This window comes from Juglans regia, chromosome 6 (genome assembly GCF_001411555.2).
Source record: "Juglans regia cultivar Chandler chromosome 6, Walnut 2.0, whole genome shotgun sequence".
In the NCBI taxonomy this organism is placed as follows: domain Eukaryota; kingdom Viridiplantae; phylum Streptophyta; class Magnoliopsida; order Fagales; family Juglandaceae; genus Juglans; species Juglans regia.
The window spans coordinates 35,427,059-35,561,735 of NC_049906.1; the positions used below are offsets into that span (position 1 = coordinate 35,427,059).

A 134,677-nucleotide genomic window follows, 5' to 3' on the forward strand; every position below is an offset into this window, starting at 1 on the left:
AATTATATTTTAAAATAATATTAATACAAATCTTAAAAAGGTAAAGCACATGTTTATAAAATTCAATAATACTTCTAAGTTCTCAATCCAATTATTAAAAAAAATAATCACTCATCTTCATCACGAAAATGGTTGCAGGGATTTGATTTTCAATTCTCGAAAAAAAGGGGATTAAAAAAAATTAAAAAAATAATCTTCAGATGTGAGAATTTGAATGATAATTATGAAAATATACTAAAAATACAAAAATTTAAATTTTGGCCGATACACATAAATGATCGGTATTTGATCCAGTATGAAACATTTATCTCTCTTGTACCAATTACTATTCTGGTACCGATCATACCGACCGATACGGCATGATATTCAAAACCTTGGATACGAGTGCATGTTGTAATATTGTCATGCCACACCAAGTAATTCAGATATAATATATATATATATATATATATATATTATCATATATATATATATATATATATATATTGCCTTCTTTATGATGCATTTGGTTAAGGTCAAACTTATATAGCCCAGTACTATAAGAAAATTATTTATTTACAGTTATTTATTTTTGATCAAAATGATTATTTCTTACTAAATGAATCTATTATCGTCGTTGTATATAGTCATTTTCGTCGTTAATAACTCGTCATAAATGCTTATTAGTTTGTATAAGACCAGAAGTTGAGCTCTCTGTATATATATGGAGTGTTTGTACAAATGAAGTAATCAATTTGAATAAAGTTCTTGAATTAATAAATCCCAGGTTCCGTATGGACAAATTTGTGCTTTTAGGTGTTTTTCAAGTCTAATTTAGGGGTTGGAGTTTGTAATTTAGGCTGGATTAGATTTTAGGGTTTTGATTTATTTTAAAGTCTTTGATTGTAAGCCTATATAAGGGCAATGATCTACGATCTATGGTTATGTTTTGAGAGAGTACTCAGATTATAATATAAGACAAATGCTGTGTGAGAGTTTTTAATTTTTATCCCTCATTATATATCATGGAGGAGCTTTTTTTTTTTTTTTTATATATGTGAACTCTACAGACCAATCTTGTCTATGAAACAGTCTGCTTCTCAAGTCATCAAAAATCTAATTTATGATTTCAGAAGAGTTATTTATATAGCCTTAGTAAGACAATTATATTCTAAGATATTGATATGAAAAATTGATCTACTTATCATTCTCTGCACCACACACTAATATGTCATTTATCATTTTTGCCCTTCTATTTAAACACACACTTATTAATATGTAAATATGTGTGTTTAAATAGAAGAATAAAATTGACAAATCTAATATTGGTGTGTGATGTGAAGATGATAAACTAAGTAGCATTTATATCCTTGCTATATTGGGTATCCCAAGGATTTGAGGGCAACTTCTTTCTAATCAGGAAGAATGATACAAGCCAAATTTGTATAAGAACTTGAGTTTTGTATGGTATGGAGTCTTTGTACAAGTAAAGACATTGAAAGTCCACTTTAATTAGTGAAAGGTTGATAAATGCGGGTCTTACAATATTTATAAACGCTTTATCATGTATATGATTTTCAAATAATGTCCACATGAGTATTTCATGTTGTGTATAGCTTTATGTATTAGACCATCAAATTTAAGCTGTGTTTGGATAACGAGGCGATCTCAAATATTTTATGAATAATAGTGAAAAATGAATGAAAAAGTAATGATAGAATATTAAATAGTAGTGATTTAAGTTGCGTTTGGATAACGAGGCGATCTCAGATATTCTATGAATAGTAGTGAAAAATGAATGAAAAAGTAATAATAGAATATTGAATAGTAGTGAAAAGTGGATGAAAAATAATAATAAAAGAATGAATAATAATGGAGTATTCTCCTACTACCCAAACTAACCTAGGAGTTGGAGAGAATCGCAATGGAAAATAATTTATGTAGTCTTAGAGTGTACAAGCCTCACACATTCCTTTTGAAAAAAATAAGTCTAGGATCCACATGAAAAGATTCACTTTTTAATAGTGGGTTCTACTTTTTTTAAAAATGAGTACACAAGAATTTTAAATCCCATAACTGTATTTAATATTACTCAATTGCAACTATTGAATAAGTTCAATTTTATTTTTTTGGATGGGGGGATTATTTAAGGTCAGGGCCATCTAAATGTCATCAATAAATGAGGCCTAGCTAAATCTGGACCAATTATGTATTTGTGAAAATCTGTGACTGTGAGAGCAAACTCCTTGGGTTCGCTTAAGGTACTATTGCTGCTTGAGGCAAAGAGATCATAGGAATTAGGAACATAACACTTTATCAAAGCCCAAGTTACTCTTTTCTGGTTCAGGTTCTTCACTAAAAAATAAATAAATAAATTTACGGGTAGTGAGGTGATTATTTCGTAAATGATTTTTTCTTTATAAAATAAGTTTTTTCTGATCATAAATAGTCATTTTTATTACAAATAACTCATTATAAATGATCATTTTTAGTGAGCTTCCTCAAGAAAATTCAACTTCCTAGAAATGAATTAAGTGTTGTAGGAGTGGTAAAAGGATATGGATAATGATAGACTTACTGCTCTTTTATTATCCTTTTATTACTCTATAGTGTATTTGAAATTTTATTTTTTTATTATTTTCTTTTAAGTATTTTTTTAACATCCTTAATCATTACGAAAAAATAACAAAAGTGAGTAATATTATACGCCACACTCTCATTCTATTTTGATCATACTAAGTGGTATGTGGCACATTCATCACCATTAGATGATAAAGAAGTATGCAATAAATGATCATTTAATAGTGATAAATATGACACATTATAATTAGTGAGATGAAAGTAGGATGATAATATAGTGTATAGAATTTTCCTAAAAAAATATACAACTTTATTAATAGTCACTTCTTTAACCATTAAGTAAAAAAAATTAAAAAATAAATAAATAAAGAAAATAGTAAATAAATAGTAGAAAATAGTACGCCTATCATTATCCAAAGGATATTTGTGCCTATAAGGTTCATAGACTCCTCTTTCAACTTATTATTGCCCTGTCTTTATCATTTTTGTATATTAATTAGTCGTGTCTTTATCATTTTTGTTCTGAAAATATTCATGCTTCGGAGTTTGCACAAACAGAGTAGTGCAACAATGGAAAATTAAGCTGATACATACCATATTTTCGGATGGTAAATTAATGGTAATCACTTAAAATGCGTCGATACAGGCATCATTATCGTTGTCGTTGTCATGTATTTCTACAAGAAAAGCTAGCCTTGCAACATGCAGAATGCATTGCCTCGAGAAGATCAACCAAAACTGCTCAACCACTCCCACACCATGATATATATAATCTTGGAATCGTATGCATGGGTACTACTGCAAGCGGACGTTAATGCCCATATTTCTTGCCCACTTTTGTGCATTCATGCAGTGAGTATTCAATTAATTACCAGCTGCATGCATGCCTCAACCGTGTCATGAAGTAGTACTTCAATGCAACTAACATGACCAATTAAACCTTGAGTGCACATCATCATCATCATCATGTATTAATCTATCCTTTTAATTAGGTGAACCCTCTTAACAAGATTTTGTTGACTTATGAGGCAATACCAACAATTCCAACATTAATATATATATCCTACTACAAGAAATCAAGTATTTTCCAACAATTTTTAGATTGTCGCAAAAAATAAAAAAATTCACTACAAGTAAAGACTATTTGCGGTGATTTTTAATTCGCCTACATAAGATCAGCTGTAATCCATCTAAAATTTGGATTCTTTGAATTTTTTAATCCAAATCTAACGGTTCAGGGTGAGAGATAAAAACATAAAATAGATTTCACAACATTTAAAATTACATGATATTATCAGAGAATCTGAATCCATCAATGAAATGAGAACTCTTTTTAAACTTAATAATAACCTCACTTATTTATCCAACTTTATTGAATACAATTTTATAGGCTAGACGGAGAAATTTACTTATTTATTCAACTTTTCGTTTAAACTAATGTGTGAATTAAGACTCTACAAAAGGGCATTATCATCATTATCAACCTATATATATATATATATATATATATATATTAAACCACTTTTCGGTGCCACCAATATTTATATATAATTTATGCTCAAGTCTTATTTTCTTAGAAATGGACCCAGAATTGTGAGGAAGTCGTTGATCAATCGAGTCAAGGGGTTTTTTGTAGTTTGCTAATTATTATGGCCAAATAAGCATTGAAATTCCAGTCTAATTAAGATTGAGCATATTAATAATTAGGTTGGGTCGATTCAAACTTCAAATTTCAAACCCGTATATATTTTCATATTAATTAATAAGCATGCATGGCCCAGCTATATATGCTTTTTTATTAGTGGGTTTTGTTGTCATTATCTACACTTAATTGGTGGCATGAACCTTTTTATATATAATTTATATAATGATGAAGACTTACTTTGAAATCACATGGAGACCAAGGCAAAAGGATTGATTTTTTTAAAATTAATTTTATATATTAATTCACTGCAATAAAAGTGTTTATCTGTGGCTAATTATAGGTTACGAAAATGATTATTTTTTATTAAAATGAGTTAATTCTCGTCGCAAAAAGTTATTCAAATAACTCTCTATAAATACTTGTTTTTCCTATAGTATTTTACACAACTGATCTACGGTTGAACCATCCTTGATCATAATTAAAAGATAATTAAGGTTTTTCTTGAGGTTATTATGCATTAATATTAAGTAGAAATAGGTTACTTACAAAGCAATTTGGTCCTTATTAGATTACAAGATCACTACGCTTATGCTCTCTTTACACGCGTATAAAATTAGCAGTGTTATTCTATATTTTAAATCTTGTTAACTCTAGTCACACTTATTAATGTGATGCAAAACAAGCGAATTGAAGGTCATCTTTGTGATATGATATTGATCTTTGCGTTACTTTTGCGCAAACTTTTCTTACTTGTACGAGGTGTGTTGAGAGTAGCGAAAGACTAAGGTGTCGTTTTGATAGTGAATTGAGATGAGATGAATTAAGATAAAAATTAAAAAGTAAATAAAATATTGTTAAAATATTATTTTTTTAATATTATTATTATTTTAAAATTTGAAAAGATTGAATTGTTTATTATATTTTGTGTAAAAATTTATAAAAGTTATAATGATGAGATGAATTTAGATTGCTTCTCAATTCAAACGGGCCTAAGAATTTTTTTTTTTTTTATTAAGGATGACAAAATATAATATAAAAAGTGAAAAACCATTTCTCCTCTTCTCCTCCCAAATACACACACACAAGGTAATGTTATTATTATTATTTTAATGCTTGCGATCTCTTACTTCATTTTGTTATTTGATTTTCCTTATTTCACTTTGAGTACAAGCGCATTTAAAAAAATTAATTAATAAAAACAAAAACTAGCTCTAGGGATGTGAGCAAACCAATCAAGGGAGAGAAGTCGTAAACAAAACAAATTAAAATAGCTTTGTTAGGAATAATATCTTTTTGTTATCTTCTTTTCATTTTAGTAGGGGTGTAATCAGTCCGGTTCGGTTTGGATTTGGACAAAATTTAGGATCGAACCGGTATGTACCGGTTTTGCATTTTTTAAAACCAATTACGTCCTGATTACCCTCCTAAACCAGTACCTCCGGTTTTACTGATTTTCGGTCCAGTTTTTTAATTTTTTTTAAATGTAAAAAATATATAATAAAATGTTACTTCTTATGATAAAATGTTATTAATAATTTAATATATATTATGTTTAAAGGATATGATCAATTAAATTTTCATCTTTAAGATTAAACTTTTATTTTATAAATTATAACAACATTATCTTATATATAATTATATTAATAACATATGATCAAACAAATTACAAATGTTCATATTTAAGATTAACATTTTATGTTATAATTTATAAATTATAATATGAAATTATTTCATATATGATATATAATTATATATAAAAATTTAATATATAAAATTAATTTTTATATAATTTTTTTCCAACCGGTCCGACTCGGTCCGGTTTGGTCCCGGAAACTACGAAACTAAAACCGGACTGAATCCGGCCAGTTTTCATAAAATAGGAATCGGTTCCGGACCAGACCAATTCAAAACCGGACCAACCGGTTTGGTTTGGTCTAGTCCGGATCGATTTTCCTATTTAAATTTACACTCCTACATTTTAGAAAGAAAATAAAGAATTTTTTAAGAAAGTAAATAATATGTTGTTAGTAAATATTTAAAAACTTATATATTTACATGGCTTTTTTTGCATCAGTTCCTCTTTGGAACGATTTGGCTGTTATTGGTCATTTGATAGCCTCTAATAAAAACAAGCCACGTATGAAATTTTAATACTAAATGTAATAAAGCTGGTCCCATCTCATAAAACCATCTGATAAAACCAACCCTTTACTAGAGCGAGGACGACGAGAATGTGAAGCAGCTCAATGTTACAAAAATTCAAATATTTCAACGAGAGAGGGAGATGGAGAGGATAGGGGGCTTCGAGAGAGGAAGGGGAAGGGTGGTGTAGAGAAGGAGGGCTCAAGGGAAATTTTATTATTTTCAGCGTGTTTATCAACTGTTATGTAGGCATATGTGTTGAGAAGCGGAAGCCCTATGTGGCAAGAGCATTGCTATTCATAAGTTCATACACTACACACCAAGTTTTTTTTTTGTTTTATTATTCTTAAAATAATTGAATTATTCAACTCATAATTCATATACCACACATTTGGTAAGGGAATAAAATTAAAAAAAATCATAAAAATGATGGTGTGTGGTGTATAAGGCTTAAGAATAGAATTTTTCATATGATAAATATTTATTAGAGGGCTGTTATTTGATAGAGATTAGACCGATCGATGGGAATATTTTCTCTTTTTACATGTATATCATTTTTATTTTAAAAAATAAAATATTAAAAAGTTACATGGATATGTAAGTTTTTTATATATATTTTTTACAAGTACAATTAGCATTTCTCAACAAAAGAAAAAGATAAAAAAAATTGCATTCCAATAAATAAGCATCATCATTATTGAAGAAGGAAATTTAATTATTCGGATTATGTGATTAGTTACAAATTAAACTCCTCATTAGTCAATTTAGATCAATCTACTTTGAGCCGAATTCTATTATATTTCAAAATTTTTTATTGAGAATTTTTGCACCCTTAAAATTAAGAGAATTGATATATGCAATTATAGAATCTACAAATATCGTATATTATTTTTTATAAAATTAATAAATATTATATTTAAATTTTTAATAATAAACCCAACTCTTTTATAAAATGATTGCATTATGCCATTATCAACTATATGCTCTAAAATTAATCAACTTTATTCTCGAACTAATGATTGAAAATTGACCGGAGAAATTCCTCAGTAGCTTCCAAGTTTCCAACACCTCCTAATTTACATTTCTCACCTTCCGCCAAGTTTGAATATTTTCAACGATCAAATATTTAAGTTATGTTTGAATGTTAAATTAAACTTAATTGAGTTGAATTATTTATAAATAGTAATAAGTTGAATAATAAAAAGAATTATGTAAAGTTTATTTAAAATGAGTTTAGTATATTTAAATGTTAAAATAAATTTAATACTAGAACTTTTTATAAAAAATTTAAAAAATTTATAAATCTCACGAATAAATATAGTTTAAATTATAAAAAATTATAAATTTTACGTATAAAAAATTTTTGAATTGAAATGAATTTAATAATTTAAATATTATGTATTGAAATATTAGATTTAGTTAAAATTTAGACCGAAGTCAAATAAGCTCAGCGTTATTTATTTCAGAAAATCTTTACGCGTTACTGGACCACGATAAGAAATTCCATCCTAAATCCAATGAATAAATGACACGTGTCTGAGCTCTCCGGGAGTTAAACGTCGTCGTTGTTTCCTTTTAGCAATTCTTTTCTGGTTCACAGGCCCTCGCCGTGTATAAATAGAAACATCTGTGAAAATTCCTCGAGGTGATCGATCAAGGAGATCGCCGGCGAACCTAGTCACGAGAAAATTTCCGGCGAGGATTTTTTAACTAGACCACAGGCGAAGATGAGTAGCCATCGGCGAAGAGGCGCCAAGAGCCACGAACGAGTCACCAACGACGAGAAGGAGATCAAGACGAGGACGACGTCGCAGAGATTTGAGAGGCGATTGGTGAAGTACCAGGAGTTGCCGGAGTATATGAAGGACAACGAGTATATTTTGGACTATTACCGGTGCGAGTGGCCGCTGAAGCACGCGCTGCTCAGCCTCTTCGCTTGGCACAATGAAACTCTGAACATCTGGACGTGAGCTAGCTAGATTCCGGTTCTCATACATATATATGTCTATACATACATGTGTATACATTTATGGACGTGTGTGTTTAATACTGTTGTGCAGGCATTTGGGGGGGTTTATGATATTTGCGGGATTGATGGTGATGAGTGTGATGGAGAAGGCGGAGATTGGAGGCCTGCTTGGGAGTTGGTCCAGGTGAGGCACAGAGAGAGAGATGCAATTGTCTTTCCGAAATTTGTTTTGGTTCATTTTGGTATTTCGATGACTATGAGCTTCTTGTTGATCACACTATGCATGTGTGTGTGAGACCAGGGTTCCCGTACCTAGAACGTTGACGAACATCTCCGACGGAATTTTTCCTGTGAGTAATGAGTTCTCAGTTTAATTTTTTCTTATTTTGCTTGTTACAATTTTTATTATTGATCTCTTGTAACGTAACCGTTAGATATTTACCTTCGGTGCTTTGCACTTCCCAAACCGTTGAAACTTGCAATATCGAAAATTTTATATGTCATACCATCGTCTTACTTTTATTCCATTAAATATGATGTGATATATTTATCATAATTAAATAATTATTTATTATATATTTTTTTATTATTTAATGATAATAAATATGCCACATACTATCTAATATGATCAAGATCAGATTGAATTTATTCTATTTTTTATAAGGAATAGGATGGAGCGCCGCTTGTCGCTTGATAGATAGGTGCTTGGCTATTTTTGGTCATCATTGATTCCAATTCTCTTATGGATTTGAGGGTTTAAGTAAAAAAATAAATACATAGAATAAATTTAATAATATTTATTGTTAATTAATATTATTTAAAGAAAAAATATAGTAGAATCTTATAAAACATTTTATAAGTCATTCTCTCTCGGCCCTCTAGTTTGGTTTATTAGATATTTGTACATTCTTTTATTTGTAAAATAAATATTTTTTAAAACGTGAGCTTTTATTACTATTTAATCACATCTTGCATTTTTGTTTATAAAATTTTATTATCAAATCGGTATGTAGAGCGCATCATTCACATTACTTAAATAATAAAATTTAATTTATAAAATTTTAAAAATTTAAAATTATCTTTTAATTTAAATTATGTCACCTAATTAACTAGATATACCCTACTTTTCTTTTCCATATGCCTCTATCTTCTTTTTCTTATTATATCTAAATGTTTTCAATTAATAAAGCAAGTAGACCACATTTAGATTACTTCACTATCAACGTCAAATTGTGCGACTGCACAACTACTCTAGTTATCCAAAAGTCTCAAAACGCAATAATTAAATACTGTATAATCCATAAAATGTTTCCATCTCTTTTTGAATGGAATCTAATATCAATATGGACAAGAAATTATAAAACAAGGTCTGTTGATATACCTGGAAAATGATTCTTTTATAATTCTCCTAGATTTATTTTACAACTCTACGTGAAATTTAGGATAGTTTTATAAATTTTTTTTTTTTTTTTAATAAAGTGGCATGATTGTATTAGTTGATTACAAAATAAGTTGTAATGTTGTTATAAAAAAATTGTCGGGTGCATTATTACTCTTGATATTTGTCATATTTAGTACATTGAATTTACAAAATATTAAAATATTCTCGTAACAAATCTATATTATTCGTTCAAATTTTAAAAATTACTTAGTTAGTGATTTTTGTTTAAAAAAAAAATATGTAATTATAAATTTTTTATGATCAAATTAAAACAAAATTACAAATATATAAAAATTTATAGAAAGATTTAGAACTCGTTTGGATTTAGAGAGGATTTCATCTTATCTCATTATTATAATTTTATTAAATTTGTACATAAAATATAATAAATAATTTAATTATTTCAAATCTCAATTTAATTTTTTTAAATTTTAAAAATATAATAATATTAAAAAATAATATTTTAATAATATTTAAATTTTAATAATCCAAACTAGCCTTTAAGGGCTCGTTTGTTTTTGGAGATAAGATGAGATGAGATGAGATTAAAGTTAAAAAGTTGAATAAAATATTGTTAGAGTATATTTTTTAATATTATTTTTATTTTGAGATTTGAAAAAGTTGAATTGTTTATTTTATTTTGTATTGAAAGTTAGAAAAATTATAATAATTAGATGAGATAAAATAAAATGAGATGAGATATTTTTTCAAAACAAACTAGGCTTAAATTTGACTTCACTCGTACAAGAGGTTTCTAGTTGGAGGTTGTTATAAATATAATATAAAAAATGTTTTGGATTAATAAGGCGGGATTTGACAAGTGGCCCGCCGAGTAGGTCACACTAGATAGCAGGTTGGTAGTGGGGTTCTCGGGACTGGAAATAAGAGGGGCCACCCACATGTGGTGTAGATTAGGTTCTTTTGAATTAGAACGGTCATGATTAAAAGAATGAAATGAGAGGCTTTCTGAAGCCGACAGCCGTATGATGTGGCTCTAACTTTTTTGTGTTTCAGAGTTTTGTCCCTCACATGACCTGTTTGTTTGTGAATATATAGAGACACGTACGTACACATGTAGTTGTAAATTACTTTTTAAAAAGGTTAATCTTTTATATATTTTAGTTGATGCGTAGATTTTCATATCTTCATATCAACAGTTGTTAGTTGTATCAAGTGGATAACAAAAAAAAAAAAAAAAAAACCTCGAAGATTCATTGCATTACAACCTTAAAGAAAAAAAGCAATTATACCAACCGAAAGAGGTCTACACTTTATTTTTTTCGCTTGTTCACATCGAGAATGGTCTCATGTCTGAACAGACTTGGTAAAAGATTCTTTGTTCTTTCTATTACATTTTCTTTCCTTACATTATAAGATCGAACCTATTCGATTTTTAGAAAGATTCCCTAACTTTACGGGAATTGTGAATGGCCTGTGGTTGTTAGCTTCCCATTCCCTTTTTTTGTTTCCTTTTGTCTTTGTAATTCTATTCATCATTTTTGTACATCACATACTATATTTTTTTTATATTTTTATTTTTCTCTTATCAAATATGTGATATCATGGGTAGAAGAATTTAATAAATTTAAAAAGAATAAAATTAAAATTTTTTAAAAAAAATAAAAAAATATAGTGTATGATATGTGAAGATGATGAGTATTAAAGCTCGAAAAAAAAAAAAAAACTCACCCCAATTTGTGACAAGGCACGGTTGCTTGTTGTAACGTATGATCAATTTTGTAATTCAAGACAACATTTTCTCCCCATTAAGGAGATTGGGAGCATAAGAATATATCGGGTTTCAAGGTGTCCGTATTTGTCAATTAAAAAGGCAATTCTTTTATATATATTGGAATGGTTTGGGGTTGCAGTTTGAACTTTGAACCAATTCTAATTTAATAAAAACTTGGTAGAATTGTACATTACCAGTTGAGAATGTTATGCCTGATTTGGATTGGATTGCCATATATAAACACAACCTACATTGGTGCTTGTTTGCAGGACTCACATTTGAGACACATTTCAGGCTCATCAGTTCTGCATGCACACAAAGAAGACAGTTCTGAGACTCCTATTATTCCTAGATGGCCTTGGTTTGTTTTCCTAGCCGGAGCTATGGGCTGCTTGGTTTGCAGCTCTTTGTCCCACCTCCTTGCTTGCCACTCAAAACGCTTTAACTTTGTCTTCTGGCGTCTAGACTACGCTGGTATTTCCCTTATGATAGTCTGTTCCTTCTTTGCTCCCATCTACTACGCCTTTTTGTGCAACCCCTACTCACGTTTCTTCTATCTTTCATCCATATCCGTGTTGGGTATCCTTGTCATCATCACCCTTCTCGCGCCTGCTCTCTCCACTTCTCGTTTCCGTTCCTTCAGGACCTCCCTGTTCCTCGGCATGGGCTTCTCGGGCGTAATCCCGGCAGCTCATTCCGTTGCTCTCAACTGGGGCCATCCACATATATTTGTTGCCTTAGGATATGAGCTTGTTATGGCAGTTTTGTATGCTGCAGGAGCTGGATTCTATGTTAGCAGGATACCAGAACGATGGAAGCCTGGTGCATTTGATATTGCAGGGCACAGCCACCAGATCTTCCACGTGTTTGTTGTTCTAGGGGCCGTTGCACACACCGCCGCCACTCTGGTTGTTTTCGATTTTCGCCGGGCATCGCCAACCTGCTAGTAGCCAGACATTTTGACACTGGAAAAGAGTACTATTTGCTTGGCACCAGGTTCTGCTGTTGAGTTCAGTTTGTTGTGATTGTGTTATCTTAGAATTGTATCCTAAAACTAATTAATTAGAATCCATGCACTATAATGTACGATGAAAAAAGTGCAAGTGCATGTCGGAGGATTGCCAGTTTCCTTTCCTCATCATGAATCACAGAGATGTCACGTTAATTTCATTGAAATAATTTACATATGCATATATTTTCAGCTGCGTATAATATCTCATTCTAATAAATAATAAGGGTAGGTAGTTTATAAGATCTCCACATTATTTAAAAATGAGAAGTTATTGCTCTTTATAATATTCCAATGATCAGCTCTAATTATATCATTGAGCCTTCCATTGAAGCGTTATATATAAATGGTATAGAGTCTACCTCAACTAGAAATGTGAAATTTGAATCGTGTCACCTACGACAGACTAGTCCAAAGAATGTGGGATCCTATATACAACCTACTCTTATTACTTATCAGAACGGGATATTCCGTATCACATCAAATAATAATAAAATTCATAAATTGTGATTGATAAAGGTGGATTTGTACCCATTTCATACACAAGAGCTCGTCACTTGGACTCCTCATTTGCTCCTGAGCCTGTTATTCAATGGATGGCTACCTTGCGAAATCAAATCTCAGAAAATGTAAATTAACAACATAAAAACTATGACACAGGTAAGAAAATTGAATTTATTTTGCAGATTTTCTGGAAATCATAATCGGTCCATCTGTTTCTATTATAACGCGAAGAACAAGATTACAGCACGACAAAAACAGGTTCAAAAAAAAAATATATATATATATAGATTATTAAGGAGATCGACTTAAGTCACCGAAGAACTACTCAAAAGATCCTTTGACTATCATTATTTGTTTCCTTTGCATGCCTGCAGCCTATTTAACTCAGTGAAAAAAATTAGTTCCTCCCCCCGCCCTCGCCTCGAGACCGCAGATCCAAACTGTATCGAGTGTATTCACAATGCATGGGCTTGCAGTCATTATGCTGCAGACTTAAAAAAAGCTTCATCCCTTCATGACTTGACCATCCATAAATACTCACTGTTATTTTATCACTTTCTGTTATCTCACAGCAATTCAACCATATGCTGTGAACTGATAAGAGCCGCATCTTAAAAATAAAAATTCATGTTCTTTCAAGTTGTAACCTCAACAATCTCGGACTCACTGTCACTGTAATCTGCCCAACATTTAGTTGGTTTTTCCTCAACCACTGCAATATTGCATGTTTCTGTTGCCACAACAATCTCACCAGCTATTGAGTCTATTTCTGTAGTCTTTTCATCATTTTCGGGATGGTTGTTCTCATTGTCGACTGCTTGATCTTCTTGAAGTGTCTGCTCAATTGGTGGATTTTCAGGTTCAATTTCTGTAGAGGACTTCTCACTACTCACTTCTGCTGCAGCTTCAATTTTGGTTACAACACTGATGTCATCATTGACAACAGTTGGTGAGTCTACTGAACTGACCGGAGATACTGGAAATCCATTTTGTGTCACTGGAATACCATTCAATGATGCTGGATAACCATTTGGTGACACCGGAACACCACCATTTGGGGACATAGGAAAGCCATTTGGAGAAGTCATATAACCATTTGGAGATATTGGATAGCCATTGGTAAGCCAAGGTTGTCCAGGTACAAACTCAGCAGCATGTGGGTTCATTATTCTAGGAGGGCTGAAGTGATTCCCATCTCCAGTGTGTTCAGCACTGTGGAAGCCAGCTTTGTTACGTGGAACCCGATTTCCTGATCTGTTATAGCCACCAGATAGCCGTGGACCATATGGAACCCTCGCTGTTGCTGAATGATGAGTTGATCTACGCACTGGATTGATTGAAAGCATGGGAGGAATATTAACTGGTGGGGGCAGAATTCCTCCATGATCTTTGAATCCTGGGACTGGAACTGAGCCAAATACTGGAATTGTCGATGGATTAAATGGAGGTGCAGCAGCAGAGAGTTTCTTGGTTGTCTCCTTTCCAGGTTCTCCTTCATCTTGCTTTTCCCCTTCATTTGGCTTTGGCTCAACACCTAACTCAACATTGGGCATATCATGTTGATTCTCATCTCCCTCTGCCACATTTTCTTCAGAAATGGAGGCACCTTTATCAGGCAAAAGAGTTGTGTTTTCAACTGAAGCAGACCCTGAATCAGGGGAAGTAGTGGGACAACCATCTAGCACCCCTATTCCCAACACTTCACTTTTCAAAGCACTCGTGCTTGAATCCTTGTAGATCTCAGGATTCTTATTCTCGTGAGCTGCAACACTTCCGGCTTTTGCTTTGGGGTCTTTAACAGTATCGCTATTTAATTCAGCCTTTTCAGTCACCAGTACAATATCTTGAGCAGCACTCTTTACAACCTCGAGTGGTTTTGTTGCCAGAGAGTTCTCAACTTTTGTTTCTTCTTCTTCTTCATCTTCATTGATGCTGCCTTTTGTCCCCTTCTTAGAAACCTGTTGTTGTTTCTCACCTTTGGGGTTGCCAACTTTTTCTTCCTCCACATCCTTGACACTTGCCACAGCTGCCTCCTGGCTAATCTGAGGATTTTGTTCCTTCAGAATATTCCTTTTTGGCAACTGTTCTGCCACTGCCTTCACTATCGTTCCAGGTGGAGCCAAAGCAACTTCTTTGTAGGAGAAAAGTTTTCCGGCTGCCTGAACGCTAATTGAACTTGCCACAGGAGTAGACTTAGCAACTTGATCAGTGGAAGCGGGGCTAGCAGGTGCTGACTTTTGGTTAGCTAACTTCTCTGCCCCACCCACTGATGTGCTAGAGGTATTCATCTTAGGACTGAAGCTTGCACTCTTAACAAATTTCTTTGTAGTAGGAGGAGCAGGTCCTGTAGAAGCAACAGGCTCATTTTGGATTGCTTTTGGGGATGTGAAATTAGTGGACTTTCCACGGTATCTTGATGACTGGGTTGCATTCATAAAGTTAGTATTTAGTTTTGCTAGGCTTGGCCTCCTTGAACTAGAAGACTTGCGAGCTGTAGGTGACCGGCCTTTAGGAACAGCTTCTTGCCATCCTTCATCAGAGATTTCATCTTGTATCGTGTCATCATTATTCAGCATCAGTTGATCAGAAAGAAGTGAATCGGGTTTTTCCTCTGCAGGTTGTGCAAACTGAGCTTCAGATTTATTTTCTTTATCACTTGAATTTTCTGCACTGGGGTAACTTGGTGACAGAATTTCATCCTTCTGATATTCGTCTGAGACTGTTTCCCCAGGTTTGCCTTTTACCTGTATGATAAAGGAAATTCAGATTACTTTGGGAATGAGAAAAATGGTAAGTTGTGAAGACATGAGAAAAATAAGCTACACATGGAGCTTTTTGACCTTGGCACGAGCTTTCTTTTGAGCATCTCTCGCTTTCATATCTGCATCTGGCGTTATATAATCCAAAAGGTCCGATACACTAATCCAAGAAGGGAAGATATTGAACATAGTTGTTAAGATCACATACAATTAAAAAATGAAGAAAATATTCTCACAACTCAGTTTCCAGATCTAATTTGATTAATTTTAAAAAAGTTTATGTAGGAGTAACTCCGAGCCAACATTTTGATGCGTATATAAAAATCTATCATAGGTTTCTAAGTAGATCGACAATGATACATCCGCAAGCAGCAGAAATAAAATAGTATGGCAAAAAGCATATGTTAACAAGCTGCTGGAAGCCTGTCAGACACAATTCAGTACGACTTATAATACGATTCAGCTGCAAGTAGACGTAGGGCATAGCATGGCAGAGCTTTCGTTTTAAAGATCCTTTATACCTATATGTATTTTATCAAAAACCATTGATTTTGATCCTATTGGTTAAACCCAAAGTTATCACTGAACTAAATAATGTGATCCCTCCATCGCCCCCACCCCAAAAAAAAAAAAAGAAGAAATTTCAGGCTCTGCCTCCAAGTCTCACTAGTGAATTAGCAAGCACTAATGCTAGAGATCTCTGTTGACTTATCAGTTAACTAATGGATGCCATCTACAGAAAAGAAAAATCTTGTCACGTATAATAAGCATGTAGAATGCATATTAATTACCAATTATAATCCTTTGGGATTTTCACCAATAGTCATAGACAATAATTTGAACAATATGGGACTGAGAAACATGAACAGTTATTTTTATTGTAACTATCACCTCAAATGGCCTTTGCTGGAGATTGAAGCATCTGGTTTTGGGGTACCATGACGTGCAGCTTCTTGCTGCTCTAGAGCCTTGGACTCAAAGTACTCGAGCCATGCAGCCGCATCCTATAGAAGTCCATTGCACAAGCTTGAGGAATAATGATAACTACAAAAATTGAGATTTAAAAACAAATGCCAAATCTAATACTACCTGTGTTCGTAGATCCTCGGACCCAAGTTTGGCCTGCAGTATCTGTAAGGTAGTTTGTTCATGCTGAACACTTAAGGAGTATGCCTCCATCAAGGAGAGAGCAATTGCTATTGCATGATAACTGGCAGCAGTCTGCACAAGTGAGACTTATTGTTAAAAATGCAAGAAAAGTCAGCAAAGACTGTTACAACAAAATTATGCCCTTGAGGATTAATTTTCTTTGATTTGGCTATTGAAAGCCTCAGAAGAGAATTTTGAATAAGTGAAAGTTAGTTAGGTCAGTAATAAGTTACATAATATCGATTATTTTCAATATAGTGAGCCTTGACGTTTACATTTCAATTGCTTAGTGCTTCAACGACAGTCTATTAATCAGTGAAGAAGACAAGCATTAGATATGTCATGGTTACACTGGTAGCTATAAAAACTATTTCTTGTCATACTCAACATGATATGAGGAAGTAACCAATGACTTTAATCATGAGTTGACATGGCACACCAATGTTTTAATAAACTGCCTGACTCCAATACCTGTATATGATCAGCTCCAAGTAGTCTTTGGTTACATTTCAATGCCTCGTGGAGATACCTAAGAGCAACATGGACGTTCCCCAAACCTTCTTCCATCATGGCTACATTAATATAAGTGGCGGCAGTATTTGGATGAGAAGGCCCACATGTTAAGTGCAGGAGATACAGAGCACGATTGACGTACCTAGAATTAGGAATAGGAAGAATAAGCTATCATTTGGATGCAGCTAAAAAGTTAAATAAAATTTAAAGGTAATTCTATTAATAAAAACATTTTATTCTATACTTTTATATCCATGGGCTGGTGCTCCTTGGTTTCATTGTATACCCCTCTAATTTTGAATTTTCTTGCTCAATTGCATGTTTCACTTGACAAAAGGATATAGCACATCACCCATTTAATTTTATGCCATGTATTTCTCTTCATTCTTCTGCTGATAGACTCCTAGGGACATGAGTATTATCATTTAAAATTCTTATCTTTCCTCATGCATGAATTTCTTTTAAATACATCAAGTAAATATTTACCCATTCCCTAGACACATTTCAGTGACCTCAAACAATAAGGTTCACCTTCTGTAAGCCTCCAATTATATGATCGAGAGCTCTTGACAAAAGCCTTAATGGGTTTTCTTAAGGCTATCGTTCAGTGAACTGAAAGTCTGAAACAGATAAGACCCGTTTGTAACTCTTTATGGTTTTATTAAATGTTATTATACCCTTTATAAATCTTGTACAACTTCCTTGCAGATGATAAGATACTGAAACTCTAGGAACTGAGAAAACGATCCATATTTTAAATGCATATCATCACATGGTAAACCCACTGAACAATTATGAAGTGATTCAGTTGCTTCAACAGACCACTGCCCTTATGAGCTTCTTAGTTAAACAGGTGTGATAACACATCACACAATAATTTCTGAATAATTAGCATGGCAGCTCCCAATTTTAATGGCCCGCATGCATCACCCATATAGTCAAATTCCATTGTGTAAATATGTTCCCGATACTAGAAAGCAATGAAAAAACAATTAGGATAGCCACCATAATCATAAATTCATCTGGGCAAAACTTCTTTGATTAATAATTATGGAAGCATACTTCAAGGCCAACTCTGTATGCTGAAGTCGATAGTAAAAAACAGCTAGATCTCCATAACTTTTCATTGTATCAGGGTGATCAAGTCCAAGCTCTCTCTCATTAATATCCAATGCTTTTTGCTGATATATGGTTGCCTAAACAAGGAATAAGGTCAGTATACCAAATAAGTCCTATGCTAACATTACATTGTTGAACAGGAATCATTTGGTATCCATCAAAGATGTTCAAATCTTGAAGGTTACACTAAACAAACTACTTAGAATAAAGTGTTCGGTGCAGTTCACTCCTTTTTTTTTTTTTTTGTCTTTCATGAACCTAACATCACAATTTCTAAAGAATGCGCAAGCATGTAAAGCTCATGCTTTAGAGTCCAAAAGTAGTTGAAAATGCTTATTTTTCTTTGGGCAAGTTGGTCAACAGTATGCAAGGTTGTGGATATATAGTTTATCATGCACCCAAAAAAAAACCACATTTTACAAACAAATGCTTAAAAAGCTCCATATTTTCCAGCAAACCTTGGCAAAATTTCGGAAAGCACATGGGAAAACTGGCTAATTTGTTTATTAGAATGAGCTTCTGATCCGCAAACTGATAAGCTATATATGAAGCTGAGGGTTTTCCAACTTCCTATCAATGTCAACAAAGGGGAAATCCCTGGCATTATTATAATCTGACTGAAAACAAGTTCAGAAAATTTAGGATTCAAGAACCAGATTAAACTTAGTGTTTATTTCTCTCTTCAAAACTTGAGCATTTGTGTGCATGTTTAATATATAGTAAACCAATGGGTCTAATATCTAAGACTATATTTGTATTGCAAAGGTTGTGGTATCAAGTAAATGGCAAGACCCATGCTTGCATATTTTCCACATGTTTTTTATGCTATTTGGACTGCCAGCATGATTCTTAATGTATCAAGGAGTTTGAGCTAGATATGAATCAATGTTATTAACATTTTAATTCATATACTAACAGAAAAGCAAAACAAAACCAAATTATAGGCAGGTTACTGACTCTGTAGAAATCTGTTAAACATTCCACATGAACATACTTGTTAATTGAACTTTCATGCTACATAGACCCAGATAATATCGAATGCATTAAAAACAAAATGCAAAGTGTTTCAGTGATCCAGATAAGACATAGCATATGCCGGCATAGATCACTAGTCATGCAATCCATGCACAGAAGTATGCATATACTTTTAAGCATATACCTGATTGAAGTCCCCCGTATGATAGAGCACTACAGCCAGAAGACTATATGCTCCAGCTGTCATTCGATGATAAGGACCACAGACAGACACAAGTTTTGAGAGTGCCTTCAAAATTCCACACGAAATAATACTTCAATTAATTGAAAATCTTTCGGAGGAAAAGAATATAAAAATGAAAGACCAATAGGACAAAAAATAGAAGTTTTTACCATACCTTAGTGCCATAATTAACAGCATCCTCCAATTTACCCTTATCCAGGGAAGTCTTGGAAGATTCCAACAGTGTACGTCCATCAGCAGATGAACATGCAACATGCTGTGTGAAATGGTCAACATTGTCACAGGACTGGGAAAAATCCTAAAGAGAATTACACTTCCTAGTTTTAAAGTGAACTGTTAATATATGTTACCTTATAGACGGGGACCATGCTAATGACATCTGACTTCCTAAAAGGTAGTGCACCGTCCATATCATAGTCCCTAGGAACAAGCTCAAGTCCAACCTGAGAAAATGTGACTCCATTAAAATCTGGAGACAAACTTTATTCATTTTGAGGTAAGACAGATAATAACAAGAAAATCTAATTCAAACCTTGTGGCACATTCCACGAAGAATGGCAAACTTTCTCAGCTCCTCTGAGCTTTCATATTTCCAATGCCAACCGAATCTCTTCGAAAGGAATGTTTCCACCCACTTCCATTTTAGCTTGTCATCATTAATAATTTCAGCATCAGGATTTTCAAGTGATGGTGTTCCTAATAGTAAATTTAAACATGATGCTATTGCCGCAGCCAAGTCAGCAACATTATCAACTGCAGCTACAACAGCTTGCAAGATGTGCTTGTAGGCTCGAACAATCATCTCATGTATACAGAGTGATTGAACATGAGGAAGCTTGTCTGCAAGTTCAACCTACAATGACATGGAAAATTTGCTTTCAAAATTGTCGGTCCTGCTAGATATATAATTCTTCAGAACTGTAGAACACGAGTAAGCAGAACTACTCGCATCATTGACAAAGGCGACAAGGTTCAGCAGAATTCCTACCGTGCCACATGAGTAAATATAGGATGGTAAGAAGAAATTATCTAAATGAAATATATTTAAAATGTCACGGAAGAAAGAGATCATAGTTATTGATAACTCCAGACTTCAAACATGTCCTATACAAAGTGATATCATGGGTAAACAACCTAGTATGGCCTTTTCTGACCTCTACTTTGCTTTTTTTGGTTAGATCCAATGCCAGTCGTTGGTTTGCGAATATATTTGGTGGCATACGGGAGTACCGTGTAAAAAAAAAGAATCCCATCAATCCAATCATCATGAAATGGTCAAAATAGAAGTAAAAGAACTTAAACAAAACTACTAGAGTAAAGTAATTACCACGCGCCCTAAGGAACACATTTGCAAACCCCTGGTATGCATAAAATCTGTCAATGTCCTTCCATCAACGGGTGAAAGTTCAAGTGACCCAAAATCTGCCACCTAAAAATTTAAAGTCACACCCATCAAACATATTGAAGTCAAAGACCTCAGGGGTGGATCATTTTAATAATTCGGGAACTAACCAGCTTCGGAAGTGCAGTATCAGCATAGTAATTATGAGCCATTTCAATCAACTCCTCGGGTGCCTGAAAATATGAAGGAACAAGACCACGTGTTAGAAAGCCTACATGAGTTTGAAGCAATTAAACAAACTGTTTCAGAAGCATATATAGATACTAATGCATAATTACCAATCAGCTTTTGAGGAAATGAGGTTCAAGAACTATATATATCAAATTGGGTTTACTTATACCCGGGCAAACACGGCTTACAAACCTTATGGTGAAGGCCAGTCTCTGATTCTTTAAGGCGCAAATATGCTGACTCAGGAAGCAGCCTTTTCCACATGATTTCCTTCTCCTTATCTTGTTTCTCCAATTCCTTCTGACTAAGGTTATCTGATTTCTTGTTTACGTCAGGGTTGTTACTCATAGAAACTTCCTTCCCTGCCTCAGTTTTTCCGCTTCTAACATCCGTTTTCTTCTTTATCTCCTTTAGCAGTCCACCTTGCTTCCCAAGGCCTTTTACAGCAGGCTCAGGCTTGGCTTCTTCAGCTTTCTTAGACTCAGTTTTCCCTGAAGCCTGGTTTTGCAAATGTTGCACCCAACATGCTCCAAGCTCCCATCTAATAGACCTAGTCTGCTTAGTGGGTTCTTCCTGCAACTTCAGCAAACTTTGTTCCACCACTTTCCTAACCAAAGACCTAGCAGCACGTAAATTTTCCATATCTGTGCTCTGCAGGCGTTGGCCTATGCTAGATGATTGAGGTGTGGGAGGCTTGTGTAATAGCATCCTCAAGCTACTCATAAAACAATATATCAATTAGTCATAATACCATCATGAAGGCAATGCACTTTATTCCTACAAGGCTGCAAAGTTCTTTATAGTGAGTACAGAATACACGTTTTAATAGTGAATAAAGTAATAATTTCCAAAAAATAAGAGCACATGATTCATACCGCACTTTAGTTCCAAATTTACAAGAATGGATATGGGCCCAAGATAGATTGACTGACCTGTTGACATTCAAGGCGTTAGCACCTCCTTCAGGCTGATCCTCAATGTCAATGTCCTGTGGAATAGGATTTCCCTCCCAATTCACCTCAACTGGAACTTTCACAACAGCCATGTAGCCACAATGTCTAACTATCACAACACTTAAAGTAGAAGTATCCTACAAGACCAGAAGATAAAGTCAGCAACTAATATAACAATTTTGGACAACTTAATTTATTTACTCACATGGACAGTAGCACTCTCATCAGCAGTTATGCCTTTTAGTAAATTTCTCCGAGCAAGCTCCTCTTGGGACATTCCAAGGACCTGAGTCCCATCATTTTTGCAATCCAACTTCGTACTCGCATCAGATACATCCTTAGTCACCTTAATAATTAAATCTCCAAATCTCTCCTCGTGCAAGATTGAAACAGTGGGATATTTCAAAGAGCATTCATTACTATCAATGAGACTCTTGATTGCGGCAACAGCTTTAAAAACTGACACGTCGACGAATAAACTATGAAGAAGAAAGGCTTTCCTGTCTCGAATTTGCCTCTGTTCTGACGTTTCACAAGGCATTGCTGCCAGAATGGCAAATTCCTTTGCCCACTGCCTGTGATCATGTTTTCCATCTCTTCCTTGCCCACCCCCATTTCCTCCCCAGTTTTCGTCTTCCATGGGAAGTGGTGGGAAAACAGATGGATTGTCGGCAACAACTGGAGGGACAACCCATGTGTTTGCACGAAAACCATATGGAAGATTTCCAAACTGAAATAAAATGTGTAAATGTGAAACTATTTTCTCTGATTATTATCATGTGCAAAATTATATTGCAAGATCTACGTACTTTATTGTGCTCTGTGAAAGCTTTCATAAGGCCTCTGTATGCCTGCAAGCAAAAGAATAGTATGACAGCATGCAGAGAAGGATTAAACAAACCTGACACATGAATAATACTCAACTACATACAGAGAAGGATTAAGGGGAAAAGACAAAAAAAAAAAAAAAAAACGAAAGCAAGCATTAGTAGAGAAATAGATCCAATAGAAAAAGAAAGCAAGCATTACTAGATAAATAGATCCAATAGACAAAACAACTGACAGAAGAGAGGGGGGAGCATTATAAACTTACAGCATCAAAAGCCCTGCTTATCTGCTGAAGTAGCCCCACCAAAGAGTGACTAAGAAGAAGGCGTTTCCCAGTGGGATAGAACCCTTTTCTGGATGCAACAATTGTTGTTGGCTTCCCACTGCAAACTCGAACCTTCAAAAAATTGAAGTTGCACATCCATATCAAACAAGTCCGTGCATTAGTTAAGTATAGCCAATGAGTTCAATGGATCAAAAGTATAACGGCCCCATTCCAATAAAATTAAACAATGAAATGGGATAGAGAGGCTTACATCAATCTGAAAGAAATCATCTTCCGTTTTATCTTCGAGGAAGGGACGTGTAGATCTTCGAATGTCTGCAAAGAGAACCCAAAACACAGTCAACAAACGAGCCTCATGTTTTTAGCTCTGCAAAAAACAACTGTGCTTAGCACATTGGTCATTAAATTCAACCACAAAGTCTCCATCCATATTTTCAAGTGAAGAAAGAAATCAACCGGGAAAAATCCATCTTCCGTGAATTTGGCGTGGGGAGAGACCATTTGACACTACCAGTCTAGCACGTATAGCTATGTAAACTTGCAACAAGCACGACCTATAGGATATAGATTTCTCCCAGACATGCACGAAGCTTAGGAATATATTAATTGGTCGTTAGGACTTGGGCACATCCCACATATGCATTCAAAAAGCAAAAACAATACCAAATACGATTTGAACAAACTCACGCACGGACCACGAGTGATTTCCACAAACAGTTAGTTTGTACAAAAGTCAGTGAGAGAACAAACTCACAGTGAACTGGCGGCGTGAGATCCGAGAACGAGAAGAAGTCGTAGAACTGCCCGAGCCTCGGCGGCGGGTACATCGACACGGCCGCGACGTCAGATTTATCGGTCCCCTCAGGGATGCACTTACTAGGCACCTGACTGCCAACTTGCGGGGCCGGACCAGATTTCTTCTCCGTCGGCTTCGGAATCGGAACATCGCCCACATTATCCGGACTCTGGCTCTGAGAAGGTTCTGACTCGGCCGTTCCGGGCTCTTTCGACTGGGCTCTGACCGGAGGCTTCGGCGAAGAGGACGGGGACCCGAAGGCGGTGGTGCAGGCCACAATGTCGAGGAGTCTCCGGACGTGCGCGATCGCGAGGTCCTCTGTGTAATCCTCTGCGAAATTCAAGCCAAATGTTTATTTATTTTAAAAAATAAAAAAGAAGTGGTGGCAGTGATCCGGTGCGGTGGGCGAAAGTTAATGTAATCAATGTCAAATATAGGCCGTTGGATTAGAGGAAAAAGAAGCGGTACCTTCGACGATGGAGAGGTGGCACGGTTTAAGTGAGACGATGTCCACCGAATCTTTAAGCCGCGATCCTTTCACCTGAAACCGTTTTGGTCGTTATTTCCGGTATTAGTTCCTACGTGGATCACCCAGCTCAGCATGGAGTCCACGTTGGGGGCCCAAGCTATTATGCCTTTTAAAAAAAAAAAAATGCATGGGGATCGAGTATGGTGTCCGATAAATATTGATGTTTTATTTAATAATTAAAAAATTAATTTTTAATAAATTCATGAATTTTTTTAGATATTCAAAAATTTTTAAAAAATAAAAAAAATAAAAATACATTTTTTATGAGCAACATTATCACTTACTTGAACTCAATTTATATAAAGTTTTATTTAAATTCCTCATATTTAATGAAATGGGTATAAAAATTAAGGGTCTCTTGGCTTTAAGCTATTTTGTGCCTTTTGATTTATGATAATCTAACATTTTTAAAATTAGAAAAATTATTTACCATGAATATATTAAATATGATGTAAAAATTATCACATCAATAACATACAAACTATTTATATTTATTTTTTTATGTTTATATGAAATCTCAAAATTTAAAAAAAAAAAAAAAAAAGGAGTTTTGATGTGTATAGAGAAATTCAGATTAGAAAAGGGAATGCTTCTTTTAATTTTTTTTATTCATGTTAAATTAATTGAATTTATTTATTTATTATCCTTAAACTATATATTTAATAAAAAATGAAATAAAAATAAGTACGTATTACATGCATAATTATTATTAGAAAGTAGAAACAAAACAAGAGTACAAACGCGGACAAAAGTGAAAGGACGAAAGTGGGCCCAACTCGAGCGTGTTAGCAACGGGAGGAAGTACAGCACATTTAAGTGCTGAGAAGTGGAAAGAAGAGAGAGTACTACCTCGTGCGATAGGGAGAAGTTGGTCAAATGACATGTCTCAACGTGGACTGATAACAGCTTTCTCAAGTCTAGCATCTTGTCCGTAGATATACCCTGCAATTAAACAAAATAATGTTAATGATTCTTCATTTTATCTATATTTAATTTTTTTTAATAGTTAAAAAAGTGATTAATAGCCTATTGATATTTTTTTATTTTTAAAAATATTTTTTAAAAAAAAGTATAATTTGCTCTAGGCGGCAGCATACATAGTAGATATATGGAAGCGACAGAGTAGCACCACTCATTAAATAAACCAATTCATAACCAACAAAACCTAAAGAGTAAGAAAAGGTTTGGATTCAAAACTCACCTCAATTCATTTCAACTCATCTCATCTCATCATTATAACTTTCTCAAATTCTCACATAAAATATAATAAACAATTCAACTTTTTCAAATCTCAAAATAATTTTTTCAAATTCTCATACCAAATATAATAAATAATTCAATTTTTATTCTACTATTCACAAATCATCTCAATCCATCTCAACTCATCTTTGAATCCAAACTTTTCCTAAAACTACATCCACTAAGGGTGTAGCACGAGACGGTCGGATAAGGTCAATTTTTGTTTTCTTTTTATTTTTTTTTTAATTTTTTTTATATCTTTAAACATTTAAAAAAAATCATAACATCGTTAAAAAAAACATTTTCTCAATCAGTAAAAAAAAAATTGTCGATACCCAATCGGGATCCAATTGTCGGCGAGAATTAATAACATTTTTCAAACCTAAAATCTAGCTAAACAGACAGGTCCCAAAACCCACAACCAGCTTATCTTGCAAAACACAAAACATGGTGTTCACGACAATGGTGTGGATGTTTTAGGGAGGCAAAGAAAGAACACGTGAAAAGATATAAATGGTATACAAACCTTGAGGGTTACTTGTGCATCGTCTGGTGTTTCAATGGTAATCTCTATTACACTGGGCAAAACTGCATGTACAAAGGATATAACAAGTAGTAGTATTAGTAACAATGAAGCTCATGAAGAACAACCATTTTGAAGGAAGACAACAAGTACATGGTTTTGCTCCGAAACATAGATAGAATAATAGCCGGTTTGGATTGAGAACTCAACTCACTATTATTCACAAATTTTAATTTATAAATTTCACTATTATTCACAAACTATCTCAACTCATCTCATCTTGAATCACACGGGAAAAGTATGTTTTTGTCTGTTCTTTTCCTCAATTTATTAGCATCCAATTAGGAAAAAGTAAGTAATAATCCAAAAGAAGAATAAACAAGTTGTTGTAAAGACAAGAAAAATGAAGAAAGATATTGGACCTTTCTCTTCCTTTTTCTTCTTATCTCCCCTTGCTTTATGTGGTTTCGCCTTGCCTGTTTTTGGAGCCATTTCACATCCAAACTTCTGGGTTTAGTTTTAAAACTTTTTTTGCTTGCTTCAGTTCTTGCTTGGAAGGAAATGCCAAACTACTAACTTTAGGCCTGAATAGAATAAAGAACATAAGAACTATCTCAGCAAAAGTCAGAAAGTATCTGAGAGAACGAAACTCAATCTCAGCAAACACTCGACTAGAACCAAAACACTCATATACCCAGAAATTATAGGAAAAAAGGGTAGTTGGGTACCTAAGAATTTAAGAGGTTTTGTAAATGGTGTTGTTGAGCATAATAAAGAGGAGCTAAGAAAAGTGGGAAGAAGATTTGCTGGGGACAGAAAGTGAGGGCATGCAAGAGTGTGAGAAGAGGATATGAGAGAGAGAGAGAGAGAGAGAGAGAGAGAGCAAGAGATGGATAGGATAGATAAGGTGAGAGAGCCAAGCAGCTTGGCTCCTTGAGCAGAAGCACAGCTGAGACAGTGTTAAGGCTAAAGCTATTTCGGACCTCTCATTTTTGTTCTGCTTTCTCACCTTAACACCTCATCATCATCTCTCTCTCTCTCTATATATCTCTCTCTCAATCTTTCTATTAGATTTGTTGTTTTATCATTGGAAACTAGGAGAAGTCGATAGAGGGTTATCCAATCTCCCGTGTTAGACTGGTTTTGATAAATAGGGAGGCCTATAGCTGCCTGCCACGTGTATCAAAATTTAACTCCTTTGAAAGAGCACGCCACTGCAGTACTAGCTGTTCGGCCACCCAAGCCATTCATCCCTAATTGATAGGCTAATTCCAAAAACATTTGGTGCAAGATTTGCATTTCATAGACTTTGGGGTTGGTTGAAATTCCAAGACGAAGAAGGTAAGGAATTTAATACTCCATTTGGATGGTTGAGCATTCAGGTCATATGTAAGTAGTGGTAAAATACTTTAAAAATAATAATAAACTGTTTGTGAATAGGTAAAGTGGTATAAGAATAATAATATAGTGAAGTTGCTCAGTTGTAACAGTCTAAATTCCTTCATTTAAGGCCCTATTTGAAATTTGGACTGAATTGAGATCAATTTAATTTAGTCTAATTTTAAATTGAGTATAACATTCAAATACATAACTTTTAAATCACTAAATTCATTTAAACTCAAAACCACTTTATACGTGTGACTCACAATATTTTTTAATTCAATACGTCTTTACACACAGGACCCATAACTTTTTTCAACTTTTCATAAATACATCTAAATTCATCTTAATATCCAAATATATCTAAACTCATCTTAAGTGGATCCTACAAAACTCACTCAACTATCTCAACTCAACTCAACATCCAAACAGAGTCTAAAGGCTTTTACCTAGTTGTTATCATCACATTACTTTCCTTTTTTTTTTTTACGCTGCCGATCCGAATAAGAATTTTCTAACGACTAATTAATAAACAAAAACTATGAATTGAGATTGAGAGATAGATCCCCTACATCACTTTTTGTATAATTATACCATGAAAAATTATTAAGGAAAATGGAGAGTTTTAAGAAGTGGAGAAAATTATTTGTTTGGATGTTAATGATGTCAAGTAAGGCTGATAATTAAGGTAAGGGGAAAAAACATTGTTCACACTTAAAAACAAATTGCATCCTTGGACTATTAAAAGGTTGTAATATTATCCATAGCCGGTCGAGATCCGACTCACAAGATCATGTTTTACCACTTATTTGTACTTATTTTTCATCCATCTTAACAAAATTAGAGAGTTAAAATTAAATGAAGATACTATTTTCCGATTTTTTGTATTTATTAGTTTGGAGTGCAAAATAAGAGAATGAAAAAATTTGATCCACTTGAACAGTCTTACGTGTTAATTAGATGGTGGAAAGTCTTAAATTCGTTCCTTATGGAATGCCAACCTCCCAACAAGCTGGTTTGGAATTCAAAACCATGTCCTTTGGAATTTACACAAGTTGCTTAGGAAAGAAGTGACTATGGTTGTGTTTGGATGTTGAAGTGAGTTGAGTTGAGTTGAGTTGAGATGATAAAATATTATTAGAATATTATTATTTAATAATATTATTATTTTAGGATTTAAAAAAATTAAATTATTTATTATATTTTGTATTGAAATTTAAAAAAATTATAATGATGAATTGAGATAAATTAAGAGGAATTTAATAATCAAACGAAGCCTATAACTAAAAATTAGTCTGCATACAGCCCATGTAGACTAACTCTAACAAGGAAGGGTCAAAAAATGAATTTTCATCCACATGTGATGGCTACAGCTTTGGACTTTAATCCATTTGTGATGTCTTTTGCCAAATTTAACAGGCTCTCTGCGTACAAACCTTACCAAGATCAGGATCATGTGGCTGAAATTTCTCATAGAAAATACTCTAATTACAAAAAAAAAATTATATAAAAAAAAATTATAAATTAATGTAATTTATCAAATTATAAAATTATTTTTATTTTAAAATAAATAATTCCTTTTATGTAAAACCCAAAATGAATCAGAGTTCTCTCTTTTCTCCCAAAATGAATGACATGGTTGTTCCAATTCAAGGCTGCAAAACCCAAAATCATAAATGTGATTACCCAATAACAGCCATCCTTCATTGAAGTTTCTGCATGAAAAAGCAGATAGAACAGCATCATCTTGCATTTCACCTTCAAAATTTATACAAAATCTAAGAAAATTTTGCAAAAGAATAGAATCAAGGCTCTGGTTCCTTGGAGAAAGAAAATATGAGAAAGATACACAAAGGAACAACAACAAAAGCAGCAAGCTTTAGCAAATCCTCAGTCTCCTTTGATATCACTCCAATCCTTGACCAATCTCCACTGTACCTGAAAGTTGAAGATTTGTGTCTACATGAAAACAAAAAGCAGAAAGAACAAGTTTCAGATCAAAGAAATTTCAAAAGACTACAAAAGAAAGTATACCCAGCATCGATGAATCCCAAACCCAGCACTGCCACAACAGAGCGAGCAAGAACTGGGTTTGACACTCTCAATGGGAAAATGTTTTCTTGCTGAGTCGTTGTTGAATTTTCAGGCAAATCTCTCTTGCTAGCCAATTTGATTCCAAATTCTCTGCCATTTGTCTTCAGAAATGGATAAGATGTCAGGCCGTTAAAGATAAAGCTCTTTTCTATGACCAGCATTTTCTTTCCTCTGTTCCTCTCCTTGATCTTTTGAGTCTTTGACCCACCTTCCTTTCGATATCATTTGTCTTATAAGTGCAAAATAGTAATTTGCAGAAAAATTCTTTAACTTTTATTTTTCATTAATACCTCGTTTATATTCAGAGAAGTTCACGAGATATGTGTTTTTTTAGGATTTTTGAGAAGAAAAATGATGTTTACAGTCGACAGTCGTGAATTGTGTAAGGATTATATAGTCGTTTTGAAAAAAAAATAAATAAATATGAAATTCACATAAAAAAATTAATTTTTTAATAGTGGATTTTACTCATTTTTAAAACGATTACGTAGTGCTTATGTACTCCACAACTGTATGTAGTATTTACTCTTATAAAAATCATGGAATACACCTTAAAATATAAAAGGTTTTGTAAATATTTTATTAGTTTTTTGTGAAGGAAAAATGCTAGCTATACTTACAATTTTACGTACATAAGTATATGTACTAATGTATCAGCTATTAAAAAGAGTGAAGATTTTAAAACTCAAAATTTGAAATTCAAATTAAAAAAATAAAATACTAATAAAATGGGATTGTAATTCACTATGAATAATATTATGTGTAAAATTGTGCATACGTATAACACTATTCTGTTGTGAAAGTGGTGGATTACATTAACAAAAATTTTATATGCAGTCAATCTTGTGTACTTAGTGGCGGACCTACATAGGGGCAGGGGGGCCATGGCCCCCCCAAAGTTTGAAAAAACAATTAATATATTTTAGTTTTTTATGATTTAATGGGATTATATTATTTCATATTGTGTTGATCCCCTCTCTAAAAAATTATTTTGACCCCCTCTACAAAATTATTTTGATCTTATAAATTATTTTGAGTAAAAAATAGAATAAAAAATATTTTATTTTAGTTTTAGTTTTGCTCGGCCCCCCTACAACAAATTTTTGGTTCTGTCACTGTGTGTACTCCTTATGCACTCTACTAATGTGATTTACTGCGTTATTTTTTTGAGTTTTGTTATGTACAAGCAAGTTTGCATACCAATCTGCATATTAATGTTGTTACTTTCATATTCTAAATTGAAATTAGTATTGTTTTCAATAAAATCTACTTTCTGACCAATCATATTGAATAAGTGCGCGTATTAGTGTGCAAAATCGTTTACAATTAGATTTTTTCTATTTTTTTTAAGAGAACTATTACATATAATCATTTTTGCGTACTATGTGCGCACTCTACTGATGTGATTGACCAAAATATTTATACACTACATATTTAATATGAAAAAAAAAAATTATGTGTATTGTATGGTATAAGAATAATGAATAAAAATTTTCAACCATAAAATGTGAAACCCTACATCTAGTTATGTTAATGTTTTTTTCTGAGAGTCTAGAGAAAGAGGGTGTGAAGATTTTTATCATCAACACTAAAATAATAAGTTACAGTGATCCTTTCCATTGCATTTGGATATCTCATCAATTGGATTGTAAGTCTGGGTTGGATATAGAAATACCTCTAATTTATTTTATTTAATTATTATAATTTTTTTAAATTTTTATATAAAATATAATAAATGATTCAAAATTTTTAAATTTTTAAATAATAATAATATTAAAAAATAATATTATAACAATATTATATTCAACTTTCAAGTTTCAACTTATCTCATTTCAACTCCCTATCCAAATCCCATCTAAGATTGCGTTTGGATAGTGAAGTATTTTTAGATATTCGATTTGTGAATAGTAATAAAAAAATAATGACAGAATATTAAATAGTAATAAATAATTATGAAAAATATGTGAAAAATAATAATAAATAACAATGAGGTATTCTCCTTTTATATTCTTAACTTTACTTTACTTTAATAAATCCTTGATTATAAAAAATAATAATTATTATATGGAAGTTTTTCAATTTTTCATCCTCGTTTAATTTCTCAAATTCTCAATTTTTTATAATTATTTTAGAAATCTTAAATGATATTTTATTTAAATATTTTTTTATATTTATTTGAAATCACATCAAATTTTGATTAATGAGGTGTTAAATTATGAAAATTTCTAAATTTAGAGATTAGTCAATAAAATTGAAAATATAGGAAATAAAAAAGATAAACTGGAAAATACAAGACACAAAAATCCTGGATTCCTTAAAAAACAGGTTCCCACCAAGAGCTTCTTCAAACACGCGCAGCACGCGCTCTCACACACTACTCTTTTAATCTGAAAGGCGACAGCCACAGTCAGCACAAACCTCCGATAAACCCTAACAATGGCGGTCATAGGCACAGCCTTTCCAGACCCTCCCCAAATCCACAGAATCCCACAATCTAAATATGTCGACGCTGTCCGATGGCTCCCCCAGTTTTCAGCGTTCGACCGTTTCGTCGTTCTCGCCCTCTTCGACTCCTCCTCCGACTCGCCCTCTTCCATCGAAATCCACTCTCTCGACACGCAAGCCGTAACCCTAAGCCCCCAATCCACCTGGGCCCCACCCTCTCGAGTATCCTCCCTTAAAACCTCCCAAACCCGGGGCCGGAAGCCCCTCATTGCCGCCGGTACTGTTTCCGGCTCGCTCCACCTCCTTCTCGCGAACTCCGTCGACGCTTCGCTCGAATCGGAGTTTTCGGTCTCGGAGGAAGAGCTCCATGTGGGGCGTGTATCATGCGTGGACGTGATGGAAGGTGGGGGAGAGTGTGTGAGCGTTGGAGAGGACGGGAGGGTCAATCTGGCGAGCGTCACGGGTTCCGAGTTGAGTTTCCGGCGGTTTTTTGATAGCCAAGGGTTGGTCTCGTACACCTCGGCGAAATGGGCGTCGCCGGCCGAGTTTGTGACTGGTGGCTATGGGTTTAGCCTTCAGTGGTGGGATCAGAGGAAGCCCGGAGGGGCGGCTTCCCAGCTCAAGGGAAACTGGTGCGTGATTTTTTACTTTACCTTAACTAATTTATGTTTGTCATCTAGGAACGAAAATGTTGTAGATTACTGTTATTGTGTTTGTATAATAGACAATTTGCTGAGGGAAATGAAATTGGGCAAAGGTGAAATTGGAATGAAAGTTAGGGAACTTGAGCTTGTTAACACCTCTTTGGATACACAAATCATATTATCTCGTCTTATCTAATTATTACAATTCTTCTAAATTTTCACGTAAAATATAATAAACAATTCAATTTTTTAAAATGTCAAAATAAAAATTTTATTAAAAAGTTATATTCTAATAATATTTTATTCAACTTTTATTTCATTATCTAAGAATTTAGAACTTTTCACAACCAGCAATCACTCTTGCTACTATTACACAGTATAAAGAATCAAACTATAAGTCGTTCATCTCTACAAGAAACTACAAGATGTCTGAGCACAAATATAGAAATGGCTGATTTGTAATTATACTAGTTTCCTTGCTTTCCATCTTTTTCTTCATTCATTTGTAAATACATTTTCTATTATTAGTTGGCTTCCATTTTTAGTACAGTGTTGGTTAGTTTGTTACACCGGAGGATTATATATCCATGGCATGATGTACAGTGAAATCATTACTGAGGAATATACAAAACATTTTCTTCATCCTTTGTGTACTACTCTCTGTGTTCCCTTCCCACTCTTCGATTACTAATATGGTATCAAGAGCCTGAGAGCCACCCATGGAGGATTTTGAAGGTTCCGATAGTTATTCCTCAACAGTCCCAAAAATTCCTCTGCTTATTCAGACCAAATATCAAACACCTTTCGTGCCACAAACATGGCCAAATACCTGAACCTCACCGACCCTAGCAACCCATTTAAGCTGGACAACAGCGACAACCCTGTCGTCATTCTGATCGCCGACTTGCTCACCAGCGATAACTACGCCACTTGGTCCCGTGCGATGAGACGAGCTCTCTGTGCCAAAAATGAAATATGCTTTATCACTGGTTCTATTTCTCAACCAACACACCCCGATGATCCTCTTCTTGACTTATGGGAGCGTTGCAACGATATGGTGATTTCATGGCTTCAGAACTCTATAAGCCCCTCCATCAAATCCAGCGTTGCTTTCGTAGACAATGCCTATGACCTTTGGCTCAATCTTCAGGACTGTTTCTCCCATAAAAATGGACCTCGTATTTACCAGCTCTAGAAGACCCTTGCTAGCCTTCAACAAGACTTTGACACTGTAAGTGTATATTACGGAAAGCTTAAATATCTTTGGGATGAGTTACTTATTTATGACCCCATTCTAGTTTGCTCTTGTGGATCGATGAAAACTCTCTCATACCGATACCAACGGGACTATGTCTTTCAATTTTTGATGGGTTTAAACGACACATATTCCCCTGTTCGAGACCAGATAATGATCTTAGATCCCCTCCCACCCATCACAAAAGTCTTTTCTCTCATTCAATAGCAAGAATGCCACTATCAAATGACCCCCACTTCAAACCCATCTGACTCCATGGCCTTTGCCATTCGCAAACCATACCCATTTCCTACCCATAATCCATCTCAACAAAAATCAAAGAAAGACCGAGCCTACTGTTCTCACTGCAAGATCACAGGACACTCTTTTGAAACTTGTTTCAAGGTTGGTAACGCTGAGGCCCCCATTTGTTCTCATTACAACATGTTTGGACATACAATGGAGAAGTGTTACAAGCTCCATAGGTATCCCCACGGACACAAACTTTTCAATAAATCTCGGGGATCAAATGCTTTTACTGCTCAAACTGCTCCTATTGACTCTGACCTTGAGGATCCCAGTGATGGTTGAGTAGGTCTTACTCAAGCACAATATCAACAATAAATGGCATTACTCCAACCATGGTAGTCCTCCACCATTGCTCAGTCCTCTGCCAACAAGATTCAATCAACGATTCCTCCTAAGTCAACTTCTCACATTTTTGGTATTTCAAATTATTTATCCACCCGCACACACAATCATTTATTCCCACAAGATATTCCTTGGATAATTGATACCGGTGCAACTGACCATATGGTTTGTTGTACCTCTTTTTTTACCACCATTAATTCTCATGTTTCTCACTCTGTTAAGTTACCAAAAGGCACAAATGTACCTGTTACACACGGGCACAATTCACTTAACACCCTCACTTCACCTCACCGAAGTCTTGTGTGTTCCTTCTTTTAGTTTTAATTTAATTTCAGCCAAGAAGTTGGCTGCCAATCTTACCTGTTGTCTAGATTTTTTATTTTATTTTTGCCTTATTCAGAACCTTTTATCTTGGACAACGATTGGGAAGGGTGAAGTGAAGAATGGTCTATATCACCTGCTCAACACGGCTGTCTCTCCCTCTACCCTAGTGACCATTCTTTCTCACTTTTCCATAATTACAAAGTCTGCTATAGATTTTGTTTCACACTGAAAATGTTACTGACCTATAGCACTATCGCCTAGGCCACCTTTCTTTTCTTGTTCTGAATATGATTACAGATCCTATTGTAAAGCAAAGCATTTCAGCTACTAATACAAAGCCTTGTTACATTTGTCTATTGGCAAAATTTCATAGACTTCCTTTTCCTCATAGCAAACATAAGACATCAATACCATTTGAAATTGTGCATTGTGATCTCTAGGGACCCTGTTCTGTTCCTGCTTATGATGGCTCAAAATGTTTTTTAACTTTAGTTGATGACTTCACTAGGAGTACATGGTTGTATCTCATTCCTACCAAAGCTGCCACCCGAACCAGCATTGAGTCTTTTGCCAATATGATTGAAAATCAATTCAACCTTACCATCAAAATTCTAAGAAGTGATAATGGAGGATAATTTAAAATGAAAGAGTTTTTTCATAAAAAATGGATCCTACATCAAACAAGTTATGTTGCCACTCCACAACAAAATGGAGTTGTGGAGAGGAAACACAAACATTTGCTTAATGTGGCTCATGCTTTAAAATTCCAAGCTGGTATTCCTCTTGAATATTGGAATGATTGTGTTTTGACTGCCACACATCTCATCAATAGGACTCCTAGTCACCTTCTTCAAAACAAAACACCATTTGAACTTTTATTTAAATCTCCACCCACTTATACTCATTTAAAAGTTTTTGGGTCTCTTTGTTTTGCTACCACTCTTTCGCAAGGAAGAACTAAATACGATCCCTGAGGTCGCATGTGCATTTTTCTTGGATATCCTTTTAGAACTAAAGGTCATAAATTGCTTGATCTTGAGTCCAAAACCACCTTTATCTCTTGGGATGTGCTTTTTCGTGAGTCTATCTTTCTATTTCAATCTTTACCTCATCCCTCATCCACTCCTTCTCCAAACCCCACCCTTGTTTTCACTAAACCTTTACCGGACTCACTTGATTTTCCCACAAGTTCTTCCTCTCCACAAGTCAGTCCATCTCCTCACCACCCCGCCACCCCACCCTCCATACATGTACCAGATTCATCTCAACAACATGTTGCACCATCACATAATTGTTCCACTTTTTCTCCCACTACTTATTCCTCACTTTCCACACTAGCTTCTCCACCTCAACCCCCTATTCGCAGGTCACAAAGGGCAAGGAGAGCTCCACAATACCTGCAGGAATTCCACTGCAATCAGACTTCATGTTCAGGCCCTTCTCAGTAGCTGTCCACGACTTCTTCTTCCTCTTTTGGTAATCCCTGCTCTTTAGCTAATTTTCTGACATACCAAAATTTTTCTCATTCTTTTACTGCTTTTTCCACCTCCATTTCCATTGCTTCTGACCCTACCACTTATAAATAAGTTGTCAAACACCTTGGTTGGTGTCAAACCATGAACACTGAATTGCCAGCCTTAGAACAGAACTAAACTTGGATTATCATTGATTTACCTCCTAGAAAAGAGGCAATTGATTGCAAATATGTCTACAAAACTAAGTTTCATGCTGATGGTTCTGTAGAAAGGTTGAAAGCAAGGGTTGTTGCCAAGGGGTTCACACAATAAGAAGTTATAGATTATACGGAGACTTTTTTTCTAGTCGCCAAGCTTGTTACTATCAGAGTCTTATTATCTGTTTTAGAAGTACAAGGCTGGTTACTTCTTCAATTTGATGTTCACAATGCATTTCTCCATGGTGATTTGAATGAGGAGATTTATATGCGTAAACCACTGGGTTATAACAAAGGAGGACCCAATCAAGTATGCAAGCTTCTCAAGAGCCGCTATGGACTTAAACAAGCCTCCCAACAGTGGTATTCTAAATTTTCCTCTTCTCTCATTGATTTTGGGTTTGAACAATCTAAAGCTGATTACAGTCTCTTTACTAAATTAGATGGCTCATCTTTCATTGCCTTACTAGTTTACTTAGATGATATCATTGTGGCTGGTAATTGCCCTTCTTCCATTGTATCACTCAAATATTTTCTTCACACTCAATTTAAGATCAAAGATCTTGGATGTTTGCGCTATTTTCTTGGTTTGGAAGTTGCCAGGTCATCCAAAGGTATTCACTTGTGTCAAAGAAAATATGTTTTGGACATCTTGGTTGACACAGGGACACTCGGCAGCAAACCACTTCAACTGCCCCTTAAACAGAATTTTAAGCTCAGCAAATCTTCTGGTGATCCACTACCAGACCCGAGCCTCTATAGAAGACTTATTGGCCGTTTGTTGTATCTCACAATCACTCGGCCTGACACATCTTATGCTGTCCAGCTCCTTAGCCAATTTATGGATCATCCCACGACTTCACATTTGGCTGCAGCTCATAAAACTCTTCAATATATCAAGGCAGCACCTGGACAGGGTATATTACTCTCATCCTCATCTCCACTTCAACTTAAGGCCTATTGTGATTCAGATTGGGCCTCGTGTCCTAACACACGTCACTCCGTTACTGGGTATTGCATACTTCGTGGCAATTTCCTTATTTCTTGGAAATCCAAGAAACAATCTGTGGTGTCCCGCTCTTTAGTCGAGGCTGAATATTGATCCATGGCTTCCACATGCTCTGAGCTCACTTGGCTTAGATACTTGCTCCTTGATCTTCGGGTTTCACATCCTCAGGCTACCTTACTTTATTGTGACAACCAAGCCGCAGTCCACATTGCTGCTAATCCGGTCTTTCATGAACGTACCAAGCATACTGAGTTAGATTGTCACTTAATCAGAGACAAGATCCAAGAGGGCAACATCATCACAGCACATGTTGCCTCACAATGCCAACTAGCTGATATTCTTACAGAGGCTTTGCCCTCTGTCATTATTAAGTTACATTTATCCAAGATGGGAATAGTCAACCTCTATTCTCCATCTTGTGGGGGGCTATTACACAGTACAGAGAATCAAGCTACAAGTCGTTCATCTCCACAAGAAACTATAAGACGTCTGAGCACAAATATAGAAAATGGCTGATTTGTAATTATGCTAGTTTCCTTGCTTTCCATCTTTTTCTTCATTCATTTGTAAATACATTTTCTATTATTAGCTGGCTTCCATTTTTAGTACAAAGTTGGTTAGTTTGTTACATGGGAGGATTATATATCCATGGCATGATGTACAGTGAAATCATTATTGAGGAATATACAGAACGTTTTCTTCATCCTTCGTGTACTGCTCTCTGTGTTCCCTTCCCACTCTTCGATTACTGACAACCAGACGTAAACATACCTCTATAGATCTTACGCAGTAAGAAGCTTTTGATGTCTTTTTTCATGAGCGTTTGTTGGTGGTGTCATGAATTTGATTTGATTAAAACAATTTTTGAAATCTTGAAACTTTTTTCATCATCTCTGTTTTTTACTTTGCACTGTGTGTAAAATTGTATTCTAGGCTACTCATTTGAAAGGTTTAGGCCTGGTTTGGATAGTGAAACAAGATAAAATGATCTATGAATGGTAGTGAAATAGTTTGAATTAAGATATTTTATGGAGTTTTAGGAAAGGAAAGAGAAAAAATTGAATAAAATTATTATAAAGTTAAATATTGTTAGAATATAATTTTTTGAATATTATTAATGTTTTGGGATTTGAAAAAATTGAATTGTTTTTTGTATTTTGTTTGTAAGTTTGAGAAAGTTGTATTGATTAAGTAGTGATTAGATAAAAAAGTTATAAATTTGAAATTGAGAAGTGTTTGTATTTGTGGTGTTTGGATACTGAGATGAAATGAGATGAGATCGGATAGAAGGCTCTTGCTATCCAATAGGTGGAAATTTGATTCTAATGAAGCGTCTAATTTATCTGGCATATCTGCATGGAAGTGCAATCTAGTGTTATTAAGTGTATATAAGCTTGTGACTAGAAATTTTATGAAGGACAATTAATTTATTGAACTCATACTTAATTAGAAAATATTATGTATCATCATTTCTTATGGGACATCAAATGATTGATAGATAAGTAAAAAAAAAATAGCAAATAGTTTTCTAATTATTTCATGCCATATAAGGGGATGATAAAAGTATGATAGTTGGAAGGATGATAAATGGTAGTTTTCTTCTTAATTTATGCGTAAAATCCTTAGACTGAAGAAAACTTCCATACTGTATAAAATGATGATATGTAATAGTCTTTCTTGGTGATAATGTTGCAGGGCTCGAGGAATGTCTGGGATTGTACAGTCCATTGATATCCATCCATCAAGAAAGCACACTTGTTTGGTAAGATGCCTTCTCCACCATTCTTGTTTTATTTCTATGTTGGATTACTTATAAAAAAATTCATATGTTGGATCGCTAAGGGATATGGGTGTAATATCTACACCGATATTGTACAAGCATACACCTTTTTGTGCTATGCACTGCATTAGTAAAGGTTAAACATAATTTTTTTTTTCAGTTATTAAAGGTTAAACATGATAAAATCTAACGTTTATCATGCACCATTGGGCTGTGGATGTTGGTATTGGTTGGTTCAGAGCTCAGAGCTTTGGCACACTCTCTCTCTCTCTGTTTGTTTCATATTTTATTTCTTTCAAGGGTGTGGAATGCTGGAAGTAGGAAATATTATCTATTGAGGTTGCTTCTAGCTGTATCGTCCTGTGTACTTGGGTTCCTACCTTCCCCTCTCTGTCTGTTCTTCAAATTTCAATGTGTGACACATTGACAGTACACTTTTCACCTTAAAAATATATTTCCTCCCATGTGATGTCGTTAATGTTCAGTAATTCTTAGGTGGAAATTAAAGATAGGAAATGTGAATTGAGGTCAACGATATTGGGGGTCAAATACTCAACTAAAATTTGAGGGAATATGGAATTGTGGATGCTAGTTTAAATGGTTTAGTAATCTTATAAGAATGGATCAACAGTTTATTGCTTGTATTGCTGTTACAAACGCATGTCAATCTTATTATTCTCAAATAATTAGCTCTTGCATCATATCATAATGATAACTGATTGAAATGGTTTTCTACCTTTAAAATCATACCATCAAAGGTTCAAATATTTTCTGTTAAATAAAGTGGAAAAGTAATATAGTTTTCGTGAGACCATGTGCTATGACTTGAATATGTGGTCTATCCTATTTCCAATAAGAGCAGTTGATATTTGAATCCAGAATTTCCCCATTATTTTCATATCCATAAAAGTACGGAAAGAAGGAATGCTTTACTCCAACTTGTTCAAGAATAGTGACTTTGAGTATTGATGTATGATTAGTCAGTTCAATTTCTCATTGGGGTGACCATCTAAAACATGAGCTAGCTTGCTGGATGAATATTTGGTTGGCTTGAAATCTACAGGCTGGAGGGTCTTTAGGCACTGTATTTGCCTGGGATCTTAGGTGGCAACAACAGCCGATTATTCTTTCGGGTATTGGGGGAGGTGAGGATGGAACCCATCCAGCATGTGAAAGTGAGGTCTGGGAAGTTCAGTACGACCGCCACACCAATTCTACAAACACTGGCAACATCTCATCCTCACGGGTCTTACCAGCCATGATCTGCTCTGAAGATGGGATCCTTGCTGTTGTTGGACAAGGTATGAGGTTCCTGTTGCAACTATTGTTGAGTGACCAACTATTATGGATAAAATCCCTCCTGTCAAAGTCGTTTACTTACAGGTGGAATGGTTGTTTTCCTTTTTGGAGGAACACAATGTTGTTTCCAAAACCTGACGTGTGACTGAGTATTTATATATTATTCCACAGATGCAGAACCCATTGAGCTGTTGGCTGAACCTTGTGCAATCAACAGCTTTGACATTGATCGGGAAAACCCCTCGGTAAGTGAAAAATCATGCTAATATTGGTTTGAACTCTGGAAGTGTGAGAGAACAATGTTGTTTCACCTTATTATCACCCATCACCCAAGATACTTTTAAGGGGAAAACAATCTAGAAAGCTTTTAACTGATGCATCCATGTTGTGCCGTGCAGGACGTGATCTGTAGTTTGGAATGGGAATCTATAGTCTTGTTAACAAGGCCATGATACCAAGAAATGGAATTGAAGGTTCTGAGATAAATTCTCCTCCATTTCTCTTTCGAAAGAGCTCTCATTTCCCACAATTACTAGGCTCTTAAAACTCAAATCATGACAATAGAGGATGAAGGGAGCACTTCACTTTTTTCTATATTGATTAAGCATGTGTGTGACTGACTTGTAGGCACTAACATGATGATATGTAGTTGCCTTTCCAGCATATGTAGCATGACAAGTTGTCTTGTACGGCAGGAAAGCAGCTTGGTTTGCCTAAAATGAGAGAGAGAGAGAGAGAGAGAGCTTGTTATGTGACTTTCAATGTCTCTCTGTACAGGGCTGATTTTATGGTATTTTGTTCATTCTCATGCTCCAAATGTATTGAATGGCAAACAGAGGACTCCAAAGCATGCTTAGGCTTTTAATAATTGGACAGAAAACTTGAATGCAATATATACTAAACGGTAAACGGATTTGAACAAGATTAATGTTGAGTTTAACTATCAAATTAATTATATGAATTTTATTTAGAAGAAAATCACACTTTGGGCCTAATTTGAAACCATAGTTGTAACTTATTCTTCGTTGAAATGTGACTATTATAAGATCCAAAAATACTTTAGTTTTAAAGGAATTATATAAAATTAAATTCATAAATTAACATAATATTATAGATTGTCGCATGAAGTCAAGTTACTTTATGAGTTGATTTCGGTGTTTTTTTAATTTGCTTCTTTTATATCCTGAAATATTTTTAAAAAATATATAATATTATTAAAAAATATTTTTTTAATCATCAAGTAAAAAAAATCGTGAAAATGTCTCGGGACCATCTCTTAGCAGTACAAATCAACGTTTTATTTTTCAAGACATGCGGTCTGACTACTATCCTACCGGTGTAATGATATATATCCAGCCTTCGTTTTCGCAAGGCCTAAATTCGGCATTCATTTATATTTTTTTTTTTTTTTTTTTTTCAAACTACAAGTTTATTTTTTGACCCCCAATTTAGATTAGACTATTTATAATTTATATGTATGTATGTATTTATATATAATTTATTCATATATAAACTATTATTTTAGAATATAATTGTTATATATATTTATATATATAATTTATTCATATATCGACTATCCCGAAACGGTACACGAAACGGTACCGGTACCGAAATATTTCGTTCCAGTGTCTTGACCGGTACGCCATCCGGTACGGTATTCAAAACATTGGTACAAATATGTTTTAATTTTTTATATAATCTCTTTACGTTTATACTATTTTTTAAAAACTTACTAAAAAAAATAATTAAGTTTATTTTAGCTGACATGGCATGTGTCGTTTGGAATGTATCATGTATCACAGATTCACACCATGAACTCGCAGTGTCCTCAACCGTAAATTCTAAGAAAGATTGTGGTCACCTATCTTTTATCACCTCCACACACAGCTTCTTCTTCTTCGTCTGCTCCGAAAACTCAAAACGGCAGACGCAACCTTAAAGAAATGGCTTGTGCAACCTTAACGGTGTCGTTCGGTTTCAGAGTCACTTCCACATTATGCCCTCCTCCTTCGGCTCGCGCCTCTCGCGGCCTTTCGGTTCAACTCGCTCCGTTTAACAAGTTGAGCTCCCTTAGACTCAGTTCCTCGCACAGCGTTTCTAGGTTCGGCTCGGTTCTTCCTCAGAAGCTCTGCACAACCGCTCCCCTCATTCACAGGCTTCGCTCTCTCACCATTGTCTCTGCCAAAGGCTACAAAAGGAAGACCCACAAGGTTTCTCTCTCTCTCTCTCTCGGTTTAGTTCATTCGTTTGATTACTGAGAAAACTTGGGAGAATAGAGGAAAGGAAAATTTTGAAGCTTTTATCCTTTTGTGTTATATGAAATATATGGAATGCGCAAGTCCCATAGTTGATGTGTTTCACATACCCTTGAATCCGGTAAAACAAATCCATATTGACAAAGGGTTTCAAATGCCACGGAATCTGCATTTACAATTGAGATTTAGTGCTGGGTGATTAAATCCAGGGCAAGGTTCAAACTTTTGGGTTGTCTTCTTTATCCTACATATTCTAAGCATTCAAATGAGCTTTCTTTTTGGTTATTTATCTAGATTATGTGCTTAAGTATTTGTTGATAGGCTTCAGCGAAGCGATTCAGGGTGACCGGTAGAGGAAAAATAGTTCGGAGGAGAGCAGGAAAGCAACATTTGCTGTACAAGAAGAACTCCAAGAGGAAATTACGACTGTCAAAAATGGTGCGCTTTTTTCTTTTTCCAACACTTTCTCTATACTTATAAGAAGAAAAGGTCGTGGTTTTTTCTGTAGGATTCTTTCGAAACGTTAAGTTCGTCCATTGATCACATGGATTAACTTGCTTCTTTTTTTTTTCCTCTTTTGGTGCTAAATTTGGTGTGGAATTTTCTTAAAGTGATTCCTACTTAAGGTCTACCCTTTTGGTCAGTACCGGATTCTGTTGTTTTCCATGTATTTGGGCTGGTTTGGTTACACAAAACCATATTATCTTATCTCATCACATATAATCATTACAACTTTCACAAACTCACATACAAAATATAATAAACAATTCAACTTTCTATAAAGGACCTGTTATCTGTAATTGAGTTTGAGAAATTATCACGTTAGTGTAAATAGGTATATTCATTTCCTATGGAAGTATCGTGTGTTTTTCTCTCTAATGAGATGTTAACTATGTCTTGTTTTATTGCCTTCTTTTTGTTATCTGTTCAGTTAGCTGTATCATTTGTGAAGTTTCTGATGGGGTATGGGCTCTGTAGACTCCAATAGAGAGAAATTTAATTGGTTTTTAATGGAGTAACCTGCAGATTTTATCTAATAGAGGAAGTGACAAATCCTCGTATATTGAGTGGTTTGCTGTCCTGGTTCAATAAGAATGATTAAAAAGAGATGCTATAGACATTGGGCCAGAAAACTAGAATGATTTATAGTTAGCTTTATTGTTGAAGACCCCCTACTGCCAATGGTTCTTTTTATGGAATTTGATCAGGTTTTCCTTCTGATTTTCTTTATTTTATTAAAAAATGATGAATTAGCTTATCATCCATCTCCAGTTTTGCTTGGCATCTGTTCTATATCGTGCTGTGTTTTGGAATTTGTTAGGTATTCTTACCATCATTAGGTAACCATAACCCCTTGAGAAGTCTGTCTTTAGTCCATAACCACAAAACATCACCTTTTTCTTTCTCATTGTTTTTGTCTGGTGTAATGGTACTAAAGTGTTCGGCTGTCCAGCAGTAGTACATGAGCTGGAGCCTTGAAAGTGGCCACTTCATGCTAAAGTAAAATTAAAATAATAAAATGCGCAAGGAAAGGACTTATCAAACACCCCTTCCAAGATGTCACATAGGTGGGACAAAGAAGTGCCTAATAATCCTAAGGGATTGTAAAATGGTGAAGATTTTAAATGAAAATCTGACCGGAACTGGTTGAGAGGTACTAATAAATGTTGATTGTCTGTAACATTCCATTTCAACTACTTATAAAAAGTTGTTCTAAAAAATTTTGAAAAAAAAAAGCATTCCGTTTCAACTCTCTGAGTTGGTTTCTCACACGGATGCTCATGGAAAATCTTAAGTAGAACATAGACTAAAGTTCTTTGTGAAATATAAATTTCCATATTGTCTTTTAAGTACTGAGAATGGATCTTAATTTATTGTTTGGATCGGAATGAGATGATGGTTTCAAATGTTGTTTCCAAATTGGTTTCTTATGCAACTTTGCTTTACTCTCATGCACAGCACGCAGTCAGCCGGAGTGACTATGACAACGTGATTGGTGCCCTGCCATATCTGAAAGTAAATAGAAAGGCTGAGTAGACATGATGTCTAAATTTTCGAGGGGTACCTATCTGGTCTGTAACATGTTTGATTACTCACATTTATGCAAAAGGCAAGTGTTTTGAATCTTGATTGTATCCTCCCCAAGTTTAGTAGGGTAGTTGGATTTTCATACCCTGGAATTTCCATACCTCAATTGTTATAATCATATTGAAGGCTCTCCATCTTTCTTAGTCGCCACAACTTTCATTTTAGTTGCCGAAAAATAAAATGTTAGTTGCAAAGATATCTCTGAACAAATAGCTTGTATAAAATTTGCGGCAAACACAAAAAAGGTATTGCTTTCTTTTGGTTGGTGTGTTCGAGCTAATAACTATGTACAACATATCATTACGAGTAAAGTCACTTGATTTGCACTTGGTTGAAGTTTTTACAGTTTCTAGCTAGTGAAGGAGGAAAGGGTGCAATAATAATTTGTCACAGATACAAGCTAGTCTGCAGTGACAAAAATATGAGGGAGCATGGTGTCTACGGTGGAGTTTTGCTCTCTCCATACGTGTAGCGGTGGGAAGGATGACCTGAACGTCGGAGATGATAGGATGGATTTCCCATTCCTCCGATTGGGTTTGTTGAATGACAGAGATGATTAGTAGCTTGTTGGCTTTTGTTTAGAAGCTTTATGGTGTTGATGTTGGCGTGTACTGCTTCATTCCTAGCAAACTAGGCCCTGGGAGACATGTATGGTTTTGAGAGAATACTGTTGTACGATAGGTTTGTAACCCTTCTCTGTTCTCACCGAAGGAGGAGCATGACTAGTTTGAGTGACCAACTAAGCATTGGGAGACGTTAAACTCGACCAAATGCCCTGGCTTAGCGCCATCAATCTTGCGTCCTGAAAGGTCTTTAGCTTCAAAAATTCTGTAGCTAGTGGGAGAAGGAAGCAACGACCTCTTAAGGTGTTTCCAAGGTGGTTTCTATACCCATGTATCATCATCATCATCATCATCCTTGCTGTTAGGATCTCTTGAATATTTTATTGGAATTTTAGGGTTAACAACTTTACAGTAGAAATGAGAGACATAAAATAGATTTTACAATATTTATTGTTATTATGTAAATAAATCTCTCAGGCGCCAATTCCCAATTGGATAATGAAATTAGATAAGATGATTTTAGATGAAAGTTGAAAGTTAAATAAAATATTATTAGAATATTATTTTTTAATATTATTATTGATTTGTGATTTGAAAAAGTTGAATTGTTCATTATATTTTGTATGAAAATTTAAAAAAGTTGTAATGATGAGATGAAATGAAATGAAACTATTTATGTATCCAAACGGGGCCTTGGACAACATTAATCTTTGATAAAAGTCAACAATCAACTTGGACAAAAATACCAAAGTGATTTTTGTTAGTGTGTAAAACTAGTCCAATTAAGTTGTAATTAATTTAAGCTATGGAGTCGTTGCTCGACATGTATTCAACTAAGGGCATTAGCATTAAATTGGCTATCTTGTTAGACAAGTTTTGCTTAATATCACACATTTTGCCTTTTATCTATTTCACTTAAAACTTAATCCCATATTGGTTTTTTAATTTATATATATTCTAATTTTTTTGTCATATTTTGCAGTTATACCAGTCATATGTTAATTTGTAATCAAATAAAATATATTTTGTGTTAAGTTTCATAATTTATAACATGCACTTTTCCTATGGTTTTATATTTAATAACATAATGGTTATCTACTTCATTCTAATTAAATTATTGTTTTTACTTGGAAAATACTCATTTAAAGATAATATTTAAAATTCGATGATTTCACTTATCTAAAATTCCATATAAATATAATTGGACTGGATGAAAGAACGGAAAAGGAGAGGAAATCCCGTGGGAAATAAAAAGAAACTTAGGAAATAGAGTGTCATTGGATGGGATGAAATAAAAGAAATTTTATTTGTAGTCCTGAGTAAGAGATTACGTGTGTAGTCTCATTGATGAATAGGGTTAAAAGGGAAAAAAATCATTTTAAAAAAGATATTATTATAATTTTAATTTTTTTTAAACATAACTATATGTGCTTGCATGAATAGTCTCTATTTATAGATTGTATGTAGACTAACTCATGAAATAATAATATTCCAAATATGGCCCATAAGAACTAATTACTGTAGATAAAAGTTTTTATAACCCCATGATGTCTAATCAATTATAGACCAATTTTAAGTGATGTTCAATATATTAGGAACTTTAGTGACATTTGACTAAATCAATACCAATGTTAAGCCAATACCAATGCTCGACTTTAGATAAAAGCTTCACTCTATATACATAGTAGGGCTGCAACCCGACCAGAAACAACAGGGTTTGCACCCGACCCGACCCGATTGTTCCCATCCAAGGCGCCAAATCGACCCGAACAAATAGAGATCAGGTCGAACCCGTATGACCCGACATTCACCACAGAGGGCCAAAAAAAAAAAAAAAATCTGTGTTTTCACTTCCGCATCGATGTACAAAATATTTCTATCATCTGTATGATCTGATCACAATATCAAATTATCAATCTCAGATCAACATCCCACAAAACAAAAAATGAAAAGTGCAGTTATTTTGACTACACATTGTATACCTTCTGCAATGTCTGACGACCTCAAAAACGCCATATGAAGACATTGCGAATAGTAAATTTGTCACATTCTAGTATGAATTGATGGGGTTCAAAACCAACAAAATATAAAAAGCCACGAATCAAGAGATGTTTTTGGATTTGGGGAAATCTTCATCTCCATACTTTCTTCTACTCGTAAAAACAAAACGTATGAAGCCCATTAATTCAGAACCAAACATTAAAGCAAGTAATGCCATGACACAGTTATGTGGGGCCAAAGCATAAGATGAACTACAAGCACAGCTACTTGAGTAGCATCTTCTGCATCTTGGGAAATAAATAGAGAGAGAGAGAGAGAGAGCAAAAACCATCGCCAAGGGCCAAAATGTGAGGGTTTCCTTCCCTTCTATCTTCCATCGCCAAGGGCCGCAACGATACCACTGTCGCCAGCATCGACGCGAATAAGAAACAGCTACCACCTGCGACGTATGTTAAGAAGGAGAAGCAGCTGCAGCAGCTGAGGTCACCGCGGTTCGCATAGGACTTGGATGGGCTGAACTGCTTCGAGACTCTCATCTCTTATTAGGCGAACTGCAGTTCGCAGAGAGGGATTTCGTCCGTAGCGTCTTTTTGCTGCATAGAGAGAGAGAGAGAGAGAGAGAGAGAGAGAGATGCTAGGGTTTGTGCTGAATAGAAAGAAGAGAGGGGAGGGCTGTGGTTTCATCTGCTTAAAAGCGGGTTAGACATCATCCAACCCGCATCTAATTTTAATCTGATTTTATGCGGGTTGATCGGATCAGTTTTATCGGGTGGGTCGGACTTTTTGTGTTTTTGCACAGGCCTAATACATAGAACAGCCTTAAGGCTATGTTTGGTAAGTGAAAATAATCTTAAACTATTTTACTACTATTCGTTATTATTTATAAATAATTCACTGAAATTTATAAATAATTTATTATTTTTTTATTATTATTCATTAACTTTTTATTATTATTTATAAATAATTTACGATCAAGCGAATTGGCTCGAATTTCAATCATACCAAGTTTGCTGTATGCAGTCCTTAGTTCGCACAGTATCACCTCAACCCCACGAGACTCATCCTATTTTTTAATCAAGCGATAAATTTTGAGGTCAAAGTGTTGTCATACCTATAAAACCCAACAATCTTTGATGTTACTCTCCATTTGATATTGTTGTTTTGAATTTTGCCTATTTTGTCGTTTTGGGTTCTTCCCCACTTTCTTGTTAGCCTGTCGTTATTCAGGAAATAGAAGTAGGTAAAAAAAAAAGAAAAAAAAGATGAGACATGCCGTATGATAGAGTTTGATTAATGTCTTTTGATCCCATTCATTGACATCTTCCAAAGTGTTCTTAGGAGAGCCTGATAAAAACAATGAAAGCCCCAAGCATTTGCCTACGTTGGAAACCCTCAAGTGGGTCTTGATTTGACATAAAACTTTCCCTTTCTATGGTCATATTGTAGCTTTTTGGGACTCAAGGTCAAAAAAAATAAGCTATTCTGTCAACATCAGTACAGGTCCAAGAATAAAGATCCTATATGTTTTGTTTTTTTTAACCTAAAAACAGAGAGAGATGCTGATAGGAAGGTGACGTTTCATTGCAATGACTACTTATTACATTACAAATAAAAACACGTAATCATGTTTGTTGTTGCTAAACTCATGATTGATGGCCTCGATCGTATTGGGGTAAGTTCCGTGTTGCAGTTGAGGCATCAAGCTCACAAAGTCATCATTGGCGGCCGTGGTACAGCTGCATCTGCATCGTTGGCGGCACAGATAGCTTTAGATAGAGCATAATCATGAGCGTGCCCAGCAAGCATAGAAGCTTGATCATTTCGGCGTTTGTCTGCATCACTCAGATCAGCATCTTTTGCACCACCATGCAACTTTCATGATCATCTTTCTTAAAATGATCATTAAAAAAATAAAAAAAAATGGAAGATAATATTCTTCAGATTTTTACGTGCAAAAGGATTGCATGATCTCAACATGCATTCATGTTCTTTGGTAGCTGGTCTTCGCATCATGTTTAGTTTATAAAAAATATTACAACTAGCTAACTAGAACAATACTAATCACGTGATTAATTTATAAATTTTTTTTTATAAATTTTTTTTTATGATTAAAATATTTCTCTTAATTTTATTTTAAATGTATTGATGAGTTCAAACTCATCTTTTCAAGAGAATCTATGGCGAAAAAGCAAAATACAAACAAGTAGCGATTGCCGAAAAAACTCCGCCAAGATTCGGGTCCTTAGATTTATGCTTTGAGTTGGAAACTTGAGATGATATTATATGCTCCGGCATCAATTTGATTGAACAAAGTAATTAATTGGGACACTTTCAAATTCCAACAATTCAACAATGTGGTTTTCAATCTAACATGAATATTCTTTTTGTATATGCTACCACTATTAAAGTTTAATCTTTGTTCCCCCACAATTAGTTTCTTAATTACAAATAAAATTGGATGATCATAGATGAACTAATATTGGTTGATTGTCCTTTTTTATAATGATGTTTTGGAAATATTTTCTCACCCTTTATCTTATAATTTTTTTTATTTAAATTAATGCATAGATGATTAAAAAGAAAAAGACAAGAAATGAATCTAGTTAAAATTATGTCACCTCTTACATTATAGGTCGATTGAGTTACACGCTTGTAGAAAATCTTGAATATGTGCTAAAAGTTTTAAATATTTTTTTTTTATTGGAACTAAGTGTATGAGAACAAAATTTCGACTAATGTCAAAGATGCATAGACCCTCGACAAATGCTCGCTCCTTGAATACTTCAAGGAAAAAATTCCCATCCGAGATAGATATTACATGTATCATATGTATTTCTTTAGTAATTAACATTATTTAAAATTAAGAACATTTTTCTTGCAAAATATTCTCACAATAAATATTTCGTGAATGCATTCATTTATTCTGTAGTCGTATATCTTTTTTCTCTCAATATGTGTGTGGTATAGAATGAAAAAATTTATTCATTAATTCAACTTTCATCATTCTCCTATCATCCCATGATGTGATATTAGATGATAGGTTTACAAGTAAAATGTAATAAATAATTTCTAATAACCTATTATCATATCATAAAATAATAAAAAGATAATAAAAATTAAGATGACGAATAACATTATTAGTATAGAATTATTGAATATAATATTCCTTTTATTCGTGAATACTATCAAAGAGTCCAACTAATTATAATATTATTTTATGATCAAATTCTAAATTTTTTTATATATATTTTTGACAAGGAAATTATTATCATTAAAAAAAAAAGTTTCCACTAATAGAGCGGATTTCTCTCGCATCAAATTCAACAGTCCACGTGCCGGCAAGGGATACCCGTTCGAGACAACGTACCATTATCGGATCTTCTTCCACGTGTCTGACCAGACCAAACACCGCCGTCGTTTGAAACGACAGGGACCCACATTTATATCCATTAAATTCTTACGTGTCTGCCAGCGCATGCTCACACATTCTCAACCTGAATGACGAAAATAGTCTCGCTTTTGTACGCGCATATAATGATTGTATTCCTTTAACAAGTAGGGCATTTCTGTAATTGAGCCGTGCTCGCCGTCCCTCTCTAAGCCCGTTAAAAGATGCCCTAGAAATTCCTTCTAGGGTTTGCAGAATCTCCAATTCCAATCCCTTTCTATTGAAAGCTTGCTCTTTTGTTGGGTTTCGTTGTGGATTTTGTTTTTTCTCATCTGGAAGTTTGATCTCCTTTGGATTCTGTTTTCACTCAGTAGGGGAAAGTTGGGATGGTGCAGTTGATGAAATCCGCGAATCTAAAGCATGAGCCTGAAAAGAAAACCGCGGCGTGTCGTGAAAAGCCGCCGGTGAAGTTGGAGATCGAGGACTCGCTTGAAGAAGAGCACGGACCGCTCAATAAGCGGTCAAAGCCTTCTGAGGCTTTCACGGAGGTGGGGAATCAATTTTGGTTTCTTTGGTTCCAATGAAAATGCGGGGAACAGTGGGAGAAATTGTCAAGCTTAAGTTCATATTTATATATTACCTGAGAACATTTAGTTTATATTTATAGAATACCTGAGAACAGCATCAAATTCATTAAATGAACCTCATGATCTCACCTCCAGTTGTTTTGATTACTTGAGACTTGATCAGCAGCTGCATGGAATATTAAGAAGCCAAACGATGTCTTAGCGTTTGGTGATATGGTCATTTTATTTTTCTATAAGAAAAGTTAGTTCTGAATAATCAATGAGTTTACTTTTGTATGCGATCATCGGAAGGATTTCTTTTTTCTTTACAAACACAATGATCCGAGAGTAAATGGGCAGGTCGATTATAAGAGAATATCATGGTCAGTTTGATCCCTGGGAGATCGCAGGGAAAGCCATAAAACGTGGATATCCTATATATGACTTGATCTTGCTGGTTTTGTTTTTAGTTATTGTGGTTTTTTGTATTTGGGAGAGAATAATAGAGGTTTTATCTGTATCTTCTTTTCCTGAGTGGCTTCATCCATCTGTATTCGTTTGTTGTTAAGATTTCTTACTTGATTTGTTTGGACATCTTTTCTGGAATCTTTGTGATGAATACTTCAAGTTTTTTTCCGTTACTTTCAGTTGTAATTTGGATTCCGGTCCGCTAACATGGGATTTGGATACCCGAGAGATCTTGTGCCTTATAGCATCAATAGAGTATTTAATACTGTGAGCAATTCACTCGGCAGCTATCAATACAGCGATTTTAAGGCCCATGTCTATCTCTTTCCCCCTTTATGCTCTAGATTCGGGAAAGATTTGTGTGGAGATCTGAGTCCCTCTACATGGATCCGTTTCAAGACTTGTATCTTAATTTTGAGATTTCATTATATTATTTGTGGTTTTTACTCAGTTTACATGGGGTTATTGATATATTGGTCTTGCTGAGGATTTTAAGAGCTTTTTTTATTGTTAATTTTTACTACCTGTATTAATAACAACGTTTTGGTTTTGGGTCGCCAAAGAAAAATTAAGAGCTTTCTTGCTTTCCACATTAATTCAAATTCTTATAATTATTTCTTTGCACGACTTTGTTGACCAATCAGCAATGGAGTTCTGAAAGTAACGCATTCCCTATCCCTCCTTCGCAATACAACCCGCTTGATGAGCCTAGCCCTTTGGGTTTGCGGCTGAGGAAAAGCCCATCGCTGTTAGATTTAATTCAAATGAAGCTTTCTCAAGGGAGTGGTTCTGGTACAGGAGATTTGCAGAGTGAAAGTTTTAGTGCAATGGCTAAAAAGGAAAGTAAGGTTACCGCTGTATCAGGTACTGCCGACAAACTGAAGGCTTCAAATTTTCCAGCTTCGCTTCTGAGGATCGGGAGTTGGGAGGTATCCTCATTTTTTACTGTTTTACCTAAAACCTTGAAAAGGAAAACAGTATATCTGTTAACAATTTTGTGCGGCTATTATTCTGAGATGTTAGCAAATCTAACAGATTTGTATAACTCTTAACATTTGCAGTATAAATCACGATATGAAGGCGATTTAGTGGCAAAGTGTTACTTTGCTAAGCATAAGCTTGTTTGGGAAGTTCTTGAAGGTGGTCTGAAAAGTAAAATAGAAATACAATGGTCAGATATAATGGCTCTGAAGGCGAATTGTCCTGATAATGGACCTGGTGCATTAAATGTTGTGGTATGTATAGCCTTAATGTGTTTCTCCCTCTTTGTATCTGCTTCTGTGTCTGTATTTAAGTGGTCTGAACCTTCATTAAAATGCTAATGTGTGCACATGTATTACCTGTTAATTCATACACCAGTGATCTCTTATGCAGTTGTCTAGACAGCCCCTTTTCTTCAGGGAAACCAATCCACAACCTAGAAAGCACACCTTATGGCAGGCAACGGCAGATTTTACCGATGAGCAGGCTAGTATACACAGGTAATAGTTGTTTGGGTTTCTTCTCCATTCTCTCTTTACACTTGACAGCAAGACTGCCAAAAACTGTGCTTTTGCTGCATCTTGTACAATTAAGACTCAGCTAGTATCTTTTATGACAACTTGGTGGCATATGTTTTTCTGGATGATATTTTAATCTCTTTTCCATACTTCATTTAAATATAACATGATTTTAGCTGGCTGAGGCTTCATGATTTCCTGATTTTGTTTTTTCTATTTCTAATTGGGTGTTTTTCTTGTATACGTCTTGTGTACTTAGGCTATGTTTTTTGCATTTTTTATAAAAATCTTTGCTCACTTATTAAAAGAAAAATTATTTTATCTTGTCTATTGTTTCTTTCTTCAGTAATTTCCTCTTATAAATTGATAATCTCATTTAGGAATCCTCTTTAGAAATTCATATGGGCATGATAGGGTGTCCCAGTTTGCCCGATTAGTACCCAGTTATCGCCTTCTGGTGTGTTTAGCCTATGCTTATTTTTCATCTAGTGCAGCTCTAACTGTTTAAACTAAACCATCCGGAGAGTCTCTCTCTCTCTCTCTCATGCCAACAACAAGCAACAAGACAACAAGAGAGCATTTGTAGCAAAATTCATTTTGAGTCGCGCACTAATAACTTAGTCCCTTAAGAGAATACGTATTCATAACAACACAATTAGAATGGCTACCTGCTCTTTTTTCTTTTTTTAATGGGTATTGGCTAACTGCTCATTGAAAAGACCCTCTTAGCATATGTACTGCCACATTTCATCATATGTACTAATGAAAATAGAAAAGAAAGAAATATATCATTTGTGGCATGTTACCCAGACACATTGCTCTTGAGACATTCTATTTAAGTGATGCAATTGTTTATGGGATATTTAGTTTGTGAGGCTTTATTGATGGAAAAGTTTTGATGTTGTGGGTTTATATAGGCAACATTTTCTGCAATGCCCACAAGGCGCATTAAACAAGCATTTTGAAAAGCTTATCCAGTGTGACGTGCGCCTTAGCTTCTTAAGCCAACAGCCTGAGATAGTTTTGGATTCACCATACTTTGAACCACGGCCTTCTGTATTTGAAGGCCTTGAAGAATCTAAAGACCATAGTTTTGATCAAGTCGATAGTGGTAGAGGACCCATGTCTGGTTTCCTGGATGTAGCATCATCGACTGCAACACAATCTTCTGCATTGAAGATTGGACAAAAACAGGATTCTGCCGGTTTGGCATTGGAAACTCAATCACAAGAAGCTCCATCCCCCAGTTCAGGTACAATGACAAGCTTGAACATTGTTAAGAACATGATAATTGATATTTTTTACAATATATTTTTATTTGTCTTTTGTAATTTAGCTGTGGGCGTTATTTATCATGCTTTTGATTCACCTTATGATGAAAATGCTTTTGGCCTTGACTTTGTTGTGGTCGATTATGCTTTCTTATGATGCTACCAATCTCTCAAGTATTTGTTGAGTTGCATATTAAGATGTCATATGGTTATCTAGTCTGATATAACTTATCCTGCTTTAGCCCCCCCACTTCTATGATTTTTATAGTAGGTGCATTAATGAATGATATGCAAGCCATATAATGTATTATATTCTTGTCATTTTTCAATAAATACATCAACACAACATTGGCGATTAGGGACCTGCATGCATGTTCTGAAGGCAATTTGATATCTTTATCTGATTTACTTTTCATTTTTTATATTTTGCATAGGGTAGTGCTAGTGTGCTGCCCAGCTTTGACCTCTGGGCGTGCCCACTAGTACAAATTTCTCTTTCTATTTTTTTCTTTAGATTTTTTTTAACATAATAAAAAAATATATACCAATACACTAATAGTCACTTCCTTAATTAGTAAGTAAAAGAAAAAAATTTTAAAAAAAATTTAAATGCATGAGCGGTCAAAATGAGGCGACATAGTAACATTATTCTTTTGCATAATATATAAGATGGCATTGACCTTTGTGCTATAAATACCATTACAGAGTTCGCAAAATGATACTAAATAAATTTGAACTTTCAAAGCTAATTAAAGATTTCACATTTTAATTTTAATGCCTATTCATTTGACAATTTCTCAGATTTGAGAAATGATTGTATTATGAAGTATGAAGGCCTTTGGTTCTCCATTGAAATTCTTTTTGTGTTTCTGGAGACTGGAGGACTTCTGCCTAGCGCTAGGATTTGTTTCTGCCTCGTGTCAATTGGTTAATTGATTGCCTTGCTCATGTTAGTGATGGACACTCGTGCAATTGAAGGTAATGGAAGTTCTGAAGTTGTTGATTCCGCGGATCCAAGAAACTGGGACCAGATAAAACTGACTGGGCTCCATCCATCCATGTCGATGAGTGATTTAATGAGCCATATTGGACATTGTATCTCAGAACAGATGACTTCTGGAATTATGCCCAACACTGATGAAGGTTCAGAATACCATGGAATACTAGAGAACATTGCTCAGTACCTGCTCAATGACAATCAGTTTACGACCGCCTCTGATGATAAATCCCTCATGTCAAGGGTCAATTCCCTCTGCTGCCTTCTGCAGAAGGACTCTACTACAGTCCAGAATTCCCAGGGAAATGAGGAAAGTTGCGACAAGGGACTTAATGACGGAACAGTCGTTCAAGTTAAGCACAATCCTGAACAAAGTCATGATAATAAACGTAGCTCTGATTGGACGGTTTCTGAACAGGACACAAGGGATGTATCTGGCAGCAGGCAGGTGCCAGCCATGTCGAGGAAAGACTCATTTGGGGACCTGCTGCATCATCTCCCTAGAATTGCATCCCTCCCAAAGTTCTTATTTAACATTTCAGAAGAAGATGGTGACAGTCGATCTCCATAGTTCTCTTGTTAACCGTTCCAGAAATTTCAAGAATAAGCTAGATTGCAAAGCCTCTCTCCCTGTCCCTCTCTCTCGTTGAAGATTTAGATGATGTTTGATATAAAAAATCTAATGTCTCCAAAAAGGCGATTGTCTTCTACTTGAACCTTTGTGAGTTTTGGGATTCGGAAATTTGGTTTGATGATGAATCCTGCTCAAGTCCAGTGTAAAGATCTTTTGTATTAGCCGTTAGGTGTTTTAGCTTCATTGTTATATGTCTCCTCGTCTCCTCTGAACAGCGCTCTATATGATCTATTTGTACAATTCAGTGCTAAAATCAATATATATTATGTTTTTTTGGTGATTTATCGACGTTTTTTCTGACGATTATGGGCCCGTTTGGATACAAAGATGAAAAGAAATTATCTCATTTTATATCCTCTCATCTCATCTAATTTCAATTAATAATTTTATTATTATTTACAAATCATCTCAACTCATCTCATCTCATTTTACTATCCGAACGGTCTTAGATACGGGTCCTAAATCTCGTTATTTGAATAGTTATTACCTAGGACGATCTTTCATGCACAAAAATTCACCAAACGATTAGGCGTTTTTCACTTTACATTTTTTTAAGTTTCTGTCAATATTTATTAGCCAAATAAACAACTCTCTCTCTCTCTCTCTCTCTCTTAGGGTACGGAGAATGATCTCTTAGCTCTTACTAGCTAATGCCCCTCGGAGAGCTACAAGCACCCATGGCAATCATGCAACTAAAGAGAAGTTTAACATCTGTTTTCATATTGTAAGATAAATTTTATTAAAAAGGAAAGGGTTGTTCTCATGGGATACAGAAAGTATACATGGAACTCATGCAAGGATAGTTTCATTCAAACAACAAAAGCACCCTCCCAAATTTAGGAGAGAAGGGGGCATTTTCATTTTGCCACGAGCTCCAACCTATTGAAAGTGCTGAAAAATTTGATGAAGTTGTATTCCTTTCGTCAAGGATATTGTTAAGGCGATAGAATGAGAGAAAAAATAGGTTAATGGTAACATTTCTAACAGCTTATACACAAGTGAAACATCCATTTTTGATAGATAAGAACCACCTAAAGATCAAGAGCTGCATTGTATTTACATACATATATTTTTTATATTTTTCAATAGAAAGGAGTAGCTATATGTACAAAGGGGCAGATCAAACTTAATTGGATCATCAGCTGTACAAAGAGAAAATCACGTTCAACTCCCAGCAAGTGGGTTTAACCTTTGATTGTTATATCAGATATGTACATTTTCCATTCTTCCATCACATCTATCTGCCTCGAGCAGGGATCAGGAAGGAGATGGTGAATGAATGCTGGTATCAGGTAACATGGCTACTGTCACTACAAAGTATTCACAGCCAATGGGGAGACCGAAAGGGTTCGAAGTTGATCCTGAATTCAAGGTCAACTGATCGGTCCCCATGTCAGAGGTCAGGTAATCAGTTTGATCCACTCTACCATGCTCCGCCCGAGTTGGTATAGAAGGTATTGGCCTCACAGTTTGGCGTTCAATATGCACGATCTGCCCAACGATGTAGTTAGGTCGGCTTGGGAGATGGTCAGCAAACAAGGCCACAGATTCAGCAGACAAGTAGTAGTTTGAGCAGTTCCGACTGATTGCCTCATAGTGCCCAGCTGGCTTAAGAACAAATGCGGCAATCTCGTGGACTTCCAAGTGGCCAAAAGAAATTTTTTCCTTGTTTGCCTGTAACAAAATCACAGCAAAGCAAAGCTGCTCATTAGTTCGTGGATCAATCAGAACAGCGGCCAGCAAACAAGACAATTCAATAGAAAACAGGCCTCTGCCTTTGAAACCACGAATAAAACACTCATTTTCCACAAGACTTTCCATGCCGTGGTTGAAATGCATTCAGTCACACTGCTTGCTTTTAAGATGTGAAACACCATTTTAAGCCAATCCACCACGTTTACCTTTTTTTATAAGGCCACTGAAAATACCCAAGGAACGCATGAACAAATCAATTAACAAGTTTACCTGCTTCTCAAGTTGATGCTTGGTGTACAAAGTTTTAACCAGCTCTTTCTTATCTTCCAATTCCTTTTTAAGCTGTTCATTTGCAGCTTCAAACTTCAGGTACTTGCCAAGTAGCTCTTCACGGTGCCTCGACAAGAAACTAACTTTATCTGCAAGAACTCGGATGCATTTTCGAAAATCGGCAGTATCATCATCTTCATTGTCATTAATGGAACTGAAACAATTCAAATCAAGAGAACAGAACACCCACAATCATCAAACGGGTCATTGCATCAACACCACATAAATATCCAGAAAAATACAATCTTGACTTTCTTTTGCACCAACTTTCACAGGACAACAAACTAACCTCTCATTTCATCATAAAGCTGTTTTCAGAATTATTTATTAAATCAGAAAATTGTAATCTTAACAATTGATAATCAATTGTTTTTGAAGAGGCACTTATCCCCCTATTTCTAGTGCCCTCTCCCCTTCTTTTGGCTCACAACTTGATAAACAGACATTAGTGTCAGGACGACAATTGAAGTATTTGCACATAATAAAGTGCAGTGAGACATCCACAATGCTTCTGGAGGATTTTTATAATCCTCCTATTCAGCAGGGGTTTAGAACAACGGATGGGGAGGAGGGCCGACATAGACTTTACACATGCATTAAGCTGAGTATGCTGGAAAGTGACTCACTTGGCCAAAGATTGTGCTAAAGTATGCAAGGAATCTGCAAAAGTAGCCACTCCACCCTGTGCATCAACACACTTTCGAAGTCTTTCAAAAACACCATGCATTTTCAAAGCAGATGCACGCAGAGCACTATACTCTGAAGCCCTCCGGTCAGCTGCACAAAGATGGGTCTGGGCTTCCTCTCTTGCTTCGTGCAAACAGTTCTCCAAGTGTGCACAATTCATCTGTCATGCAGGGGGAAAACTACTAAGAAAACATAGAAGCCAATAGGATAAAATTTTCAAATGCATGCTTCTCTACAAGAGGAGCAAAATGAAGTTGAGTAAACCATTAATTGGAGACACTAAATAGCACAACCAGGCAAGGGCCTACAATCCACAGCCCAAAATTTCATGATATAAAGCATTATCAATTTCCCCTTCCATCTAAAAGCCATATAACAATTATACCTGACATTTTGTGTTGATACTGAGTTAGCAATAAAGTGGCAAATTTTTAAATTATCACTGTCCTGAAAACAACCAATCAAAGGAGGTGGTGACTAAATCTGCTGAATAGTTTCATGGTTAAAGGAAAAAAACTCTCGACTCTGGTTCATGCAAAGATAACAGCCATTGAAGCCGCAGGGTTTATTTAGCTTTCCATTTGAGCAGACAAATGATTTCGTGCTCGAGCATGTCTGATTCTCACGACCTCGGCTTAGATTAGAAATCACCGCTAGCATTGAAAACAATTCTTGAGAATTCCTCACATCATTCCGTTGGGTCTACCGAGAAGAGCCTGAGAATTTTACTTCTTGTTTGGTTTCCAATAAAATGTAAAAGGTGTAGGAAGTGATCTGTATGATGGAAATTGTAGATAAAGATTTGGAAGTTGAAGCTTTGATCAGAATGGGTAAAGGTCCCTCTGCCGATGAAGAAGAAAGAGGGTTTTCAGTTTTTTTTTTGGATCAATCGGGTCATACAGGTTTGACCCGATTTTGTTTTGAAGGGCTGGGTCGGATTGGGTTGGCCCCTTAAATGGAGAGGGCTGGGCCGGCCGGGCACAGACCTGGTATTTTGAGCTCGGGTTGCAGGCCTATTTTGCATGCATCTCCTCCTGATGAATATGTAGTAAAATAGTTTCGTCTAACTGAGCTGGTCCTCCATCCATTAGTGTCCAACTCAGGTACCTAAAAACTATGGTCATCTCTAGTATATATGTTCCCACAAGGAAAAAGCCATAGAAAAACTAAAGTCAGCTGAAGAGAGTTTGTAATTTATACACTTAACCCCAAGTTTTGGCAGACTCATGAAATATTGAACGTGTTGAAGATCTCTAGGATTGACTATGTAGCTCCTTGCTCTCTTAACATATCTACTTCTAAGTGAAATCTACCATCCCTCTTATGATAACAAAATGGCAAAGTCAAAGAAGAGGTTTAATTCTAAGCTGCATTTTCACACTGCTACTGCAACCAAGCCTAACCTTGTCATAGAAAGTTCACACAAGTACGTAGCACGTAAAGCTCCAGTATTTCTATACATGCCACAACACCAAATCTTCAGGGTACCATTAGAACTAGTGCATATGCAAAACTTTAATTTCCAGAGTCATCCTAACAACTTCGCATCTGTGTGGGGTCTGGACACACTATACCATATTTACCAGCATAAATGAACTAGTTATTTACATTTAAAGCAATTAGACTGTGCTAAGAGATATAAATAAGTTTAGTCTTGTAAATCTCACAGATGACAACATTAGAACTCCACAGATAGTGTATATAATGAGGGGAATGGAATCATCTGAAACCTGGCCACAGAATATGAGAGAGAGAGAAAGATTTGTTACGGAACTAATGAACAGTTTTTAGAAGCATAATCAACTAAATCCCACGAACCAATAATTTATCAGCTTGCTAGTACCTGGGATTCATCTAGGAGCTTCCGACTTGCTTCCAAATCCCTCCTAAGCAAGGCAACCTCCTCCATGGTAGCTTTAATCTTGGTTTCAGCTTCAGTCAATTGGTTTGACTTATCTGCAAGTGCACTTTGCAATTCCAACAAAAGATCACTGCTGGCTTTGGAATCCAAACTTGGATCAACTGTAGTGTCAGAGGGCACAACAGTCAGAGGCTCAGGCATGCTCTCAGCAGTGGAACTGTTTGTAAGGGACATGCCCAACTGTCCCATCATTTTATCTTTCCCATCTTTATCACTGACTAGCAGTCCTTCACGGTGTGGCTCCAGCATCGAGGAATCAAGCTGAGGATTTAATATTCCAGAGGAATCCATCATATTCTCATCCACCCCCTCTCGAGCTTTGCTTGATTGCCCAGTGAAAATTCCCAGTTTTGCATCCAAAGAATTTGAGATGCAAGAAACCTCATCCATGTGCTCAGTAGTAGATATGCAAGGTGTGTGAGATTCACTGCCCAAGCTTTCTGGACTGCAAACATCAGCCTTCTCAGCCAAAAGGGCTAAGTCAGTTGTATCTTTGTTATTTGACAGCTTCTGCCCTTCCAAATATTGATCAGACAATCTCTGCTCCAATTCTTGAATGCGTTTCTCATAAGACATGCACTGCATCTGCGTCATCCTGAGCATAGATTTAAGATGTTTCCCATATTCATCTTTCAGATGCAAAGCTTCAGCTGTCTTCTCTGCAGCATTCTTCATCATGCTTTCCAGTTTACTATCATCAAGTGATTCGTACTCAACATTGGGGCAGAGGGAACAAATCAAGGCAATGGCAGAAGCAAGGTCAGCTTTAAGTTTTGCATTCTCAACTTCCATTTTGCTAGTTCCAGCAATCTCAACCAACTCAGAGCCTTCTAGAAGATCCTCAGAGTCGTATTTATCAACACTGCCTACGGCAAACTCTTCAGACTCAAAAGAATGAGAACTGTCATTAGACAAAGCAAATGAACCTTTTGAGCTTCCAGGCTTCTCACCCTTTGAAGGCAGTCCAGCCAAATATTCGGGAGCATAGCGATCCAGGTCTGAAATGTCAATGTCAAGCAAACCAGTGTCAAATGGAGCTATATTGACGTCACACTGATTGGGGTTATCGTATAATCCGATAGATGCTAATACATCCCTAGGTATGTAAGCACCGCAAGCCTTCAAAAACTCCTCGCGTCTCCTCACTTCAACCTCCCTCTTTGTGGCAAGTCTTTCAGCCAATTGTCCAGCCATTCCCATGTAAAGCTTCATAGAAGCCTTTCTTCTCACAACTTCTGCAAGGCAGGCTCTATATGCTGGGCCAATTCCATGGACTAACTTCAAGTCCATAAACAGATCATCCTGACGAACCATTGCCTCTTTAAAAACAGGAAACTGTAACTTAGCATCTTTAATGACATATGAAGCATAGGTAATTTTTTGCATGTAATTATGCAGAAAGTTGTTCATTTCATTCTTCTTATCCCTGCAAAAGTCCAGCAGCTTAGAAATTGCATGATCACAAGTCTGCATCCTAGGCAGGTGATTCTTGTCATGGACATCATACATAGGACCCAAGGCCGAAACTGCATCATGAGGACGGAGTGATGAAGATAATTCGTAGGACACACAGTCATCCACAAGTTTCTTCACCGTATATACATCTTTGCTGCACAAATATGCACACATGAATTTATTGGTAAAATTGATGAAATTTTTAAAAATCATATGAATACTGCAGAACAAGGTGTTATAGACCAAAAAAAGGAGATGGAATACAACCTGTAAATAAAAAACTACCATGGTTACAACAGTGGCTAAGTTTATTTTTTATGCATCAATGCAGGTTTGTCTTGTATATGTTTTAGAGAAAATCAGGATGCTTATTTTTAGATTGTCTTCTGGTACTAATTCACCAACACAAATTTCATCTCGTGAAAGGGAACATGACAGAATGACTCCAGTAGAAAACCCTCAACAGCATCCACCATTTTATCCTCTCATGCAATTGAAGAAGGGCCCAGATGATTCAAACACTTATTTCAAAGAAAAACAAATGATTATTGTTCAATCGTGATGGTTACTTAATAGTCAATCACCCCCTTTTGCACCAACCACAAAAATGTCTTCCTCTTTTACCCTTGGTTCATCTCTATCCCCAACGTAATCATTAGGTACTCCGTCCTCACTGTTCATGATCTGTATCATTCCATGCCAATTATTACACCATACAGGCAACAGAGAAGAGCAAATGAGGTCCAAAAGACCAAAAAGGTAGTTCCTTAGCTAAACACCATACCCTACCCTGCTGTCGAGTTTCCTTGTAACGGAAGTACATTCTTAAGCCATGGTTCCCATGAGCTCAAGATCATAATGTAACATGGATCAAGACGGGAAAAAAGAAACGAAAATATAAGAAAAAAATGGGCGTGCGCGTGCACACACACCAGGTTCCTGAACAGTGATATGGTAATATGATACATAATCTGAACTATTCCAGGATACATACTGAAGGCCAACTAATATAAGGCATAGATGCATGTCCATTTGATGGTCTATATGTATGGCAAACAGCTAAATAACACATTGGGCGGGCAAGCACTTTTAAATTAATTTGAATCGCAAAACACTCAGCCATATATCTATAAAATGCCCTCCACGTGACATATACTGAGTATAACATAATCCTACGACATAAGATTAGCATAACAAAGGCAATGTTGCAAGCAGCAACGAAATATATATATGCCTACGACAAGTAATGAGACGGAGATGCACGTATCATGGAGAACTTAGGTGAAGGGCTAAATTGCATGTGCTTGGTAAGCATGAGCCTGTAATTAGTTTGGGCATCAAAATCCCATTTTTATAAAACCAATGAAATTTTATTAGAAAGCACAAAAGACTCAATCCTAGTACACAGGAAGTTTGGGTATCGAAATCTTCAACCATACAAAAAACTTCTCCATGTGAAAAACGCCATGTATAATATTCCTAAGATTAGCATAGTGTTCGAACATCATTTCACAAAGCAGCAATAGCGAAAGCTCTAAAACCAATTCTTGGCCATTATGTAACTAGGCCACAACAAACTTTGAAATGATCAAATGACCCATCCAGCAAGAACTGTAATCATGCCCAGAATGAGGACAAAAATAGGCATTTTGAGGCAAATCAAATAAGCAAAAAATGTAAGTATCTCAAACTATTGCAACAATAGCAAAAAACACGCACCTCAAGGATTGCAGTATACTCTTTTGTTCATTGATGTATTGCAGGTGTTCCTTAATCATCCCCTCCAAATTCCTGGTAGAAAAAGAAGCCCTGCTAGCAAACAATTCCTCAACCTTGCGTTTCACCTCACCAAACATTTGCTTAAATTGTGAAACCTTATTCTCAAACTGCTTGTGGGAACCGCTGCAATTCTCAGCTGACTTCCGCAAGTTCTCTTCCTTCACAAAGTCCAATAAGCGCTTGCGGGTGGTAGTCTGTAAAGCAGGGGGCAGTTTGACGGATCTCAGTTTCTCAATATCCCTCCCAAAATTCACCAGGAGATCCGAATGTATTCGCTTCTGCTGTGAATAACGCTTCATGAAGTCCACATAGTTTTGACTAATCACCTTATAGTATTGATCCAAGTTACCCTTAGCAACCTCCAATGCCCTCTCTTGAACCTTTTGCTCCCTCAAAAGCCTCTCACAGTTCTCATATTTCACCTGGCTACGACTATAAATCGCATGTCCCCGGTGGTAATGGTACCTGAACTGCCGCTCATATGAAGGTAAAGCCTTCAAAGCAGGGTCAGAAGCTTCATCCAAAGGATGAGAATTATGTGAAGAGGACGGTGATGGAGGGTCCACAATATCCAGAATATCAACTTGCTCAGGCGGAGGAGGCGCTGAATTGGTTTGCAATCTTCCCTTATTGAATATGAAGACTTCTCGGTCATCCAAAGGAAGCTTATACGCTGAAAGCGGCCGCTGCGGCTCAAGTTTCATATCCAAACAGAGAACAAGCTGATCATTGAAACTAATCATCGACGCGGATTCAATGAACCGCATGACCGCTTCAACTGGCATGGTTTCATCGCAGTCGAGCTCAAATGATTGCCCATTCTCAGCAATATGAACCAGAAGCTTTCCTCCATGAACCAAACCGTCAGTGATAGACGAGCTCATTTTATCCTCAGAACAATTCTTCTCCACAAATTCCCCAAACCCACCTTGTTCACACAATGGAATTCTCAACCCAAACTGCAAAAATGGCCGATGCAAGTTCTCAGCTAGAGCTGAAATACCCAGAAACAATGCAATTTGACTCCTTTAACAGGCAATCCCCACCCAAATGAAGAGATTCCCAATCGTTAGACCTTGAGCATCGATAGAATACTGAAATATTTTCAAACTACCATCAAAATTCAACAAAAGCAACGCAATTCTAAACATACCCCCCAATGATTTTATCGAAAAGAGACACTTTCATCGACCCACCATCGAAACCGGCCAATACAAGCTATCCACCGGAGACTTTCCCACAAAAGAACCCCAAATTTAATGGCAAATCCTTCCCAAAACCCTGATCAACACCAACCCACAATAAAAATCTTCAAAGGAAAAACCCAAAAAAAGCACCAATTCCCAACAAACCCAACAATGATTACACCCACAACCTCCAACGTATCACCGACCACCGTTAAACACGAAATTAACCGTAGTCCCTAAAGAACCACCGATTTTTTCACCGTAAAATTCTCAATTTCCCTTCCACCAAGCCCCAACTCTTCCCCATGAATGACGGCCCACAACCAAACCCAGGGAAGAACCCGACACGACCAACTGAGTCGAATATGAAATCCAAGCAAGGTGTTAAGGAGAAAAAAACTTGGGCTGGGGCACGAAGATAATCGAAGAAGGCGATTACGTGAAGATAAGGATCTTCTAGAATTTCTTAGTTTTTTCTTTTTTCTTTTTGTTCCGCACAAGGTTTGCACGAACCCTTTTTCTTGTATGCTTGTTATATATTGTAATCTACGCAACCCTCTTCCTCTTCCTCTTCCTCCCCCTCCTCCTCTTCTTCTACACTGATTACTCCTCTCTTTTTATCTTTTCAATTAACAAACACAGAGAACCTTCTGTGGTAAGTAACCACCACGTCGTAGCAGACGAACTGTGTCTCTATCCCTCCCCGTCTCTTTCTCTCTAGGCACTACAACTTTGGAAGAACAGAAAAACAATGAGCTTTATCATACGCCTAAATAGGGAGAAATAGGAAGAAAGGGGAAAAAAAAATGATTTCCCGTCTGTTTCACTGTTTTATTTCTACTACACTTCTATATTTAAAAAGAAAAATGGTAAATTTACTTAAAAATTATTTATAAAATATTTATTTTTATACATATCAATTATTAATATTTTAAAATTTTTAAAATTTTAAATTTAAATTTAATAATTTGAAAGAAAACTAATCCAATAAATGTTATAAGTAAAATTATAAATATATGTAACACCATTATCCAATTAAATTTTATTCGCCTAATATCATTTTGAAAAATTATATTCTAAGTACATCTAATTTAATTTTAAAAAATAAATTTTAAAATTTAAATTTTATAAATCAAATCTTATCATTTTTATCTTTTAATTTTGACTTTTTATAATAAAATTTCTTGGACATACATCATAAACTATTCTAAAAAAAAATTTAGATTTTGTAATTTTTGTTTTGATTTTTGAGAATATTTACGGCTACAAAAAGATTTTATAAAAATAAACTTGTAAAATATAACGTTAAATACTTTACAAAGTTCACATCAAATTATCACTATAATTTTATAGAATCAATTTTTCTGTATATAATTTTTTTTTAAAAGATTATATAAATTCAAGATAACCATATCCTTCTTCATGCTAAATTTATTGTTCTAATAAATTTCAAGTGTTTTTTTTTCTGTCAACTGCTTTGGTGGTAACTTTCAAGAGTTATTTTCATCACCCTTATTATTTTCTTTGTAATTTTGGTTGGTCTCTAACAAGATGATAAAAATTAGATTGATATTAGCGTGAGATAATGACGAGATTCAATCCATATCACTCGTAGTTATCTTCATCTGTCAACATTGTTCATAAATGTACATGCAACACGTGTTTTCTATGTTAATATTGTTGTTTTCTATGTTAATAATGTTGTTTTCTATTTTCCTCGATCGACAAATTATCTCAATTTATTCCATTTTATCATAATAATTTTTTTAAAATTTTACACAAAATATAATAAATAATTTAATTTTTTTAAATTTCAATTTAATTTTTTCAAATCTCAAAATAATAATGATATTAAAAATAATATTCTAATAATATTTTATTCAACTTTTAAATTTTATTTAAAATCATCTCATTTCACTATCCAAACGGAGGCTAAATTAGGGAAAATTTTATTTATACTTATAAATTTTATTACATAGTTACACGTGTTGATCTAAAAATAAAAATTTTAAGTTTGATGTTTTTTTAATAAAAACTAAAATGTAAGTGGATTAGCATATAACGAAAGTTTTACCTTTTCCTTCCGGAACCCCTCTCTCTCTCTAAAGAAGAAAACCTCTAGATTTGAGTTTCGTTGGGCCTCCTCCTCCTCTCCATTCTCATTCCCTCCTTACTCATTTATCATCATCATTCTCCTTCTCATTTTATCATTTCTTAGTTTATTTTTCTTCTTTCAAGGTCGAAAAAGTCAGATTTTAAGCCTATATTTTAAAAATCCAAGCCTTTAAATTATTATAAAAAGTGCGAGTACTTTTTTTTTCCTCTGGATTTTATTTGTCACTTTCGTTATTTACAATTTGGAGTATTTACAATATTTATTTGGTATCTTCAATATATAAATGCAAGTCTATGCAGAAGCTGCTAATTAAATTGTCACAAGTCAGTCACTACATTTCCAGTCACAATCACTTTCCTGTATTCCAAATTTTAGACCATGTTGCAAATTGCATTGTCTCATGTGCAATTTCAACTACATGTCCAATTGGAAAATGAATTATATTTCAAATAAGATGGCTAAATTAAGGTATTATTTATTTATTTATTGCCAACTTGTTTCTTTCTAATACTCATCATGTGATCAGCACATGCATGCAGTACTGGACGGCATCATCAAGTACTACTAATTAATCAATTTATTAAATAAAATAACTGGGGAAATATTTTCATATGATGAAATAATAATGTTTACAAGTGGAACGCTAATTTTAGCCATTTTTTAAAAAGAATGAATAAAAAATAAGTATTATTTCTGTGCCATCTGAAACTTACCGCTCAAATGGTTATGATAAATGATACTTACAGCTGTGAATGTATAAATGCTGTACAGTCACTTTGAAAAAAATGAATAAATATGAGACTCATATGAAAAAAAATTAATTTTTTAATAGTAGACTTCACTCTTTTTTAAAATGACTGTACGACATTTGTGCACTCTATGACTGTACGTAACATTACTTAAAAAAAAAAAAAAAAAGGGTATGGTCAAACTATAGAGAATATGTTGCTGTTTTTTTGGAGCAAAAAGATCAAGAACAGTGTAAAGAGGTCAAGAAATTTCATGGACGACTCATGGGGAAGAAGTCATCGATCGATCGGCCATCACTCGCGCATGAATGTGTTCGGTATTCTGTACTGAATGCAGAAATGGAGATCAGGAAAGTGTCCATTTTGGTGGGCAAGGATAGATAAGTCTTCCACTTGTCAGCATAGAACAAGCTAATCTGAAATTAGTTGGTAGGTTCATGGCAGTTTCCCACTCTGCTGAGGTGCCAGCAGCATCCTGTGACTACGTATCTCATGAAGAATATGTTGTGATTTGGCTGACATTGTTGTTCAATTCAAACTATCTGCCTAACATTCTCAATTCCTTGTCGGTAATTAATGTCATTGCACCAAATTCAAATGGGTTTTCTTGGTTAGACAAATTTGTATTAAGTAACCAGGATGACAAATTCAAATACAGATTCTCTTTGATTTTTTTTTTTTCAATAAATTAGACTGTTTCAATTCAAATGAGATGTATTGATTTATAACATTTAATCCCCTCCATATAATTTTTCGTGTAATCCTACGTAAGTAGTATTTAATATTGTGTCTATATTTAAATATTGAAAGGTGTTAGTTCGATTCTTCACATACATATATTGTTATTAAAATTTATTTATTTAGGCTAATGCTATGTTCCAAAATTTATTTGAGAAAAAGAAAAAAAGAAAATTTTTGAACATCTGCCTAGTTTGGGTTCTCAGGTATTTTCAAAAGATGAATATTATGCATTAGCTACTATTCACTCTCACACCCCACACCTATAACTTTTTCATAGGGTGTGTGGATACTTTTCATAAGATTTGAATATATTTTTCATAGAGTGTGAGGTGTTTTTCATAGGGTGTGAGGTGTGAAGTAGTAAATAATGACTAATGAGAAGAATTTTTCCTCCTTCTCTGTGTTTAGATGTTAAACTGAGTTGAATTGAGATGATGAAATATTGTTAGAATAATATTTTTTAATATTATTATTATTTTGAGATTTGAAAAAGTTGAATTGTTTATTATATTTTGTATTGAAATTTGAAAAAAGTTGTAATGATCAGTTGAAATGAATTTAGATGAGTTTAAGAACCAAACAAAGCTCCGAATACCTTACTACTATTTATTATTTTATTATTATTTTTTACCTACTATTCACTATTATTCAATATTCTATCAATATTTTTTTAATATTATTCACAGAATATCTGAGAAATATTCTATCATTACTTTTTTAATACTATTCACAAAATACCTTACCTCACTACTAGGCCTGCAACCTGGCCTTGTAAAACCGAGTTTGCACCCAATCCGACCCGACAGACCTCATGAAAGAGTGCGATCCGAACCGACTCGACCCGAACAAAATAAAACCGGGTCGAATCCGTATGACCCGACCTTTAAAACGTGATCGTTTTCCATGCTTCCATAAACGAAAATAGAACTCATTTACAAACGGAAGAGAGAGAAGTGGTCTTGGGACTAAAGGAGAGGCATTCCAATGCGTCCTCCTACGAGCTTTGTGGAAGATTTGTCGGGGTTTTGGCACGGTGCCGGTAGAGGAAGAATGCAAGCGCGGGGAGCATTCATAGAGTGACAATCCCGATGGAGATTTCATTTGCGACGGTTTTGCAATCCCAACGGAGGTGCAATTGCCACTCACCTGACCCTCAAGTATGCGCTTCGGATGGGGGCTCCAGTGCTGTGCTCCAGTCCGCGTTTAAGGACTCTGAGACGGAACCGTGGGCGGCTACTCTCCGGGTTTGGTGCTGGGTGGTTGTTACGCCATTTGAGGTACGGTGAAGACAATTTTAGTCTCTTGCAATTTGTTTTTTTTTTTTAAATCTCAATGAGGGTTGTGTGTGGTGCTGGGGTTCTCAGTCTCTCTAATTAAGTTCTTTTCTTTCTCCTAATTCATCTCTAGTTTTCATCTCGCAAATCTTTTGTTTGGTTAGCCTGCGTGTGGGCTGAGACTGAGTGGGCGGCAACTGGTTGGTTAGGTTTTGAGGATCAGTATGGTTTTATACTGTCGGACGAGTTGACACCCATTAATAAACCCGTTATTTAGTCGGGTCACCAACCTGCTTAGATAATACCCGATAAAATACGGGTACGGGTCAGGTCAACCTAATCGTCCAGCGGGTGCTCGGGTGAAATGCACACCCCTACTCACTACCCAAACGCAACAATCACAGAAAATAACAGTATCACAAAAGGCTGTGTTCCACCTTTGAAAGAGAATTTTGAGACGAAAAACTTGAGGAATTGATGGGAATAATTATTTATAGCCTAAAACTCTACTTAGATTCTTTATTTACAACCTTTCACGAATTCTTTATTCAAACTCTACTAAGATATTTTTTCAAGTGCAAAATTTACACGATGTGGTTTCTGTAAAATTCAGTACTATCTATATAAATGTATACAAATATTATGAATTATGTTAAACAATAGTTTTGCTGAATTGATTCGTATTATTTCATTGAGAATAATATATAGCTATGTATGGTGATGCTTTACATGGAAAGAAATCAAATAATTTACATGGAAAGAAATCAAATAATGCCGTTACAAATAAATCAAATATTAGATAGCAAAATTGGTGGGATGTGCAAGAATCATGGAGATGCGAGAATCATGGAGACCGGAAATTCTGATGTGCTGTAATACTCCCCCTCAAGTTGGCGCATGAAGATCCGTAATGCCCAACTTGTGAGATAAGTGATGAAAGAGATCAGAACCCAAGGCTTTGGTGAAGATGTCGGCAATCTGCTCTGAAGAAGGAAGATGAGCGGTGGTGAAGAGACCCGAACGAAGTTTGTCATGTACAATGTGGCAATCAATTTCAATATGTTTGGTACGCTCGTGAAAAACTGGATTTTGAGCAATGTAAAGGGCAGATTGATTGTCGCAATAGAGAGTCATAGGGTCTTTGTGAGAGATGCCAAGATCATGAAGCAGCTGTTAAATCCAGACTAGTTCACATGTAGTGACGGCCATGGCACAATATTCAGCTTCGGTAGAGGAGCGAGCAACAGTTGTTTGTTTCTTAGTACGCCAAGAAATGAGACTAGAACCAAGTGTGATAAAGAAACCGGTAGTGGAGTGACGAGTGGTGGGGCAACTGGCCCAATCAGAATCAGTATAAGCACTAACATGCAGATCATTAGAGGAAGAGAAAAAAAATGCCTTGGCCTGGAGTGTCTTTAATGTAACGAAGAACACGTGTGGCAGCAGTCATGTGCAGAACCCGGGGGGCATGCATAAATTGGCTGAGAATGTTCACTGCAAAAACAATGTCGGGTCGGGTAATGGTGAGATAAATGAGTCGTCCAACTAACCGTCGATAGGAGCCGGAATCAGGAAGAAGATCGCCATCAGTGTCGCTGAGCTTCAAGTTTTGTTCCATAAGGAAGGAAGCAGGGCGAGAACCAAGAAGGCCGCTATCAGTAAGGATGTCCAGGGCATATTTCCGTTGATTAAGAAAGATGCCAGAAGGAGAGCGAGCAACTTCAAGTCCCATAAAATATTTGAGAGGGCCAAGATCCTTGGTTTTGAAGTGAGTGGAAATAATGGTTTTGAAGTAGGTAACCTGAGAAAGATCATTGCCGACAACCAAAATGTCATCAACATAAACAAGAACAATGGTGAGGTTTGTAGCAGTGATCAAGGTGAAAAGGGAATGATCTGCCTGAGACTGAACAAAACCTGCAGTAAGAAGAACAGATGTTAGTTTAAAAAACCAGTTATGGGAGGCGTGCTTGAGGCCGTAGAGGGATTTCCGTAGACAGCAAACCCGTGTCTCCCCCTTAGGACAATAACCGGGAGGACTTCCTCATCAAGATCACCGTGTAAGCATTGTTGACATCCATTTGGTGAATAATCCAATTTTTGGCAGCAGCAATAGCAAGAACACAGCGAACTGTGGTCATTTTGGCGACAGGGGCAAAGGTTTCATGGTAGTCAATGCCTTCAACTTGAGTGTAGCCTTTGGAGACGAGGCGAGCTTGGTGACGTTCAACAGTACCATCTGCTCGTAATTTGGTCTTAAAGACCCATTTGCAACCAATGGGTTGTTTACCAGGAGGGAGTGGTTCAAGAGTCCAAGTAGAGTTTTCCTCAAGAGCACGGAGTTCAGAGGACATAGCTTCACGCCAGTGAGAGTGGCGAGTAGCTTCTGAGGACTGTGCAGCGGTTGAAGTAGCAATGGACTCCGTGGGTATGGTGGGACAAATATAATCAAGTAGGTCGGGTGATAGTACGACGTGGGCGAGAAGCGGGAGGGATAGGGTCGGGAGAGATGGTGGGAGGAGAAGTGTTAGGAGTAGTGGGATTTTCAGGAACAGGTAAAGGGAGAATGATGGAAGTAGACTGAGGTGGAGACACAAGAGTTTGGAAGGGAAATTGATTTTCATGAAAGGTAACATCAGGGGAGTAGAAAATGACATGTGTGTCCATATTGTATAACTTATAAGCTTTGTGGTTGCTCGGATAACCAAGGAAGACACAACGCGATGCACGGGGTGAAAATTTATCACGATGAGCAGTAAGGGTTTGAGCATAGCAAAGGCAGCCAAACACGCGAAGATGTGTGTAGGTTGGTGGAGTATTTAGAAGGATTTGAAAGGGAGTTTGATTTTGAAGAGAGCGAGTAGGGGTTCTATTGATGAGATAGGCAGCGGTAAGAACACATTCGCCCCAAAATTTGAGGGGTAGATGGGCCTAAAAACGAAGACTACGGGCAACATTCAAGAGATGTCGATGTTTATGCTCCACAACACCATTCTGTTGAGGAGTTTCAACACAAGTACGCTCATGAATGATGCCATGTTCATGAAAAAAGGTTTGTAGATTTTGAGAGAGAAATTCTTGGCCATTGTCAGTGCGAATATGTTTAACGGTGGAATTAAATTGATTTTTGACAATGGCAAAAAAATGCATTAAATGACTAAAGGTTTCTGATTTAAAACGCATTAAATAAATCCAAGTGGTGCGTGAAAAATCGTCAACAATAGTCAATAAATAATGTGCTCCACAAATAGAAGCAGTAGAATATCCACCCCAAATATCACAATAAATTTGATTAAAAAGAATCGTACTTTTAGTAGCTTGAGTTGGAAAAGGCAAGCGAGTATGTTTAGAACGAGCACAAACGTCACAATAAGAAAGAGTACAAGGACTATCTAAAATATTAGGATTAATAAAACTGGAAGGATGACCTAGACGTTGATGGCATAGGGTCTTATTGTCAAGGGTGTGAGCAGAGAAAGCAGCAACTTTTGATGGCCGAAATATATAAAGTCCATTACAAGCTTCACCCGCTCCAATCAGCCTCTTCAATTGAAGGTCCAACAAAATTTGCCGTCGATGGAGGGGTTTGTAAGAGATTCATGAGTTGTTGATAGGTTTCGGAGGAGAGTCCTGGAATCGGGCTGGACGAAGGACCAACTGGAACCGGGTTGGAAGCAGCGAGATGGACGGTGGCAGAAGGAGGTTTCCTGAGCAGAGATGGCCTTTGGGTATTGCGTGGTTCACGGCCTGGTGGGTAGCCGATAACGCGCCAGCAGCGATTCCATAAGTGGCCATCCTTTCCGCATTCGGTGCATTTGAGAGGTGGCCGTGGATGAGAGGAACTCCGAGCAGCAAGAGCAATATTTTCTGGGTGGAGACGGGATACTTGAAGGAGCCTCTGTTGTTCTTCTTGAAAGAGGATGGAAAAAATTTTATTCAGAGATGGAAGAGGGTCAGTGGCAAGGATTTGGGACCGAAGAGCAGCGTAGGAATCATTGAGGCCGAGAAGAAATTGAAAGACGCGTTCATCTTCAGCCCTTTTTTCCAAGGTAGTAGCATCGGTGAGGGGTTGGAGATTTCCCAACTCATCCCAAAGCTGTTTGATATTGTTGTAGTAATCGGGTATAGAAAGTTGGTTTTGATGAAGGTTGGATATTTCTCTTTTAAGATGGAAGAGGCAAGCATTATTTCCATGGCTAAAACGAGATTCGAGATCAAGCCAAACATCTCGAGGATCATCGTGATAGTCCAAGGAATTGGCTAGGGGAGGGGTGATTGTGTTGAGAAGCCAAATTAAGACCATGTCTTTGGTGCGGTTCCATTGGGCATAATCAAGGGAGGTTTTGGCAGGGGCATTGAGAGTACCATCAACGAAAGAAAGCTTGTGTTTAGCGTTGAGTGCACGGGGAATACCACGCTGCCATTTTGGAAAATTGTCATCGGTGAAGAGATCGGAAATCAGAACGAGACTAGGAGAATCAGAGGGGTGGAGGAGATATGGGGAAGAAGATGGAGGAGGATCATCGGTTGAGGAAGCCATCGGGAAGGAGAGGTAAGTCAAAATCTGTTTTGGCTCTGATACCATGTTAAACAATAGTTTGGCTGAATTGATTCGTATTATTTCATTGAGAATAATATATAGCTATGTACGGTGATGCTTTACATGGAAATAAATCAAATAATGCCGTTACAAATAAATCAAATATTAGATAGCAAAATTGGTGGGATGTGCAAGAATCATGGAGATGCGAGAATCATGGAGACCGGAAATTCTGATGTGCTGTAATAAATTATGTTCAAAAAATACCGTAAGACCCGTGCATTTTATCTATCTTCAAAATTGAAAAAGAGATCTCAATCTATTATTGAAGCAATTAATTGAAATAATAGTTAGATATATGGTACCAACTACCAAGTAGCAACATTAAAGGCAATGTGAAAGCTCCACGCCGTGCAACCCAAACCATTCATTATGTCGTGCAGCAATATTGGACAAAAGCCCCCACGTACTTCTTTTAGAGATCAGTGTACCCCACAACATGCACTTTATATTAATATATTAGAGAAATGCTTTGCAAATTCAAAAATTGATATGATTTAAAGTGATATTTTAGATTATAAAATTACGTACTTTTATTATAAAATAGATATAAAATATTATATGAAATTATGTTAGTTAGTAAATTTATTTTTGTAAAATTTCTTCGTAGTTGTAACATTCTTTTATATATTAACATCATTTTTACTAAAAAAATTATATTCATGATCATCTCATACCATACATAATTTTTTAGTTTTTTAATTTTTTTTCTGATTAAATGTGTTGTGTATAGATGATGAGTAGGAGAATTCAATTAGTTTTAGAAGAATAAGACCAAAAATAATTTTAAAAAATAATAAATAAAAAAAATGTAGTGTATAGAAATAATAAGTAGCAAAATTCTTTTTAATATGATCACTCACTTGATCACGTCGCTCGCAACAAACCAATCAACCATGAACCTTGCATAAACATTCTTCCTAAAAGTCGACTCTATAATATTTGAGTAATTCTACATACAACCGTAAAATACGTAAATGTCACGTAATCGTTTTAAAAAAAAAGTAAAGTTTACTATTAAAAAATTAATTTTTTTCATATAGATCTCATATTTTATTTATTTTTTTCAAAACGATTACGCGACGGTTACACAATTCACGATTATAAATATATTTTCTCATAATATTTATTAAACATTGAATATTGTTCAGAAGATCTATACGAACAATATCAAATATTACAGGATCTGATTCATGTGTATAGAATTTTTTCAAGAATAATGTTATTATGCTTCATTTTCATCACTCATACATTTAAAATTTTTTAAATTTTTTTTTACTTATTAATTAAGTAAGTAATTATTAATATATTAATATTTTTTTATTTTTAAAAATTATTAAAAAAATATGAATAAAAAAATAAATTTTACCTAGAGGTACTGCTAGATGCACCATAGCAGGACTTATTTTCAATAAATGCTTTTGGAACAGATAAGCCAATTAAGTAAGGGTGCGGCTACTATGCCGCCCCATTTTGACCGCTGGGCTTACCGCCCAGCGTAAATTTCTTTTTTTTTTTTTTATCTTTTTTCTTTTCACATTTTTTTTACATATTTAAATATATTTAAAAAATAAAAAAAAATATATTAATATATTTAAAAATACTTCTTTAATCACTAAATAAAAAAAAATAAAAAATAAAAATTTTGACCAACGGTCAAATTGAGTAGGCAAAATGAGAAGGCAAAGTAGCCTTTTTCATTAAGTAAGGAAAGAAAAAGGACGGTGGGTATTGAGCGCAGTCCTAATATTGTCGGTGTACGTGAAAACAGCATCTGAGCCGATTTTGGAACCTTTCTTTCTTACTTCCACAACTAAAGTTTACTTTTCTCTCAACAAATATCTGGCGGTGGCGCAGAATTAGTCCAAAAGGGAAGGAAGAACTGGTGTTAGTTGTTGTATCTGTGTAGAGTCCTCATTTGCCTTAAAAATTTAAGATGATATAAATATAGTTTTAATTATTTATATTTATAATATAAAATATTTATATATAATTTATTTCTTAAAATATATGTACTAGCAAAATATTATATGAAAATAAAAACCCAAGAAAAGTTTTTTTTTTCCTTTACATATTTCGTATATTAGATTGTGTTTAGTTGTTCAACTAAAGTCGTCAATTCATCTCAAATTAATTGTTAATGAGACACAATACTTTTTCAACTTCTCGTTAAAAAGTTAAATTTGTCTCAACTTATTTTATATATTTTAACCTAAAAATTTAAAATTCATTTTAGTGAGACCCACAAAATATTATTATTTATAATTTAACTCATCTCAACGTCCAAATATAGTCTAGCAGCCTAAAAAGCATAGAAAAAATTCAAAATTTTGGTATATTTGATGTTCACAAGAAAAACGATTAAACAAAGAAATAAAAGGGAGGAGGAAGATAGAATTGATTTGAGTTGCTTTTGTATTCCCTCCATAGTGTCAACGTGGCATCCATGTTGCTAAACAAAATTAATTTGAATAATATTATGATTGATCAATGGGGGGAAGGGGAAGTATCGTTAGAAATTCGATGAAGATGAAAGGCTCTTCCCACCAGTCAAGCCAACAAGTTGTTAATTGTTGACACAAGTGAACAAGTTGGTTGGTTGTGTACAAAGAAGTACATGCACTTCTACAAGAAAATGCCATCCATTCTCTCATTTTCACATGGGTTTTAATCAACTTGCCATGGTCTTTGTTTATTGTTTCTACCTTTTTCTTTGGGTCAATGAATGTTTTGTCACCTATTTTCTCTAACCAAGTTTGAAAATAGATAAATTTTATTTGCAATTCTGAGTGAAGACTGCGTGAGCAGTTTTATTGATAAATGAAGATAAAAGGAAAAAATATTATTTTAAAAATAATATTATTATAATTTAATTTTTTTTTAAAACATAACTGTAAGGACTTGCATGAATAGTCCCTATTTGAAGACTGTATGTAGACTAACTCTTGAAAATAATGAAAATGGTGAAATAAGGTTAAATTAGAAATAAGGATCTTCTCCAATTCTCTGATTAAATTGAAGTATTCAATTTTTAAGAAAAATACGCGTTATGAGTTCTACAGTATTTAATGCTATTCGTATATAATTTTCAGATAAGATGAACCTTATATATATAAGAATTAAACATTACGTCTCTCTCTCTCTCTCTTTATATTTTACCATCAAATTCTCTTAATCAATGAGGAAGAATTTTAATTTCATTAATTGAGGCAAATTTTGATGATACATTTTGGTCAAGAGTTGCACTAATTAAAGTTGTTAGAAGAGGGAAATTGAACTTTGGGCCAACCATCTTAGGCTGTTGGCTAGCTGTGATTGTGAATCACCCCATCATTAGACTTCCATGACAAAGATAACGAACTCTTTCCACAAAATCAGAGCATTTCATATCATTATAAATCTGTTTAATTAGGGATACGTTAAACATATTAAGAACGTGAAAACTATGAATATCAGTTGACATGAGCGTATTTATATTTTGAAATGAAAAATTCTATTCATAAGTCTCAGACACTATACACTATTTATTTTTTATGATTTTTTTAATTTTTTTATCTTACCAAATGTGTGGTATATGAATGATGCATAAAAGAATTCAATTGTTTAAATAAGAATAAAACAAACAAAAAATTTAAAAATTTAGAAAAATAAAAAAAAATTATGGTGTGTGGTGTGTGAGACTTATGAATAGCAATGCTCTTTTGAAAATATTTAGGACTTATTCTATCCAAAAAGTCGGTTTATAGTGTATACTATTCACATAACTTAAATAGAAAAATTTGATTTATAAGATTTACAATTTACAATTTTTATTCTAAATCAAATTATGCTATGTAAGTACTTTACTAGGTGTTATCCACACCGACTTATAAATATAATTTTTCTATTTTTTGTAATTGACATGATCTCATTGTGATATATATATATATATTTATATATTAGAGAAGTGCTACAGACACAAATGAATTTTACAAAAAATAAACATACAATGATATGTTAGATCTATTTTATAATAAAATAAATTTATAATCTAACGTATCACATTAAACCAATAAATGATATTTGTGATCATAAAGTGTGAAAGTTTTGCACATCTTGTGAAAAAAGTAGATAAATTTAGAATTTGCACGAAAAAATTATATTTTTAAAAATAGTGTGTGAGACTTACACACCTAAGTCTGTGTTTATTCAAGTCACATTAATTTATAAATTTATTTTTATAAATTTTTTTATGACGGAAACACTTCTCTATTTATAAACTAATATATAAGGAATAGAACCGATAGAACAAACACGCATATAGTTCCATAATCAAAATAATTGGGGTCGGTGAAGCACCTTTACTCCAACGCCGCTGGAGGATCCGCCAAGGTACGTGTGTTGATTTTCTTCCCAACAAACTGATTAAAATATGACCTTAATTAATTTAATGTAAAGATGTTTCGTCCAAGCGACTGTCGTTATTTAGAAATTTATAAAAGTGGAGCTACCCACATGTGCTATTAATTAACATTCAAGTTTTGATTATTTCAACTCATTCTTTTATATATAAATATATAAATATATATTTATTTATTTGTCTTAAAATACAAACTGAAATCTTCTCTAATCCTTTATTTGAATGGAAGTATGGTTTAATTTAAGAAAAATGCTACTCTTCTCACTAGGAGCTTTCGCTGGGGCTTCTGCTGGAATTTTATATTTTTTTTACTTAATGATAAAAAAAAATATTTTTTAATGATGTTGTAAATTTTTTAATCTTTTAAAAATATTTAAAAGAAGTAAAAAAAAAATATAAAAAATACACTAATGGGAGCCCTCAACGGTGGCTGTAGAGCCACTCTTAATTTAAATGCTCATGTAGGATCGATATTTTTCGAAAGTCTCACGCAAGCAACATTAAATGATTAAGACATTTTTTTTTATACTAGAAACACTATAATCACAAAGAGATTTCATAAAAGTAAACTTACAAACTGATATTAGTATGGAAAGAAACTCTTTATAGGACAAACACATTATTTTAAAATTTTCATCTTATTTCTAAAAACATAAATCAATTTCTAATGAAATGGATGCAGCATGGCTTGTAGGTTTCCTAAAAATATCAATCAATTTTTTTTTTCCTTGGATCTTTTACGTCTTTATTAACTATGGCATTGGCAACTATAAAACAATATTATAGTACAACCGATATCCCTAGATGATACATGTCGAATATGATTTGTAGTACTCATTTGTCATTGAAATTGTGAAATTGAAACAAGAAAATCATACGTACCACTCTGCAGAAGCAAAGAAAACGAAAGAAAATTCAGAGACCCAAATGCATCAAAAATGTCTTGTTAGGCTGTGAAATTGGGACAAAAGAACATTCATCAAACCTCATATTCTTATAATAAGTTGATGAGGGTTACATTAAAAACTGCCTGTAAAGTCACATGGGGATGTGCCAAATGTGATGGTGATGTTTTAACACACACAGATATATTATATATGTATGTATATATGTATGTATGTATGTATGTATATATGTGTATGTATGTATGTATGTATAGAAAAAGGCTAAAAAATCCCAGCAATCAAGATTGAGACCTTGAAATCTGTTCCATCGGTGTGTTTGGTTGTTGAACCCAACTCAATTCATTTCAAACTAATAATTGATGAGACCCACTACTTTTTAAATTTTTTATAAAAAAGTTAAACTCATATCAGCCATAGTTCATACATTTCAAATTAAAAATTTAAACTCATTTCAACCTAAAAAAATTAAACTCATCTCAATGGGACCCACACAATATTATTATTTACAATTTAATTCAACTCATCTCAACATCTAAACATAGTCTTTATTGCTATGCAAACCTGCAAGCAACTTGTTTACCTTTTTCTGTTCATTTTCTTGCAGCTCACATGGCTTCCATGGCCAAGGAATCAAATTGAATCAAGGACAAAGAGGCTGGGCCAAAGAATTGCTGAAAAATCAGGAATAAATCTAAAAAAAAAAAAAATCATTAAAGAGAGAGACAAAAAGTGCATTTTATGTCTAATAAAAATGAATGATATTCTCAATATGGAACCATATATTTTACACTGAAATGTTTACTGTTAAGGCAATAAATATGCTGTTTGAAAAATAGAATATTTATATATAACCCATGAAAAAAAAAAGAAAAAAAAATACAATATTTATGACATTAAAAGCATTCTTAGTTCCTTTCTGTCTGATTAATTTACAAGTCAATCAGTAAAATCTTGGGCAAAACTACCAAACAAACCAAAAAGCATATCACAAGACAAAAGGACCAATAGACTTGAGTCTTCTGATTTTCACATGCTTTGTCAAACGTATGGAACCCAGTTGAGTTCATGAAGCTGGCAACTCAATCATAAAACCAAAGGCTGACAAAGCCATCCACTCACATTTTTATGTAAATAATCAAATCAATCCAAATTACTAAGATATTTCCATGCTTTTTGTGGACCATATATCAATAGACTATGAACAGATCCGTGCAGCATTTGTGGGTCCTTATAAGTTCAGACCCACCAGCACCCATAATGCTGGACCCCATTTTAGGTATAATTTGTTTTGTTGGTTTTATGTATTTTTGTTCTTGAATGGAATATCAATGATTGAGTCCAAATAAACGAAATCTTGTGCTTGATTATACAAAGATGTGGTTGGAGAAAAAGGGAAAGAAGAAAAGAAATTCTCTTTTGTTTCTGCTCAGCATAATTAAAAGAGTACTTTTTAAAAGAAGAGATGATTTTAGATAAAAGATTAAAGTTAGAAAAAATATTATTATAATATTATTTTTTAATATTATTATTATTTTTAAATTTGAAAAAGTTGAATTGTTTATTATATTTTGTGTGAAAATTTGAAAAAATTATAATGATGAGATGAAACTTTTTCTGAATCTAAACAAAACCTAAGACATCACGTTTGAAGAAGGCTTTAGTTGTATTATATGTATTTACAATTTTACATATAAGATCCATTTTATTAGTTTCTTTTTAAATTCAAATTTTGGATTTTAAATTTCATAATCTTTAGCATATCAATAGCTAACATATCAATACGTATTATTATATAACTAAAAATTGTAAGTACAAATAACACTTTCTTCAAATTTTGTATCTAATATATGTAGAAAAATGATATTTACGGTCATATAAAAGTAGAACTCAAAATTGGCAATGGAGACCTGTATTTAACATTGCGTTTGCAACATATAAAAGGCATGTGCTTGCATATTTTTTTTTTTTAAAAAAAAGACGTGATTCCAATTTTATTGAAAAACCTTCACTTATAGTGGAGGACTACGCTATTGGAACTCTAGGAGTTTTGAATCTGTTTTGCTAAATACAAGATAATATATTTGCAAGTCGTATTTAAAGACACATCAAATGCACTAAGGTCTGTTTGGATATAGAGTTGAGATAACATCTTATTTTATTTAAATTTAATTTAATAATTTTATTACTATTTATAAACTATTTCAACTTAATTCATCTCATCTTACTATTCAAACCGCCCTTAATGTGAAAGGTAGATGTAAGAACGTTTATGTTTTGAATTCTTTTATAATTGTTTTGACACTGTGTAATAATTACGATGTCAATTTTTAGGATTCTTGATTATTTAGATTTTTGCTCTGAACTGGGCTTTTGTGGGCCCATCGTTGAACCTATTGGGCCCACTGAACTGGCTATGAACCTATTGGGCTATGACTCTTGGACTTGATTCCTTCTTCCTTATGATATGAGGCCCAAATTGTGTGTACAACAAACGGTCAAGAAAGAGCTAAGACGTGTTTGGTAGAGAAAATAATTTGGAAATAACTAACATTTAGACACAACTCACAAAAAAACAAACGGTTTCATTGAAAACGTAATCAATTTAATGGAAAGCAAACACGCCACTACGTTACCCAAAATTCTTGGGGGGAGGGAGGGTAGGCGCTGGTGTCAGCAACTCGCAGCCAGGCCATGCTTGCGGTTGTGGGAAAAAACGAGAGCCTTTAATTCCTGATTCCTTCATATTCCTCTAACCTCTGTCCCAAAAGAGAACCCAACTACTACCCAACAGGCGACCGCCATTTCGTTGACCCGCTGGAGAGAAATGACCAATCCTGGGTGGCCCTTTGTTCATAATATCTCGACCATCTTCGTCTATGTTCTTCTGGGTATTGGTTTTGCAACCTGTTCTACAGACCCACTTGTCCAGCAAAAATTAGACAGGGTTCTTAAGCTCCCAGGACAGACCTTCAACGTCAGCTTTGCACACTATGCTGGGTACATCACAGTCAATGAAGATTCTGGGAGGGCCCTCTTCTACTGGCTCATTGAGGCTGATGAAGATCCTGATTCAAAGCCTCTTGTTCTTTGGCTTAATGGAGGTCGAAACTTTTAAATTTTCCTCATACTATTTTCGTAATTATTATTGGATTTGACTTTTGTTTTTTGAATTGATATGTGGCTACTTTGCTAGTTGCTTCCATATTCTCCTCTGTGATTTATTACCTTTCTCATCGGATGTTTCTTTTGTGATCTGTTACCTCTTTCATTCGGTGAATGGTGTTGTCAGTTTTGATTTCATTTGATACTTTAAAAGGAGTATCAAAAAGAGCAAGTGATAAGGAAAAAGGTCTTTACTTTTGTATTAAGTTTTGAACTTGCTTGATGTTTCTTTAGTTTCTAACCACTTGGCCGTGGAAAATGATAGCTTCTCTGTTTTTCTAACTGCTATTGATATAATACTATCTTTTGAAGTAATTTTCTGACCAAAGGTTTATTGATTTAGGACCCGGGTGTTCATCCATAGCTTATGGGGAGGCAGAGGAAATTGGACCTTTTCATATCAAGCCAGATGGGAAGACCCTTTATTTGAATCCTTACTCTTGGAATCAAGGTAAGAAACAAACACTTATGTATTACTCAAATGTTCCCCGCTGGTTTCTATAACAAATGGGTATCCAGATATCCAAAAAATTTGTATGAAACATAGACAAAGAGTGAGTTTGACAGAGACAACACACACATCTCTATTACTATATACATTGGTCACTAAGTGAAGCTAAAAATTTGATGGACAATGATGAATTAACCAAACTGAGGTTGAACTAGAAATGTTTGCTTGGTTAACGCAAAGCGAGCATGTCTAACTACTTTTACTCGTTTGCAGTTGCCAACATTATATTTCTTGATTCCCCTGTCGGAGTTGGTTTTTCCTATTCGAACACCTCCTCTGATTTGCTGAATAATGGAGATATAAGAACTGGTACAACTCTGATCATATTGTATCTCTTGATTTTTCTTTGACAATTATATTATTGCTGCTATCTTATGCACTTTAAACCCATCACCTTCTGTTGCAGCCGTTGACTCTCTAGCATTTTTTTTGAAGTGGTTTGAGCGCTTTCCTCAGTACAAAGGACGGGACTTTTATATTACTGGAGAGAGCTATGCCGGTAAAGTTCAGTCTTTTTATAATAATATCTAGAGTAGTGCCAATATTTTTGTTCCATACTGTTGAACAGATGACACTTAAATGATTTTAGCTCCGTTATCTCAGCTATCTCATACATTGGTCTTTCTCATTGTTGGGCCAAAATTAGACAATATGAGTTATTGGAACATATCATGTAATTTTTCTGAATATTTCATCAGACTTGTCATCTTCTGGTGATACTTCAAAACCATCATGAAGTAGATATCATGTGTTTGAACCCTATCATTTAACATAGAAAAAGGAAATCCTATCTAAACCATCACGAACATGCCATACGGAATCAACGTGCCATACGGAATCAACGTGCCTAGACTAAAGATTTGAGAGAGTTATTGAAGAGACAAAGCAAATATGGTGTTGAAGAGTTGTGTTAATGATGAGTGGATCTAATCTATTTGCTCTTTTTGTCTAGTCTTTTATAAAGTAGTTCAATAATCATAGTTTCATCATTGATCTGGTCTTTCTACCTTCCGCACTCATTCCATTATAGAATGTCAACCTATATCATGCAATGATTCTAGTTCCAGCACGCTTATAAAAAAAACTTAGTTACAACACATGTAAAACAAAGGAAGTAGCTTAATTCATTATTCTGATTCATGGCTGAAGAGTTTCATGATTTTATCTACTTTTACATTTATAAATTATTTATATGGCTTAGTTGGTTGTTTATTATGTTTTTAATCACTGAAATCTGTGTTCTAGGACATTATGTTCCTCAGCTAAGCCAAGCTATTGTAAGGTACAACTCAGCATTTACGGAAAAAGCCATTAATCTGAAGGGTTATATGGTACATATGCTCTGTTCTCTACCATGGCAAACCTCTTGATTTTTGTGTATTGTGTACAAAATTAGAGCATATAAAATAAGTGTTCAAAACTAAAGCATGAAAACACTTGTGTGTTTTGCAGGTGGGAAATGCTCTTACTGACGATTACCATGACCACTTGGGGGTTTTCCAGTTTATGTGGTCAGCTGGTCTGATTTCTGATCAAACATACAGGCGACTGAACCTTCTCTGTGATTTTCAGTCATTTATACACACTTCAGCTTCATGTGATAAGATTTTGGATGTTGCTAACGAAGAACTTGGAGACATTGACCCTTATAGCATCTTCACACCCACCTGCCCTGGTAATGTGAGCCAGTCAAATCGGTTGCTGAAAAGAATCAACGTGAGTTATCCTGAACTATCAGTCTAGGAGAGTCGTTGCTCATCCTCTTAAACATTTTTTGTTAGGTATCCACATTTTCCTTAATATATTTTGCACTTATAAAGGCATATGAACTGGAAAGTCTGGCCAATGGTTCCTAATGGGTTTCAAATGGGTAAAACTATGTCACTCCCTTCTGCACGGACTAATCTGTCAAAAGTCCATAAAGTGGAGTTTCTTCACAATATTTTCATGGTTTCAAAGTACAAATTACTGTTTTAGGCCAAGTTTAAAAATGGGGCTATATTTAGCTTTCTGGATTTGGAAGATTCGCTGACTTTGCCATTCTGACACGTCAACTTATCTGTCTGGGTTAAAATAATAAGTTATTTTACAAATGGTACACTAGTACACACTCAATAGTTCATCAAGTCAGACAATGCATATAATACTAATACAGAAAAAACAAAGAATAAATTGACGTGTTGGTAATCTAAGATCTAAGTCCTTGCAGTGCTGGTTTTTTTTAAAATCTAAGATCTAAGTCCTTGACAAGCTGGTTTTTTCTTTTTAACTCAAATCAATTTGCATGCATAACATTGTAAAAGAGCAGTTTACTAGTTTTCTATCATATTCATTGTTTGTAATTATCAGGTTCATACCTATATCAATTTATTAAACCAACTTTGCCTTAATTTGCCTAATCAAATATCCAAATCGAAAATTCATATATATATATATATATTTTATAAGTAAAACGAAAACTTTATTGATACGAATGAAGTAGGCGAAGCCCATGTACACAGGAAGTATGCAAAAGGACACCTAAATACATTCTAGGAACCAGAAATTAAAAACAGAAGTCATGAACACTAGTTCCATTAAGCACAATGGCTGAAAATCAGAGCAATAAGGTGTGCACAAAAAAGTTCCAAAGTTCCTCCATAGTGCGCGCCCTATCTTCAAAGCACCGATCATTCTTTTCCATCCAAATGCACCATATAATGCACAATGGAATCATCCTCCAAACTACAACCACTTGGGGACAGCCTTGAATATCCTTCCAGCAAGCTATTAAATCCACCACCCTAAAAAATTCATATTTTGCTTCTGAAGAGATCTTTCGAGATGCCTCTGTGGTAGTCAAAGGTTGGGTCACATCATTACTGATTTGTATTTCTTCTGACAGAGAGTTGGTCATGTCAGTGAGCACTATGATCCTTGCACTGAGGAGCACTCTGTTGTGTACTTCAATCTACCTGAGGTTCAAAAGGCACTTCACGTTGATCCAGCTCGTGCACCATCTGAATGGTCAACCTGCAGGTACATCTTTTGGAGAGATACTTGAACTTACAATTCCATTGACATCACACCTTTGGATAAGCTAATGCAATTTGTTTCGTTAAGGTGCAAGCAAGGAAGCAGCATCTTGCCTTGACATGAATCTTCTACTGATCCCCTATATGATATCATTTCTGCATTAACCATGATTGAAGTGATCGAGAGATGGAAACCCTCATAATTTTAACCTCCTCATTCTGTTTTGTAGCGAGTTGGTAAATAGTAACTGGAAGGATTCTCCTAGGACAGTGCTGGACATTTACCGCGAGCTGATACATTCAGGACTGCGTATATGGATGTTCAGGTTCCTCTCGACATTTGCATGCATTTTTCCATTCAGCTGCTGCCTTTAATATTGCTTTAATGTGTAATGAGGATTTGCATCAACCTATACCTGTAAAAAGTCAAATGCATGTGCTTTCTTTTTAATTACTGGTATTAAAGCTAGGAATCACCCTAAAAGCCAACCTTTCATTATCACACGTGTCATCCTGCTGGGAAAATCAATGAGTCGGGTAGGATCCAAACCTGATCTCAATCCATTGCAATTAAATTCATGATCATACTACTTAACCATATTTGAATGTTCAAATGTGAATCTGATTTTTCAAATTCTGCATCATTTTTATTGGGGAAATTTATACAACCTGGTTTAGGAATGCCGGTTAAGCAAGCAAATGTCTTTCTCCTTTTTTTTTTTTCTCTCTGTTCAAGTGATTTCAGATAAATTTCTGTTGATGATCCAAGTTTGTTCATCTTTCCTGTATGCCAGTGGCGATACAGATGCCATACTCCCAGTTACATCCACCCGGTACAGTATAGATGCTCTTAAGCTTCCAACCTCAGGACCTTGGCGTGCCTGGTATGATGACTCGCAGGTAAATGAAGTTCAAAAAACTGTTTCCTTCCCCAGTAATCGTTCATCACCCTAGTTATTACATACTCGACTCTTTTTCAGATAAGAATAACCTGTTTTCCAATTCTAGAATACTTTGCTTTATCACTACATGGACACAATTAATAACACAGTTTTTGGAACAGGTGGGTGGATGGACACAAGAATATGCTGGGCTTACCTTTGTATCAGTCCGGGGAGCAGGACATGAAGTTGCTTTGCATAGACCAAAATTAGCTTTGGCACTCATTAAAGCCTTCTTATCAGGAACCTCCATGCCAGCCTCGGAACTAGTCAGTTCATATTGATTTTTTTTTTCCTTCTCGTATTCCTGGAATTGAAAGGAAAGATGACTCTGATTTTCTTCCAACACTTGCAGTGCTAACACTGCAAATTTAAGGTTATGGTGTCTTTACTGTGTGGAGTGTTAATAGCACCTGTATCCATTTGCAAATCAACAAAGCAATAATAGCACTTGCTCAAATTTAACAAGAAATTGTAGATTTGCTATTGCGTCTTACTGGAATGGAATGTTAGAATCGAGCAACATAGTTCTTGCAAATTGGGTGTTGAGACAAGTGTGATTTCATATTTAATATTTCTAAATCTCAGTGGGTTATATTTTCTTATATATATATATATATATATTAGTTACATATAGCTTATACATGTGATGACTCTATAAATAAATCAGCGGATTGCTTTAATTTCTTGGTTAATATCGTGGACAAAGTATGATATATTTAAATACTAAAACTTTTTAGTATTTATATTTAGTTTTTTATGGACAGATAAATTTAAGTTTTGATGTTGGGAACAGTGTTTTAAATTTCGTTCAGTGATCATTCCGGTTTAAGTATTGAAATGGAATATTTCGATACCGCATTCCAATGTACCGTTTCGGGATTAACTATATATTATATATAAATATTTATATATATGTATAAACTTACAACTGATAGAATAAATACACATATATATGTATACTAGCGGTTGGGCAATGTGCGAGGCACATTTGCCCGGTTGAAAAATAATTTATATTGTAAAATATAAATATGTTTTGGGTTAAAAAAGAAAAAACGTAATCATAAGTAAAATAAGTAGTATATAGAGAATTTTTTATGAACTCAATTTCTGCACCTAACAAGTGAAAAGAGATGTGGAGAATTTTTGTGATAGTGATAGTACTTCACTGCATAAATCGAAGCAATTCAACCAAAGAAAAAAAAATGAGAAGTGGTAAAATGAAGAGTTGGATTTAAATCTTAAAAATTTTAATGTACCAGCAGCAGCCTCGTCCTTCAAAAAATAACACACGTAGACATCATATCTTTAGATATGATTTGGATCGATGTATTAATAGGAGTGACATGGTTTGTGAATAGTAATATATAAAATTATTTGGAATAAGATGTTTTATTTGATTTTAGAAAATGAGAGAAAAAAAGTTAAAATAAAAATATTATAAAAGTTAAAATATTATTGGAATATAATTTTTTAATATAGTTTTTGTTTTAAAATTTAAAAAATTTATATTTAAGAAAATTGTAATGATTAGATTAACAAATTCAAAAATATTTTATATTTAAATAATATTTTAAAAAATATATAAAAGTTTCTGAAAATCTAAAAATCTATTAATCTCTTCCTCGAACTCAATAATTTTGTTTGGGAAGAGATAGTTTGTCAATTCCCTCCTAACCCAATGATGTTGTAAATTTTTTATTTTTTTAAAAATGTTTATGATGATTAAAAAAATACATGAAAAAAACAAAAGAAAAATAAAAAAATAAAATACATATTCATGACATATTTTCAGGTTACTTTTTTATTAGTTGTAGCAGTTCTCTTTAGTTAATTAAGAATATTATCATATTTAAATTATGTTAAAACTCTAATTATTTATATAGTTATACTTTTTTAAAAATATTTAACAAAATTTCATTATTTATTTAATGATGAAATATTAGTATTTTATAAATGGCTTGGTTATTTTGAAATTAGTGGTACTTGTGTAAAATCCTGTATGGCGTAAGATTTTCTAATTGATAAAAAAAAGCACGTTTGCCACATCTGTCAAATTGAAAAAAAAATAAAGTGTAATTTCAAATATTAAAATAGTCTAATGTATAAGAATAAAATTATTATTTATTTATGTTCATCATTTATTATGAAATTTAAATTATATTAAAAATTCAAATTAATTAGATAGATTTTTTCTCTTAAAAATGTATAGTAAAATTTCATCATTTATTTAATGATAAAAAATTAGTATTTTATAAATTAAAATTGATTTTTAGTGTATGATATAATAAACAGTAATAGGATATGCGAAAAAAACATGCGAAGAAAAAAAAAAACAGCTTCTTTATTGATTATTTAAAACTCAAAAATTAATATTTTTTCCACTTTTTCTTTCTTCCTCTCTCTCATTCCCTACGCACGATTGCAGTATTACGTTGCACATTAGCATTCACACGGACAAAAAATTTTAAAAAAAATTACTGTTCATTATTACTGTTCATCATACTGTCGATGAACAGTAATAAGATATGAAAAAAAAAAGCGGCTGATTTAGATTTACTGTTCACGATGAACAGTAATGAATAGTAACTTTATAGGCTCTTTTAAGTGATAGGCAGATATATGGAAGAATTGAAGATTTATAAAATGAATATATATTGAAAAAATTACAAACTTGAGTTAAAAAACAAAAACAAAGAAAAAAAAGAGAATAGAAAAATTAATAAAAATAATAATATTTAAAAAAAAAAAGAGAAAATGATGGTACATATTTAAAGTTACAAAAAAAATTAAAATTATATAAATTCATTTTATATTCTATAATTAATTAAACGCTATCTAGATTTAAAATTTACAAAATTGTCAAGCACAAGAAAATTATAAAAATAGTCCAAAATTGAATAGGGTCCGAAATGCCAAATTTTGGCCAGAATGACCGAAATTTTATCGGAGTGGCAAAATCGGACTGAAACAGGCTAAAATTTGAAGCGAAACAGAATGAGTATGTATAATATATCGAATACTACACCAAAACGGCACGAAATTTAAAACTATGGCTGTAATAGAATAAATCTTGGTTAGCATACCAAATCTTTTCCAAAAAGTTCAAGAAAATATTATTGAAAAAAGATGGAAGTTTAATTGGGCCGGCCATTGTGTTCCCTAACCAACTTGGGGTGCTACCTGCCCATGCGGGGGCGGGGTCGACCCTTCCAGCACCTCACCTATGTGCCAACCCCCTCCCGCACATTCCAATAGTGGCCATGGTCCAAAAGTGACCAAAAACTATTTTTAGGCCCAAAAGTGACCAAAAACACACTTTTAAACTCAAATTATAAATTTAAATTTGTAAATATCATCATAATTTTAAAACTAATAACATGTTTTTAAAATTTGTTAGTGTATATTATATGTAAGTTAATGTAACCTAATATAACATTTATATATGAGGCTAAAACAGTGCAAGAGTCTTATTTAAGCAATGTGATATTCTTGTATAAATATAATTAAACAATCAATTTTAATCTTTGATTTAACCAAAAAAAATATATTTATGGTTTTTATATTCTTTCTTTTATTACTAAATTTGATTGTTAATATTTATTATTAGCAATTACTATTTAACTAGTGTCAAAATACATGTTATTATGCTATAGTATTACATGGTATTAACTCATTATAATATTTTATACTAATGTCTAACTTATTCCTATTAGTATTATAGACTTGTACTGTAGTGTTTAATTTTATGTTATTATACTAAAGTATGTTATTATGCTAAATTCTTACGGTTATTAACTTATTAGTTTCTAATTTATTTATAACTTAATTATATACTAGACTTAGTATAATATATTATTATACTAGTGTTATTATACATTAGTATACATGCTATTATACATTGGTTATTATATATTAATATTACATGCTATTATACATTAGTATTACATGTTATTATAAATTTATAAATTAGCGTTTATACATTTTTATTACATGTTATTTTAAATTTTTAGATTAGTGTTATTACACATTAGTATTACATGTTAATAAGCATTAGTGTTTATACGTTAGTATTACATGTCATTCTACATTAGTATTACATGTTAACATGCATTAGTGTTTATACGTTAGTATTACTATTATTATCTCATCTTATCTTATCTTAAAATTTTTCATCTCATTTCTTTTCTAAATATTACTTAAACACAAATAGTTTTCAATTCCAAATTTTTAAACTTTTTATCTAATCATTACTTAATAATTACAATTTTGCTAAATTTTCAAACAAAATACAAAAAATAATTCAATTTTTTCAAATATCAAAACAAAATAATATTAAACAATTATATCCTATAATATTTTAAATTCAAATCCGATCTTGACTTTTGATATCGATTGTTATGCAAAACACACACCTATGAGGGCAAACAAAGTAAAAGCAAGCACACGATCAAGCACTCGACACACAATATACATGGTTTGACAAATTGTCTACGTCCACAGAGCTGTATATAAATCTTATTAATCAGAAGAGATTACAATAACTCAAGAGTACTTCTACATACAACCGTGAAGTGTACAACCGCTGCGTAATCGCTTTGAAAAAGAGTGAGATCTACTGTTAAAAAAAAAAAAATTTTCCATATAAGTTTCATGTTTTATTCATTTTTTTTTAAAAGAATTACGCGACGGTTGTAAATATATTTTCTCATCTCTCAAAGTATATTATATAAATAATAAAAGTTAAACAAATTATTAAAAAAAGATGGAAGTTTAATTGGACCGGGCCGGTGTCACGGGGAATACTACCCAACTATTCACCGTCCCATTTGCTGCTCTCATGTAGTCAGATGGTGTCAAAGACACGCGACATAAGCAAGCCAGTTAGGGCTCGTTTATTTTCAGAGATGAGATGAGATGAATTGAGATTAAAGTTAAAAAGTTGAATAAAATATTGTTAGAATATATTTTTTAATATTATTGTTGTTTTGAGATTTGAAAAAGTTGAATTATTTATTTTATTTTGTGTAGGGATTTGAGAAAGTTGTAATGATGAGGTGAGATGAGATGCTTTTGGAAAACAAACAAGGCTTAAGGTACGTTTGGGTGTTGAAAAGTGTTGAGAAGTGTTGAGAATGTTTGTGAATAGTTATGAGTAGAGATTTGAGTGAGTTTGTGGGTCCCATTGAGAGTATTTTGAATTGTTTGGATGTGTGAAGTATGTGAGTTGTTGACTTTTGAGTAGGTAGTTGAAAAATGTGTGGATCCCATACATATTATAGTGATTTGATTTTTAATAATAAATATTATAATTATTTTATTATAGTCATTTTTTAATATTAATAAATATTGTAGTGATTTTATTTTACTTTTATATATAATAATGATAAATATTATAATGATTTTATTTTTAATTTATATATAATAATGATAAATGTTATAATGATTTTATTTTTAATTTATATATAATAGTGATAAATATTATAATGATTTAATTTATATATATAATAGTGATAAATATTATAGTAATGTTATTTTTTATTTATATATTATAGTGATTTTATTTTTAATTTATATATAATAGTGATAAATATTATAGTATTTTATTTTTAATTTATATATAATAGAGATTTTATTTATATTTATATACTTTAGTGTTTTTATTTTTTATTTTATTTATATTTATATACTTTAGTGTTTTTATTTTTTATTTATATATTATAGTAATTTTATTTTTTATTTATTATATATTATAGTGATTTTATTTTTTATTTATATATTATAGTGATTTTATTTTTTATTTATATATTATAGCGATTTTATTTTTTATTTATATATAATAGTGATAAATATTTTTTATTTATATATTATAGTGATTTTATTTTTTATTTATATATTATAGTGATTTTATTTTTTATTTATATATTATAGCGATTTTATTTTTTATTTATATATTTTAGCGATTTTATTTTTTATTTATATATTTTAGTGATTTTATTTTTTATTTATATATTATAGCGATTTTATTTTTTATTTATATATTTTAGTTATTTTATTTTTTATTTATATATTATAGTGATAAATATTATGGTGATTTTATTTTTTATTTATATATTATAGTGATTTTATTTTTTATTCATATATTATAATGATTTTATTTTTTATTTATATTTAATAGTTATAAATATTATAGTGATTTTATTTTTTATTTATATATTATAGTGATTTTATTTTATTTATAGTAATTTTATTTTTTATTTATTATATATTATAGTGATTTTATTTTTTATTTATATATTATAGCGATTTTATTTTTTATTTATATATTATATTGATTTTATTTTTTTTTATTTATATATTATAGCGATTTTATTTTTTATTTATATATTATAGTGATAAATATTATGGTGATTTTATTTTTTATTTATATTTAATAGTTATAAATATTATAATGATTTTATTTTTTATTTATATATTATAGTGATTTTATTTTATTTATATTTAATAGTAATAAATATTATAGTAATTTTATTTTTTATTTATATATAATAATGATAAGTATTATAGAATGTTTGTAAATAGTTATGAGTAGATATTGAAGTGGGTTTGTGGGTCCTATTGAGAGTATTTTAAGTTGTTTGGCATGTGAAGTATTTTCAAAAGGACGAAAATACTTGAAAAGTGTTGAGGAATGTTTGATAACCAAACATAGCCTTAATCATCCCACGGGTCACCACCTTTAATGGCCCGCTGGGTCACAGGCACTACGCTACAAAGCCCGGCGAAGGATTGCAATGGGTAGTGCAATATAAAGAGCAATATATTTGTAGACTTTTTCCGGTGTGGGACTATTGGAAAAATCTACCCGAAGGCCGGTTACCTTACAGGTTCGGCAATTCGATGAGAGAGAGAACTTACGACGTACGAGAAAGTGACGGAAAGTGTTACAAATGGTGAAGGCGAGGTTGGTGAAGAGCACGATTCGTCACCTGATAGTGATATCACTGATTCAGGTAAGTGTATTTTTCGACTTTTATCCTCAAAGCTCAGATTCTTGCTCCTATTCTTAAGGTTTTGTTGGTTTCTGTTGCATAAGATACTCAGAGAATAGGATCAGTTCTGCGTCAAAATCAGGTTTTTTTTGGTCAGTCATGATTGGAAGTTTTTCATTTTTTCCGGTTATACGGTATTTATGAATGCGAGGAGATACGGCGCTGAGTTCGGTCTTCATATTTTAGCAGAACTTAGAGATTAGGTCCCGTTTGGTTGCTGAGAAACGGTTGGTAGGACGGGGAAAGAAAGTCGATTTGAATCTAAGATTTGAGTGTTTGGTAGCCCAGAAAATTCAAAAGCGCCACGGAATAATTCTAACAGATGTACCGAGCTGTAAGCTGGTGCTGACTTGAGGTCTTACTAGTAGTCTTGAGTTATCATATTCTTGAGTATGAGCCTGTGATGACTTTCGTCAGGTTTTTTCGTTCGAAACTTCATTTTGCCGGTTTATTATTTCTGTTCTTAAAACCCATTATCGTGTCATCCATTTTCTCAGGACCCAAACAGAAACATGATTCTTCCTTCACGGGATCCGACAGATTCAAACCCGGATTCCAAATTCCTCCCACTTTGAATTCAACGACAGACTTCGTTTCCAGTTTTGACGGGCTAATCATTTTCACAAAAATAACAAAATAAATTTGGAGATGAAGGGAAGCCAAGGAAGAAGAAGAAAGACGGGGGGATGAAATGCGACAGTGAACGAGAAAATGAAGAATTGGGCCTCTTGTTTCAAACGCCCGTTTAGGTTAGCAGAAAAACTTAAAAAATATGTGATTTTATTCTTTTAAGTGGTGTGCAGAGTGTGAGGTTTATGTGCAACATAACTCCCTGGAAAAAAGCTTCGTCGATTGCTCATTTCAGTCAATCCTCTTCCTCATTCTTCTTCTTTTCTCTATTCCTAATTTGATTCTCCGGAGTAATAATGTTCGGTTCCTTTGAAATATGATGGATTTTAAGGTATGTAATAGTTTGGTTCTCAAGGTGGTTTATTTTTCCATTGCCTTGTGTTCTTCTTCTCTGACCATAATTCTTTATATTTCAATTTCGTAGATTCAATAAATGGGAAGATGGACTTCCATCGTTGAGAGAATACAATGATTATTTGGAGGAAGTGGAGGACACGAGTAAGTTCATTATTCCTGAAATCCCATATATAAAGTGTTTATTGTGACCAAAAGAAAACCGTATAGCAAAAACTGCAAATTACTAGGAAGAAAATGCAGAACAAATACTGTGAGTCTGTGATAAAGAGTAGAGGGGCGCCATTAGTGGGCAAGCCCCTCATCCTTTGGCCTGGTATTACTCCAGGCGTTTTGCCTGGATTGATTGGTACTAAAAACAAAAAACTCAGTCCCTTCTACTCGTCCCAGCAAGTGTTTTGAGGGTAGTCATCCTTCTCTTTAAAAAGCATCTAGGGTGTGGTATCTTAAGTATGTAAAGAAGAGCTGGAAACGATCCGACTTGTACGCTGGATTTACTTGTGGAACTACAAAGACTCAGCTCGAGTACATTTTCTTCTGCTGTGTATAATTTTCATAAGTTCTAACAAATACTGATAACTAGAGCTCGGAAGGTACACTTGTAAATATATTCTGTTTTCTGCACTTGTGAAGAAGGTGAAAAAAGTGATTTGCCACATTGCTGTGATATGTGGAAAGTTAAATGTTCATAAATCATAAAGGAGATGGCTTTCTGTTTCTTATTATTCATATGTTATGGTCTTTATCATAATTTTGATCACTCCCCGAAGTTGGTATTTAAATGAAAATGTTCTTTTGTTTTAAAAAAATTCTTTATCATACTTGAACTTGTGATAACTTACCATCCCTAGAACCTGTAAAATCATATTTATCTATGGATACAATGCCTAGCTTGGGCAATTAGACCTGCAATGATGTGTTGTTTGGGTAGATGTCTTTTATCTTTGATCTTCCTCGAGCGCCTTTTTTTTAGTGGTACCAAAATTTGGTGAATGTCTTCTTGGAATCTTCTTATTTACCTGATCGGTGGTCATAGGATGTAGGAGACATTGATAGATTGATATTTGAAACCAGATAGAGAGATGATAGTTGTAGTCGTGAGTGTGCAAGCATAGTATAATCACTTTGAAAAAATTGAATAAATACGACTCATGTGAAAAAAAATTAATTTTTTAATAATAGACTTCATTTTTTTTCAAAGCGACTGCACAACACTTACGCACTTCACGATCGTATGTAACATTACTCAACCAGATAATAGCTGCAATATTACTGTCCGAGGCAAACACGAATACTTACTGTATAGGATGTAGCTGGCTTGGCTGCCACATTAAGCAGAAAAGAAAGAAAAAGAAACTGTTAAATATGTTTTACTTCTTTTTCCGATTTTGAATATTAAATTTATGAGTGAGTATTCTCTTTTGAGAACGTTTCATGATTAAATACTAATTTGTCCGTTGATAATATGTTCTCTTTTGATTGCGACGGGCAATAAACCAAAGCTCTCAAACAGGTTACGGTACTAGTGCACAGGGACAATATGCACCAACATTTGCTGGAGGGCAGCCTCCCAAGCAGTTCCTCTTGGAGGCGGACCCGACATGCAAGTTTTTGCCGCTGATTATACGGAAATGTTGAGGGTCCGAGCGGAGAGAGGTGGGAGGGCGGAGCTGAGCAAGAGGAGGCACTTGAAGAAGCATTTGGAAGCATCTGGATTTTTTAGGACTATTTTTTCACTTATAAATCACACGAAGCCTCCACATGTGGCGCAGCAAAACTTTCATTCATGTTATGTTATGACAAAATTGAGTGTAAATTACTTATGCCATGGTGATGAATTATTTAGCGAAATGAGATACGAGGCTTGTTGTTTGAGATGTGCTTTCTAGTTCCCATGGACCAACCTTCCCTCCTAAATGTCCAAACTTAGGATACTGGAACCAGATAATATGCCATATACAATCATCTGGAGCAGATGATCCAACTGTTGAAACAGATCATGCCAAGAGAAAAAAGCAAGTTTTTTCCTTCTCTTTTCAGATTTTATATTCTGCAATTGGCACTACCAAAGTACTTCCCAAGGTACTCATCTTGACAATACTGGGATGCGTATGTTAGCGAAGGAACCCAAAAAGATGAGTGCTTAAAGTGACTATCACCTGTTTGGATACAGAAACGGTTTCATCTTATCTCATTTCATCATTACAATTTTTTCAAATTTTCATATAAAATATAATAAACAATTTAACTTTTTCAAATCTTAAAACAACAATAATATTAAAAAAATAATATTCTAATAATATTTTATTCAATTTTTAACTTTCATCTAAAACTATCTCATCTCATCTCACAATCCAAACAGAAGTGTTACCTTTTGGAAAATGATATTTAGCAATCCCAATTTGACAACTTTGAACAAAAATTATTTTTTATTCTCTCTCCCAATCATATTTGACCAACATTAATAAAGACATATTCATTTAAAGAAAATGTAAAATCTTGGAAATAAAAAATGATAAGAACAATAATTTTTGTTTCATGGTTGTCAAATGGGATGCTAAATATCATTTTCCACAACTAATATACCAAAGGTAACATAACGTCAGTTCGGAGCTTGCATAAAATGCTAAAAGATACAAAGTATCCACAATTTTTATTTTGCAGCTGGTTTGACATTAAAAGTATGAGAAATGAATTCACGACAGAAAATAATTCCTTTAGATGTAATAGTGTTTTCCCTTTAGACGTATACATATGCAGTAAATATCCTCCAGCCATTCAACGACCCTCTCTCTCAATTTTAAGACACCTTGCCTATACATGAAATACCTGGGAACAAAGCAAATTACTTGGTCTTGCATCATTAAAATGATCACTTCCAATTAGCTCGTAGAAACACTCGCTGCAAGTACTTACATCAGCCTCTTATCTCTTCTTGAAAACATCAATGGTTGCAATGCAAGATTTTGAATATGGAGAATTTCAGTGGATGGGATGATTCACTTCCCTGCATTCATAATCGAGCTGGATGATATTCCTCTAATCCTGAACCAGCCTGTTGTGTAATGATCTGAAGTCATCATCATACAAGGATAAGAAAGCCCTCAGGAGTTACAGGAAACACCAGGCACATCCAATCTTTCCTTTTCAGCCTTGAGAGGTAACCATAGGAAACGATTTCTTGCTCCAACTTCCCATCCAATCTGAGACGAACTTTCTCACAAAACTCAACGATGCTGTTTGCATCAGAAGAATTGATGCCTCTGCACAAGGTTATGATTATTTCTTTCGCACGAACAATCAGTTAAAAAAGTATGGAGATTCGAGAACACTTTGTAAGTCAAAGTTGCCTCTCTCTGGGAGGCGAGGAAACGTCAGTGCTGGATATGAAGTCTGGAAGCTCTCCAGCAACTGAGGACAATAGCAGTCAAAAGTTACAACAATGCCAAAGAAACAAATGGGATATTTGTATTTACTTATATTTTCTTAAGAAAGAGAAATGATCATATAGTCCGAGGAACTCAATTACAATCAATGATCCTGATGTTATATGTTGAAAGCTAAAGAGTGGAAACAATGTGTGTGGGTGTGAGTTGGTGTGTATGTATATGCATATCTGTATTTGGTGTATAATGTATTCTTTAAAATAGCTTTATATGAAGCAATTTCAAAATTACATTGATGCATAATTGAATAAGCCAAGCATGAATTGCCTGCTTCAAGGAAAAGGCAAAGGGTGCCATCTTCCCAGAGGCATTCCCAGTTGCGTAGGGAAGCACTGCAAACTTTTTAAATGCAGTTTTATTTTTTCCTTTGCAGAAGACATTTTCACGTTCTTTTTTTTTTTAAGCAGGCAGCAGCATAAGAAAACAATGTTGATGCCTCAGGAAATCATTCATCTTGGAATACCAAGCATTTTCCCCTAGTAACATTAAAACTTGGGCCTCTCTTTACTTGATACACTTAAAATTTTCAAAACTGGCACACTACAAAGAACTTTCTACATATTGCCTGATTTAAGGCACTGCTGGAAGACGCCACTTTATACAAGAGAGGTTCTAATTCATTCACAAAGGTAAGTTCTGTAATTATTTTTTTAAAATCCGTCATACTTTTTTCCCCAGCAAAGGAAATTCTCTTTTATTTTTTTCTTGGGCGGAGAGAGAGAGAGAGAGAGAGGCAGGGGAGGACTTTATTTATAATGGTGAAAGAGTGACCCTTAACCTACTTCAAAACAAGTCCAAGAAAGCTCTCAATTGATGGCCTTTATTTAATGTAGGCAATGATATACTTACATTTTCAAGTATTGGCTTGCTATAAAGCTCCACAAATTTTTCTCTAAGTATCCGATTCATTTTTTCCACATCACATGCATGCGTCCAGAAGGAGTCATGAACTCCTGCAAAGAAGTTTATTAAACAATAAATGTCAAGACTTAAAAGTCCCATTTTAATATGAAGTTCTGCTCTCACACCATTACAAAAAGCATGTAAAGCAAGATTAAAGTTTCATATATTTTAATGGTTGTTGTACTGTTTATACTTGAGTAGCCATCACTGAAGTTTATTTACTCATTTATTTTTACTTTTAGCATGAATTTCATTTTTACATACTATTTAAATGATAATAAGTATCAAAACCTTGCCACACATCCAAGTACAGGTCAAATTTGAAGCAAGATTACAAAATTTCATTTATGGTACATATAGATTAGTAATCAATGTCTATGGCGATATAATGACTTAACTTAGGAGTAAAATACCCAATTGCAGTCAAAATTACGAGAATGTCACCGCCAACTGCCATTTAAAGTTACCAGGTTACTAATATGCTTGCAACAACACATAAACTACGACACAGAACCACCTGCTCTTCAAGAAAATAACAAAAAAATCAATACAATTGACACTGCCAACTGCAGAACATGTACATCCATGGTTCTGCTAAGCCATATTCATTCTCAATCAACTTCCAAATCTTTCAACAATCTAAAAGAGTAGCACAAATTGCTTTGGAACCACATCCATTTATAAGATCAGATTTATTTTATTTTATTTTATAAGTATTTATAAGATCAGATTTATAGATGGTTTTACTCAACATTAATAATATATTTGTTCCAGATTAACTTTTTTATTCACAGTCCAAAGCCCTAGGTGAATAGTTCAAGCTTTCTATCAAACAGAGAATAGAGTGCAAAACCTGCAAAATGTAGACCAGAATCCCTGCAGGCAATAGCAGTCATCATCATGTGTGTACCGTCAAGTGAGTGGACAAAATTTGGCGGAAATGCAGTTCTTTGTTTTCTAGCATTTATCTGAAAATGACATAATAATTAAGTTTCCCAATGACTGCATCAAATGTAAAGGAAGCAAATGCTGAACTCAATATATTGTTGTAAGCTTACCGAGGTACCCTCCCGATGCAAAGCCAAAACCTGAAGAGATGTTCTTACCTGTAGCCCCATGACCAGATTAATTAGTAGAGTTCAAATTATGAATGGAGCAGATTAGATACTTGGAGAATATAATTTTGAAAACCTGAAGAGATGTTCTTACCTGTAGCCCCATGACCATATTAATTAGTAGAGTTCAAATTATGAATGGAGCAGATTAGATACTTGGAGAATATAATTTTGAATCACATTTAGTTTTGCACCCTGCTAAGGGTTCCATTTCCAGCAAAAGAATAAAAGGAAAAACCATGAACCGGTATTAAAAATGGGAATAGGGTTTCTTTTCCTTTTTTCAAATCTTTCCTGTTTTCTTTCAATCCAATGGCACATGATCATTTTTTTTTTTACAAGTATAACAAATTTTTGGGATAAAAAGGCACATGATCATGTTAACGGTAAGACGCTAAGAATGCAAGCCATCTAAAATTATGCTCCACCTCAAACAGTGAGATCAACCATCTATTAAGTGTTTTGCTAAAAGAAAAGTGTTTTGTGTGTAAGGATACAAATAAGCTGTCACACTCACAAGATGCCGTTCACTTTTTCGGTAGGGTTGTACCACTGGAAGACCAAGAGGAGTGGTCCAACGCACAGGTTGATTTTCTGAAGAAATTACCTGCAGAAGTTTCATAATCCACCAATCAAAACTAAAAAAAAAAGTTTCATATCCACGATAGGGCTGTCAATGTAATTTGAAAATCCGAGTGAGCCAGTAATGCATATATACCTTGGCACAATCACCAAGCCAACCCATTATGCCACGTGCAGCTTCAAATATCTCACCAAGGGCAGCCAATGTTACCTACCAAAAGATAAAATTAAAGTTGAATAGGAAAAACTACTGGTGTTTAAGAAAAACAAAGGAACGCGAGTATGGGATTCAAGGATCTAAGGGAAATAATATTGACATTGGTTTTATATTAATCTGCACTGTTAAATAAGACACTGATGGGTTCCAAATATTGTCATCCAAGAATTATATATTATCACAGTCATGCAATTCTATATCAAAGCCTAATAATAGAAAAATATTCTCCGAGAAGATTTTATTGATAATGAAATGAAAGTCTCACAAGTAGTTCCTTACCCTGAACATTAAAGCATAATTTTCGTTTTGGGCCTACTATGTGTCTCTAATAGCAAGAACCTACTCTCCCATATTTAAGTGTCAGGTTGCTTAAAAAGGAAAAAAAAGGTAGCCTATTGCTTACTTTAGAAGCATAGCAAGCTGCAGTGAACAGCAGTCTGTCATCAGTAATGAGACCCTTCTCCTCTAATCTTTTTTTTATCTGCTCCCGTGCCCCAACATAAGTAACACCATATACTGAAGTCATCACTGTCTGCTTGACCAATTTCCGATCAACCTGAAAGCTTCAATGACCTTAAAACATGAGCTGGAAGGAAAATGTAAAAATTAAAAACAAAAGCAGAAACCATAATTGCTACAACCTGATCAATTAAGACCTTCGCTATTAAAGCTTGTGGATTTGTAGCTGGGTCCTTGTCGCTGTCCCTTTTCATGATATCATGAACCCTGACCAGCATTTACATGTAGAAGATAGGACAGTAAGAGTTTTACCAAAAGTGTGCAATTTTTCCCAAAAAGACCACAAAATATCGGGTAATTCTGAGAATGACACTAAAGGTATTTTTGAGAGCTGTGGGAGGTCTTGATCAACACAATATACTTTTTCTTGATCAGTGAAGAAGAATTTTCTTGATGAGATGAGTAGGCATAACCGAAATCAATATACTAAAGCTGATTGTTAATATACCTCATTGCAATTTCTGAGTAAACATCAGCAGGTTTGTCTCCAGGAGTTAAGTTGACTGCCGCTGCTTCCAACTGAGAATACAAATTGACCACAGGACACAAGTTAGCACATAAATTCATTTCAAATTAATCAGAAAATCAAAAGAAAATGCGTCTTAATAGTCAGATTTATAATACATGTGGACAAAGCAAACATACACTGTCTCTTCCCAGTGCTGCATAGTGCTGTAAACCATTGCATGAACCATCCTAAAAATTTTTATCTTTGCATTAATAATATAATCCCAAAAAAACACTAAACAAAGAACCATTAAAGGAAAAAGTATAATTAAGAAAGGAAAATAAATCATGGGAAAGGCATAAGGTAAATAACTATCAATAACACCCAAGGGAAAGGAGTTTTCTTTAAATCAACCTGAGGTAATTGGTAACTTCTAGGTTTTGAAGAACAATGGAGCATAAGATACAGATATAAGAAAGAAGAATTTATCAATTAAAAACCAGTGGAAAAATGCACGATGTAATAGGTGTCACTATCACATGCGACATACAGGATGACTACATTGACAATATGTGATGACTTCTTTAAGAAATTACTAGGCCAACATTAGATCCAAATGGATCACCCAGTATATCCTTCATCGTGAAACATGCACAGGGATCTCACTGAAGTGGTATTCGTAAAATAGTCTCACAATAGAGGTATGCTGTAAATGACTGTGAACTTCAAACTCCAATGACATCTGCTACAAAATAAAAAAGGATCTCTTTGAACTAATAATTTCCGTGTGTGTCAAATATTAGCACAAATATATAGGCTAAAGATTTGTATATATCCTGGCTAATTAGGGGAACAACGGGAAAATTGCAATTTTATTTTGCATTAAATTAATAGACACAAAAGGGATGAGTTAATTAACATTAATAAAGTTAGTATTTCTTATAAACAACAAATTACAGTAATATTTGTATTCCAAAAAAATCTGAACAAGTGAGATTGCTTATTTTTTCTCAATACTTCAAGGCTTCTGATGAAGCATTTACCTGATGAATTGGCAGGTGGGAGATGACAGTATGTGGTGACGAGCTTCTTAACGCTTCTGAGAGATTAATACAAGCAGCTAGGAACTGAAAAGGATCTTCAGCAGTTAACCACCACCGATTTCCATTAACAGGGTTGTCTGCTGATTCAAATATATCACTGAGATGATTCTCAACAAAAGATAGACGTCCATCATGTGACAGCTTCTCAACACCACCTGAATACAGGTTTGCTAAATGTATCTTCAGCCAGTGTAAGCCAGACTTCCCTAAAGGTCGCCCTTCAGCAAACTCAAGCATTCCTCGACAGAGATCGGAACTCAAATGATTCAAATGTGGATGCATTGGGTATGCTCGACCACGGAAATCCACATTGTGGGGATAGTAAAAGCCCTCCTCATCTCTCATTTTCCGAGCCACCTATTTCAATAGGAAAAGCATATTGGTCAATATTAAGAGTCATGAGAGGAAAGGCATATTCGTGAACACAATTGTCAGCCGAAGTCTAGACAAAATTATATAAAAAAATTTACACACAAAGGCCTTTTTTCCCTTTTGGGTGGCACCATATGCAAGATCAAGAGTTTAATAGGTTAGCATGTAAATCCATGGACTTATCAATGTTTCAAAAGAATTCCACAAGGTCTTTTATTAAGCTAAGATGTAAGAAATGGAGATCTTACAGAAAGTTTAAGTTCAGTGTCACATCGTTGAGAATGCCTCTCTAAATTAATCTTCTTTGCCTTTCTCACACTCCATTTCCATTCCTGAATTTCTGATAAATCCTCTGTGGGTGGTTTCTCAGGTACAGGAACCTACAATCACATTGGGAATGCAATATCATGGATCATTCAATCAAGCCGGTTCTTATAAGAATATGCAATAATGCAAGAAATGGGAGCCATCATTTGGAGGGTTCTGAAACCCTGCACCTGCTCAAACTACAATAGGACTAAATACATTCAGAGTTGAAAATAATGAAATTCACATCTACACAACCAACCATAAAAGACGCATGCCTAGTTTACAAACTGAAAATAAGGAAAGCTTTAGTCCTCTAAAAAATTGCACATGTTGTGATATGGCTAGGGCCTTGTGAACATTGATTTGTCACATTCTTGGCATTGGGTGAGTGATGCCCCAACAGGTGGAGTTAGTGGGGGCTTGGAGAGGTAAACCAGGAGGAAACTTGTGCGTAGACATGATGGAGGATGGCTCCATTGTGCTTAATGTGAAGTACGTGGAACTAACCAATTTCAAAAACTGAGAGAGGACATTATTGGAGCTAAAAACCTCTATCCTCAAATCTCTGTATAAGTGGTCAACTGTCCATAGCAATACTAGCTTTTCTTCTTTTGTATTTTGAATTCTTGTTCCCATTCCACTCCTTAACTAGGCATTCTCTTATGCATACTTTCAGTATATGGGTTGTGATATTTAAATAAAACTCAGATGACATTACTTTAAAAAAAAAAAAAAAAGAAGCAAATTGAAAAAATAAAGGAAAGCTTAATTTCTCAAATATTGCGCAATCAAAAGCCAGAAAACCAAAAAGTTGAAGGCAAAAACTGTGAGTGAACCAGATTCATAGAGGAAACTTTCCAAGAATGAAGGAAACTAAAATCATTAAATTCATGCAACAATTCTTTTTTGGAGTGGAAAAAAACAAAGAATCACCTAGTTAGTACAGATTGCTAACAGAAATTCACTGCGGGCAGAAATTTGCTGCCGAAGACACTTTGCACTCTTCTCTCTCCGCTCAATCCAAGTTTGATAGGCAAAAACAATGGGGGTTTTGGTTGTTAATAACATTAGCTCTAACAACAAATTCATATATACAAAAGAGTATTCAACGAAAACTTTTACCCCATATTGGCTACATGGGAAAAAACAAATGCTGCCATGTAATGGTATGCTAATTCCAACTGACACAAATAATGACTTTCAGGAGTCTGGAGGGGAAATCTATGCCTAGATGCAATCAATCTATGCCTTGCGGCAACTTGGTTGCACCTCGTTTTAAGGCATGCTTTGAAAACACTTTCTCCAACCATGCACACAATATAGTTAATGCAGAATTTGATACGTTCAAAAAGAAAAAGAAGAAAAAAAGAGAGGCAAATGATAGACTTCATTAGGTGCTCACATCTTCACGATCAATCAAGCCAGCAATATTGCCTCCTCTATCCCAAATGCACTCCACTATGCTGAGTACTCTTCTATTTATTCTCCATTTGGTGTTACCAAGCATATCCAGAGCCTGAACATTAAGAACAGAATAAGTACTCTTCGAAATGGTTGAAAAAGTACAAACAATTGAATCATACTGTGACCAAGCACACGAAAAGAATAAGTGCTGCATTTAGAAACTAACGCAAGGTGTTGGACACAGCACTCAGAAAAACCATGCAGAGTAAGACAATGATGAATATGGTTAGAAACAAATTTGTTGAGATAAAAGGGAAAGCAGATAATTCAGCACTTCTCACAGGTAAAAGTACCACACTTGTTCAATGTTCGCATCTACAAACATCACCTTTGCATTTTCAAGGCTAAGTTTAATGTGAAGCTTCCACAATCAAAGGGAAGAAACAAAAATATGGATCTGATATAAGAACAGAAAAAGAAAATATTAACCAAACAACTAACCACCATTTCTGTACCTCAAAAACCTTTTGCATCTGTTTTGCAGGAACATCCTTAATTGCATCCTGCTGTTTCCTAGACCCATGAGTACGCATGATATAAGAAGGTAGGAACAAGTGCCCACCCTTGTCATACCTGGAGGGAGTTTCAAAAGATTTTTCAAATAAGAATCTGAAAAAAAAATATTAATGTAGTCGGCTACGGCCACTTGTCCTTTACATTCCAATTCAGTTATGATATTCTAAGAACAAAAACTCGACGTTTCAAATTATAGATGCTTGGAAAAGATGAGAACTAAGCAACAACAGGCTTCTCTAGAGAAGATCCCAACATTAATGCCACTTATTCTATCTATATCATACCCTTTCCATTTTTTCGGAGGCACCAACATGGGCACATAAGGAATCAACATATGCTTAACCTGCATAGAAAGTTACACCAAAAAATAATTAAGTAGCAGGAGTTAAAAGTATCAAGATATCTATAATTCACATTGCATAGTTGCAATCTATATAGACTTATCAATCCAATAAGTCGATAATATGCAACCCAAATGGGTAAGATTACGATTAGACATAGCATTTTTGTTTACCATGTAGAACCAAAGAACTCACAATACATTTAATTGACTTTACAATCACATTAATTTAGAGTGCACCAAAAAGGCAGTATCAACGCAATATTGTGACTCACAGTTTTATCAAGCCCCATAAGGACTAGAGGATCGCATTCTATAACTCCATAATTCTTCACAAATTTTTGCCTACAAGGACCAAGGAATGATTCAGAACTACAATTGTGTACACATGCATACGTAAATAAACATGGACATTGACAAAGAGTCATCAATCCAGGCAAATACATAGCTGAGAAATGGCCAAATGATTGACTGTATAAGGTGATCAAATTGAGAGGCATTTGCTCCAGTCCTACAAGGCAATTCACTGATAAATGCTCACCGTGGGTTCTTTATTACAGCTTTATATTTGTGCCTGAAAGCAGGTCGAATGTCAGGAGGTCCATCTGCTGACTGGTTAAGAGGAGGTTGTACATAAGCCGATCCAGTTAATAATTCTATTAATAGACACCCCAGCTGCAAAATTGCACTTGGTTAATGTTAGTTTCTGAATCTGCAAAACAATCAAAACTAAATAGTAAAACTTGGTAAGTGTGCCAAGAGCAGCAAACCTTAGCTTGTGTATCTCGACTCCAGGGCTTAATTTCTTCTTTCTTCAACAGCTTTTGCACCTCCTTCAGTCTTCTCTTTCTAACTAAACTATTTACATGTTTCATAAGTATTTCCTTCTCCTTTCGCAGACCCTCTTCGGTACCAGCTACAATGTTCTTGCTCCGGTAATTCTTAGTTTTCTCCAAGAAACTATGAATTCTAACCTGAAAGAATAACAACATAACAATGTCAGAAAGATTATTTGGTATCTCTAACTTACTTAAACCCCTTTTTACAAGTAATAGCATAAACAAAATAGGGCCACACCCCAATGCATGAGTGCTATTCAAGAGAAGGCACCTGAAAAAATAAAATAAAAACAAAGAAGAAATAAAGCTAGCTTAGTAGTTAAGAAGTCCAAGAAATCGAGCAAAGTGGGTAAGGATAAACTACTATTAGCATGGGAGACAGTAAATCACCTATCCAAACGCAGTTTGGTAGATCCTACACTTTTCTTAAAGATTGAACTTATCCAGGCTTAAAGTTCCACTACCATGAACATTACATCCAGACAGTTCAATAGTAGAGCCTACACTTTTCTTAAAGATTGAACTTATCCAGGCTTAAAGTTCCACTACCATGAACATTATATCCAGACAGTTCAATAGCATCTAAAATTATCTGGTTTTTTTTTTCATCGTAACTAGATAACAATCTGATTTATAGGCATTGTTCAAAAACTATGCAAACAACCATTAGGCATACCAACTAGATTAACTCAACTAAAAGACCAAAGGCTACAAGAAATAAGAACTTTATCGCCCACCTCTTGCTCTATAGCCATACCAATCTGCACCGCAGCCTGAACAACCTGAACAAACCCCTCCTGAGCTCCCGCCATAAACAATCCCATCATCTTATGCATAACAATAACCGCCATTTTATCAGCGGGCAACGCATCGATGTGAGGCGCAAATGCGGCCTTCTGCTTGTCCGTCCGCTGCATCTTCTGCTCCCTCTCTATCGCATCCCTAAATGGCTCAAACCACCCCAAAAACAATGCCTTCACATAAGGCAAGTTGGGAGCCAACTTCTTCTCACACATCTCTCTCTCTAATTCCCTATACTCCTCCACCATTCTCTCCCACGCCTCAGTCTCCGCCTTAATCTGCCTCCTCCTCAACAAATTATACTTACTCTTATCCATTTCTTTGAACTCCAATTTCACTTCTTGATCGGTCCTTTTGTACAAACCCTTCAAGAATAGTGAGGCAATCCAAGGTGGGTCTTGGATGAAGATTCTTGGACACGATTCCAAGGGCGTAATTTGTCCAATTTCGTTTATGGGCATGAGAGAATTCATGGAACTCTCGAGGTTTTCAACGAGATTGTCCTGGACTGAGTCTGATAAGGGAAGGAGCTGAATTGGGTTTGAAGGGGATTTGAGGTTGAGTGGGAAAGGAGTGGGAGAGAGTGAAGGTTTGAAGAAAGTATTGGAGTTCGAGCTGAAGAGAAAGTAAAGGTTTTTGTGGGACTTGGTGTTGATTTTGGGGGGTCTTCTCCAAGTGGTGGGGTGAATTTGAGCTCGAGGGCTTGGATAGAAGGATGCTGCAACGGTCATTTTGGTGGAGATAAGTAATTCATAGAGGATTTGAAGGAAGAGAGTGAAGAGAAACTAAAGGTTTTTGCGGCTCACCGTGACAGTGAAGAAGAAGGAGATGATGACAATGAAACCTCCCTAAAACCTTGGCCTTGGCCTTTCTGAAGATATTTCTTGCACTGAAATGTTTTCGAAAAAAACACAATTAATAAATGAATCTCCTTTTTTTTTTTTTTTATTGGGTCGAAGGAGAAATGATTTTCTTTTTAAATGCTATTAAAGATTTATTCTGGGAATTAATTTTTAGATTCTTATTTTTTTACAAAAAAAAAAAATCTTGAATATTCATAATTTGTACATTTCATCCCATATTTCTAAAAATTTCTTATTTATTCCTTATGCCCGGTTCATCGATAAAAATTTAAAATCTCATTCAGTAGTTCATTTTTCATTTTTCAATTATTATTTATATTTAAAATTTTAAAAACGATTGTTTTTTAGAGAGTTATGGGCCAAAAATGTTTTTCAACATTAAATGGGCCAACTTGGGCTTGCGAGTTATTCGAAACGCGGGCCTAACCGGGTTTAAAGCACTCTGCGTTCCTTCGAGCAGGACATGGATCACTTTAGAATCTTAGATACCAACCGTGCATGTGTGTATATATATATATTAGTGGTCAAACCGGTTTGGCTCGATCTGATTTTAGATATATTTTAAAATTAAATTAATTTATTTTGATTTTAAGATTTAAAAAATCAATGTCGCATTGATTATATCTCTAAATTGATATTTTTAATTTTTTCGATTTCGGTTCGGTTCGATCCCTTTTTCCAGTTTTCTTAGTATATTATATATATATATATATATTATAGTATTATAATATATATTGATATAATATTAGTATAACTCTTAATACAATAGGCTATACTGATAATATATAGCTATTTATATAGGATTTTAAAATTTAATAGTATATTAATTAGTAATTTATCATATAATACAAAATTATTTTATATATAATTATATATAAAAAAATATATATAATATAAAAAATATTTTATACAATATAAAAAATTAAAATATATATATGAACTGGTCCGGTCCTGTTCGATCAAATGTTAAAAAAAGAAAAATCGAAACCGGATCGATTTTGATCGTTTTGTGAAAAATGAAACGGGTACCAAACCGAACCGGACCATACCCACAATATCGGATCGGTCCAGTCTGGTTTACTAGCTCACCAATTTTTTTTTCACTCCTAATATATATATAATAAATGATATTATATTATATTATATATATTAAATTATATTTATAATTTTAGGATGTCTAAACTTGGTACATTTCTTTTGAAAAAAGTGGAGTGGATAGGGGTATAAAAAAAATAAAAAAACTAATTGAACCAGACTGGATAGGACCGAACCGGTAGATTTGGTCCGGTTTGTAAGTGGTCTAGTGCGGTACCAAGTTTTAAGAATCGAAACCGATCTTAAACCGGTGGGTACCCGTTTTCATATTTTAAAAATCAGTTTAAATCGAACCAAATCAGTATATATATTTATAATTTTTGATATTATATATCATTTTTTATATTATATTATATATATTATATGTTAAATTGATAATTAATATAACATGAAATTATAATCTTATTATTCAAGTCTATTAATCTTATAACATAAAATTAATCTTATAATTTTTAATATAACATATAAATTTTAGTTTTAAACATAAACATTAATATTAAGTTATTAATGTAAACATACTTTTGATATATATATATACATACACATATCAAGGATAAACACATTTTGGAATAATAAATTATTTTCTTTTTATAAATACACTTTTACACATTTGATCATATATACTCATATAAAAAATCTAGAACTTATATAAACTATAGTTAAATATTTCAATACTATACTAGTATGTGTTAATTATTATAAAATAATATACTTATACTATAATATAAATATTCTAATAGTTTAGTATATGTAAACATCATATTATTACGAATATAGATAATATGTAAAAATGAAAAAATCGAACCAAATTGGACCGAAACTTGAAAAACTGGAAGTTCTAGTTTCGGTAGTAAATTAATTGGTCTAGTGTGATTACACCCCTAGGAGTGAATAAATTTAGAGCCTACATAAAAAAATAATTTTTTAATTATAGACTCTATTTTTTTTTCAATACGCGAGAATTGCACACTCCAAGACTGTATATAACATTATCCTATCATGTATATATATATATTGAAAAAACATTTATAACTATTTTCTTTTACGTATAACTTAACACGTTATTGAATTGAATCTCATAATAATAAAAAATCTTAATGGTTTAATTTTTATAACTATAATATTTATCTCATAAGTTAATGATACGTTGACACACAATAGACTTACAAGTGAGAAACTAATTCGTATATACCCTTATGACCATGAAAAATGCTCAATACAGTCGTCCAACGTAACTACTGGGGAGTCAGTTGCCAACGTGAAAAAATAAAAACGGTGCGTTTCATAATGCATGAATCGTTCCACAACGATGACCTCCCTCTTCATCTTCCCATAGATGAACACAAAATCCTTTGAAGCCTCCCTCCCACAAGGCCACAACCAATCCCTCGACCTTGAACACATAGCAAATAAGATTTTTGATTTCTTTTCAAAATGAAATTGTTTGCCGCAGAAGTTCAGTCTCAGTCGCATACATTTCAAACTTTAGGTCTATTGCTGAGGTGCCTTTACTTTATCACCTTTCATACATTCAAAGCAAAAAATAAATAAATAAAAAATAAATAAAAATCAATGAACATTCCTTTAAGACCCAGAACTTTAGTGAGAGATCGACGACGCTTGGTCTTAAAGAAGAGGAAAAAAAAAGTGTCGTATTATTGGAAGCAGTCCTTTAATGGCGATTAGAGAAATTCTAGCTTTAGCATCCTTCATGGACAGGATCCCTCAATTCAAATTCAACACCAACATTATGGGATATCCATTAAAATAAACAAACAAAATATCCTCCACCACAGTCAATGAGCCCAGAATCCAAATTCTATAATAAAAATATTGGATTTTTATGAGGGAAATATCTCACAGACTCCCAAAATACATTTCCATTAGATTCTTTGGACAGAACCCAGGAAAACAAAATGGAAATAAGAAATTCTAAGACCCTGGAACACCCAGTCTTGAGCCCAAAGACAAAAAAAAAAAAACAAATCAACAAAGTAAACACCCCTGGAGTTGTTAAGTGTCTAGGGTTTTTACCTTTAAAATACGATTGATGTCTGAAGTGGGTAATATGTTGTCTGCCCAGACAAGATAATCAAAGAGAACTATATCCCGGTTCGGTTGCCTCTTCAATTTTCTCAAGAAAAAAGAAAAGAAAAGAAAGAGATGAGGCAAAAAAAAAAAAAAACCCAGAAGGTAGAATTGGAAGAAAAAAGAGATAAAGAAAGTGAGAGATCTTAAAGACAAATGAAATATTCGAAATGTGGTCTTCTTGCCAAAGAAGACTCACTCACTCACTAAAGAAGTTTTACTTATTTTTCTTTCTTTCCTTTTTTTTTTTTTACTTTTTTTTTTAAATTTTTTTATTCCACGTGAGCAATCGGTTACCCCTCGCTTGAACACCCCACTTGTACCCAGCATAACTATATAACCATAAACCAAATTTCACCTATCATATTGTATATTCATGAGCTTTTAATTTAGTACAAGAGATTGACCGTTTTCAATAGCCGATACCTGCTGTCAACATGGTTGTCTGAAATTTCGATCGACGAAAAGGCCGGCCGGTGAGTTTTGAGGTGGTTGAGGATGGCATTAAAACTTAATAAAACTAATGAAATTGTATGAGAAGTAACAATATTCAGGATGCTTCAAAAACTGTAGCTTCTTCAGGCAAATATACACTTTTTTCTCATGATCACAAGCAACAATATTTGAAGACCCTAATGGATAACGTGTAAACGTGACTTTTACTTCTTCTTGAGGGAAAACAATACATACATGCAGTATCCATATATATGTGTTTTGCTATGCATTAGAGCACTAGCTTTTGCTTCAAAAGCCAATGCATCTTTAAAATCTGAAGAAATGTAGATAAAATAATCTATATTGGCTTCTTCAAAAAGTAAAAGCTTGAACTATGAGTTACAGTAATTTTAAGTATATTTTCAAATTTGAAGATGTACTGTTCATCTTCAAAAATAATATTTTATTGTAAAAATTACCTCAACAGCTTTGCTTTTTAGTTTTCATTTTCCATGGTTTTCACTTCCCCTGAACTCCCTTTCATTTTTATTTTTGTGTTAAATTTTGAAATATGTGAATGAAGAAATATTCTTATTAATTAACATATAGTTAGTGTAATTGTAAAATATGAAGAAAAAAAATTAAAAATACTATTATTAAAAAAATAATATTATATTATTATTTTGACATATCCAATGTGGAGTTATGGCTAGAGAGGTATTGTATTTATGAGAAATATGTGTTTTTCATTAAATTTTGAAGATGACTTTGATAAAGCCAATGTTAATTCTCTCAACTACTATTCACCTCCACATCCCACACCTGACAATTTTTTCATAGGGTGTGGGGTGTATGCAGTGAATAGTAGCTGATGAGAATTATTATTATTATATATATATATGAGGAATGCTACTCATCATCCCACACCACACACTTTATATATTTTAAAATTATTTTTTATTTTATTTTATTTTTGTTAAACTAATTTAGTTGTTCTACTTATCATTCATACACCACATACTTGTTATAAGAAAAATGAAAATAAAATAAAATAGGTAAGGTGTATGGTGATGATAAGTAGAATATTTCTATCTATCTATATATATAGAAAAGCCACAAAAGAAAAGAATCTTTCGTACCCAACTTGTTGGCCTTTTCATTTGAAAAATGATAAACACACAATACTTTTCACAACATATTTTACAATCATATTTTAAAATGAGGGGCATTATTATAAAATATCATATAAAAGTAACATCACTTCACAAAAATATCCTCATTTTACATTATATATTGTGAAAATATTGTGAAAAGTGTTGTGTGTATCATTTTTTTTTTTATATTTTTATAACCTTATCCAAAGTCAATTCTAAAAAACTCAATAAAGAGATCACTTTTTAGGATGTCAAAAGTCAACTCTCAATATCTCAACGTACATGTGAGTGAATGGCAAGATCGATCGGTACGTGTGGAAGGTAAATTTCATAGTCATGAGGGTGATGATCGAGACTTTCCAGCTAACATGCAATTAATATGCATGCATGCATGGTAGCAATTAAGTTGGACATCCATCCATGTTGACCTCATATCGAGGATCAGTCATAACTCATAAGATCGCTAGGGGTGGGCTCTGAATCTGATGGAGTCGAAGTGTCCACCTCCGACCTCTAACTCGGACTGGGGTCGGAGGTCAAAACACCATCCGACTCTGACTCTAACTTCGACTTCGACTCCGATCGGAGTTTGGAGCTCAGAGTCAGAGCTTAGAGCTTCGATCGGAGTAGAACTGGGCTTTTCCAGGCCCAATTGCCCTACTGAAAAAATGGGCTACAAATCGCAAATCATAAATTTAAATTTAAAACTACAAATCGCAATAAATTTAAATTTATAGCACCAAAATATTGAATAATGTTATAGATTTCATTCAAATGTGAAATAGCCACAATGGCCAATGTCCTGCATCAGTCTTGGACAGTCCATGCATTTGAGTCGATGACTCGATAGTGATTTCTAATTTTCCTGCATGAAGTTTTAACTTTTATTGATCAGATGCACTATCTTTTTTTTAATTATTTAACTATAGACTTCTAAACCATCAATCAAGACTCAAAGTGATATTATGAACTCACCTCCACCTCAAACTCTGACGAGTTTTGGATGATGATAATCATCCATAATGCGTCAGTCTCAGACTCTCAGTCATCCACAATTAGCCTATCACAACTTAGTCTACAAAATCATATAAATTATAAATTAAATAATGAAAACATCAAAATTATGTAAATAATCATTTAAAATCATAAAGTTACCTGATTCAAGCCTATAGCTCTCGGCATCAATGGTATTTACGGGCGTTGAACTTAACCAGTTTTGTGTGCAAACAAGGGCCTCGATGGTGGTCGGAGACAATGAACTCCGATAAGCATGCAAGACACAACATCCGGTGCTAAACGCCGACTCAGATGCAACCGCAACTGTAGTGATAGGAATGACTAGTACATCCTTGGCTATTGGGGAAATGATTGGAAATTTGTCAGAATTCACCTTCCACCAAGTTAATATCTGGAATGTATCACTAGGTGTCTTGACATTTTCTAGAGAGTCATGCTCAACCTCAGACTTACACTGCATAATATTTATTCGATGCACGGTTTTGATGATACCGTCGTAGACGCAATAAATTTGAACTTTGTGCATGCATGTCATCTCAGGAAGATGTCGGGCAAGAGGAACTACCACCTTCGGTTGAAAATTGACCATTGCTGCTGTAATGGCTATATAAATCATCAATATCATATTTAAACGATCTAATAAACTTTTCAACCTCCTCATCACCGAGGACGTCCCTAATCCAGTCTTCTACAATCCCCAACTTATATCGGAGGTCAAGGATCGCAGCCACAAATAATAATCTATTTATCTTATCCACATCCCCTCAATATTTATTATATTTGATTTTCATCATCATAGTCATTACATGCAACAAGCCCACACTGTTAGCACAACTCTTTTACAAGTAGTCATAAAGTCTCGAGAGCTCATCGAAGTACATGTTCATAGTAGGATATTTTATCCTAGATATCCGCATAGTTATGTTATAAAATAAGTTAAAAAATTAAACAAAATACCTGGCATTGGCCCAATCAATTGTGTTCGGCGCACCGAGCACCCTTCTCCCCTAACTAACTCTAGTAAATCATATCTCATGCTCCTATTCTCGACCTCCATCCACTCGAACGTTTTTTGGTACTTCTGCGCTACATCCAACATCATGTATATAGAATTTCATCGAGTTGGAACATCCAGTTGCAACATACTAGAAGATGGGATCTCAAGATATTCAGCTATTGCCTTAAACTGGGGGAGCCGTTGGGGGGAAGTCCTCACATATCTCATTAGGTTCCGGACTTTAATAATGGATTCATCAACCTCCTTGAACCGAAGCTATGATGTTGATGATATGTGCACAATATTGAACATGAATAAATTGGTTCTCACAAATGATATCCTAATTTACCGTCGTATTCCACTTAAACCAATCAATGACAGTGTCATTCGCACTAGCATTGTCAACCGTGATACAAAGTACTTTTCTGATCCCTCAATCTTTAATATAGTCATCCATCTCCTTGCCAATAGATGAACCATTATTATCAACAATTTCTTTAAACCTAATAATCCACTTTTACAGTGTCCACTCACTATCAATAAAGTGGGTTGTGATACACATGTAGTCCACATTCAGTATAGAGGTCAATGTATCAGTGGTAAATGGCACTCTTTACCCAGTGGCGACAAATATTTCTTTCATCGCTACTTCTCCTTGGCATGTCTCTTCAAATAGTCGCGCATCATAGTAAACCATGAAGGCATAGTAAATCGTGGCTCTAAAGTGTGCACAAATTTGCGGAAGCCTACCTTGTCAATCGTGATAAAAGGCATCTTATCAATGATGATCATCTCCGTAAGAACATCCCTCAACATCTTCTCACTGTATTGAGGAATTGATAGCTTCTTAATTTGTGTGATATCAGTGGTCATAGAAGTCTCGTAATTCAGCTTTGTCTGATCAGTTGCTACCAGCCTTTTGTGTATCTTATATCACTAACAACCCATAAGATGTGCTATTAATATTGATATGCCTTGCTTCTTCGAATGACAACAGCATAGTTGCCCACAATAGTGATATCGAGCCTGTGGGTTCTCACGATCACCGGAAACTTTGGTGAAATATTCTCATGTTCGTGACTTGTTTTTACTAGGTCGTGCTGGTGGATCGACATCAACATTCATCAATCATTCTCCTCATTAAGCATATTTATGTCTTCTAGATTTATTGGGACTAGACTATTTACACAAGAGGTATCTGCTCTAGATAAAGGTCTACAACCTGAAGTACCAGTTGGTTACGTCAACAGTTGTGCGTCATCCTCTTGTGGAAACTTGTGGTGAGAATGAGATGGTGTAGTATCCATAATTTGAGCAAATAATCTGAAATAATTAAGAAACAACCGTCATTTTAAATTTCATGATAATTATCTACAAATTTAAAACACATTGAAAAGAAAAAAAAAACATATGTGTAGTCGTGTTTGTAGTTTTAAAAATAAATAAAATACAAAAAAATGAACGTCCACTCGAGCCAAGGCTCAAGCGAATAATTTGTATGATATTCGCTTGAGCCAAACTCGAGTGAAGGCTCGAGCTCACATATCTATGTGATGTTCACTTGAACCACACTCGAGTGAAGGCTCGAGTGAACTTTCTGTGTGATGTTCGCTCGAGCCATACTTGAGCGAAGGCTTTATTGAACAATCTCTGTGATGTTTGCTCGAGCCAAACTCGAGCGCCACTCGAGCGAACCTCACCTAGAACAAAATATTCGATTTTTACAAAATCTAAATCCCTCAATTCTTAAATTTAACAACCTAAAAATCGAAATCATTGAAATAAAAACAACAAAAAAATTGAAAAGAACAACAAATCATACACATTTCACAAAGGGAGTTACAAATCACATTTTACAATTATACGGAAGAACACCAAATCTATTGGAGGAGAAAGTTAGAAATCATTCTTATAATTACTCTGAAGGCAAAGTCGCAGACGGTGGTTGAAGGTGATGGTAGACGGCGTTCGGAGGTAAACTTCCTCATGCGAAAGCTGAGGACTTGCTGTGTGTAGTGTGATAAAGCTGAAACTTGAAAGTGAGGGGGGAAGAAGGAGGTCCTACATTTTGGACCCCCTTCCTTCATAAAACGATGAAGTGGAACGACATCGTTTTGTTCATATTTTTTTTAAACAATTGGAGTTCGAAGATTAGAGCTCGCATAGGCTCCGACTTTGACTCCAACTCCGACTACTAGAGTTGGAGGGAACTTTGACTCCGACTCCAATTCTGAATTATGCAAATTCGACTCTGTCGGAGTCGGAGCCTTGTCAAAGCTCGGACAAAGGGCAAAATTTTTGCCCAGCCCTAAAGATCAGTACTTGGTGTTTGGTATAAATGATGTGCGCGTGTATATATATATATATATATATATATATATATATATATATATATAATTAGGTCTAAACTCCTAACCTTCATTTGAAGACTATTTGTAAATGTTTGTCTAATTAATTCCCAAGGGATCGTGCTTAAGTTGCATCATCAATTGAGGTGAAAGATTTATTAATAAAATTAGAGTAACTTGTTTTAGAAAAAAATAAAAAAAACAACTCTTTAGAAGTAGACCAGTTTGGTAACGAAGGCCGGAATCGGTTAAAAAGTTGTTTACTATTTGATAAATATGTACTTGAATAATTTTTAAAGCTACTTACGATGATATTTTAAAAAATGTAACCTTATTTGGAGGAACTTTTCAAATAAAAAAAAAAAACTTTAATTTAGTTGTTTTAAAAAGAATGGATTTCTAAAGTGTTTAAGTGCTTAAAGCCCTTCTAATAAATAAAAAATTCTATTATTAGGTCGATATGTGTTTACATAATATAATTTAATTTAAAAGATAAATTTTAAAAAAATTTGTAGGCCGTTAAAAACACTATTTAAACTTCTAAACTCAATCCCAAAGAGGCATTAAATCAAGATATACCATATTTATTAAGAATATAAAGACCATATAGGTGAGTGAACATGGGAAATTGATTCAAAAGAGTCTTCAAAATCATTTACACCTAGATTAGCAAACCCATCCGCAAGGCTGTTCCATTCTTGATAAGAATAAGTAAAGTCTCAAACGACATTGATTTAGCTAAGGATAATATATTTTCCAAAAGTACATTTATAGTAACTTTTTCGTAGGTTTTTTTTTTTTTTTTTTATGAGAAATGTTATAATCATGTACAAAGAGATCTTATAAAAGTAAATATACAAATTGACATAATTTCATATGACATATTAATTAGATCTGTTTTATAATAAAAATAATTTTTTAACTTAATGTAACATATTAAAATACGAAAACTCTATTCAACCCCCGGTTCTCTAACCGCACGGCACACTCCTGACGTGGCCGAACCCGGTTCTTGCCAATGTCACGGTTCTTTGCTATCCCGAGCTGCTTACTCTCCCTATTCTCCCTCAGAGTGACTCGCGCATCTCCCTCCCTCTCCGTCCCTCTTCTCCCTCAGAGTGACATTGACATTGGCACAACGATTTGAATCGTCTACGAGCCTCAGACCTCTCACCCTCGTTCTCCCTCAGACCCTTGTAACCTGATACTCTTCTCTCTCAGGCCTTCCTTCTCACCCCGACGCCCTAACCCCAAAATCTCCCGAACCCTATGAAATCCCCAAAATCCCGAACCCTAGAAAGAATGCATCGAGCCTCAGACCTCTCACCCTCGTTCTCCCTCAGACATCTCGAACCTCATACTCTTCTCTCTCACGCCTTCTTTCTCACCCCGACGCCCTAACCCCAAAATCCCGAACCCTAGAAAATTTCTACGAGCCTCAGACCTCTCACCCTCGTTCTCCCTCAGACATCTCGAACCTCATACCCTTTCTCTCTCCCCCCTTCAGCCCCAAGCAGCTGAAGACCCATCTCCCTCACCCCCTTCAGTAGAAGAAATCTTCGTCGAAGGTATTTTTTTTTACCCAATTCATTTTAAATGTCTACCTTTGTGTCAATGCTGCGTCTGTCTCTCTCAGAGTTTCTGCATTCTTTGTTAGGTACACGCGGACCGATTCAGCTGAAGACCCATCTCCCTCAGCCCCTTAAGTTTGAAGAAATCTCCGTGAAAGGTAATTTTTTTTTGCAATTCGTTTGAAATGTCTACCTTTGTTCGCTCAGAATTGCTGCATTTTTTTATGGAGACACACTTTAATGGGACTCTGAATTGTCGCACATGTTTACACATTAAATTCTGGATTTTTTTTATGCTCTGCGTCTGAATTAAAATGTTAATGGCCATGTATAATTTCTATGGTACAATGCACAAAAGCAAAAGCCGATGACTGAAAAATTTTTTGGACTCCAAATAAAAAACCCTTTAGAAATTAGGAAACATCCATTGTAAATTACATTTTGTTTTTGTAAAAGCTCTCTGTTATGAACTATGTTAAATGTTGAATGTAAAATAATATATAAGCATACAGTTAGCAACAATTTGCCAAAATAGTTTATGCCAGAGAAGCTAATGTGCTTGATAGTGGCTAACTTGGCATGTTAGATTTTAAAACAACATAAATCATGGCTGTCACAGAGAATTGATATTCTCCTTAGATGGAGCACTAATAATGACGTGCTCAGATTTTCGAAATGGTTCTTCTTTCTAAATTGGCATCTTAGACACTTCTTCACATTAAGTATAAGCTGTTTGGATTTATATGCCTTGTCAACATCTCTTCAACACATGCTTGTACAGGAGCAATGTTATAGTGCCCGTTTTGAAATATGTATAATTCCATATAGGTTTTTCTTTGTTCTTTTCATTCTTCTTGATGCATGAACAACATAGTAGATCAAGGGGAGTGTTAGAATACCCAATTTGTATGGGGGTGCTCTGCGTCTCAATTGTGTTAGCATTTGAAACTTCAAAGTAGATGAGGAACTTGAATATGTGAGCTAAAATAGATGTGAGTTGGTCATTGCTAGGATTTTTAAATTAGAAACTTTATTAGAATAAGAAATTGACTAACCTTCCCTTTTCTTTACCACAATAATTGAAGTGAAGAACTTGAACAACAATCCTAAGCCAGAAAGTGATCAATAAGTTACAAACTGGGGAGCTTGTGCTTTGCTTTGCTTTGTAGAATCTCGGTTGTAGGCTCTCATTCCGAATTGTTCATGCATAACAACTTGCTGTGAATTCCCAAGGGGTTTTTTTTTTTTTGTTTTTACAAAAGTTGGGTGCACATGGAAAGTGAAGTGAAGTGAAGTGAACAAATTGTCCATCACCACTTGGGACCACTCTCATTATCATTAACAATGCCATAAAACTTGCATATCATGAATAGCAGCAGCAAGATGTTCCATTATATGAAGTTCGGGCATCCGTTTCTTCAAAATGCTTTTTATCTTCAAATTTAGATAATTTTATAAATAACTGACATCGGCTTCTTCAAACCCATTTCATATTAAATTTGATCTACAGTAATTTTATCTTTCTTTTCAAAGATGAAAAGAACTGTTCCAAATCTAAATGAATTGTTTATTGTTTTCGGCTCCTCTCCCGCAATTTCTTTCTTTCTTCTTCTTCCCTCTTTGTCTCCCGCGCCTCTTCTTTCTTCTCTTCTTCCCTCTGTCTCTCACGTCTCTGCCTTCTTCTTCCCTCAGATCCTGAAATCGGCTGCTCTCCTCCGCTACGCAGTCCCAACTCCATCGTCAGATTGGCCAGAAGCTGCCCACTCCTCGGCGTCGAATCGTGCCTCTGGTTGTGGTAGGTACACCACCGCATATCCATATATTTCCTCATCAAACTTGTTCTGGGTATTTGTACACCGCATGAAAAGAACATTGTGTGTATTTGTTCTGGGTATTTTTTGCTTCAATGGTTTACACGCTTCTGCGTATTAGGTATTCGTTGCTTAGTCTCTTTGGTTTACACGGTTTAGATTGTGTGTTGATTTGAAATTAACTCAATTGAAATACATTGGTTCAATTGAGTTCGAGCTTGGTAAAATAAATAAATAAATGACTCAGATTCTAGCTCTTAAACAGTATAGTTGAGTCGAGTTCGAGCACCTATGCTTAAATTCCAACTTGTTTACAACTCGGTGCACCTGTTCCATGAGCTCATCCAACACAACAAACTCTAAGACATTCAAAGTCCATCCCAGTCAATCCAATATTATATTTCTACCATCCATCTACGTCCTGGGAAGGAATAACAGCTTTAAGATATTTAAAATAGTGTTTCAGTGGGCTGAGATGGGGCTGGCTATCATGCTTGTTACACTAGATAGTTTTCCTTTGATCTTTGTGTGCTTTGGAAAGCCTTTTCTCTGAGAATTGGAAGAAATAGCAAAGTTTTCTGGCTTCACTATTATAGAGCTGTTAAATTGCATTTGCATATGGAAGTCTATAAAGAAGTATCATATCTGATAAATACATCACAACCAGCCTTATAGGAACCATCACACACATTTGCTGCTATTAGAATGACAGTCTCTTGCAGATGGAATCGTAAACCCTCTTCTAGCATACTTTTAGCAGCAGCATTCTCCTTGGATGTTTTGGCTTCTGGTGCCTATGTTGATGATTTTACATAAGTTTGAATATAGGCTGATTTACCTTTGTTGATGGTTTGAATATACGTTCTGGTTGGAGAGGATGGTTTGAATATAGGCTTATTTGAATATAGGCTTATTTGAATATAGACTGGTTTGAATATAGGCTTATTTGAATATACGTTCTGGTTTGATATTGAGTACCTTAGCACAATCGAAACCATGACTGTCTCTTGTGTTTTCAATCTGTTTTGTGTTTTCAGTGATAGCATCCATGTCTGTTTTGTGTTTTCAGTGATCACAGTAATTATAAATATCAAATGAGTTCTGTTATCAAGAACAAAAATACAGTTCTGTTATGCACGTTATCTTTTGGAATTCCTTTACCTGTATCATCCACCTCAAATACAAAGTCCATAGTATTTGGATCATGTTGGGCTGTATCCACCACTTCAAAGTCATTATATGCTTGACTGCTCTTGTATAAAAAGCAAGGCAAGCAGTTCTGTTTAGAAGCATTGATTGAATTCTGCAAACCGGGTTTCCTAACCCAAGCTCGAATGGTTACATGCCCCTCAGAAGTAAATTTAACTGCATTGCTTAGTAAATTACACAGTATCTGAGTTGGTCTTTAGATGGTGAACTTTTTTCTGGAAAGGAAGGCATGGGGTGTGGAAACCATTTTGCTAATACCAGTTTAGAGTCTGGTATGGTCATGTTGATATATTGCGTGACAACAGAAATAAGTTGGTCTTCCATCAAACAGTTTAGAGTCTGAGTTGGTCTTGCGTGATGTGAGTATCACAAAACTGTTATGGTCATGTTGAAGCTTCCAGAGATGAAGCTGTTGGCTCCCAGGCGACTTTTGGAGACAAAAATACCAAAAAATTAAAATTTACTCTAACAACAGAAATAGAAGAAAAAAAGAATAAAAATTATAGGAGGTCTACTTCATTAAAGTGTAAAAAGGTCTACTTCGCATGGCTGGGGATACATTAACTAAAAAATGTTTAATGGCAAAGATCAGAAACTGCACTCATGACTCTCAATAACCTAAGAAATTCTAACTTTGAATACCTCTTCAATTTCTGGCTTTCTGTCTTTTTAATAAACAAGAGTCATGCATCTTGTTAGCTTTTAGATAGATTTATACTTGGTTGGTTAAAAAATCAATTAATGTCAAACAATAGATGCACAATAGATGCAGACAGAAACATAGAATCTTGTTAGCATATTAACATGCATCTTAACTGCTTTTAGATAGGATTATACTTGGTTTGAAAAAAATAATAATGTCCAACATTAGAAGCACCTAGATTTGTTGTTAGCATTCCCCTATAATGTCTGCACTTTGTTATCTCAGTGTTGCACTTAAAAGTAGTCATCTCTCTTTCATCACGTAGACCGACTATGGCATCGAGTCAAGCGTCATCATGTGTAGTTAATGATATTGAAATGGAATCACCGAGTTGTTGGTGTGGTTTGAAAGCGCCATTAAAGATCTCCCACACCCACAAAAATCCTGGAAGGAAATTTTATGCTTGTCCGACTTATGGAACGGTAAATAATTTGCCTCTTTTTTGTATTGCAGTTGAATGCATGTACCAAAATTCTCTCTTGTAATTAAATATGAAATTCTTGAATTATACACAGGGAGAAACAAGATGCCAATTCTTCATTTGGGCAGATATACTTCAATCAGTAATATCTGAGAAGTACCTGACAAGAGAGAATGAAATTCGGAAGAGGGAGGATGCTTTGTTGTTGCGTGAGTATGAAGCTCAAAAAAAAGAGGACAAACTATTAGAGAGAGAGAAAACGCTGCAGAAGCAAGATGACGACCTTCATAAAATGATAGTAGAGAATAGGGTTGTACGTATTTTGTTGTGTCTCTATTGGATTGTATCAGTTGTAATTGTTTTTGGTTGGTTCTGAATGTAGATGCCGAGTGGTTAGAAATGAAAAAAGACTGATGGAATCCTAACATGTATGATATATTATCTATGAATATAATTATGACAGCTTATATGTATATGAAGTTCACTTTGTTTTGCGTGTAGTTGGCATAGCCATTTTTTTCTTATGTAGTTGGTACAGAGCATAATTCTTTGTTCAACTGAAGCACATGAGTATTAAAGCTACGGTTGGCATAGAATCATGAGTATTTGCTGCGGGTAAGATGTATGGAAAACCGAAGCACATTACGCCTTTGCTGGTACCCACGAACCTGCCTTCAAGTTAAGGCATACGGTTTGGTGAATATAGGTCCAGACATACTTTCAAATCAGGCCAACACTAATAAGTTAATAATAAAGTAAACTTTGAGTGAATTGTAAAATAAAATCCACCCATTTCTTCTGCTTCCTTCTTTGGTTGCTAACGATACACCCACAAAAGGTAATGGTCTGGGACATCCTTGAAAGTGTAAACAAAGTGCTGTAAACAGCTATTCATCATCATCACGACCTGTCTTAAATGAAGCTTTTGGTGGATAAGCTTCAAACTATAGAGTTAATACATTAATACATTGACTTTTTTTTTTCTTCCTATAAAATGATTAACATCACGAAACTGGCTACCCGTAAATCATCTGAAGCTACGGCCAAACCACATCCTAAAGCCATGAAGGCAGATTCAACTAAAAACTCATCTCATCAGAAAGCTACGGCCAAACCACAAAGCCAGATTTTAGTAAAAGAATTTAGTGAAAAACATATAATAAAATATCTACATTAATCATACCAATCATGCTGTGTTTGGTAATGTTTAGGGAAAAACATTATATGCCACACACACAAACAGATGAGTTTATTCAAGTAAACATAAATGGCCCCAGATCCTAACACAAACATCAGCTATTATTCAATTAAACACAAACTATTGTAAAACTGGTTCCAGTTGCTTCAAAATATAAAAGCAACCATTAAAATGAAATAGTCAATGTACCATCACAACCCATGTCCATAGAGGTTCAAGCACTCAGGATTGACGCAAGAAAATTACTCAATATGTTTGTACAAGAGTTTGTTACAAAGAAGGCAAAACCAGCTCCAGACTCTACTCCATCAGTATAGTCTCATTTCATTGCCCGGGATCATGCATGTAATACTTCATTCAGCACTCTACCAAATAAACATCTCCATGGTTGTACAAGAGTTTGGGAGGAATTGCCCGGGATCATGAGACGAAGACTGTAATCCTCTTATACATTGAGTCTCCAAGCCCTGTTCATTATAATTTAATCAGTCCAAGTTGTGAATTATAATAGGCTGTATGACTAACATGATCCTTTTATATAGTGACATCCAAATGATTTATAAAAACACTTACCAACAGCAGATTTATCTTAGTAATAGAAATAAAAAGGCTATCTTTTTCAGCTAATTAACCGTTTCAATTTCCAATATTGCCTCCACTTAATTTGCAAGATGTCCCAGAGAATTTAAACTTCCAGAAGACAGACTTACATATACACAACCGTTTCAATTTCTCCATGCAGTATTACATCCAAAAATCCACAAACTTCAAGTTAATATCCAAAAAAACAATGAATAAAAGCACTTACCAGCGTGAGTATGAGCCCGGGCCAAAGCATGCTCCTTCGGTACAACCTTAGGAAGATCCATTTCTTTTATGCATATGAGCTACACACCTATAGAGCAATAACCATTGCCTCCCATTGAACAAGTGCTGGAAGGGAAGCATAAAGACCACTTCTACTTTTCTTTGAAATAAGCAATGAAGGTTCAGAAACTACAGACTTTGACCAAGCCCACATGCTCTTTCTCATTTTCCATATGTCTCATTTCAACTCCAGAAACAACTCCTGCATCTATTAGGATGCATTTCTCACCCAACTTTAGGATTTCAGAATGTCCTTCACATCTATGGCCCCAAACTATTGTAAAAATCATAACTTGAATAAAAAAAAGAGTGGCTGACTCATTAAAAAAAATGTCTTCGAAAACATCATGAGTGCATCCATACCTTCTCAGAATTTGCTAGGGCCTCGTATGCTTTGGTCTCACACTTCCAGTATACTCAAGCATGTAAGTCCAAATCTTCTGATGTGGCATCTGGACCACTTTAAACACTCCAGAAAAATTTTACTTCGCATATGAGACATCATTTACTTCTGATGTGGCATCTTGACCAAAATGAAAATAGTTAAAAAACTATCATTCAACAAGATACACAGCCTAAGTAACAAATAAAACATAAAAGCATTAAACGAAACAAGGTGGCATGGTTTAGGGAACTTACTTTTATCAGTCCTGAAACTTGAACTCCTTCCACGTCATAATGTGATAGAAACATAAGTGTTTCTCCTGAACTCTAGAAACATAGATTTGGGTGTCAGCAATATTGTATAAACTTTGAGAGCCTAACAAAAACAATATTGTGTCAGCAATGTTATTGTCTGAATTAGTTAAAACTCATACCAAATAATTTGCAACATGTCTCACACTTACCAACAGCAGAAAAAGCTAGTAACAAGTGTTGTAAACAGCTACCCTGCAATGTAGCTGGAAATAGTAAAATACAGAATCTCTTATGAACTGCCACCATATTCGCTTTCAAACAAAATGCCCAAAACTCTATCTTCCACCATACTTCCCAAAAGACCGAGATCTCCAAAATATATATACGCATTCAGCAGGCCAATGCTCATGGCAAAATCCATCCATAGCAAACTAGAGAACTCAGGATGCTTCCACCATATTCACTATCAGCCAAAATGCCCATATTTCCCAAAAGACTGAGATCTCCAAAACACATATACACAATTAGCAGGCCAATGCTAATCAAAAAAAGAGGACAGTATGTACGCTATGTTCCATGGGGCAAGCTTGGCGTAGCCTGAAAAATATTAAAAATATCAAAATATTTTCTCAGAATTTGCTTAAAAACAGAAAAATATATATGCCAAGAGGTAGGAATAACCTCACACCTCGTCATCGGCCAGAGGCCTTACTTGTGTTAGAGTACTACATTGCATTGGGATAACAACCTCGTCAACGGTAGCACCAACTTCTGACACCGGCAGGTCGATATTAGTGGAGTCTTCGTCAAATAGATTCCTGTATGTCTAAATTGGAAAATAAAAATTTACATCTATTAGGAACAACATATGTAACTCTTCCACCAGAATTCTATACAACTGACGATGCAAAATGTAATACCTGTGTCTTCTTTCTCTTCCTTGTAGCCTTCTCAACCATTGGGACCTTTCTTCTCGTTGGCGGTCTCCCTTTCCTCCGAACAACGTTCGGGCTTAATATTTTCTTATCCTTATCGGCAACCACGTTCTCTTTTAACTTTGCTGAACCGGACTCAGGCTCTAATCCTACACACTTATGCTCAAACTCATCCAACATATGGAAGAATGCATTCACATGGTCCTCATTTCGAGATACACGCGTCGCAAATCTTAGACATCTTTTAACGACAAGCTCATACCGTCGTGCATCCGCATTGACCCGTAAATCATCATAGCTACTCTTAACAAGTGTGTATCTTCTCTTTAAGTCTTTCCTCCATCTATCCAACACATATTTATCTGGCAACACATGAATGTACTTCATTTGACATACTTTCAATCCATGCCTACAGAGAATCCCCCTCATCTCAAACAGGGCACACGTGCATTTAACTTCGCATTCGTCTTCATTGAAGTACACTATGTACTTCACAATTTTGGACTGTCCAACAGGTGTAGAGATTTCTTCGAAAACATCAAAGGTGGAAATGCACCCTTCAGTGCCCACAAGTGTAGGGTTACATAAAAGCATCCCCCAAACCTCCGCTTGGACTTCTTTAAATTTTGCATTTGTGTACATTGATTGAAACTGGCTCTCAATTTTGAATAGGGATACACATGGGACGGTTTGGTTACAGGACTGAAAATCAGATGTCGTCTCTGCCTCCACCTTCTTCCTCAAAGCATTGTCGAATTGATCGACAAATTCTTTCAATGTCGTACCGGAATGCACATATCCATCAAAGAAGGCGTTCATACTTTCAGACCGTTGGGTAGTGCTCATACCAGCCGAGAATACACCTTTCAAGTAAACTGGTACCCAAAAGGACCTCTCGGTGTACAACCCCTGCAACCATGCATTATCAATAAGATCATACTTATGAATTAACTGCACCCACTTCTCCTCAAATTGTTCGCAAGTTTGTGTATCATAGACTGCACTCTGAATTGCAGTCTTCAAGCCTGCGTTATATGCCGAGTGGGATCCCAATTTCTCAGGCAGTTTCCGCATTATATGCCAGAGACAATATCTATGTCTTGCATTCGGGAATACAATTTGAATGGCATTCTTCATTGCCCTGCCTTGGTCTGTTATGATGGCTGCGGGTGCCCTGCCATTCATGCATTCTAACCATGCTTCAAACAACCACACGAAGGTGCTTGTGTCCTCGCTTGAAATCAAGCCTGCCCCCAAGAGTATGGACTGCCCATGATGGTTTACTCCAACAAAAGGAGCAAAGGGCATCCCGTACCTATTTGTTAGGTACGTTGTATCGAACGTGATAACGTCTCCAAAGTACTCATATGCCGCCCGACTTCGTGCATCAGCCCAAAACACATTCCTAATTCTAGATTCATCATCCACATCCATGACGGAGACGAAGTCATCATTAATTTTCCTCATTCTCTTAAAGTAGTCGTTTAGTGCTTCACCGCCTCCTTTACCCATTCTCAAATATCTAGCTTTGTCAATAAAATTTCTACAATCTTTTTCTTGAAAAGCTAAGTTCTCAAACCCCCCCGCATCAGTCACAAGTGCTTGAAAATTTTTATTCATCCGAATACCCGCTCTATCATTCAAATCGAGCATTCTCTGACTATATTCATCCAAACATTTGTGTGATCTAAAAAATCTAGATTTCTGTGGGCTAACGGTACTGTGATTATGAACCAGATCAACACTGGTCAACACCCATACCCCATTCACAAAGCGAGCATTTATCTTTGCCTTACAATCAGTTTTGGTCGTTGCTCGTGGCTTTGCTAAATTACTGTGGCTAGGATAGTACCTGCCGCCACGTGCACAACCAATGGTCACATACTTCGCATCCCCATCCAGATCTCTCTTCGTCCTTTTTATGATAACACCAAAACCCTCTTGTTTGGCGTATCGTTTGTAATAGTCTAAAACCTCTTTATCAGTAGAAAATTGCATACCAGATGTTGGAGGCTCGACTCTGTTATCATCATCTAATACTTCATTCATCCCCTCTGCATCTGGCTCTATATTTATGTCGGATGAAGTTTCTGACAATGAAGATTGCATGGTTAGGAACATTATCAAATGATTATATATACTAGCTTTGTTAACTCATATGGTTAAAAAAGTGTACCTCCTAAATTCTTTTCACCTACGGAATTGGATGGCATAGTTGATGACTCACTTGCGCAATGTGAGTAGGGGATATTTGGCACACATGGTGACTTCGCCGAATGCTGCATTTTTTCAGAATGCACGTTGATTCAGTAAGGAAAATACGGAGGTAGAAGAAAAAATCATAAAAAGAGAGTCAATTGAACTACCTGAGTTGTATTTTCACCTCGTATCAACTCATCCGGATTAGTCGAGGAAGGGGATGGCATGTTTGTTCCAAAAGGTGGATGTGGCAGATACGGTGGCTGTGGCAGATGCTGCAAAAAAACCATTTTCTTAGAATGACTCAAACCCACGCACAACCCTAAAATCAATATAATAAAATAACTTTACCTGGCTACCCCAAGCATATGGATATGGATGTGGATATGAATATGTTTCTGACAAGAGGGATTGCATGGTTAGGAACATTGCTATTTTTAACATATATATACAATGGAGGTTAAACCATATGGATAAAAGTGTACCTCCTAAAAACTTTTCACCTGCAGCATTGGATGGCGTAGTTGATGACTCACTTGCGCAATATGGGTAGGGCATAGTTGGCCCACATGGTGGCATCGCCGAATGCTGCATTTTTAACTATGCATGTTATTCAAGAAAATACGAAGGTAGAAGAAAAAATCATAAAAAGAGACTGAAATGAACTACCTGGGTTCTATCTTCACCTCTATTCAACTCCCTCAGATTACTCTCCACTGGGGATGTCATGTTTGGTCCAAAGGGTGGCCGTGGCAGTTGCTGCAAAAATTCCACTTCGTTAGAATGACTCAAACCAACACAACAAAAAAAAAAACAAAACAAAAATGTAATATACTAAAATAACTTTACCTGGCTACCCCAAGCATATGGATATGGATGTGGATATGTATTTGGAGGCATCATATATGGCAGGTTATATGGATTTACAGCTCCATAATATCCCTATAATATACAAATAAATCATGGATTAACTATTCTCCACCAAAATATCTGAAGCTACGATATTTTCAAATAACCAATGTGTATCATACCTGGGTGAGTCCAATCGATGTAGAAGGCCTGGTTGGTCCATCTTCCTTTTCGCCCATCACACTATTACTCAATAACTATTGAGTGTTACAAAATGTGTATTACCATAAGCAATCCCTCAACCTACATAAAGCACAAAGTATAGTTTATATACACAAAAGAAGAAGGAAATATCCCATATATCTAACAACTATGCATTGAATAATTAATCCTCATAATTAATTAGGGAGACATATAATTAGAAGTTAAGAGCAGGAAAAACCTGCATAAAAAGTCACTAAAAGTATTCCCATTCAAGAAGAAAGAGGCCACTTGTAAATGCGAGCAACAAGCCAGTTCATATTTTAATTTCATTCAGATGCAAAGTGATGTAAGACAACTATTTTTTAACCACATCCTAAAATTTTCAATTTGAACCTCGCTAGATGGATCAAATTGTCAAGATGTATCTGTTAAATCTTTATAGGAATATTTTTCTCAAAATTTCTAATACATCATCCATAATCACCCACTTTAAGTTACAAAATCTCACACATACGCATTGTTTGAATACTAAAAATTTCTCAAAACATTTGTAAATAGTAATGAATAGCTTGTAGATAGTAGTAAAATAATTTAAAAATATGATAATGTTGCTATGCCACCAAGCTTTTATCATTGGGCGTGCCCACTAGTTCAATCAACATTTTTTTTCAAACATTATTTTACTATATAAATCCAACCAGGCCAATGGCTATAGCCATGGACAAATCAGACATGAATCTCTTAATGACCATAAGAAACAAAAGATCACACCATAAAAGTCAAGATTTCACACACTTATCACTTGAAATGACCCCTAAAATGACCCCACAGATTGAAGAGATAGAGAGGTGGGCATTGAAAAAGATCATGAGAGAATAAAAGCCATATAATTTCCTTCCTTTTTTTTTCTTCTTTTCTTTTCTTCTGCTTTTTTGCAGCTTCATTCATGAAATTTACTGATTCACATCACCTCACAACCATCATGAGCAGCTTTTAGCACATGAAGAAGTCTTTACAGACTTCAAACCAAGTTACAGGAGATCAAGAAGATAAACCCCCAAAAAAAAAAAACAAACTTAATAGAGAGATCATGATCATCATTTTTCTTAGTGGCTGATCACTAACTGTAGTACTACCTATATTAATATTATATATTAGTACTGCTTTTTTCTGCCCCTATTTCCTTATCTTGGAAATACTAAAACAATAATTATATATGGCCAGCCATACCATTAATTGAAATTAGTCGTGTTGATCTGCCAGTCGGGTCTCCCTAAAGTGAACTCCAAGCTAGGATTCTTGAGGTGATCAAAACTTGATCTTGTGGAGTTTCTTGATTGGGCAAAATGATGATCACTTACCTGCAGCCAGGAGTTTAGAGACTTATATCAGTTAATTGTAGGTCACAAAAGTACTCCAAAAAGCAACCATTTGTTAAAAAGAATATATATATATATAGTACTAAAACAGAACCAGATTTGTATAAAACGATCATGGGAGATTTTATGCATAATTCATCAAAGTGGAGTTATCTTATATCATTTAAAAGTTCTAAACCAAACTATAATTATATAAAACAAAAGGCAGCTTGAGTGTATGGTAAGACATGATGCATTAAAGATCATGATCATCATGTATACATGATTCATGGCCGACATGTATGTATTGTTTGAGGGTGCTTGGGCATGCATGCAGATGATAGTTTATAATATATAAGCATGCACATGATTCCTTGCAGGCTAGGGAATATATATAAATTAATTGCCTAATTTTAAAAGTATCATTAAATATGATCTAGCATTAATTAGGTCGCTAGCTAGCTACCTCAAATTGGTCTCCAGATATTCTTAGTTGAGATGGCAGCATTTCTGGTCTTATTGTATCCAGATTCCTCGAACTGGCTTGCACCCATGACCCTCCACTGCAACAATTTCGTAAGAAAATTAATTAATATTCTTCAATGATTTTGTCCAAAAACTCCGACAGAGCATCACTCTTTACACTAATCCTTCCATTAAAATTAATCTTTCTTTTAGCAAGCCCGGACATTGCAAAGTACAATCTCGTTCTGGTTTCAAATGTTATCAACAACCAAAAAATCAGTGGTATACGTAGAACATCAACAACCAAAAAATCCCACAAAACACAGATCAAACAAGCATAAAATCACAGATCTATAAACGCATAAACACACAAAATGCCCTACTGCTATAAATGGGAGATGAAACCAAAACAGAAAAATAAATACCCTTTAATTTATTTCTTACCCTTGTACGACGTACGGTGGCTCTCGGCAGCTACAATACAGCACCCAGCGGAGGAGAGAAGCCGTGCGGCAGTGGTGAAGCTGGAGAAACCGTGCGGAGGTTGCGTGAACAGTGGGGACTCTTTTTTACACGGTGCCGGAGTAATGGAGCCACAAACTTCCGGAGTAATGTAGCCACACGGAGTGGGGAGAGGCTGAGGGGCGAACGAGCTGCTGGGGGAGTGGAGGGGATGAGAGAAAACGGGGGAACCAGGGGACGAGAGACGAGAGAATGTGGGAAACAGGGGAGCAAAAGAAATTGAAAACAAACGTTATGTTAAGAAAAAGGCCACGTCGGATGGAGTGGGGAGGTTGCGTGAACAGTTGTGGTTGAGTAGAAGAACTCATTAAAATATCTCAATTTATGATTTTACTTTTAGAAGATGATCTCTTTGTAATTAAAGAATATCTCTCTCCACAGAGTTAGCTAGTTTCTTACTCTTCTCGTTCCTTCTATCAACTTTGCATGGTTTGCTATGCATATATATGTACCTGATCTTAAATGCAATGCTAGCTATCCATGTATTTGCATGGTCACGCAAAT

The 134,677-nt window shown here is 34.7% G+C and overlaps 11 protein-coding genes and 1 long non-coding RNA gene across 15 annotated transcripts; 7 read left to right on the forward strand and 5 right to left on the reverse strand.

The window, feature by feature from the left end:
• Nucleotides 1-7,980: 7,980 nt before the first annotated feature.
• On the forward strand, nucleotides 7,981-12,657 carry LOC108989519 (heptahelical transmembrane protein 2-like). Its single transcript, XM_018963148.2, has 4 exons — nucleotides 7,981-8,312; nucleotides 8,407-8,499; nucleotides 8,617-8,665; nucleotides 11,758-12,657. Exons 1-4 carry the CDS (start codon nucleotides 8,074-8,076, stop codon nucleotides 12,433-12,435), a joined length of 1,059 nt encoding a protein of 352 aa, XP_018818693.1. The 5' UTR covers nucleotides 7,981-8,073; the 3' UTR covers nucleotides 12,436-12,657.
• A 492-nt stretch (nucleotides 12,658-13,149) lies between these two features.
• Nucleotides 13,150-27,495, reverse strand: LOC108989518 (protein TSS). Of its 2 annotated transcripts, XM_018963146.2 has the most exons (24): nucleotides 27,216-27,495; nucleotides 26,910-27,071; nucleotides 26,491-26,552; nucleotides 25,575-25,667; nucleotides 24,665-24,737; nucleotides 24,155-24,526; nucleotides 23,651-23,715; nucleotides 23,380-23,511; nucleotides 23,096-23,137; nucleotides 22,492-23,016; nucleotides 22,266-22,423; nucleotides 21,526-22,048; nucleotides 21,273-21,335; nucleotides 21,088-21,189; nucleotides 20,293-20,613; nucleotides 20,111-20,203; nucleotides 19,915-20,016; nucleotides 19,701-19,805; nucleotides 18,485-18,618; nucleotides 17,381-17,564; nucleotides 16,850-16,981; nucleotides 16,652-16,764; nucleotides 15,842-15,920; nucleotides 13,150-15,745 (listed from the first exon to the last, which is right to left on the reverse strand). In XM_018963146.2, exons 2-24 carry the CDS (start codon nucleotides 26,977-26,979, stop codon nucleotides 13,637-13,639), a joined length of 5,652 nt encoding a protein of 1,883 aa, XP_018818691.1. In that variant the 5' UTR covers nucleotides 26,980-27,071; nucleotides 27,216-27,495; the 3' UTR covers nucleotides 13,150-13,636. The 2 variants fall into 2 exon arrangements, with proteins under 2 accessions (XP_018818691.1, XP_035546942.1); XM_035691049.1 differs by having other exon boundaries at nucleotides 26,910-27,495.
• Nucleotides 27,496-29,544: 2,049 nt separating this feature from the next.
• Nucleotides 29,545-30,156, reverse strand: LOC108989510. The gene is made up of 2 exons (XM_018963135.2): nucleotides 29,902-30,156; nucleotides 29,545-29,805 (listed from the first exon to the last, which is right to left on the reverse strand). Exons 1-2 carry the CDS (start codon nucleotides 30,120-30,122, stop codon nucleotides 29,673-29,675), a joined length of 354 nt encoding a protein of 117 aa, XP_018818680.1. The 5' UTR covers nucleotides 30,123-30,156; the 3' UTR covers nucleotides 29,545-29,672.
• Nucleotides 30,157-32,257: 2,101 nt separating this feature from the next.
• Nucleotides 32,258-41,827, forward strand: LOC108989544 (nuclear pore complex protein NUP43). The gene is made up of 5 exons (XM_018963183.2): nucleotides 32,258-33,038; nucleotides 39,636-39,702; nucleotides 40,784-41,021; nucleotides 41,191-41,264; nucleotides 41,418-41,827. The coding sequence occupies exons 1-5, from the start codon at nucleotides 32,398-32,400 to the stop codon at nucleotides 41,469-41,471; spliced, it is 1,074 nt and encodes a 357-aa protein (XP_018818728.1). The 5' UTR covers nucleotides 32,258-32,397; the 3' UTR covers nucleotides 41,472-41,827.
• Nucleotides 41,828-42,845: 1,018 nt separating this feature from the next.
• Nucleotides 42,846-45,558, forward strand: LOC108989547 (50S ribosomal protein L35, chloroplastic-like). The gene is made up of 3 exons (XM_018963187.2): nucleotides 42,846-43,229; nucleotides 43,596-43,712; nucleotides 45,234-45,558. Exons 1-3 carry the CDS (start codon nucleotides 42,963-42,965, stop codon nucleotides 45,309-45,311), a joined length of 462 nt encoding a protein of 153 aa, XP_018818732.1. The 5' UTR covers nucleotides 42,846-42,962; the 3' UTR covers nucleotides 45,312-45,558.
• Nucleotides 45,559-51,492: 5,934 nt separating this feature from the next.
• Nucleotides 51,493-57,031, forward strand: LOC108989543. 2 transcript variants are annotated; one of them, XM_018963182.2, is made up of 6 exons: nucleotides 51,493-51,862; nucleotides 52,993-53,277; nucleotides 53,410-53,583; nucleotides 53,723-53,829; nucleotides 54,765-55,099; nucleotides 56,097-57,031. In XM_018963182.2, exons 1-6 carry the CDS (start codon nucleotides 51,701-51,703, stop codon nucleotides 56,684-56,686), a joined length of 1,653 nt encoding a protein of 550 aa, XP_018818727.1. In that variant the 5' UTR covers nucleotides 51,493-51,700; the 3' UTR covers nucleotides 56,687-57,031. The 2 variants fall into 2 exon arrangements, with proteins under 2 accessions (XP_018818727.1, XP_018818726.1); XM_018963181.2 differs by having other exon boundaries at nucleotides 51,509-51,862; nucleotides 56,073-57,031.
• Nucleotides 57,032-57,781: 750 nt separating this feature from the next.
• LOC108989522 (autophagy-related protein 11) lies at nucleotides 57,782-66,539 on the reverse strand. The gene is made up of 5 exons (XM_018963152.2): nucleotides 64,557-66,539; nucleotides 61,305-62,991; nucleotides 59,401-59,621; nucleotides 58,715-58,928; nucleotides 57,782-58,423 (listed from the first exon to the last, which is right to left on the reverse strand). The coding sequence occupies exons 1-5, from the start codon at nucleotides 65,498-65,500 to the stop codon at nucleotides 58,007-58,009; spliced, it is 3,483 nt and encodes a 1,160-aa protein (XP_018818697.1). The 5' UTR covers nucleotides 65,501-66,539; the 3' UTR covers nucleotides 57,782-58,006.
• A 16,683-nt stretch (nucleotides 66,540-83,222) lies between these two features.
• LOC108989525 (serine carboxypeptidase II-2) lies at nucleotides 83,223-88,802 on the forward strand. Its single transcript, XM_018963154.2, has 10 exons — nucleotides 83,223-83,688; nucleotides 84,093-84,200; nucleotides 84,474-84,569; nucleotides 84,667-84,759; nucleotides 85,506-85,591; nucleotides 85,713-85,976; nucleotides 87,145-87,278; nucleotides 87,505-87,600; nucleotides 88,069-88,174; nucleotides 88,338-88,802. The coding sequence occupies exons 1-10, from the start codon at nucleotides 83,412-83,414 to the stop codon at nucleotides 88,497-88,499; spliced, it is 1,422 nt and encodes a 473-aa protein (XP_018818699.1). The 5' UTR covers nucleotides 83,223-83,411; the 3' UTR covers nucleotides 88,500-88,802.
• A 6,155-nt stretch (nucleotides 88,803-94,957) lies between these two features.
• Nucleotides 94,958-98,128, forward strand: LOC108989526. Its single transcript, XR_001995854.2, has 4 exons — nucleotides 94,958-95,228; nucleotides 95,765-96,228; nucleotides 96,322-96,395; nucleotides 97,754-98,128. It is a non-coding gene; the product is annotated as an uncharacterized LOC108989526 (long non-coding RNA).
• A 767-nt stretch (nucleotides 98,129-98,895) lies between these two features.
• Nucleotides 98,896-110,093, reverse strand: LOC108989527 (DNA-directed RNA polymerase 3, chloroplastic). Of its 2 annotated transcripts, XM_018963156.2 has the most exons (19): nucleotides 109,162-109,956; nucleotides 108,356-108,559; nucleotides 108,127-108,260; nucleotides 107,861-107,930; nucleotides 107,530-107,588; nucleotides 107,185-107,302; nucleotides 106,668-106,781; nucleotides 105,205-105,336; nucleotides 104,525-104,941; nucleotides 103,679-103,729; nucleotides 103,482-103,552; nucleotides 103,156-103,240; nucleotides 102,918-103,070; nucleotides 102,434-102,508; nucleotides 102,233-102,322; nucleotides 101,659-101,706; nucleotides 101,454-101,568; nucleotides 100,547-100,650; nucleotides 98,896-99,662 (listed from the first exon to the last, which is right to left on the reverse strand). In XM_018963156.2, the coding sequence occupies exons 1-19, from the start codon at nucleotides 109,954-109,956 to the stop codon at nucleotides 99,552-99,554; spliced, it is 2,946 nt and encodes a 981-aa protein (XP_018818701.1). In that variant the 3' UTR covers nucleotides 98,896-99,551. The 2 variants fall into 2 exon arrangements, with proteins under 2 accessions (XP_018818701.1, XP_018818702.1); XM_018963157.2 differs by lacking the exons at nucleotides 98,896-99,662; nucleotides 100,547-100,650; nucleotides 101,454-101,568; nucleotides 101,659-101,706 and adding an exon at nucleotides 101,714-101,809 and having other exon boundaries at nucleotides 109,162-110,093.
• Nucleotides 110,094-120,519: 10,426 nt separating this feature from the next.
• Nucleotides 120,520-125,461, forward strand: LOC118348768. Its single transcript, XM_035691208.1, has 4 exons — nucleotides 120,520-120,790; nucleotides 120,880-120,951; nucleotides 124,742-124,938; nucleotides 125,032-125,461. Exons 3-4 carry the CDS (start codon nucleotides 124,789-124,791, stop codon nucleotides 125,311-125,313), a joined length of 432 nt encoding a protein of 143 aa, XP_035547101.1. The 5' UTR covers nucleotides 120,520-120,790; nucleotides 120,880-120,951; nucleotides 124,742-124,788; the 3' UTR covers nucleotides 125,314-125,461.
• A 2,862-nt stretch (nucleotides 125,462-128,323) lies between these two features.
• On the reverse strand, nucleotides 128,324-131,863 carry LOC118348683 (protein FAR1-RELATED SEQUENCE 5-like). The gene is made up of 7 exons (XM_035690789.1): nucleotides 131,807-131,863; nucleotides 131,625-131,717; nucleotides 131,445-131,534; nucleotides 130,943-131,050; nucleotides 130,753-130,855; nucleotides 128,562-130,666; nucleotides 128,324-128,467 (listed from the first exon to the last, which is right to left on the reverse strand). Exons 1-7 carry the CDS (start codon nucleotides 131,861-131,863, stop codon nucleotides 128,324-128,326), a joined length of 2,700 nt encoding a protein of 899 aa, XP_035546682.1.
• Between the last annotated feature and the right edge of the window lie 2,814 nt (nucleotides 131,864-134,677).

Bases quoted from the DNA above. Each gene is read 5' to 3' on its own strand.
- LOC108989519 (XM_018963148.2), top strand. From the start codon at position 8,074: ATGAGTAGCCATCGGCGAAGAGGCGCCAAGAGCCACGAACGAGTCACC. The intron at 8,313-8,406 runs GTGAGCTAGCTA...ACTGTTGTGCAG, and splicing joins GAAACTCTGAACATCTGGAC to GCATTTGGGGGGGTTTATGA. The intron at 8,666-11,757 runs GTGAGTAATGAG...GCTTGTTTGCAG, and splicing joins TCTCCGACGGAATTTTTCCT to GACTCACATTTGAGACACAT.
- LOC108989518 (XM_018963146.2), bottom strand. From the start codon at position 26,979: ATGGCTCCAAAAACAGGCAAGGCGAAACCACATAAAGCAAGGGGAGAT. The intron at 22,049-22,265 runs GTCAGTCAATCT...TTTTATGAGTAG, and splicing joins AACGCCTTGAATGTCAACAG to CTTGAGGATGCTATTACACA. The intron at 20,204-20,292 runs GTTTGAATTAGA...ACATTTTCTCAG, and splicing joins TTCGTGGAATGTGCCACAAG to GTTGGACTTGAGCTTGTTCC.
- LOC108989510 (XM_018963135.2), bottom strand. From the start codon at position 30,122: ATGCTGGTCATAGAAAAGAGCTTTATCTTTAACGGCCTGACATCTTAT. The intron at 29,806-29,901 runs GTATACTTTCTT...TTCAACTTTCAG, and splicing joins TTGGGATTCATCGATGCTGG to GTACAGTGGAGATTGGTCAA.
- LOC108989544 (XM_018963183.2), top strand. From the start codon at position 32,398: ATGGCGGTCATAGGCACAGCCTTTCCAGACCCTCCCCAAATCCACAGA. The intron at 33,039-39,635 runs GTGCGTGATTTT...ATAATGTTGCAG, and splicing joins TCCCAGCTCAAGGGAAACTG to GGCTCGAGGAATGTCTGGGA. The intron at 41,022-41,190 runs GTATGAGGTTCC...ATTATTCCACAG, and splicing joins CCTTGCTGTTGTTGGACAAG to ATGCAGAACCCATTGAGCTG.
- LOC108989547 (XM_018963187.2), top strand. From the start codon at position 42,963: ATGGCTTGTGCAACCTTAACGGTGTCGTTCGGTTTCAGAGTCACTTCC. The intron at 43,230-43,595 runs GTTTCTCTCTCT...ATTTGTTGATAG, and splicing joins ACAAAAGGAAGACCCACAAG to GCTTCAGCGAAGCGATTCAG. The intron at 43,713-45,233 runs GTGCGCTTTTTT...TCTCATGCACAG, and splicing joins AATTACGACTGTCAAAAATG to CACGCAGTCAGCCGGAGTGA.
- LOC108989543 (XM_018963181.2), top strand. From the start codon at position 51,701: ATGGTGCAGTTGATGAAATCCGCGAATCTAAAGCATGAGCCTGAAAAG. The intron at 53,584-53,722 runs GTATGTATAGCC...TCTCTTATGCAG, and splicing joins CTGGTGCATTAAATGTTGTG to TTGTCTAGACAGCCCCTTTT. The intron at 55,100-56,072 runs GTACAATGACAA...TGCTCATGTTAG, and splicing joins AGCTCCATCCCCCAGTTCAG to TGATGGACACTCGTGCAATT.
- LOC108989522 (XM_018963152.2), bottom strand. From the start codon at position 65,500: ATGAGCTCGTCTATCACTGACGGTTTGGTTCATGGAGGAAAGCTTCTG. The intron at 62,992-64,556 runs GTGCGTGTTTTT...ATATTTGTGCAG, and splicing joins AGTATACTGCAATCCTTGAG to CAAAGATGTATATACGGTGA. The intron at 58,929-59,400 runs GTGAGTCACTTT...GAATTGTTTCAG, and splicing joins TTAGCACAATCTTTGGCCAA to TTCCATTAATGACAATGAAG.
- LOC108989525 (XM_018963154.2), top strand. From the start codon at position 83,412: ATGACCAATCCTGGGTGGCCCTTTGTTCATAATATCTCGACCATCTTC. The intron at 84,570-84,666 runs GTACAACTCTGA...CTTCTGTTGCAG, and splicing joins TAATGGAGATATAAGAACTG to CCGTTGACTCTCTAGCATTT. The intron at 87,601-88,068 runs GTTCCTCTCGAC...CCTGTATGCCAG, and splicing joins CTGCGTATATGGATGTTCAG to TGGCGATACAGATGCCATAC.
- LOC108989527 (XM_018963156.2), bottom strand. From the start codon at position 109,956: ATGACCGTTGCAGCATCCTTCTATCCAAGCCCTCGAGCTCAAATTCAC. The intron at 103,730-104,524 runs GTAAATGCTTCA...AAAAATTTTTAG, and splicing joins CCCACCTGCCAATTCATCAG to GATGGTTCATGCAATGGTTT. The intron at 103,071-103,155 runs GTTGTAGCAATT...TGAAGCTTTCAG, and splicing joins CGAAGGTCTTAATTGATCAG to GTTGATCGGAAATTGGTCAA.
- LOC118348768 (XM_035691208.1), top strand. From the start codon at position 124,789: ATGGCATCGAGTCAAGCGTCATCATGTGTAGTTAATGATATTGAAATG. The intron at 124,939-125,031 runs GTAAATAATTTG...AATTATACACAG, and splicing joins CTTGTCCGACTTATGGAACG to GGAGAAACAAGATGCCAATT.
- LOC118348683 (XM_035690789.1), bottom strand. From the start codon at position 131,863: ATGGGCGAAAAGGAAGATGGACCAACCAGGCCTTCTACATCGATTGGA. The intron at 131,718-131,806 runs GTATGATACACA...TGTATATTATAG, and splicing joins CATCGATTGGACTCACCCAG to GGATATTATGGAGCTGTAAA. The intron at 131,051-131,444 runs GTAGTTCATTTC...GTTTTTTTGCAG, and splicing joins GAGGTGAAGATAGAACCCAG to CATCTGCCACAGCCACCGTA.